The sequence below is a fragment of the Gymnodraco acuticeps genome, unplaced genomic scaffold, assembly GCF_902827175.1.
Source record: "Gymnodraco acuticeps unplaced genomic scaffold, fGymAcu1.1, whole genome shotgun sequence".
Classification (NCBI taxonomy): domain Eukaryota; kingdom Metazoa; phylum Chordata; class Actinopteri; order Perciformes; family Bathydraconidae; genus Gymnodraco; species Gymnodraco acuticeps.
This window is the reverse complement of record NW_022989810.1, coordinates 4,468,323-4,612,501: the sequence shown is the minus strand read 5'-3', so window position 1 is coordinate 4,612,501 and position 144,179 is coordinate 4,468,323. Positions and strand designations below refer to the sequence as shown.

The 144,179-nt window shown below is 41.0% G+C and overlaps 4 protein-coding genes across 5 annotated transcripts; 2 read left to right on the top strand and 2 right to left on the bottom strand.

Annotated features, from left to right (window-relative positions):
• The first annotated feature begins 7,143 nt into the window (after positions 1-7,143).
• On the top strand, positions 7,144-7,976 carry LOC117554027 (hepcidin-like). Its single transcript, XM_034228234.1, has 3 exons — positions 7,144-7,327; positions 7,428-7,505; positions 7,670-7,976. The coding sequence occupies exons 1-3, from the start codon at positions 7,241-7,243 to the stop codon at positions 7,763-7,765; spliced, it is 261 nt and encodes an 86-aa protein (XP_034084125.1). The 5' UTR covers positions 7,144-7,240; the 3' UTR covers positions 7,766-7,976.
• Positions 7,977-9,858: 1,882 nt separating this feature from the next.
• LOC117554010 (hepcidin-like) lies at positions 9,859-10,658 on the top strand. Its single transcript, XM_034228211.1, has 3 exons — positions 9,859-10,016; positions 10,110-10,187; positions 10,351-10,658. Exons 1-3 carry the CDS (start codon positions 9,930-9,932, stop codon positions 10,441-10,443), a joined length of 258 nt encoding a protein of 85 aa, XP_034084102.1. The 5' UTR covers positions 9,859-9,929; the 3' UTR covers positions 10,444-10,658.
• A 29,896-nt stretch (positions 10,659-40,554) lies between these two features.
• On the bottom strand, positions 40,555-99,124 carry rspo2 (R-spondin 2). 2 transcript variants are annotated; one of them, XM_034230230.1, is made up of 7 exons: positions 98,658-99,124; positions 98,109-98,440; positions 75,073-75,261; positions 66,698-66,841; positions 65,803-65,991; positions 53,009-53,053; positions 40,555-41,964 (listed from the first exon to the last, which is right to left on the bottom strand). In XM_034230230.1, the coding sequence occupies exons 2-7, from the start codon at positions 98,206-98,208 to the stop codon at positions 41,852-41,854; spliced, it is 780 nt and encodes a 259-aa protein (XP_034086121.1). In that variant the 5' UTR covers positions 98,209-98,440; positions 98,658-99,124; the 3' UTR covers positions 40,555-41,851. The 2 variants fall into 2 exon arrangements, with proteins under 2 accessions (XP_034086121.1, XP_034086130.1); XM_034230239.1 differs by lacking the exon at positions 53,009-53,053.
• A 4,057-nt stretch (positions 99,125-103,181) lies between these two features.
• eif3ea (eukaryotic translation initiation factor 3, subunit E, a) lies at positions 103,182-138,243 on the bottom strand. Its single transcript, XM_034229488.1, has 13 exons — positions 138,107-138,243; positions 137,027-137,144; positions 136,689-136,806; positions 133,947-133,989; positions 132,657-132,761; positions 125,568-125,693; positions 125,138-125,262; positions 122,097-122,223; positions 120,884-120,985; positions 113,097-113,206; positions 105,022-105,124; positions 104,426-104,560; positions 103,182-103,349 (listed from the first exon to the last, which is right to left on the bottom strand). The coding sequence occupies exons 1-13, from the start codon at positions 138,194-138,196 to the stop codon at positions 103,314-103,316; spliced, it is 1,338 nt and encodes a 445-aa protein (XP_034085379.1). The 5' UTR covers positions 138,197-138,243; the 3' UTR covers positions 103,182-103,313.
• Between the last annotated feature and the right edge of the window lie 5,936 nt (positions 138,244-144,179).

Below are 144,179 nucleotides of genomic sequence, written 5' to 3'. Positions count from 1 at the left end.
CGTTTTGTTTCCAGTTTGACCTTTTGACCAGATGGGAACTGCCTACGTTGTGCAAGAATTTGAGAAAGAGTTTACAGAGGATATTAACTAATACAGTCAGCCGGGGCTCAATGAAAATGTGTGCGAAATTTACAAAAATCCCAATACTACTCCCACTCTGCAGAATTGTGTGGTGTCCCTGTGGCCTTTGACATTTCGAAACTCTTTTTTTTACGAAAATAAAAAAATAATAGATACGTTTGCAGTCTTCAATGCACAGATATGTTGACGAATGTGCTAGAATAGATATTTTTTCACATCTGTATTCTGTGTTATTTGTTTGTGTGATAGGCATTATGAATATATTTTGATGTTTGTTGATTGTTTTGTGTGTACGGACTGCAGATGGAAATCAGCTTTTAGCTTTGATCTGGCATATAGCATCTCCTTTCTTTTTGAGATTCATGTATTTTTATGCATGGTCCTTCAATAAAGATATATAATAATAATAATATGATTTCAAGACTATTTAAAATAAACAAAATAAATATATGAGCTGATATGCAGTTGTTAGAGGTGGCGACCCTTATACTGGGGCTCAGTCCTGCTACGAACCCAGGTTTTGAATATGGCATGTGTTCCCTTTACGTATCATCCCCTACATCTCCGTTTTCAAAACTATGAGTCTCCAGTAAAGCCTAATGGTAAATGATACTTATCACTTTATCCAGTCGTTTGAATGTCAGTGGACTGCAAATAAGTCAATAAAGGAGCATGGCTGCTCATTCCCTGGCTCTCAAAAGAGTTTGGCTGGCTGTTTAATCTATGTTCACACTAAGGTAGTACGGTAGGTAGTAAGGTAGTAAGGTAGTAACACATAGAGAGAACAGTACAGCGCTTTATCCAGTCTTTAATAAGTCTTTAAGAAGCTGCTGGGACTCCCAGCAGCTTCTACTGAAGCCTTCCGAGTAAATCGCCAGAAGCGCCGACACCTCCTCATCACTCCACCACTCCCATGTTTTCTTTTGTGTTGCCATAAGTTAGCCTCTCTCTGTTGGTGCACTGGGCTAATGGCAATGCTAATGAAATAATGCTAATACTGGCAAATAAAATGGCAGCTTCAGAGTTTTACGGGGCGTGGTTTGCAATTCGCCCAGCCAATCAGAAATTGGAACCTTTTCCTCCCCAGGAAAGTACCACCTCTCAAGTAGGGACTGAAAAGGGGTGAAAAGGTTCTGGATAAAAAGTTTTAGCTCCAGATCTTTTTGGTGTGAACGCAAAATCCCAGGAACTATCGGAATTATTCCTGGGAAAAGTACTCCGGTGTGAAAGCGCCCATTCATACAACACATTCAAGCACCATTGACCATGCTATCGGGGGCAACTTGGGCTAGGTATCTTGTCCAAGGATACATCGACATGTTGACTGCAAGGTCTCGAACTAAGCCACAACCTTCCGATTTGGAAGGGCAAGTCACAGTCGTCCACACTTAAAAAAAAAAAATATATAAATATTTATGAAGTGTATATTGTATTATAAATATATTATATTGTATAGGACATAATTGCCGTCAATCTCCCCCCCAAAAAAACCCAAATCTTCGAAAAATTCTAATATATTTTTATATTCAATTCTACATAATATTATATTTTATTTGCCCGTTTATTTTGATATAATATTCCAAAAAATACTTGCTTCAGGGTTCATGCAAACGGGATAAAAAAAAAGAATAGGTCTGCATCTTCAATAATTCTGTCACGTTTTTAGTTTTGTGTGTCTGGTAGTGGGTGTTTTTCTGTTCTCCTTGTCATGTTTTCCTCCCTGTGTATTGTCTGGTCTTTTCTCCCCGTGTTTTCCTGTCTGTCGTTAGTTTCCCTGGTGTGTCTAATTTCCTGATTGTTTTCACCTGTCATCCCTTCTGTGTCTCCTGTGCTCATCAGCGTCAGCCTTCTTAGAAAGCATATAGAAACATATACAAAATATATAATATACCAAACCGCTCATGTTCTTAGATGACCTGTTGTCAGAGAAGATCATACAAATAGATCTGAAATGAATTTGTTTTTAAAAGTAACTGAAGGAGCAAATTGTGGATACATTCTGTGGGGCCTACTGGTCTTTTGGTGCTTAACCCTCTAGTTAAAAGTCGCTGAGGGTGTCGCCTCACACCAGGACAGATGAGTTTCCATGGGAGGAACGAAGATGTCTGGCCAAATCCACTTTTCCCCCCTTATTAAAATGGATATTTCCGAGCTGTCAGAGGGTGATGTCTGGGTTTTCAGACACTCTCACTGACTTCTCGCTGACAGTGGGCTTCCTTTTCCCCACAGGTTCGATATCTCCTGCGGCTCTGCCTCCCACTGTGTGGTATAGCGGGTTCCCTTTGGGTCTCAAGCCAGAATGACTCTGGAAAGCTGTTCACTTCTCACTCAGAGGCAACGCTAATTTACTGAGACTCTCCACTGTTTTAGGTCCGCGGTGCATTTCCCACGTTCCAGCTGAGAAAATATATCATTAGTCCCTCATCGTGTAATGTTTGCCACGTTACGTTATAAAAGCTGGGTGTAAAGCGACATGGATAAAACAGGAGAGATTTCCAGCGTGCCTCATTTTGACCGCCTGCTTGGAATAAGTGTTCCTAATTTGAAAAAGGGGGACAAGATGCGGTGTTGAAAAGGCCATTTTGCTTAGTAAATACTCCTGGGTGGCTGGAAGACTAAGCATTTCCACTGTGAATGTCTCCATAACGTATTGCAGCCATACAAGTCTTTTTATGAGCCTTCCTTGAAAGTTATATGGATTAATTAACTTTCCAGGCAAATTAAGATGCCATGCTAATTGTAGTCTAGGTAAATTTAATGAGATCCAAACAGAATATGCACAAATAAGTTCCTCCCCCTACACATGTTTACTCTCTGCTCGATAAAAGAATAAAGTTTGTTTACGGCTCAAACAGAGGAGCGACTTCCGTGGAACTGTCACTGAGTGCGACCTATGAGTTGCTCTGTCATTACGTGCCCAAAAGTGAGCGAAGACCCTTTTTTGGCACCAGACCACAGTTTTCTGGGTTCTTCACTTCACAAACATTTTTACAGGCGTGACAGGCTGCAACCGAGCAGGCCGCAACAGACAGCTCTGTCACCTCAAAACAACCACCGCGCAGGGCCACACGAGAGGGCTAAATATATCGCCTCCCAGGAAGTGGGGCAAAAAAAAGAAGGAGAACTGCTCAGTCTGACTGGCTATCTTGTGGCTTAATTAACTAACACAGGACACAGGCTGGGAAAATTAGAGGCCAGTGGAAGCTCTTTGACTGGATGCTTTGTAGGCTTTACCACATGGCGACCACGATGCAAGTGGCCTCTTATATCACTCATCGATGCCATATTGTACACCCAGTCCTCCCTTGTTACTTGTTTACTAACTAGTAAGCATTTGAGGAGAGATCTCTTACCTATCTGGATTTCTTTGAAACCATCTTCTACACCTCCATATCTCTTTTTCTTTAATCACAAGTGCGAAAGCCATTCATGTGGCAGCAATTTGGGCCAGCCGACACCCAGTGGTGAATGTGCCTGACCCCCTCTCTGCACCCCCCAACACCCTCTGGAAAGCCACATCTATCGGAGCCTTCAGGGCCTTTGCTGGCGGCCCAAGCCCATTAAAAATCTGGGTTGTGTGTGTCTGCATCTCCGAATTAGAGGTCGTACAGGTTACGAAATGTTGTTGCATATACGTGAAGTCATTCAGATGTACTGTATTAAACACAACAGTTACAAAATCCTATTTAAACAGCCTTCCTGCACCGTTTCAATGAAAGGCATACACTTAATTAAAACAGTGTGCCTTTGCAGTGGTATCGGTTATTTATATCTTTTATCATTATTGCTGGAAAAAAAGAGCTTAAATTAAAGGCAAACTTCACTGATGAATTTATTGCATCCTCATATCAGGAAATAGAGTAGCAGTTTAACAGTTTTTTGCCTCCACGGTAGCAGAACACAGGTTTTGTTAGTGCATGGGCTCCCGTTAATTTGTTTCATTGCCGCAGAAAAGCAGTGCCCCTTGACTCCGTGCAGAAAACATCATCCGCTTATAAGCTCCCACAATAAAACCCATGCTGTAATAAGCCCCGTTTTGTTTCAAATACATCCAAGTGAAAACATTTATTGGACTAATTACAATGGTCTCCCATTGGATTTTCTTCCTGTGTTACACATGCGTTGGCAACGTTCCCAGTATTGTGTCTCACTAGTCATGACTGTGGCACTAACCGCCAAGCACGGGGAGGCAAGGAAGGAGGGAAAGCACAACGGAAGTTATAGTGGAGCAATAGTGGAATCACTCTTTTGACAAGTTGGGTTTAATCCTAGAAGAACATAATTGTGGTGGGAAATGGGGATAAGAACTGGACAGGGATAACATTTTCTTGAGACTGGGTCAGTGCCCTATTCCAGGTCAGACAGGCATATTGATCTGTCCGAGGAGGTGAATGTGTTGTTAGCTGTGATTGTACCAACTGTAGCTTTACTTTGCCAGCAGATTGGCAGGCAAGGTAGCAGCCGAAACAACTTTGACAGTTCCCATTAGAAACAATGACAAGATATACAGCAAGCATGTAAACCAACAGGCCATCTGTACAAGAATATCTTTCAACTTAATGTTGGTAACAAAAAGATTACTCATTTTGATAGAGCTCAAACCACCCAACTGACCATCATTTATTGGGTGTGAACTGTGAACACCAAAGACCTTTACCTTAACTGTACCTGATCCTAGACAAAAACACTGCATCTCTTGCCAAAAGCCCAGTATTGTCTTCACTTCCTCTGGTAACCAAAGTGAAAGAGAGCAAGAGCCTTGGCACCATTGACACTCCTTTCACCATCGCAACAATTGAGAATTTCTGACCAACTGCTTCACCGCCTTAAACCACATGACCCTGCAGCAAGTAGTGGATGCATCTTGAAAGATAACTCATCACTTCCATCCATTCTTCCCCACTTTTGCCATCTGGGAGAAGATACCATACTCTTTGATCCTGTTCCACCAGACTGGGTAACAGCTTTCTACAACAGACTGTCAGGACGCTGAACTCTGTCCTATCTGACTCATAAAAGCCTGGACAGTAACTTGCCTATCACACAGCACCAGAATAAGACTCTCCCTACACAGACATGTCTACAACATAAACTCTTTAAACAATCCTTGTTGTTTTGTTTTTTAGTACTTACACTCCTTGGTTGGAAATAAACATAATTATGATCCATTACATTTCCTGTATATATTTTAGAATTGACAATAAGGTTAAGCACTAAGGTTAAGCAATGAGCACAAAGACAAAATTAAGTAAGTGTGGAAAATCCAGGCCTGCAATGCCAATATTACTGGAATGAGTGTGTTGTCATTTTACATCATTGACACAATTTCTTAACTTACGCAACTTAAAATACATTAAGCACAGGCGTCTAACCAACACCATTTTTGTATTAAACTTTGTGGAAGTAGTTTTGTTGCCTTTGAGCACTTCATAAAGCGCTTGATAAATAAAATGTATTATTATTAATTATTATTATTATTATTATTAACTTTACCAAGTAGTTGTGTTGTATATTGTGATGTACAATGTTAACCAAGTTTTAAAACTGTGACCGTAATCCGAAAAAATAAAAAAGTTTTACATCAACCTTTTTAAAAATGCAGTTTTGTGTTTCGGAATGCAATTTTTAGGACATGGTGTTGAAATGACATGTGTTCATCTTGACTGGACATAATGCAGTAGATTATATGGCGGTTGAAAGTTTGGAAAATGCTCCCCCTTTTATAGAATATGGGCCATTTAAAGCCATTTGTGGTTTGTTGACAATAATGTTGTGGTCAGCTGAAGCTTGCACATGGGCCAGCAGGGCTATCAAATAATGAAACAGAGTAAAAAGGGGATTTGGATTATTGGAATGGATATTTGAAACGACTGAGGTCTTTACAAATGGGTCTGAATACAGATATATGGGCTTTTTGATAGAACTGTATTTCTGCCTTACCGCGAATGTTACATTTTATGTCAAGGTCATAACATGTGGTTGAACTGAAGGTTTTTTGTGTATTCTGCATAGACTTTATAACATAAGTGGACACATTCACCCACACCCATTGGTTTGTGGACTAAACTTTTGAAGCGTCAAATTTGGCATTTTGGCCCCACCATCGTGATCTCGCCCGTCGCCATCTTTTTTACTTGGAACCAGTAGTGTCCCAAAAGTATCTAATAAGAAAACACATTTGAAAAGGAATACAACCAACAATATAACACAGTATATTTAACTACATTAATGGTTCTCCTCTTACTCTGTAGAGTGAAGTCATACAGAATAGCATTTGAATCCTTGTAGTAGTCCAACGTAAACAGGGTTTTCAGTAATTGAGAAAGTATCATTCACAAGCTGATGTCTTCACACTGAGACATCATAAAGGTGTTTGTACAATATTAACCACGTTTTAAAACTGTGACCGTAATCCGGAAAAAGAAAACATGTTTTACATCAACCAAAACTGTAGGTGCCATAACACTACTTAGCTCAAGTTCATTATTTGTATTATTATTATTCGTTTACGTCACCTTTGTTTGCTTGTTGAGCACTTCCGGTAATTGTCACATGGGTGTGGTTTGGTTTATAAGTCACCTGTTTGATGTCGAGTGCACATGACAGAGGGTGAGCTTGTGCTGTCATTTTTTCTGTTGACCGTTTTGTCCATTTACTCTGTTATGATTTTGTTTATTAAATATCCCAAAAACTATCTTGCTTCACTATGGACTTTCTCTTCGAAAACGCGTCACAGCTTATAGCCAAGTTTAGCCTCTCGGCGACTCAGAGGTAACTGGGGATTGAGCCGCCACAAAAATATAATTTTTTTTTCTTTTTCAAATCAGCTGCCAATTTTATATTGCATATGCAATTAAACATGTAAACATAAAACGTATACAAAGCTGTTTCTAAACCAGGTAGAAAGAAAATATAAAGACAGATTGACATTTTGCAACAGACATTTCTGCATACATTTCAAAAATGGTGAATTTCCCCATTCTCAACGTTCAGGAATTTCAACACCACCCCAGAGGGGTGATGAGGCAACAGAGGCCTCAGTGAGTATAAATACCAGCACATGGTACACTTAACCATCAGACAGGAGAAGAAGAGCTGACAACAGTCACCAGCAGATCTGAAGAAATCTAGTTATCTTAAAGTAGCCAACCCTCCTAAGATGAAGACATTCTGGTTTGCAGTTGCAGTGGCCGTCATGCTCACATGTATCTGTATTCAGGAGAGCTCTGCTGTCCCAGGAACTGAAGTAAGAACGTGAAACTATTTCATTCACCTGTTTACTATGTTTTTTATGTCAAACTGATCAAATGTGTTTCCTACTCTAAATCTTCACAATTCATCAACAGGTGCAGGAGCTGGAGGAGCCGATGAGCATTGAAAGTCTGGTTTCTGACCAGGAGGAGCCATCAGAGGACTCATGGAAGGTATATCATGCTAACTGAATGAATTTGGCAAAATACATTAATAAAAAAAAAAGAGTGTTGTCCCAACAAAGTGTCCTATTGCTCTCCAATGAAGAATACAGAATAAACAGTGAGTAAAGATGCTGCAGATGAACTCACTGCTCATGTTTCTGTCTCTCACACAGATGCCGTCCAGCATCAGAGAGAAGCGTGGCATTAAATGTAAATTTCGCTGCAGACGCGGTGTCTGCAAATTGTCCTGCAAAAAGAGGAGAGGATGATTCCTACTCCAACAACCACTAAATATTCATTTGATCAGAACTTTTCTCAAAGCAATTGTATTTATTGCTTGCAAAAGGTTGTTGATGAATGGATTTGGTCGTGCTGTTAATTTGAAATGTATCTGATGTGATCATCCATATTTGTTCCCAAATGTCTGCATATACTTACTGTAAGTGTATGAACAATAAATGTTACCATCATGAAAATACATTTTTTGTTTACTGATTATTTGTTGACTACGATGCATTCATCCATGTACATTTTTAAAAATGCTAACTACATTTTGTATACAGTATAAATAAAACGAGGTATCGTAAAATGGCTAATTAAATCGAAAAACTAGCCATTCAATCAAAAAAGCATTTTTTTACATATAAGAAAAAATATTATATTTTATAATATTACAGTATATTATAAAATCTAACTTGTATAAATAAATCATATTTAGGGGGAAAACAAAAAAATTAAAACTATAACATAATTACAGCTAGATCAAAGCTTATTAAAAAGAAAATACGTTAATGACACTAGTGGGCATAATGTAAGTGGACTGCAGTCAGCTTCTTGAAGCCTACACTGGTGCTCACAAATAATAGTCATTAACGTATTGCAGCTCTACAGAACAACTGTTTTCATACACTATATTTTGCTTATCTGCAAAAATCGGGGCCAGCTCTGTAAACTCAAGACTTGGTCACTGATTTAATGACTGAGCAATGAAGTAACAGGATTGGCTGGTGAATAGTGTTTGAGTTTTGTGCATTAGCCATTGCTTCTTAAAGTCTTGTGGGGCGTGGTTATAGAGTGGTGCAGGAATAAGTCCTAAAACCCCAAAATGAGTCAGTATTTTAGCACTTCTGGTTCCCTCCTCTCAAAGACAACAGTTTTTTCAATGTGTTTTTGGTTAGACGCCTCCCATGAAATGTGTGTTCAACACAAAGTTAAGAGATTTTCACTTTCATTTTGCTTTAAAACATAGAATTATTACAATGAACCCACCGCTGGTAAATGTCTGATGCTTCTATGTGTCTTAAAAACGCTGATTGCTAACAAGTGACTAAATAGACTACTTAACGTCAAAAGGCCAACCAAGATGGTGACATGCAACCATGCGACCTTGATGTTTGTAGCCTAACATTACAGTAGGTATTTACTTCTGGCGATTGCATTTACACTTCAACTATTATAAAGGTAGTGTTAATGTTGGGAGGTTATATTGCTGAATAATGCGAGTAAGTATCATAAACATGTGTTTGTCACAGATCTTGTTTTTAGCAAGAAAAATATCCCAAATTAGCCAAGCACTCAACAAGGGTATCAGTGAAGAAGGGAAATGTAGTTATTGCACAACATAATAATAATACATTTAATTTATATAGCGCTTCTCATCTGCCAAGACAAATCTCGAAGCGCTTCACAGCAAAGGACACTGATACAATTTGAAAGATTAAAAAAAAAAAAAAAATTAAAATAAAATAAAAGTCGGAGATAGCGATAAAAATGGCAATACTCCAGGTGTACCACATTTGTAACGATACATTTGTTAGGACTGAAGTTATAGTGATAGAGCCCACAAATAATCATTAAATGCCAATATGTTTAATCTTTTTCTTTATATCTATTTATAATTCACAACCTGATGTTTTTACACTGACCGTTCATTGTGTTTTTAGTGTTTGAATTGATGACCGATGTAAAATTAAATGTATTTGTGATATTGTCTTGTTTTATTATATTTACAATCATAAGTACAATGTTTAGTTGAAGCCACAAGCAGACACTAGCTTCTAAATGTCAAGCATTGTTTACTGACATAGTTTCAGTACAGAGGTACAGATTAAGTCTAATTCTGTATAACAGAAAACCAGAACAAAATAAAACAATAATGTATCTGATATTGAGGAGCAAACACTGGGGCATGGATTTCAAAAGATGGTGATTTTTTCTATTCTCAATGTTTGGAAATTCCCACCTCCATTCCAAGTACAGAGATACGGTATATGCAGCTACATGCTGTCAGTGATGAGGCAACAAAGGCCTCAGTGAGTATAAATACCAGCACAATTTACTCTAAACCATCAGACAGGAGAAGAACTATAAAGAGCTGGTCACCAACACATCTGAAGAAAACGAGTGGACTCAAAGCAGTCATACGATCCTAACATGAAGACATTCTGTGTTGCAGTTGCAGTGGCCGTCGTGCTCACATTTATCTGTATTCAGGAGAGCTCTGCTGTCCCAGGACCTGAAGTAAGAACATGACTATTTTCGTTTTACTTATTAGCCATCAATGTTTCGTCAAAATGATAAACTGTGGTTCCTACTGTATATGTTAATCAACAGGTGCAGGAGCTGGAGGAGCCAATGAGCAGTGAAAGTCCAGTTACTGAACATGAAGAGACATCAGAGGACTCATGGAAGGTATTTTAAGCTCATTTAATAATCTTGGCTAGAAACATTGAGCTTATTAAAAAACTAGTAAAAGTGTGTTGTCCCAACAAAGTGCCTTGATGCTCTCCAATGGAGAATAGAGAATAATGAGAATGAAGATGCTGCAGAACCTCATGTTTATTTTCTTACACAGATGCCGTACAACATCAGAGAGAAGCGCAGCATTAAATGTACATTTTGCTGCAACTGCTGCCGCCGCGGTGTCTGCGGATTGTGCTGCAAATAGAGATTTGGATGATTCCCGCACCAACAGCAACAACAAAATAGTCATTTGATCTCATTTTTCCTTAAATCAATTGTATTAACTGGATGTAAAATGTTGATGATGACTGGGTTTTGTCATGCTGTAGTTTATAGATGCATGTGATCATCCATATAGTTTGTCAAATGTCTGCATAAACTAAAGTGTGTGGATAATACATATTTACAACGCTACAAAAATGTTTGGTATTGTTTTAAAATACTTGCTTTTAATGACACTTGTGGCTGTTCAGTGAACTTGTGCCCACAAATAAGGGTCACTAATATATTGCAGCTCCAAAGCACACATATACAAACACTATCATTGGTTTAAGGGCAACAAAGCAGGGCCAGCACTAGGAACCCACTAGTCTGGCCTTGATTTAATGACTGAGTTGAAATAACACCAGGTGGATACTCAGATCTTGTACTTGAGTAAAAGTAAAAGTACCAAAGTGTAGGAATACTCTGTTACAAATAAAAGCCCTTCATTCAAAAGGTTACTAGGTTAGCTGCTGGTGACCTTCTCGCGCTCTACCATCGAGAGCCTATTGACTGCATCACAGTTTGGTATGCCAGCTGCACTGAGGCCGACAGGATGAGGCTTCAGAGAGTTGTAAAAGCAGCACAGAGGATCATCGGCTGCCCTCTCCCCTCCCTGATGGACATTTACACCTCCCGCTGCCTCAGTAGAGCCAAAAACATTGTTAAGGACAGTTCACACCCCGGCTTTCACCTGTTCAACCTGCTGCCCTCCGGCAGGCGCTATGGTGTATCAAATCCAAAACAAACAGACTCAAAGACAGTTTTTTCCCAAGAGCCATCATTGCTCTTAACACCTGACATGTGAATCAATGTGACTCTGTACATATACATATATATCATTATTATTATTGTTATTATTATTATTATTTATTACATTACAGATTTTATTTTTATACTCCTGGACATAATTACTGCACTTTATTCCTTATTCCTTATTCCTAAGTATGTATGCTGCGTGTATTTTGTTTTTGTTTTGATGGCACCCTTGAAAGGGAGAAGCATTTATTATTATCTCATTGTACATGTATAATGACATTAAACGATTCTATTCTATTCTATTTTATACTCAAGTAAAAGTACAAAAGTATTAGCATCAAAATATACTTATAGTACCAAACTACTTTATTATGTAAATTGGTCAATTTCAGAATAATATGTTTAGATTATAATTATTGATGCACTAAAGTGTTATCATAAAGGTGCAGCTAGTTTTAATAATAATAATAAATTACATTGATATAGTGCTTGTCCTGGTGATTTCCTGGTGTGAATGACTTTGTATACTGCAGGAGAGCTTATGGATTTACTCCAGGTGTAACTAAAGTCTGATTTAAGACTTGATTATATTTCACATCATTAATCCAAAAGTAACTAAATATATTAAATCAATATATTGTAGTAGAAGTACAAGATTTACCTCTGAATTGTAGTGGAGTAGAAGTACAAAGTATAGCATAAAATGGATATACTCAAGTAAAGTACAAGTAGCTCAAGATTGTACTGAAGTACAGTACCTAAGTAATTTATTCAGTTGCTTCACACCTCTGAGTAACACCATTGGTCTGCTGAATGTTGGAGATCTACAGATCAGCAAAAGTAAAAAGCCACTGAATGCTATAACTGAACTGCATGACTTGTCAACACCGCTAAACTAAAGGTGGCTAATGTTTGGCGTGATAGCGTTAAGTTGTCTAATTTAGTCACTTGTTAGCCACCGCCATCTTTATGACACTTAGAAACATCGGACATTCACCAGTGGGGTATTAACCAACCCTTAGATGCATAAGTGGGTCTTATTTGACCCGGTGAGGTGGTTTTCTTGAAGTATCTTTGTAATTACATTTTTTTATCATTTCATATTCCAGCTATTCCTCAAAAAACATGTTTTGGATATCATGCCATTCACATTTTAAATTTACATTTTAAGAAATTGTAGTTTTTGTATTTCTACCCCAAGCTTCCATAAGTGGGTCAAAAATGACCCGCATGCATTTTCTATGGAATTTCAGTTTTTTTTCAAAATGTAATTTTTTTTTCTAAAATTATAAATAGTGAAAAATTAAATATTAAATATTTCTAGTGTGAACCAAAATATAATACTAAATATTATACAAGGGATTTTTCTTAACCAAAATGACAACAATTGCATAAAAACACATATACGGGTCCTTTTTGACCCACTTATGGAAGAGTGTAGGGTCCAGTGACTCGTGCATCTAAGGGTTAAGTATTTTATGTTGTAGAAATAAACGTGAATATCTATTAAGCTTGCGTTACCATAGACCTTATTTCAAGCATCTACCCTAAAACATAAAACATTATTCTAAATGCTAACCCATTTCTGTTGTGAAACTTTTTATTTTAGACCTGACTATTTAATAAAGATTTTGCTAGCAAAATGATCAAATACTTTTGAAAGTTCAATAAATACAACAACATTAAAAAGGTAATAATCTAGGGCCCTAATTAGATTGTTCATGATCAGGATATGATGGGCTATAAATGTAATTCCTAAAAGGAAAAAAACAACAACAATAAAGCAGTTTATTTAAATTACATTAGAGTGTCTCCCCTTGCTCAGTATTGAGCATCTTTGGCAGAAAGCCCTGGATCTCTAGATAGGCTTTTAACTGCATTGCATTTCACTGCCGTTTCTATTCATTTTTAGAACAATTATTAAATGTTGTTGTTTGAGTGCACTTTATCATATTTCTTTGCACATTGGGCTACTGTATAGGGCCAATACTGATGTTTTATCTTCAAAAATTGCATCCCAGATCTTCTTTGATCAGGACAGAGTGGGTTGGAAGTGTGTTTTGTTTTTGTTTCTATCCCTTTCTCGTTTCAGCATTTCTTTTCATAGACTGTCCAAATCAGAAGACAATGTTTCCGTCAGAGCTATAATTTAGGCTTTCTGCCAAATAAAAAGGCTTGCAATAAAAGCACAGAATGATTAATAATGATTTGGGGCTTTGAAATAACCAGTCAGCTCTGGAAACAAGATTTCACATGGTCATACTGATAGCACCTGCTATGCTGCAGTTCAAATAGGAGTTTACATGTTAAACAAATAAAACAAACAGGTGATTAACAAAACATTTAAATATAACCAAATTAATATAACATTACAAATATTGAGTGGGTAGATTACAACACATGGAGCCATTCACGGTGCTGTTTGTTATGCTCACATGGTTTGATGATAAATGTTGATAAGTATGTAAATGTAGCTTGTAAATATGTTGTATGATATCCTCTATTGTTTTATGTTTCATGTGGAACCTAATTACTGCAGGTCTCCCTTGAAAAAGAGATCTTTGATCTCAAGGGACAATCTGGATGAATAAAGGTTTGAAATGAAATGAAAATGCCATGCATGACAACTTTCAAAATATAAAACAAAATGGACGTCTGAAAAATGCTTATAGCTGGAAAATAAAAAGTCAGTGTTTATCATCGCAGGACATGATGTTCTTATTCAGATAGTGTCATGGTAACACTCGTACTTTAGCAAGAAAAATATCCCAAATCAGCCAATCACACAGGTCAACAGGTTTTGAGTAAATAGGTGAGTAACGTAGGGAATTGTAGTTATTGCACAACGTGCTGTATTTGTTAAGATGGAGGACATATTGATGAAAGTAATGTTCCACAGTTATTTATCAAATACCTAAATGTTTTTAATTTTTATAACATTCACAAACTTATGTTTGAGATAAGAAAAGATAAGATAAACCTTTATTGATCCCTGTAGGAAAATGTTAGGATCTAAGTAGCAACTGCAACAAGGGTGAAACACAGGATAAGACAGATATGAACACACACAAATATAATAATAATAATAATAATGATAATTATAATATCAATAATGAAAGTAAAGAAGTGCAAGAAATAAAAATACCTGAAGAAATATGTACAAAATGTATTGTACAGTATACATTATAATTAAATGTTTTTACACTTGATTAGTTGTATTTTGTATGTTTGAATGATGACCAATATAAAATATGACTACACTATTCCATTATGCTTTTCTCAATAGTTCGCCTTATTTTAATATCTTTACATTTATGTTACACTGTTTAACTGAAGCCAAGCAAACACAAGCTTTTACATTTGAAACAACATTTAACATTTCCTTATATTTTGCGCATAGATGTAAAGAGGAAGATTATAGTCGTTTTTGTGATATTGTTGAACAGACACTTACATTTCAAATTCTCATAGTACTGGAATTTCCCACCTCCATTCCCAGCAAGGAGAGAGATGCAAGCCCATCCTGGCAGCTTCATGCTGTCAGTGATGAGGCAACAAGTGTACATTTTGCTGCAACTGCTGCAGCAACGTCTGTCAAACGTGCTGCACAAGGAGATTCTGAGGATTCCTGCACCAACAACAACTGTTGCAAAATTCTGAAGATTCCTAGATTTCATCATGTGCTAGACAACTGATAGTGCAGTGTGTTATACAATACACTTAAATATGACTATATGAAATTGTGTGAAAGTGTTTTAATTACAATTATAAGTAGAAACGTCTCACACACCTGTGAATTGCTACTATGACAAGTCGAAATGTCCACAGACCTACAGTATGGAGATTTGATAGCCACCACACAACTCATTTGAATGTTGGTAATCCTTCTGGACACAATTTAGTTTTTTCTTTTTATAGCTGTACTAGCTATTTCTTCTTCTCATGGAGATATCAGCTCATTTCATACATCACACTTACAGCTTAGTAATGTCAGCAGTATATTAGCTTTGGGTTGTGGTGCACACATTTAGTAAACTTGTGTACGTTCACATTGAGTTTACCTTAACTCAGTGTAGTCTCTAGTCACCAGAGCAGGTGAGCTGCTGCTGGAGAGACATATTGGCAAAGAGAAGCAAAATATGCACCCTCTAAAGTAGAGATTTAAATACAGGTAGTGGCCAACCGGAATGTACCAAGTGCTACATTAAGGGGGGGTTGGTATTTTGTTGTTTTGGAGATTTTATTTCTAACCCTCCTTATATAGGTTTGTTGATGTTGTTTTTGTAAATTGCTAACATATCTATACTGACGGACTAAATGTCCCGTTTTGTTCTATTTGTAGTTTTGTGTTACCCCTTTCTTTCAGCTTCAGTTCCATTTGTTTAGTTTAGCATTGTATGAAATATGCTAAAATATATTTTTATTATCCAAAGTTGGCAGCTGTGATTAAAACGAGAGCTGTAGATGTATTACAATGATTTAAAAATTGGAAATAAAATGAATATGCAAAACGAAAAAAGGGATACTGCAAACTGAGATGGTGTGGGACATTTTTTATTTTGCAAGACTGCTTGTATTCAATGTTATATTCACAATATGTTGCAGCTTTGTTCAAAGTACTATTAATACATTATGAAATGTACAACAACACTGTTGAATGCTGTGCCAGAGGAAATGTTTGCACATTGTAGTGAGCTGTGTAAAAAGGATTAAACTGACAATTCCTAACTATTCAAATGTTACACTTAGATATTTACAATGGAGTTTTATTAAATAAAACGGATGTAGGCAATTTAAAATAGACTTAAACACAGGATGTCAAATTAAAAAATGTAAATTGTAATATTAGTTCAAACATTACAAAATGATGGTTGTATTGGAAAATATAAACTTTTAATCTAATAAACATATGTATAATACAAAAAACATTATTTTCCTAAAGAATATTTCCAAACAAGATTTAAAAGTGAAATGACTAAAGTGACAATTATTCTGTCAACATGACTATATATCGTGTTACATTGAGGCCTTCTCTTAAAAAAAAATGTTCATAAATAAAAAGAATGAAACCTTTAAAGTATAACTTTCTGAAAGTGATATTTTAAAAAAACAACAAAAAAGGTGATTTGCCAGTAAATGTGGAGCCTTCCTGGTACTGTTTGTTGAAATAACGAGTTTATTTGAATCAGGTCAGAAGCGTTATCAGTAAACATGACATGGCAGAAAGAAGGGAATTTTAGCTATTGCAAAATATATTTGAAAAGACTGAAGTTACCGAAAACGTAAATATTAACTGCACATTGCTAGCTTTATTGACCTATTTAGGTTTTCAATGATTGTTTTACAATCAGACAATTAAACAAAATAGATGTTTTTGCTGATAACTGGATATCACTTTAGTTACGTTCATGTCAACATTTATTTTTGATGTTTTATATATGACATTGGTGTATGCTTTATAGGTAACAAATGCGAAGACATCGAGATCAATTTTGCACTACTAAACATAATGCAGTAATTTAATAAGAAATCAAAAGCATTTAGTAAATTGTTTTTTTTATTCATTGATATAGATGCTGGGAAAAAGTTATGTTTGTTGCACTTTGAGGCATACCAATAAGAGATTATTGGAAAAAGTTAATCATTTTCCAATAACCTGGAGCAGAAAGAAGAACATTTCCAATTATCATTGGTGGAGAATTTCCCCTTTTCATTCCATCAAATGATTGATGCAAGCCCCTCCATGAAAGCTTATGATGTTCTGTAAATGTCGTCACATTTCACACTCAACCATCAGAGAGGACAGGAACTGAAGTCAAAAGATTTAACAACAAAGCTCCGAACATGAAGACATTCTATGTTGCAGTTGCAGTGGTCGTCCTGGTACCATTTGTTGACGCTGACAAGTTTTTTCAAAAGTCCAGCTCTCGGTTCACAAGCATTATCAGTAAATAGGAGAAAATGAGAGAAGTCCGGGGACTATTGTTTTTTTTAGATACATTTGGCAAGACTGAAGTAACCAAATATGAAATGTCCGTTGACTTTATCCCCCTGCACATCACGTTTGAACCTTTTTGCTTTTTGGCCCGAAAAAAAAAAAAGGTGAATGACCTACCTTAGGCCCCTGATGTACGCCGCTGAAGGAGAGAGAATACACAGACGAAGAGATTTTGCACGTTGTTTGAACCTTTTTGCTTTTTGGCCCGAAAAAAAGGGTGAATGACCAATGCTGGGAAATGTTTATTCCCAGCATTCCACTCCCTGCTGTCCTGTAAATGTTGTCATTGATGAGGCAACAGACTAACAGATAACAGTGAGTACAAATACAAAGTTTCATACTCAACTATCAGACAGGAGAAGAAGAGTCATCGTAAGAGTCAAAGGGTTCAACAACAAAGCTCCTAACATGAAGACATTCTGTGTTGCAGTTACAGTGGCCGTCGTGCTCACCTGTATCTGTATTCAGGAGAGCTCTGCTGTCCCATCACTTTCTGAAATGCCAGATGGACACTGGCTGGACCTGCTATTGAGAGATGACAGTCCAGTTGCTGACGAGGCAGAGAAATCAGAGAAATCATGGAAGGTATGTCAAGATATCTGGCCAGAATCATTTCAGCTTCTGAATCCGTGACCTTTGCGCCAAGTTGGGACTCCTAACCCGTACACCTCTGGATTGTGCAATTCTGTTCGTTGTAGCAAATCAAGCCGCCATGTGGCTTGAACAAGTCTTCATTTTTAGTTGAACCTGCTAAATGGATTACGTTTAAAAAGCTAACACAGATTTATTAATTGAATTGTCCAGAGTTGCATTTATTTAAAGGAGCCCTAATATGCTGATTTCCAGGTGAATATGTGTATGTTGTTCCTCTACTGTGACATATCTCCTTGCTTTAATGTTCAAAAGCTCTTTATTCGTCTCATACTGCCTGTGCTGCAGCATCTCTTTTCACCCTCTGTCTGAAACCCGAGCCCAGTCTGCTCTGGTTAGCTCGCTTTCTCTGTTGTGATTGGTCTACCACTTAGAGATGTTCTGGGGCCTCATTTATAAAAGGGATATACGCTCAAAAGATGGCGTACGCCAGTTTCTACGCAATCTTTGCGATTTATAAAATACTAACTTGACGGGAAAACGTGCGGTCCTCCACGCAAACTCTGACCCATGCGTACGCACTAAGCATGAAAACGGGAGAGACGAGAAACTGCGACACCGTTGGCAGAAGGAAGAATGGAGAGAAATATGTGGAAATAATACCATCAATAAAATGTTACCTCTCATTTATCATGAAGAATTCATTTTCAAACATTGATTAAAGCCAATCTTAAAATGATTAAACAAACGCCTGTTTGAGTCTCCTCAGTGCACACACAAACATAACTTGGAGAAATAAATACGGATATGTTATTGATCACCCCTCCATTATGTTCTCTTGTTAAGAAATGTATTCTCATAAATGATGCGGTAAGCAGGAGGACAGAATTACGTCTAAACTGACGCCGTGTTGCATTTCTATAGGTTGGAGATACGAGCATGGTTTTATATACTATCACGTTTAATCGTGTTTTATGCCGTTTGCCAAGACTTGATAAGTCGCTCGTAAAACACAGTCACACCGTGTCAGATGTGGGTTATTTTGGGGAGGTGGAGATAAATTATATTGTTTGGTGGATGCCGTTTGAACCAGAGTAGCAGCATGGAGGTCGGATCGTCACCAAAATAAATAAATAAATGGCCCGAAAAAGGTTAATGACAAAAACAATACACAGCCTTCCTCAGGCAGTGTGTTTGTACCGGGGACAGGAGACCCCCCCTTGATGAGAGACTGTAAGAAGTGATCGGGTAATCCCTCCGGAGTGGAGTCATGACGACTGGATCTGAATTATTGTTTTGTATTTGGTGGTTTGTGTTCCAGCTGTCGATCAGCAACTATATAACCATAATACAGCAGTTAAAGGAAATGCAACTAATGTGTTGTGTTATATCAGCTGTACAATTGACCACATATGGTGTTCAGTTTCCATACTATGTATTTTTTAGCTATTCTGTCGTCATTTCCTGCTATTGTCTTCATTTAGTCAGTCAAAATGAATGGGCATTTCTTTGACTATTTATAGGCAAATGTGGGCGTTACGTGAAGCCCGCAAAAGCTGCACCGCATTTTGAGTCGATTGTGATTTATAAAGGGAAACCGGCATAGGAAGTGCCGTACACAAGTCCTACGCCGGTACGCAATGTTTGGTGAATCGGAAAATTTCTGTACCTATTTTTTGGATTTCTACTACGTAAAAAACATTCCCATGTGAATCCTATGCACGGCATTATAAATGAGGCCCCTGCCCCTTACTCTATCACGTACAATGTGTTGGAGTGTTAGCCAATAGAAGAGCGTTACACAGTGATGACATTATGTTACAGAAGTAAACAAAGGAGACAATCTCCCTCTGGAGGGGGCTTTGGGATTCGAGCCTTAGCAGACATGGACATGCACAAAAACCTATACAGTATAACCGACAACAAAAAAGCACAATAGGTCCTCTTCAACTCAAGAAATCACAAATTTCACTTATGAATTGTTAGGGCCAGAAACATTGAGCTACTGTAATTAAAATGCAAATGTGTGTTGACCTACTTTAGGGCCCTGATGCATGTCGTTGAAGGAGAGAGAATACACAGACGAAGAGATGGTGCTGCAGATTAACAAATTGTCTCATGTTTCAGTCTCTCACACAGAAGCTGATTCAGTCTCTCAGACCGAAGAACGACTCCAACTGATGCTGTCCCGACTGTTTGAACGTGCTGCAAATTTTGATTGGAAATTATGCAAGATTCTGAATGTACTTAACAAATGATACAGCAGAGAGTTAAGACAATACATATGAATCTTACTACAACAGTGTGGAAAGTGTTTAGATTCCAAAAAGAAATAGAAGTTTTCTTGTGTGAAATGACTACATTGATAATACTTCTGTTAATATGACACAATATCATATTATTATTATACAATAATATTCACAATAATGGGTTTAGATATCTAAAGCTGGAAACGGAGGATATGGTAAAGTTAAGATTTTATAAAACACCCTGAATTAGACATGAAAACCCAACAACATATTAATGAAAATAAAGTATGTCCTTGATGGGGGGCTGGCAGTACCACATTTTAAATTGTATTTCTGGTCCTTTTCATTAAGACCTTTGAATAATTGGTTTGACCCCCAAGCTGTGGTTTCATGGCGGGTTTTAGAAGAGAAGTTGGTCTCCCCATGGAGACTTCAGGACATAATTTACACAAACATATCTATCAAACAATGCCAGCTTAGGTTCGGCCCTCTGATTACTCATGTAATTCAGACTTGGCGAAATGCACAGAAATTATAACGCTATTCAATGCCCCTGGCATCTCAATTCGCCAATATTTAATAACAACCAATTACTCATAGGGCGGAGGCCTATTAATTATTCCCAATGGGGGAGGAAGGGTCTTCACACCTTGGGAGATATTTACAGTGACAGTGGTCTCCGCTCTTTTCAGGATCTTAAAGGCTGTTATGACCTTCCAGGCACCTCTTTCTTTTTTTATCTACAGCTTAGGACAGCCCTTAAGGCTTATGGGGTCCCGTGGGATCAACAACTAGCACGGCATCCATTCCACATACTCATCACTGATAGAAGAACATCCAGGGGCTTTGTCTCTATGTTTTGTACTCACCTACTTGAGTCCTCTTATGGTGACCTTCCCTTAGATAGACTGTGGAGGAAGGATGTCCCAGAATTGAGACCTGAGGATTCAGTCTGGGCTAACATTCGTCAGGCGTCTTGCAATCCCGACCACCAACAAATTAATGTAATTTTTTTATATCAAATAAATTGAGATATATATATATGTTACGTTCCCAATTGGCTAGGGGGAACAAAAGGGAAACGACACGACCAGAGTAGAATTGGTATAATTATAAGTGGCTTTATTATAAAGCAAAGCGTAACAAAATGGCCGGCAGGCAACCTGACACATACAAAAGGGCCAAAAGGGCACTGGTTGACAAACAACCAAACAAAGGGAGGACTCTTAAAAAGGAGCCTGTGTACATACACAATAAATAAATACTAATATACAAAAGGAAACAAAACCTCACTTTAACAGTGGTACAACTAATTAAAGGAGATATATACAAAACACACAGCTAAACTAAAAGGCAACAGTCACAAAATCCTAAGCTACTCTAAACACTAACTAAACTACTCTACACTCTAAGTTGTCACTCGACACTGAACACATATATTGACACTCGTTACTTAGCACAGTCTGTAATGTCCATGACACAAGAGCAAACCGGTATGAGGCGTCTGATCGCAGCAGAGCCTCCAGAGTGGTGATAGTTCCCAGGCTTTGTAGTCCTCTCCAGCAGGTGTGCTCTGGGCTGGCACAGGGATTGGAGAACGTCGGGCCCGGCGTGCTCCAATCAGTGTCCTCGGAAGTGGACCAGGAGATGACAGCCAATGACGTTGGGGCAACCACACAGCTCATCTACATAATCACCCACAGCTGAAAACACTCACAGGCAGGTTAATGAGCAGACAGCAGCAGCAGCCGTGACAATATATATATATATATCTCAATTCATTTGATATAAAAAAATGACATTAATTCTAGGAGTGCAATACTTTTACAAACACTATAGTAATAATATGAATTCATTATGACAATATCATGCTATTAGGAGTGTTATATAGTGTGTTTAAAACACAACTACAGAAACACTATATATTTGCACTATAGTACTATAGTTATACTATTTAAAATAATATAGGAATACTACAAAGATCTAGATACAGAGTATTACTATTGAAATATTATAGGGCTACTATAGCTAATAAAATGGCACTACAGAAAAAACTATAGTAATACAATAGCTGGTGAAATACTACAGAACACTACAAACTTACTATAGGACACTATACAACTCTTATAATATACTATAGTAATACTATAGTTCATTTATAGTTCATTTCGTAAGGGAGGTGCAGACAGCAGACAGTAGCTAGCAGTTTTCGACAGATACAGCCCACTCAAAAATATATTGTTTCATATAAAATTAATTTATATATATATATATATATATATATATATATATATATATATATATTAGCTGTACACTTTACGAATGTTGTGGAAATATTTTCCAAGGCCCATAACTTTGACCCAGTTTATCAGTTCAAACTGTCCTGACTGAGCACACGCACCTCGTAACCTTCGCTGCTGTGCTCTCAGTGTTCTGTCTCCCTGTTCCTGCCTGTTGACGTCAGCTGATAGAGGTGTTATGATTTTATCTTGTTATGCAGCAGTTTGATGATGCTCTCAGAACTAGTTAAATACATGGGTCTGAGGTAGAGTTCTTTAGAATTGACGTGGCAACCCACCCGTGCAGTCTCACCGGGACTGCTGTGATTTGTGATGTGAATGCTCCGGCCGAAACTCCAATAAATCATCAGTGTTTTGACATCAAAGCTACTGCTCCTACCGTGTCTCCTTCCTGAGTCGGTGACTCCCACTGCATAGCTACACAGAAGTTTCATTTACAACGAATATAATAGTTTTTTATGGACACATTTACCATTAAATCTTGTCCAACTGATCTTGCAGCTGTCACTCCTCGGCTCTTGGTAGTTCAGGCATTTATCAAACCTGGCAACTCCGGGCTTCCTGGCAGCTGTCAATCAAAGTCCAGTGGCTCCGCCCCAAAATGCCAGAAACTTTTCATGCGTGCGTAGACAGACTCCGCGAGCGAGTGAGGCTGACACTCCTGCGAGGGAGCAAGAGGACTGTTTCTCTCGCGAGCGAGCGCATAGCCGCTCGCGGGGGTTTAATCTGCGCGCAAGAGTCATTTTATGCACGTGTAAAAGCACATTATCCGCTCGTGAGTAGCTTGTTTTGCGCGCTAGAATATTGACCCAAATCTGACTCCATAGAGCTTCCTTACCTCAAGGTGGTCCTCGTGTTTGCCTGCCTGAGTGTGCACTTGGTGGAGCCCTTCTATGCCAGAACCATAGAGAAAGATGCTACCCATACTCAGCTCAGGGAGTTCTACAAGGGACTGCATACAGGCTTGGGCGAGCCAATCAGAGACAACTACACTACGTTCACAACTCCTGAGTATCCTGTAGTGTCTGACAAGCTTTTCAGTAGCATCAAGAAGACCTACACAGAGGAGGTTCTGAACTCAGTGTCAGACGTGGCTGCTGAACACTTGGATGAAGTGAAGAAGCTGACAGATCTCATGCAGCCCCACCTGCAGACTGTCCTGGCCAGGCAGATGAGGGACTATGGGATTGATGAGGAGACCTTCCCAATGGACTACCCTGTCAGTGAACAGGCTAGTAACATTGATGACACCCCTGTGCACAACATTGGGATGGAGAAACGATGTGGCAAGGTGGACTACAGACTGAAGAAGCTAGGCACACTGAATGCAGTCAGTAGGTCAATCATTTTACAGAAGAGCCAGGAGCTTAGGGATGGACAGATTCCGTCCTTCAGAGGTTTCAAGGCAGCAGCCCAAGCAAAAAGAGAGGTTGAACTCAACTGGAGTAAACTCATGAAGGCGAATGATTCGAGAGTGGGGCAGACCAGAAACAGGAGATGGCTCAAAGAAAGGAGAGGAAGAGACTAGACATGCTGGACACACTGAAATCTAGAGGTGGGCCCTTCACTGACAGTGGGGAAGTTGAGAAGTTCCTTGTGGATGAAAGTCTGAACAACAACGCAAAGCTGCAGAGGATGAAGCTTGAGGTTTGCCAGAGAAAGTACCACGCTTCTGCCTAAAGTCGATCCTATCTTCAGAATCCAGGTGACACTGCCCAGTGGGAAGAGGAGGATGAAAACGGCACAGGAGTTTGGAGATGCTCTCATGGCGTATCTAGGCATGCTGCAGGTCTCCCTTGAAAAAGAGATCATTGATCTCAATGGGATTTTACCTGGATAAATAAAGGTTTTGAATTGAATTGAATTGAGGCAAGAGGAGTGACCGAACCACACTGGAATATGCAACATTCCAAGAAAGTCTTGAAAGGCTAAGAAAAATATGAGGTGCTACTTAAGACTGACAAGTTCAAGTTCTTTCCATGTCAATGTGACTGAATAAAAATGATTTAACTGTTTTGTATTTGGAATAAAAATCTAATCAAGTTTTCCAAATGAGTTTAGTCTTTTAGTTTTAGCAGACTGTAAGAATAGTGAATGCATACAAACAGCCAAAAAAAACGCTCTTTTTGTGTTCTTTTTTTAGGTTAGGGATGGGGGATTATTTTCAAGATACAGAGTTACTTTGAGGTGTAACAGTTCTTCTATTAATAGTGTTTATTAATTCTCAAATGGGTTTGAAAGCATTCATTCAACAGTATATAGGCAAACAGTAAGAATAGCTTATGCATACCAGGCGGAATGTGCAGAAAATGCCACTTTTTGGGTTATTTTTCATTTTCATGGGGTGGGGGGTTCTTTTCAAGATACAGAGTTACTTTTGGTATCAAAGTTCTTGTATTGATAGTGTTAATCAAGTCCCAAATGGGTGTGTTGAAATTGTAAACTTGATGATTATCCCCCTCCCTGTCCCTGGGCTCTAATCCAGACCTTAACCTTTAGAATCTGAGAATATTAAAATCCAAACTGGAGAACATCCCATTTCCATTCCTCTGGAATTTCCTCTAACCATTCCCAGCATCACCCAGGGAGAGATACAAGCCCATTCCTGGAGGCAGATATGTGCTGCCAGTGATGAAGCAACAGAGGTTTTAAATAAATACCTGCATGTTTTACACACTCACGGGGGAAAAACTCACTGAGCTGATAAAAGTCACAAAACATCTCCCAAAAATATCTTATGCGATTTACACTTGAAATAATTGTACAACTTCAACAACTCTTGTATCGGAACTCTTCCTTCCCATTTACTAGAGTAAGAACAGGACTTGCCTATTATCTATGAGTGTTAAGTCAGTGAAGACACCTAATGTTGGCAATTTCAAGAAGAGCTGGAAGAATTTCAGTCACATGAAGACGTTTCAAATAGATTAAATCAATGGATTAGGTCACGCTGAAGTTACTATGTGATTATTACAGCTTTGAAATGTTTAGGAAAAATGTTGCCAACTTCTTGCTATAGCAGACTTTAGGGGGAGTTGACACAAATCATCCAAGTTGGGAAGTCATTTTTCAGATAATTCCGAGATACCAAGCACAAATGCTCGCAATGTGCAAGTTCATACCTTGTGATTTGGATTTGCTCCAATATTTAATGGCTTCTTCCTTGAGCTATGCTACGCTTCTACTGTGTTTCATAAAACTTAGTTTGTCCTGCTGACAAATAAATACACAAAGCATCAAACCAAAAACATAAAGTTCTTGGCAGAGGTAACATAACTGTGAACAGGAAGAGAAAGCGTAATTACGTAACATAACACTCAAATGGGGGATGCTGATACTCCAACACTACATTTCTGCAACCACGCAGGCTCAGGTATTAAGCTGGTAACATCCTCCACTGGCCTCAAACAACCAACACTTACAGAGGCAACCTAATCTACCGAGGGTGGTCTGCTGTCCAAGTGCTAACGAGGCCCAGTTCAGCCTTGATGTGCTTAGCTTGTTATCCAGTGCAGTGAAGGGAGGTATGGAAGCTAGCCATGGTGATATGCATGCTATTGTGTTACTTTCAGCATGGCTGGATCGGGCCTCACAATTATAATGACCACAAAGGTCAAATAAATGGTGCATGCACACACATTTGCTCACAGTCACACACGCACAGACTACCTGTCTGGAGCCTGGCGGACTCCTGCTCTGATCCCACCCTCATGCAGCCTTGCAGGGGGCTAAGCAGCATGCCAGGCCTGCCTCGCGCCCAGACAGATGCCCGTTGCACGCCCCCATACCAACAGAGCTGCTGCCAAACCACACAAGGAGATAGTAAATGAGAGCAGAGGGTTCTGTTCAGCTTACACACACACACACACACACACACACACACACACACACACACACACACACACACACACACACACACACACACACACACACACACACACACACACACACACCACACACACACACACACACACACACACACACACACACCACACACACACACACACACACACACACACACACACACACACACACACACACACACACACACACACACACACACAGACACACACACACACACACACACACCACACACACACATACACACACACATATACACACACACACACACACACACACACACACACCACACAATGTGGTTTATTTTATCTGACTCATACCCACGTACACTCACACAAAACACAATGCCTGCAGGCAGGCAGCAATTAGGGGCCTGTTCATCGGTGAGCTACAGTATACTAGCTCTATAAATCTTCAAGCTAGCGCTTTTTTAAGTGCACAAAATGCTCTGGTGGTAAGCTGAAGAATTCACAGGATGTTACTAGGGTTGATACCAGTGTGCGAAATACGGGGGGGTTCGGGGGAGCTCGACCCCCCCGATTAACACCTGAGCCCCCCTGAAAGCCTCAACAGCAAAAATGTAGGGGGGATCTGAAATTATAATATGTATTTGTCACTTGCAATGGTCACTAACATGTTTTTAAGCTTACTATGTCCAGTATTCATAATTCAAAACATTTATTCACAAATATCTTCTATTTTGGCTGTCAAAAGCAGAGCCAGCCGCCGTGACGCGGATACGCTGCGTGACGCGGACACAAATTATGCAAATTAGCCACGCGCGGCAAAGAGGAGAGAAAGACCTCACATAGAGAGGACTACAATGTCTAAGAGAAAGCTAAACCAAAGTGTTTCACTCGCGCACTTTGGGTTCACATCCAAAAAAGTGACACCACGAGATGACCAAGAGACACCCAGAGATGATGCTGATGATGCAGCAGATAGCACAGCACTCGCTACCATAACCGTTAGCGAGTCGGGCCCCGGGGCTCCTGTCCCGCCCAGTCACTCCCCAGAAGGAGGTGAAGTTGAGGCAGAGCGCTCAGAAGACGCAGCAGTTGCGGAGGTAGCTGCTACTGCTAGTGACTTTCCGCCGGCTGGTTGGACAACGAAGCAGGTGGGCGAATGGAAAGACCGCAACCCCTGGCTTGACATTAAGGCTGGAAAGTTAGGATGCTTAGTGTGTAGGAAAGCAAAAACGTTGCTGCTAAAGGGACCGGGTTTACACCTCGCGGAAGAATGGATCAATGGTGATGTTACTAGCCCTGATGCAAAACAGCTACGAAAGAAGATCTACAAACACATGGGACAGCCAGGCCCACGCGAGGTCAGTGGAAATAGTACAGATGAAAGACAAAGAAACCCTCCCAAACTGTTTCATTGATGTACAGTCCGATTTACTCAAGAAAACAACAGTCTCGTTTAGAACAGCTTACACCGTAGCAAAGGAAAGGCTATCTTATAAAAAGTTCAACCCCCTCATGACAATGCAGGAGCTGAATGGAGCCGAAGTTGGGAATATCCATAAATCTGACCATGCATGCGCAGAAATAATAAGTCACATTGCAAAGGAAATGCGCCGCAAGTTCGTCTCTAATGTGAAATAAATGGATTCAAAGGTATCAATCACAATTGATGAAAGTACCGTTCACGGTCGTCCCTATCTAATCATTTACGTAAGATGTGATGTCAGTGGTAAGGGGCAGGGGCGGCGCCAGGGGGGAGCTAGGATTGCCAAAGCACCCCCTAAGCACCCCCAAGAAATATGTGGTTTTTTTTTTCCAAAAATTATTATTATTATTTTTATTAAATTAAATTAGAAATATTATTGATTACATCAATGCAAATGTGAAACAAACACATTTTTGACCAAAAACATAAAGCCAACACAGGTGATATGATTAGGCCAATGGCCAGCACCCATTCGATTTTTGACCTACCCATAGACTAAATTACTTTGTGACACTTGGGTGACTTCCTGTTAGCTAGAGCGCCAAATGATTTGCTAACAGCAAAGTGAAAAATTGATCGTTTTTAATCCTTAAACGTCCACGTGTGGACACTCAATCAAAACCAACTGAAAGCGAGAGGGATTCTGCACATAATAGGCCTCGTGAGTACAAGTAGCTTACTTCTGGGTCTCTGTGTTTCATTCAAGCCCTGCTCTGTGTGTGTGTGTGTGTGTGTGTGTGTGGCACGAGCCATTTTGTGTGCGTGCGTGCGCGAGCGAGAGAGCTCGCCTCGCGCACCAGTGGGTATCTACCGGAGATCGTTGTGGTTGTCACTACCCGATCTGCAGTGCGCATGTGCGAGATGGTCCGCCATATTGGACAACTCCGGACGGCAACCCAAATAGGACAACATTGACACAGTGGCTTTTGGCAAAGCTAAAAAGGAAAACTCGAGAGGGATGAGTTATTGTTATTACAACGTGACTTCACTATTATTTAACAACTCTTTTTATTGGGTTCGTTTATTTGGGGTTAAGTACATTGTCAGAATAAGTGAGAAATGGATTTAACAGCTATCATACTGAATACATATTTACTGTGAATGTGTGCAAAAACGTATGGCATATAGCTGTCTAACAGAAGTTAAATTCATTTCTCACTTATTCTGACAATGTACTTAACCCCAAATAAAAGAACCCCATAAAAAGAGTTGTTAAATAATAGTGAAGTCACGTTGTAATAACAATAACTCATCTCTCTCTCGTTTTATTTTTGAGCTTTGCTAAAAGCCACTGTGTCAAGTGTCCATCTTGGGTTGCCGTCCGGAGTTGTCCAATATGGTGGACCATCTCGCACATGCGCACTGCAGATCGGGTAGTGACAGTGGTTAGCATCTGGTGCTAGCTAGCCAAGCTAACGGATATAAGGAGCTTTTTCAACAACAAGGTGGAGGGAGAACTCTCTCCTGTCAGACGGAGAGTCTCAGGTAACCTCAGCTCAGGTGAAGTAAAGGACTCTCTCAGTGTTTAGATGGTTAACTTTAGTCTAGTTATCTCAGTGGGTCTCAAACGGTTTGTTTTAAAAGGGGAGTGATTTGTAAAATATCTATAAAGAAAAAGTAAATCTGTTGACAGTTCTGTTTCGTATGGGTATTGAGAGATGTATCCATAGATCTCTTAATGTTGCTCTCAAAGTGCACCAGATTGATGCTTTTAACTTCAATATTTAAAAACAAATCTTCCCGGGGGAGCATGCCCCCGGACCCCCCTAGAGGAGGTGAGGACCCTCCTAGAGGAGGTGAGGTCCGCTCTCCACTTGTAAAAATAGCACTTTACCCCTGCCTATATGCCGTGAGCTGATTATCGAGCCTTCATTGTAACAGTCGCGGGTGCACTGTGTGTGTGTGTGTGTGTGTGTGTGTGTGTGTGTGTGTGTGTGTGTGTGTGTGTGTGTGTGTGTGTGTGTGTGTGTGTGTGTATGTGTGTGTGTGGAGTGTTGCAGTAGACAATTCAACTGTAGCGCTGGTGCATTAATGGGAAACCCTAAATGTTTGAGCACCCTCTATGAAACGTCAAGCTACCCCACAGCACCCCCTAGAGGAAATCTCTGGCGCCGCCACTGGTAAGGGGGGTGTAGATAATGTGTTCCTGGATATAGTGGAATTTACAGATGGGGTCGATGCTGAATCAATTGATAACTCAATGATGGCGAGTCTATATAAAGCTGGAATGGATGATGACTTTTTGAAGACGCACCTAATAAGCATAGCCACCGATGGGGCTGCAGTGCTCACGGGAAAAGCCAGTGGGCTTGTCGTCAGGCTCAAAAACAAGTTTCCGAACGTGCAGTCTGTACACTGCCTGGCGCACAGACTAGAACTGTCAGTCAAAGATGCTCTTAAAGAAGTGGGTGGCACTAATCAGTTTGAGATATTTATTTCACATTTATACTCACTCTACAATCAGTCAACCAGGAATTCCAGATTGCTGAAAGAAGCAGCGGCCGAGCTCAACATGGAAATACTGAAAATAGGTCAAATTTTCACCATCAGATGGGTTGCCAGCAGCTTTAAAACAGTAAAAGCTGTATGGAAAGATTTCCCCGCACTAGCACTCCATTTTAAAACATCCAGTGAGAACGCATCACGTAATGATCTTGAGAGGCAAAAATACAAGGGACTTTTCAAGCACCTAACCAACTCAGGATTCGTGGAAGATGTGGCTGTCATGAAAGACATCCTGCGTGAACTCCAGAGCCTGTCTCTCAAGCTGCAGAGAAGATAAATGACACTTGTGGACTCAAGTGTCCACATCAAACAAACCATAAATGTGTTGACCGCCATGAAGACGACCAGGGGGAGATCAACGAAGAAGGCTGAACAGAGCGTCTCATCGGGCTTTTTTAAGGACGTAGAGCTGACAGAAGGCAGGGGGAAAATAAACAAGCCTCGTTTTTATGAATCATCGTCTCTCTTCTTCTTGGAAACCAGGACGGCAACGAGAAGAAGTCGAGCCAAGGCATCTTTGGTCTATTCTCACTTAAGGTAAAAGACTATTTTTTCGATCTTTGCTGTGCATAAGATGAGCGTGTGCGTATGTCCTGTGTGGATTCCGGGGTTAAGAATAGCATAATTAGCCTTGGCGTTCAAGTTAGTGTGTGTGTGTGTGTGTGTGCGTGTGTGTGTGTGTGTGTGTTTGTGGGTGTGTGCAGGCCCGCACCTCCCTACACGCAGACCACGCAGACTGTGTGTGGGTGTGAAGGTGTGTGCAGGCCCGCCCCTCCCTACACGCAGATCACGCAGACTGTGTGTGTGTGTGTGTGTGTGTGTGTGTGTGTGTGTGTGTGCGTGCGTGCGTGCGTGCGTGCGTGCGTGCGTGCGTGCGTGCAGGCCCGCCCCTCCCTACACGCAGAGCACGCAGACTGTGTGTGTGTGTGTGTGTGTGTGTGTGTGTGTGTGTGTGTGTGTGTGTGTGTGTGTGTGTGTGTGTGTGTGTGTGTCTGTGACCAGCTCTGCTCCCATTTCCTCGCATAGAATCTAAAACAGATGGCTCTTTAACGGTCGCGTATTCATTCATATGAACGTTAGAATATATAATTATTTGACAGCGCCCGGTTGAGAAACGCTGCTACTACTGATTGTCTTGGATTGCATCCATGAAATATTGCATAGGCCTACTTCATATTGAGAAATCTTCGACCAGTATATTGCGCAATAAACGGGAGATGGGGACCCCCCCGATTATTGACGGGTATTTTGCACTGGTTGATACCATACGTTGATACGCAAATTAATGGGAGCTGTAGTGAAGATCCAGAAAATCTTTTTCTCTCATGTCAGCTAAAAGACTGATGAAAAGATGAGCACATATATCTAACTTATTTTCTGTTTCATTACAAATTAATTAAAAAAGACAAAAACTCTTTGGCTAAACCAGAAGCTCTGTGAGACTGTACTTAGCTTCACTAAACGAAAGCTGATAACAATGAACTGGTAAACAACACAAATAGAGAGAGCAGCAAGGTTATACAGGAAAAATGACGACTACAGGGACGACTACAGCCAGACTGAAAACATCAGGTAACATAGACGTCAAACTGACAATGAACACAGCCACACATACAAAGGATTCATCACTTCAACAAGACACAGCTGTAGTGATGGCAGTTTGACACTGAAGTTTCGATACGTGCTTCAAACCCTGGACTTCCTATTCCATAGAAGCAGTGGGTGTTTCTCAATGTCGAGGACGCTTGCTTGGTAGCACATGTCTTCCGAGTGAGGCAAGAATCCTTCCTTGCCTCGGAAAACAAAGAATTGTGGAACAGGCTAACAGGTGTGCGTCATATGGGAGGCCCCGCCTTAAATGGAGCGTGATTTCCGCCAAAGATTTGGATATTGGTCCGTGCGCAAAGCATTGTGGGTATTTTAAGACCGCAGTCTACACATGTGCAGCCTCGAAATTTCTCGCTACAAAGTACGCCGGCCTCGGTAGAATTCCAAGTATCCTGGACATTGGAACAGTCTTTCGGCGGGACTCGATGACGTAAATTATCATTACACCTGGGTAAAACAGAGTCCATTCTCTTCGGTTCGAAACATAATCTCAGCAAATCCGACGACTTCTCAGTTGCAGTTGGCGACATTATTGTCACAAGTAAGAAGGAAATTACATACCTAGGATCTATTCTTGAGGCAAACCTCTCCTGTGACAAAATGGCATCCAATGTAATAAAAAAAGTCAATCAAAGAACTAGATTCCTATACCGGATCTCCTCTCTGGTAAACAAAAACACCCTGAAAACTCTGGCAGGAGCACTCATTCAAGGGTACTATGACTATGCTTGCACGTCATGGTAGAATAGCACCTCCAAGGCGCTAAAAATAAAACTTCAAACATCGCAAAATAAACTGGTCAGACTACTGCTTGACCTCTCATCTAGAACCCACCTCACCTCTGCCCACTTTGACAACCTAGGATGGCTTAGAGTAGACGACAGAGTACAGCTACTTGCAATGGGCCTGGTCTACAAGATCCACTACACCTTTATGGTACCCATGTACATGTCAAAATTCTTCCCAAAGGTCAAGGAATACCATGATCATAACACCAGAGGGAGCTCCACAAATCATGTGAAACCCAGATTTGTCACAAAAAAGGGGGAATACACGTTTCGCAATTATGCCACATCAAGGTGGAACGCTCTTCCCACAACTGTAAAGGAAAGTAAAACTATACTTACCTTCAAAACCTCTCTTAAAGAGCACCTTCGGGGGAGAGCATTGCAAAACTGGCCCCGGTAATGGTACAAATCTCAACCTGTCGTTCAATGGACAGCTTCCCCCCCCCCCATCTATGTATATACTCGCATTTTAGACTCTGTTACTAACTGTATATCTGTAGACTTGGTATGTCTTAAATGTCCGGTTAGGATGTATTAGAACAAAATCTAAAATGAAAATTGTAAATAAGCAATCTGTATGTAAAAAAACACCTGTATGTAAATTGTAAATAAGCCATCTGTATGTCAAATATGTCTTATATGTCTTAAATTATATGATGAATTGGAAATGGGGGACCCTGATGTAAACAAGACGAAAGTCTTTCTCTGGTCTGCATCCCCTTAAGAATTGTATGTTTTGAGCTGTACTGTACTGTACCCAATATACAAGCTGTTAATAAACTTTTCAATCAATCAATCAATAGTATGCTTGAAATAGTGGCTCTGGAGCAGCCTTCCTCGACATTGAGAAACACCCAGTGCTTCGAAGCTTGCTTCAAATCACGTGACATATGACGTCCGAAGCAGCAACTGCTTCATTTCCTGAATGAATCACTTGACTGGTTCGCGGTCCAATTACGCGATTCAATGCACTGCCTCGTCTCGATTCTGACAGGTGACAGGTTGAAACAGTTTCGAATTTGAGCGCTTCAACACTTTATGACCGCTCTAAACAATGCGCAATGTGTGGGTTATTGTAGTAGTTTGTGTTCCTGCTGTTGAGTTGTTGTTGTTGGTATTGCATTTGTATTGGATCATTATAGAGCAAGCCAGGAAGAAAGATAGGTCATTCTGGCTCGGGAAACACTTCAAAATGTGGAGAAGTTGTGAGCAAAAAGACAATTATGAGTATTAAAAAACAAGTTCAACAGTTTAAAGGATAGGTAGCCCAGTGGATAGAGCCGGCGGACCGCATGCGGCGACGTCCTCCACGCAACTGGTTTGAATCCTGGACTGGATGAACTTTTAATCATTGCCCGCTTTTCAACTTTAATACTATAACTGATAAAAGGCCCTCTCCGGCCAAAAAAATATCTTTAGAAAAATACAAAATAAATAGAATAATGTAGGCTACCTCAATAAAGTTCTTTGAGTGTTCCCCATCCTACATAATCACACCCTGCCATAATTACACAGGGGCGGACTGGATGCCCAGATGCACGTTTCAGAGTGGCCTTTTATTGTGGCCAGCCTAAGGCACACCTGTGCAATAATGCTGTCTAATCAGCATCTTGATATGCCACACCTGTGAGGTGGGATGGATTATCTCGGCACAGGAGAAGTGCTCACTATCACAGATTTTTTCAGATTTGTGAACAATATTTGAGAGAAATGGTTATTTTGTGTATATAGAAAATGTTTTAGGTATTTGAGTTCATCTCATGAAAAATGGGAGCAAAAACAAAAGTGTTGCATTTATATTTTTGTTCAGTGTAGGAAGGATTCTTGCCTAGCCTCTGAAGGACCTGACTCGGAAGGACATGTCCAACCAAGGAAGCATCCTCGACTTTGAGAAACGGCTACGGACAGTGTTTTTACAAAATAAGACAAAAGGAAAACAGATATATATATAAAAAAAACCTGATAAGGACAATAAGCAGTGACGCTGCAAGACACTCTTGGGGCCCCAGGCAGAAGAGACATGCCCCCCAACACATCCAGCACAAGCGCCACTTTAGCAGAACTGACCAGATAGGGTTGAGCAAAGTACAACCAAACTCTGAGCAATTATAAACTTAAATATTAGATTAACTTACATGAACTGAAAACACACTTTGAAAGGGTCAAAGATTTAGCAATTTGTCAATCACAAGGTAGCCATGCCCTAAAGCATACCCTGCTTTATCGTCATTTTTACTCTTAATGGGACCATCATTTCCAAAATAAAAATCATGCTGTAATGAAGAAGACTTAACCTAAAAAGTGTTACTATAAAGTTGTGAGAAAATTATTTAGTAAGGTAACAAATCAAGTAAGAAGTAGGAACATTTTCTCATAGACTTCTATGAAAACATACTTATTTTCACAAACTTACAAAATTGCCTGTAATTTCTCATTTGAGTGCAATTGTTTCAGACTTTTAACCAACAGATGAGTCATCACTTTCCACAGTTAATCACTTAAACAAGCAACAACAGAGAGCAAAGTGTGAACCAGAGGCTCCACCGCAGGTCACACTCCATGGCAAAGGCTGGGAGCCATTTACACACACACAAAGTCAAGGCTTGGAACCACTGACATGAGGTCAAGACCTCCCCTACAGCTGAGTTGATTAAACACGTTTCTACAACCCACACACTGCCCAATAAAACGTGTTGTACTAAGTATGATTGTGTTGCACACACTGGGAGCATCACTGGCTCCAGCCTTCCCAGAGATCCGAGCGAGACTGAGGTACAACACCCAGCTGCAGCGGCTCCACTTCCACCTACTCGCTGTGCCTTGAGGGAGCAATCAACCCAGGTTTTTATAAAGAGGATAATGCCTGCTTGTACGTGTGTGTGTGTATATGTATGAAGGAATATTTCCTCCGCAGACCCTCCAAGTGGAGGCAAAGGTTGCTTTGGAACCATGGCGCTGCATAATCCGGCCTTGAATGAAGGCAAGGGGGGATAAACATTCCTGGACAATGAGACCCTCCTTTACCCCCTGCTGGGCTCATACCCACTTAAAATCTGCTTACCCACAATGCAACACTTGGCTCAAGTGAATAGCCCCCCTGGAACCAACGCAGTGCCACTACAGAATAACACAGCCCGCTCCTCGAAGCCACAAGTGTCAGCTATGGGTCTGATACAACCCTTCTGGGCCCTCACTGAGCACATTATATCCAATTCAACTGGTCTTAATGTACTTTAATAAGACCTGTTTCCGATTCATTATCCCTTGAAACCGGTAGTAACACGGCTACTAGGCACATAAAAAATTGAATGAATAGAGTGAGGCTGCCAGAGAGTCAGATGGGGGGAAAATAGGAATCCTTGTGGATTTGTCCTCACCAGCTGGCTCTTGAGCCCAATATAATGGTGGTGCCCATGGCTCTCTGAGCACCAGTAAGAGGAAATATCTGCCCAGCCTGTAATATGTTTAAGGTGCGCAGTTTGATTGAGTTCAGGTCATAAAGCCCTTGCGTGCCACATCCTGAGAGGAAGGACAGAGTTGCTCAGCTGTACTCCCCTCAAGTGAACAGGGACAATGGCTTTGTGTTGTGTTTGGATCCCAATGTGAAAGAAAAACCAGGGGAATATTAGAGGAATGTGGGGTTAAATAAGCTAAAAACATACTTAAGGTACCCATAGGAAACACCACACCGGTTGTTATAGAATTCCCTGCCTGTTCCATGTAATGGATGGTGATAAAAAATCACCTGCTAGTAAGAGGCCTAACCAAAAAAACTACCACAACAAGTGACTCATAAATATTCCAAAATGTGTCAAATCAAGCACAGCATGGTGTTATTAGAGCGCAAGGTGAGCATTAGGAACATAAATCATTTTGACTTCCTTTCCAGCAGGTGACGGAGATGTGGAGGGGCTAAGTGACTAAATGCCGTACTGCACTGCTCAGGATCTTTTTACAGTTATCCCATTTCAAACTTCTCTGCAAAAAAGCAAATAACTGTCACAGACCATTAGCTTTTATTGTAGAACATATTTAGTTTTGGAATTAACTTGTTACCCTAGCAACTCCCAAATCTGCCCTGACAGTTGACTTTGGATTGCATTTTCGCATTTAGGAGCGACTTTAGTAGTAAAATTCAACCATTATTGCCACCATTTAGCGGGTTTGTACACACCATGATGGCTAACATATGGCAAACTTGTTCAGAATATTAAACCCTGGTTGTGCTTTGACAGCACTATGTTCCTACTCGTTGCTGTATTGGCCTCTGCCAAACACCGTTGCTAACCCACATGAAGATTAATGATTCCAGGATTTCCCTCAACTTTAAGGGCAAGTGATGGCTCATTATACAGTTATTAAAAACTGCAAATTATTGACACATTTATTATCCCAGGCAATCTCATATGCCCCACTAATGTCAAAGCTTCCATTTCTGCCATCTGCATTGGAACCAATGTGTCACATGAACCACAACGGCACACTCACTGCATGTGAGTGTCGAGCAGAGGTCCCTGAGGCCCTGCCTTATCCTCTGACTCTCTTCTGAGGTACATTCACCGGTACCAGGACTATTCAATGTTTTGAAAATCTAAAATAAGTATCAAGTCCTTACCAAAGGCCTAAATCAACACAGCCCAACTCTCAAGTCATAAACTTTAACGTGCGATTAAGTCCTTACTGTGTGATAATCGCACACAGCTGCTGTGTCCTTACCAGAAGTGACAATCGTTGCTGCTGGCTGGCTAGCTACAATCATTAGCGGTACCAAATCATTACAGACTGCTCCATTAAGCCTGTAAACTTAAAGGTGGCTTCTTTTTGACATCAGTATAGTTGTGCTTTACTTTTTTTTTAAAACAGAAAGAAACACATGTCTACATTTATGTGTATAATGCTTTGGTTACCGGAGTAACCACAATCCTGACTGGTTATGATGAGTGCACCATCCTTGTACACATAGTGTAGTGCACTGCATTTCCCCATACTTTAGGTTGAGACGCACTCGAAACAGAAAATGTAAGTACAAAAGTACGCACATTGAGGCACAGCTCAAGCCATAATGTGCTCTTCTACAAATGTAATGCCATCTTTGGCAGTAAACAAATGGAAATAATGAATTAATTCACAATTGTTTACATTCATTTTATTATCAAGTGTTCTGAAGTGAAAGTCTGAAGTCCATGGAAAGTCACAAGCAATTTTCAACCCTTTATGTTTCAGTACAATGTCAGTCCCAAAAACTAAGCCTTGGATCCCTAAAAAAAAAATGTCACACTTCAATGTCAACGTAATCTTTATACATCTTTGTTGTTTTAGGATTTTGCAATCAAATTGGCAGAGGGAAAAGGAAATGCACAAAGTAACCGTTTAATACTCTATTTTTTGAAAATCTGAGTAAAAATGTTGAGAATAGCCTACTTTTATACAGATTTAACAAATGTTTTATTGTCTTTTTTCAGACCTGTGTTGAGTACATTTGATGTCTTTTTAAAATAACACAACAACAAAAATGTTGACATTTAATAGTTCATGCATGAATGGGTCCAAGTCTAGCGCGATACTGTTTCATCAAGTTCATGTGAAAGTCATAAAATGTGTGACTGAAGCCCAGGCCTCCGGTGTGTAGCCTACAATTGATGCATTTACGCACCATAACAACCTGCTTTAAAAGCACAGATTGCCATCACTGATCTATACAGTGCTGAGCTCTCTGGGTCATTTCCTGTTAGTGGTTTCACTTGTTGTGTCTTTGAAGCAGGCTTTAATAATAGGACCCAACAGAACTAATGAAAATGCTGTCTGTCAGATTAAAAGGGAGCTTCAGTCTCCGCCACCCAACCACATTCAGCACAAACAGTAAAACACGGGCACACACACAGTTTACAGAAGTGGTTTACACAGGGAGGACCGTTCCTTCTGATGTGTGGATGACTGCTTACGCTCTTAACAACACAGAGAATACCATCTTGTTTCTCACAGCAGTAGAAAAAAGCGAAGTCAAAGCGGAAAGGTGAGGTGAAGTAAAGAATGGCATTCCTTTCAAATGTGCGATGTGATTCTCTTTACAGTATATCCCTTTTTTTCCATTTGCAGATGCCGCAATGTGTGCTCTAGTGGTGGTCCTGTGCCTAATGAATCCAACTTCAGTGCAGTTCCTCTCCGTAAGGCTTTAGGTTTAATCCCTCAGTCTGGAGCAGTGATAGTCTGGCCCAGGGGATGACATCTGTGAATCGTTCATTAACTTGTAACCAGCAGCAGATGTCTTCAAAAACAACATCTACGCCTTATTCCTTTCACTGGAACTGCTTTGCTTCAAACATTATGGGGCTCAACTGGCTACTTAAAGCTGTTTACTGTAATATTTGAAAAGAACATTACATTTTATGAGAAAAATGTAGTGAAATATGGTGTCCTGAAAATGACAAAATGTGGTTAAACTGTTTTGAGACAAGTCAAATACATAACTGAACACAATCCAATCATTTGTTTCCCTCTTTACCACCAAGCATGGATTGAATAAATAAAACATATTTGATTTTTCTTTTATGTTTTTTTTTAACTCCCTCATTTATTGGTCTAGACACACATTTAAACATTAATGTATTTAACTTATGCAACATTTTTGTTTTTCACATGTATGTGTTAATATGAGATGGTCGATAGACATTAGCTTGTATGCTGTACAAATATGTGAACATGGCCGGGCTAAAGTAGCCTTAGCAACAGCCTCCCTGGAAGAAAAGCATGACATGATATAATTAGGTTTTTGCTGTTTTGGATGCATAATTATGAGTAGGCCCAAAAATGTCTTCTTGGGATGAAGACAGTTTTTTTATTTTATTTAACTGAATTGTATTATGATGTTGACATACGATCGAGTAAAGTAATGCATTTTTAGAAGAAAAAAAAGCACTATGTGGACAGATGGCATGGAAAAGGTGAATTTTCTAAATGAACCAGAGGGGCTTTATGTATTTATTTAAAACAACACCTTAAAATTGATTGGCAAGTTACATTTATTATATTTTCGTTTATTTAGGATCTAGCCTGCATGCTTGTCTCAAATGTTGTCAGTTTCGGGCCTCCATACAGTAGCTTATTATAACACTCGGTGGAAGTGTTAAACTGTGAAAATGAATAGCCTCTTGTTTCAAATGTGCCGTGCCTCTTTGAACACTGTGAAAGATGTTCTGGCACAAACTGCTCTGTATTCGGCCTTAAGATGGATATGGAGCATATAGAGCAGGGTATTTTAACATGGAAATATAACGTGTGATTCCAGGGGGGGTTAACCAGAGCAGGAAGACTGTGGTCCAAGTCTCCCAGGATGATGGGACACAGGGTGATAATTCATCTGCTACTGTGCATCTTTAAGCTGTCCGGCAGATTCAGTTTTATTTATTTTGTAATCTTCGGAACAATGATTATACAGTGTGGATCTCTGGCTAAATTATCCGTGACTTGCATTAAAAAAATGTTCTCGTTGCCCATGGAGGACGATTTGGCCCACAGAATACTTTTTTTATTTGATGTTTTGAGGACCACAAAAGTGAATAAGTGCGGCACGCATCGAAAAAGGAGGTGATCGAGTGTGTGTGCGTGATAGAAGGCAAGTACTGCAGCCAAATCCATGTTGTCAGTGTATGATGCTGGAAAATGAATGCGCCACCAACAACTTGAACAGATTTGTTTGCCATTCATGAGGATACGTCATAGTGAATTACAAACCCTTAACAGTGCCATCATGCTGTTAAGGCCCAATCGAGCATATCCAATCCTTTGGCTGGAGGTAGCACTTGTGTCATGCAGTGCAACATGATGGATTTCACAAATGTTTTCGAGATCACATAATATTACGCTGTAGTGAGACAAGGAATCGGCAGTTTCGGAGTTTAGCCAAATATATTCTAGCCATATTAGACAATAATGAAAGGCTTCATCATACAGTCACATGAAATGTATTTTAATAAAACACAATGTACACATATGCAGTCCTATGACCATACATTTAGCTGGATCCTAATCATTAAACCTAGAATACGTCAAAGCATAGTTTTGTCTTTTTTTCTTCTTCTTTAAATCAGTAGATGAGGTCAAAATGAATGCAATACAACACTTTGCGTGACATCAGAAAAAAACATTTTCCACGTGTGAAAGATATGCACTTGTTATAAGGAACTCAAAGAATATTTCAGCATATAAGAGTAACAGTATGAGGCAAAAGTTCTGAAAAATAGTACAAAATAGAATTAATAAATAAATCAAATATATACCATATAAATGAAATAGCTATGTGGCGGCTATGTTTATTATTTGTTTTTAATCATTTTAATCTGTAGCTTGGTATTACAACCTTTTTCTCTCTAAAACATTTAGAACGGTGAACGAGTCATTACTGAAAATACAGTAATAAGCTTTCATAATTAGATAAACTATGTACACATGAGTCTGTTGCCATGCTAGTCGAACAACTAAAATGTCTTCTTTTTTTATCCACACTATACAGTTAGAGCATAAAGCAGTCTGAACGTAAACAGTTTGTGCTGAGAATAAAATACTTTTGCAACTATGCATGGTAATTTCTTTTAATATTACTCTCAAAAATGTACATAACATAAAGGCCACACATGGGAACGCTCCGTCTCCATCTAGAGGGGAAGGTGAGGGTAGTTTTGACATAAATATATAGGAACGAAAAACAGTCTCTTTAAGTTCAAGATGCCATTTTCTTGTCCATCTGCATCATTTGCTTCAGCCGAATCCCCTTCGCTCTTCATACTTGCTCTTATATTCCAACCCCCCCCCCATCCCAACCTATTCCATGAGTAGTTTAGCTTGCCAACTCCCTCACTACCTCTCCTATCCACCTCCCTTTATCCGCCTCCACAGTCTCTGGTTGCCCCTCCGTTTTCCATCACCCTGCCTGGTTAATGACATTGTTAATGACGGGAAATGAGCTTTGTAATGTCAACTGTAAAAGGTCCACAATGCAAGGGGGCGGGGCGGGGCTGAGGGTCACCTGGCTGGTCACTTGGGGCGGGGGAATGAGGCGTGAAAAGCGTGTGTTGATACCGATATCGCATGTCAGACATATATTTTTGGGACTTGTGAGTCATGGTTGTGTCCTTGGGGGGGGGGGGGGGGGGGGGGGGGGCGGAGAGATGAGGCGGTGGAATATGGGTGCAGCAGCTTTGCGTTGGTTTTTCTTTGTTCAATGGGAAGTCCGTAGTACAAGACCTCACTGGCTGGGGCGCGAAGAGGCCAAGTGGTCGCTGTGCTGGTTCTGGGCCCGAAACCGCAGCCTCTGCTTGTTCTTCTTCTTTGGTTCTTTGGATCGCTGCTTCCCTGAGCCTTCAGGGTAGACAGAAAGAAAACAGAAAGATTAGTTATCCCTTTAATCAGTTCTACCCAAAGATTGTTAGTATCGTCTATCATGCGTTTCATACAACCTCGTGTCAGAGTCTTTCTACTCAGTGTAATGAGATCCGTTTCTTGTACAAATGTTACATGACGGCTACGTTTGGATTACCGGCCGAGCAAAGCAGCCAACTGCCCTGGGGCTCCAGACCCTAGGGGCACCTGGAGGCCAAAGGTTGTCTGTGTGACAATTACCTTGAAGTAACTTGAAGTTGATTGATTGTAAATCAGCTTGAAACACAATAAAACTGTAAATGCCCACAAAAATGTTAGGGTAGGGTTAGGGGCGCTTCCTAGATGCTTCCTTAACTCATAATACTTTAATACAGATATATGTAGGCACAAAATTCACAAGAAAACTCCAAGGAAATATGCTTTCAAGCTATCCAAATGTCTTTTTATAATACCGTCATTATGTTATACATAAATAAGCTGACCCTATGACCCTGTCTTTTATTTTGCCCCTGTGTCAAAATGTTGTCCAATCTCTTTATATATTTAGTTGACATTAGGCCTACAATGTGCATATCTTTACACAATAGGTTCTGCCAACAGCGGAACTTGAGCATGGTAATATACAAATTACGGTTGGTTTCTGGGCCAAATGGGTTTAGGGAAGCTCACCCTGCACATAATAAACGTCCTCTCCCTTTCCAGTTTTCTGACCAAAGTGTGTTGGCTGAGTCCTTATAAGGAGGATCTGAGGCCTCTATAAGATACAACAACAACAACAACAACCCAAAATATCTTCTTTCATCAGGTATTTTGTTTGTGAAAAGACCCATGCAGTGTCTCACAGAAACAGCAGTTACGTCACAAACTCATTGACCTGGACTCAATATAAAGAGATTGTTGGCAACTGTTTGGTGCTGCACTAAGCATATCTGCTTTACTGCACCAGGACAGGGCTGCGGTACTACTGACTGAATTCATCACAAGGACTTAAAATAGGAATGTCTTTGAGTATTACCTTCATCGGGTAAGAATTAGCCATGGCAAACAACCAAGGATGAAGCAACATATTGATGGGTGCAAAGGATAGCTTTTCAAGCAACAAATGAATGACCTGTGAGCTCCACTTCTATTGATTTTACTGTAAACTGTGTGTAAAAGCAAACCAATGAAAAAGACTGCTGTGGAATGGATTATGTGAACTCAACCTGTTTATTTTGGGCTGGAGAGCTCCGGATTTGGGGCTTGAGCTTGGATTTGATTACACTGTCGGAAAATGTGAAAAAGGTGATGGAATAGGAAGATAACCACTTGGAAAAATGTTGGTTTTAACTACAAGCTGCTAAGAATGAATCACAGTGTGCTTGGAATAATGATGCCTCGTAAAGATACCGAAAAGGCCTTTAATGCCTTACAAGTTCTCCAATTGTTCTCAATGAAAATGGTAAGATTATATAAAGAAGTCAACCTAATGAAGGAACACATATCAGGTCTTGGTTTGCTTCAACCTTCATGACTGAATCTCTGTTGTCTGTTCAGCGCAACACTTTTCAACTGTCACTGCAATAGAAAGAGAAGATAAGTATGGGAAGTTGCATAACTCTCTTTTCCAAGTTGGAAAGGTCCCCCAGCCCAAGGTTAATCCAACCCAGGTTTCGCTGGGAAGGGCAAAGCATGCTGGGAACTGACTTCCTGCTCTCATGGAAGCTTGTGTGGTGGAGGTTCTGCACCCCCCGGCTCTGTGTGACAGAGCAAACTCTGGCTACCGAACCGCAAGGCAACAATCCGGCTGCCAAGGCCACAAATAAGATAACGAGGTGTGTGTGCGAGATGTATGTGTGCAAGGGGGAGTGAGTGTGAGGGAATTTAAGGGAAAAGAAAATCTAATAGGGGGAAAAGTGGAGTAAGGTTGGATGATGAGACGCTATCTGGATCCTGATCTAGAACACAAAGAAACAAGCCACGCTATGGTTTGCTGAGGGGCGAAGCACAGGAAAACGCTGCAGAAAAACAAGTCCTGTCGTTTCTCTGAATGATTCTCGGCCTTATTACTGCACTTGTTCAAGCTTTTTCTCTCACGAAAAATAGCTAACCGTGTGTAAAATGAGGGCATTATCTCTAATTGCCTTCTCATATGTGCTGGCATTGTAGTGGCCTTTAATGTGCCCTCACCAAAGATTTGAAAATATTCACTCATTTAAGTTGACACGCGTGAGAACTCAAGATATTGCCTTGCTAATAGTAATTAATAATACAGATGCATGCAAACATCAAACCATCTCAGAGCTAGTTCCTGCAATTAATGTAATCTTCTTATTTTGAATCAAGTTGCCAATCTGAGCCTTGGTAATAACGTTTCTCGCACACAGCTCCCAGTTAAAATCACCCTTTGAAAATAACGTTCACAACTCTTCCATCAAAATCTCATGGCCTCCAATTGCAAAATACTACCCGGACACTTTGTACCCTTGCTTTACCGATTCCACTTTAGATGTGTTGCATGACTTACGGAATGATAATGTTCATTAAAGTACTGTAAATCTGGAGCTGAAGGGCATTCGGCCTATAGGTTCTTTTTTTCCTAATTGCTCTTTAAAGAGGTCATTTTTATTCAAAACAGTGTTGCTAGGTGCCTGATAAACACGGCTTTCAATGCAATCAACTCAAGACAAATGACATTTAACGGCAATAAAGTGCATGGTGCAGCATTAAACTCCCTCTGAAATGGGTAAAGACTTGGTGGGCCCTTTCTTGGACACAGGGCTGCATTTAAACTGAAAAAGCCCTGCATTTACAGCAATTGCTTGAAACACCAATACATATGTGAGAGTTAAGTTAAAAAGTACTTTTCCTGGCTAGTTCAGAACTGGGCAGGAGATCTGTAATCTAAAGGGTTTTACACTTCCTGTAACAGTGCTTATAACACACCCAGGCACACACTTATCCACACAATAAACTGCAGGAAAGATGCAAACTCAGCAGCTGCATTGAGTTCAAAAGGTATACAGTATGATCTAGATATATTTCATAGGTTCACTGAAAAGTTATCTTTCATGTATAAAACAACCGTCAATCTTTGACATCGATATGATCATTTCACTTCCCCCCCTACCTTTCTTTTTTTCATATTGATCACTTATGAGCTATATTTTATACTAGGGGAAATGGGCAAACAAGCAGAAATAACCCACTTTAATGGTAGCCTTTTCAAGCATTCAAGCTTAAAACAGCAGAGGACAGTATCTGTACTTTTTTAAGTTTCAGATACTTGTAGCATACTTTAAAGCACATACTTTTGTCTAAATGATACAAATATAGTCTCTGCGACATTTTACAAGCAGTTTCTCAAACAGCCAACATCCTTTTTTTCTAGGGCTGCTATCTTTTTTTGACTGGTTCCTATGATGTGGTGTTGGTTGTAGCAAGTTGATGACAACTGTCAAGACAGTTAGGCAAATCATTATTCAGCACATGGGATGTAGACAAAAATGGAATGGAAGACTTTCCAGCAGGAACCAAATACACTCGAATGATGTCTGCTGTTTTCCAGTCATCAGTTTAAAATGCTACCATTATAAATCACCAGACTCCGGATAAATAACTATATGGTGTGGAGTCTTACAAAATCCACCATACTGATGAGATCTACTTTTATTAATATGTTTGTCGAAAGATAATGACAATACTGACTTGATCACTTTCCCTGAAGCTACTGAAAACTCTCAATCAGACTCAATGCAAGAAAATATTGAAGTGTTTAGCTCAAACTCTTTAAACTGACTGATAACCCCTACATTACAATCTAATACCATATTTTATAACCCAATCTCAATACTGACAGCTAGAGGGCAACCAATCCCCACACAAGCCCCCTTCCCCCAGCATCTGATACAAAAGAGATGACCTATCATATCTACCCAAGAACTCCCATTTAGCCTTTCCCCCAGGGCAATGCGCATTCTGAACACTGAGCTTTCATCATCTCATATTTACAGCCAATGTAATCACTTAAGCTGATTACCAGGGTTCACAGAGGAAACAGTTTAATTTGCCTGGAAAGAAATTATGAAGTCATCTCGATTGCTTTCAAAACCAAGAAACAAATTCACAAATCTTTTACTGTCACACATTTAGTGTGTTGCGTCCTAACTGGGGATCAAATCAAGTTGTATGGCTTTTATCACAAAATTATAATCCTTCTTCTTTCCGGTTTGGATGCATTGGCTATCACTACTGCAAACCATGATTCAACCGATGTTTAGTTTAACTTCAAAGATACAATCTCCCTCTGCCAGTTTGACGTTTGTGTTTGTGTTTGAGATGAAAATTCAATCAAACCAACAAACAAAAATCTGAAGAGCAAATCAAAACGTTTTGTATTTCTGAATCAGAAGCAGAGCCTGCGGTGGGATGGTTGTTTTCCGCTGTCAAAAATGACCTTTCCGGAATCCTTTGATGTCTATGCATGTGTGCGAGCTTTTCTGAGTGATATACTTGTACATTAGTGATCTTGGGCTTCTATATCACCTATGTGAGCTTGAGAAATACTTAGTGTCATTTCCAATCTTTTCAGCTGCCAAACCAGTGAGCAAAGAAATATTAAACTTCTATGCACGCACTGTGGTGGACGTTCATCTCAAATGCACCGCTTTTTCTTCCACTTCATTCTCCTTCTCCCTTTCCCCCTCTCCATGTCCCTGCGAGTGCTATTTGAAGCTCTCAGCAATAATAGAGACGACTGCATGGTGAAGGTCCAACTAAGAGTTAAGCGCTATTAGACATATATCATATTATTAGGGCTCGCACTCCAGAATAATATCTCCTTGCGGAGCGGCAATATGACTACTTGTCCAACTGATGCCCTGAAAGATAATCAGTCAAATCCATATCCAGGGGGAAGGAAGCCAAAGCCCCCTTCATCTGTGTCAGAGCTAATACCTGTGTTTTGGAAAAAGGAACCAAACTCAAGAACTTTACAGTAGAGAAATTCTGCACAATGCAACAGTGTTGTTTTCTCTGGCTTTTATTGACGTTTTTGTCACCAGCAAAGTTCATGAATCTTTCCCCGCTGTGTTGGCCCTGAGGCTACAGCAGGGGTATGTGCATGGTACCCTATAATCACCTAGGCCATGACCTGCTTAAAAAGAGCAAAGCACCGACCGTCGGCACAGGCCAAGTGATTTCATCCTCTAACGGCTCCGGCGGCAGTGCAGGAATCGAAGGCCTAATCTTATCTCCATTGCTTGCGGTTTGAGAAAAATCGATGGCTGACCTCGAGAAGGCATTAAGACATACGGTAAATGGCATCCTATCCTGCTGAAAACTCTCCTCTGCTCTCCTGTTACCCCATCCCTCCACTCAACGCAGACGGTCAATGAATAACATTTTCGTAAGACAGGGAGGGGGGTTGACAGAAAACAAAGAAACACCCAAATAATTTTTAAGAAGATTCGGATGGATTTTAGGAACGTAAAGCCGGAATATGTGGCGGCCCGTCGTTTTCATAAACAGGCCAAAGCGGAGGCCATTATTTGTGAGGGAAGGAGAGAAGTACTGGCGCCAGTGAGATTTGATTTCAGTGGCAGAAATTGGATTAGCAGCCATTAAGGGCCTCCTCACACATACATTTATAATGCTGCGAAGGGGAAAGGTTCTGCTACCAGCCAGGGCTCTCATACAATGACAACTCCTCTGTCTGGGGAAAGGTTACTGATGTTCACAGTGCCCTATTATGATGCTGAACTTTGTTTCAGATGATTTAAAGGTGGGACACAGTGGTGGGACCTCAAGTAGGCAATAGTTCATTAAGGTGTAGCCGAGAAAACAGCCACTTTTTTTTTTTTATGCTGTTGCTTACCTACAGAGGAATGCTGTGGAGAAGTTTGCCATTTGGATAATAGAACATGATACAGATGAAAATAATGCCTAAGTGTAAGAACGAGTACATTTGTAACAAAGTGAAAAAGCTACAATATTATGGAAGGAAACTCCTGGGAAATACTGCAGCAAAGAACCAGACGTCAGATGTAGGAAAAAAGAAATCAGCCTTTTGACAGAGAGGACAATCATTTACAAGAAGCTCATCTTGCCAACCAACTGACAAGAGGCTCTCTGCACAGCGTCACTTAGCCCTAACAAGGTTACTGTGGATCACACTCTTTCATTCACTCTTTCATTCTTTTGGTTCTCTTTCCCCCCCCCCCCCCCCCCACGCTCTGCTTACTATCACCACGCGGCGAGGCGAGAATGATTTAAAACATACGCATTCCAATTTAAAAAGCTAATGTTGGGATTAGGTCGGTCATTATTTTCTCATCTATGGCCCAGTGGAGGATCTACGCAGATTTTAAAAAGCAGGTTAGCTCACCGCTCCGCTCTTTGATGCTTCGTTTCACTGACAGTAAGTTAAAGCGAAAACCCGGCTCGGAGATTAACGTCTCTAAGCGGAGAAGTCCCGGCAATACATGCATGACTGACACAGTGATTAATACGCCTGATGGTCAGTGCAGACAGCGTGTTTTTTTATCCCCCTCTGGAGAAGCTCGATCACACCAGCGAGAAGCAGCCACATCCCAGAATGGCTAGAGAACAGATGATGACCCTGCACATTAAAGTTATTCTCCATCAGTCTAAGTTCAAAGTCATGCTCTGCTGCATTTCCCAACACGGGAACCATTCCCTTGTTGTCACTTCTGGCTCCCAAGGTAGGGTAGAAACCTTCCATGACAGATGTTAAATTAGGCCAACTTCCAAAAAGCTTAAAAACTAAGAACTGGTTTTCCAGAGCTATTTCCTCTATTACACCTTCACTTAAACACTTGTGCTGTGTTTGAGAAATGCTGGAAAGTTGGGAATTACTTCTTCCTACTGTAATAGGAAAAAATAAATGGCATAATCCCTTAGGTCAGATTTCCAAGTCGGAAACCTCAGGCAAGATCTCTTAGGTTTCAGAGACGCACTTTGATGCTGGCATGTCAACATGGCACAGTAATCCTTGAAACACTCCTTCAATTGATATACAGCATTGCCTTCTAGGAATACATGAAATCTCTTTAAACATCTGTGTTGCAAAAAGTCCCTTTAAACAACCCCAAAGCCTTTAAAACCATGCATCACATCTTCCGAGGTATTCACTGACTATCAACAGCTAGCTGAGCCCCTGTGACTGCACGTAGTCCTCCAGAAGTCCTGTCCACACAATGAAGCTCACACACCCACCAACTCTAAACAAAACCAAGGGGCTGAAGGCAGGCTCACCAAAAATGGGCAAGTATTGTATTCACAGAATTTCAGCAGAATGGGACAAACAAGGAGAAAATGTATTTCCTTTTCCTTATCTTTAACAGCTTTATATGCATCGTGCACAGGAACTTTTTCAATTAAACATCACAACGGAATACAAATGTATGCCTTCTAAACGGCAACAATGGGCTACAAGGGTTAAGTTTCCTCATCTCAGTGGTATAGCGGTTCAGCCATTATTCCTAAATGTCTGGAGGGGGTAACGGACACAGAAAAGAGGAAATTAAGTCTGAGGAGTTAAATCACATGACGTGATATGGTTTTTGGGCAATGAAACCCTGCCAACTGTTAAGGTTTACCAACTTCCGCTTGAAGCTGCCAAAACATAACAACTTGCCGTTGAGAGCAGAACTCTGTATGCACCATGTCGCCCCCTGCAGCAATGAGAGTTTGTTTGAATAGAAGCCTGATGTTTGTGACATCGCCAATACAAAACTTGGAAAATGTGCGAGCCAAGAGGTTTGTTACTCTAACTCCATTATTCAGCTTTGAATTAAGGCATCTAACATTATCGACTTTTTTTTCATTGTGTCAGTGGAGAAACGTCAGCAGCCAGGCAGGCATCACGAGGGGCTCGCTCTGTCTGATGCGCCTGGAAACCGCAGGACTCAGAGAGAAGTGAGCAGCCCTCTCTGCGGTCTGATATCTCCTGACTGACTCATCGACACATCTGGGTCTAAGTATATGCTCCGTGGGGCTCTCCTGCCCCACGGGCACTTTGGTAAGTGAGGGATAATTAGCTTTAGTTGACTTTAATGAATGGCTTAATGTTGTGTTTCATTTCTGATGAGAAAAATATAAAGCTCTGCACTTATCAAAGGGAGGCCCCTGCGCCGATGTTCCTCAAGGCATGCCGCTGGTGTTTGCTTTTGCATTTGTTGTGTGTACGGGGGCGAGGCGGGCTGAGCTGAAGATAGCTGCAGCATACGAGGGAGTGGCTTTCAAAAGTGACCGCCGATCCGAAGATCAGGAAACCTGCCGGGGTATACAGTAGCAAACTCATCATTCTAGCAGGGAAGTTACTACAGATGTGGACTCTGTTTGTCTTTACAGAAAGCTAGGGAAGGGCCAAAGCACTCAGTTTTGATTTCCACTTCTTCTATATCAAGACGAGGCCTCCATAAAGGCTTTGATAATTCCCACAAGCTTTGATATAAAGCAGGAAGTGTCTCCCAGAGTTATCATAGTCATTCATCTTGGTTTCCGATTAAGTGTATTGCATTGAGCTGATGGAATTAATTATTTTCAACAGGCACAAGATACCGCAGAGATTTATTAGTTCCATTCAATCTATGATTACAAGCTACTCTCAAGCTACTCTGATATAACTGTCATCTACATTTCCAGGCCTTTACACTGACACACTATCACTGGTGGCTGCAGCTCCATGTAGTTCATTATCTGTGCAGTGCCATTAAAAAGTAAAAGCTTTTAAAAGCTGGACTTGGCAGAACAGTTTAGTACTTGCACACACTACCTTTTCTTTTATACAGCAATCAAGCTTGGCATCTTTTGAGGAATTGCATGAACACACACACTCCAGAGGATCTCAACAATCTCTCTGTGTGAAGCAGCACCCGACCAGGATTAACTGTGCACTCTCTAAAAGCACCCTCAAACTGACACTGGATCAAGGCAGGAAAAGCACATCCTCATCCGGGGAGGCGAATCTACATTTCCAGGATCTGTTGAGTCTGGGCCTTGGGTAACGTAGGATTGGGGAAGGGGGCGGGTCAACCCCCAACAGAGGGCCCTGGCTTGGGGATTTACCTGGCTCAGCCCCCTCTTATGAGCCTCTAAGTTTTCACAAACAATCACTCTGCACCTCACCCCACTTTATGGAGAGGAATAAAATGTTAACTAAGCCATGGCACGCAATATGGTGTGCTAAGAATAGGGGGCTTTCTGCACCGTTATGGGGTTTAAAGGTGTAGGAGGGACGCATGGGTGAGGGTTTCAACAACCATTTTCAAACCCTTACTACTAGTAGTACATTCCTACAGTCAAAGGGAGGGTGTTACTCCGTTATTTGGACCTTACCAACCCTATCTAACAATAACGTTCCCATACGAGTTAAATGCAATCTCAATTTCTAAGGATTTTCAAAGGCAGTTTCAAACACGTGGTTAATGTACATTGATACAAAACTAAATAAAACAGCAACATTACTTGGCTAGGTTTAATGAAACATCAGGGTTTGGCTTAGTAATGAAAAAAAACTCTGATCATGACCACCTGATCTACTGTGGTCTTTCACCGCAGGTAAGCCAATACTGGATGGTGTCAGAGATTACGGTGGTGTAAGGAGCTCTGTTCTGCTCATTACTGGATGAACTATAGGACTACATCACGGCGAATAACTATGCCCTTTCTTTACTCCGATGTCTTCCACACGGATCATTAACTTGTGGAGTTCTGACTCAAATTATTTCGCTAAATGTATCTCAATTAGCTAGTAAAATGTTTAAAAGAACCCCAATGGTAGATCTGCCACCGCTATCACTTTGCTATGTAAGAGCAGAAAGCTAGGCGATGGGGTGTTATTGACTATATTGAGATCAAGAACAAGGTCACCACAAATATCCACAAAGTCTTCATCTTTGTTGCACATGTGTACAACAATGTGTTTGAGTTTGAAATAGTTTTTTTTTACCTCTACCAAGGAGGTTAAACTTTCTAAATCAGTTAGTCTGTTTGTCAGAAGGATTCCGGTACAATTACCAGAGTTCTCATGACATTTGTTAGAAGCATGATCTAACGAAGAGCCCATTCGAATGAATCCGAATGACAGAGAAATACACGCATTGCTTTTTCACTTATGGAAACAGCGTTGGCGCAAATCTGCCCTTTCAGAGTTCTGTTTTAGTGAGCGTGTGTGTTCATGTGCGTGCACACTCTTCTCTCCTTAATTCCACCTGGTCTGCATCCTCCTGGTCTCTGTGGATCTGTAAGGGAACGAGGTAGGATATAGGAGGAAATTGTCCAGCATGAGTCCCTCTTTATATCTCATTTCTGCACAAGTCCTTTTATCCGCCTGTCTCTGTACTTGGAAACCCAAGGAGGAAATCCCTCACATGTTTGGACATGGAGCACAACTGTCCCAAAACAGGGCCAGACCCTAACAAGCGAGGAGCCAAGCTAAATCAGACAGGCTTAGACACTAAAACAAAGACAGGGGCCATCAGGATCATCGCGCAATCCCTGTGCAATGACCAGTGATGAGGGAATCAAGTCTGGCCGGGGCTTTTTGTTTTCTTTGATTGTTAGACTTACTCTTGAAAGGCACTGTTGTTCTCGTCTCCTGTGATGATCTAACCAACGGCACAGATTTTTCAATTAAAATAGCTCATTAGTTCACAGCGGAAGAAAGGCGGGGGAGGGTGTGTTTGATGTGTTTGCCGAGCTCCTGTTGCACGAGGGAGAGAGGTAAAGCCAATTCAGGAAGAGCTTGATCCTCTCTAAGGCCTGTGCTGCATCAAACACTTGTCAAACACCGGGCAGACAGACAGCTGAGTGGCTCTGACAGATCTGATCACAGACACAGCCAATAAGAGTCACCCTCCACTCAGCTCCTCTATCCAGGCTCTCCCACTCTTGTCAATAATCCCCCTTCGACTCCCTCAAACACAAACAGAGGGCTTTGAGGCATATGGCAGACATTTTCTTGTTGTTTTTAACTGTGTATGATTACAGTGCAATTTCAACGGTCATTTCAGGGTCTCACCTCGCAGAGGAGAGGTTTGTGTACTCCAGAAGGCAGCAGCAGCATCTGTCAGAGATGCATCAAGAGAAGGAGAAAGGAATCAAATCAAAGGGATGCTTAAGCTCCCACTAATCCGAAAGAAATGTCTCAAGGCCTGTTCGGGATCACGGTCCTGAACCTTGCCACCCAGCGGGAAGGAGCATTTACGTTTGAAGGGATTTGATATGGTACCTGGGAATGGGTTGAGATCATGACACAGACCACTCAATCATGTCTCGAGGTTTTCCTCCGAGAGCCATCATCCTACATTTACTCTCCTGCCGAGCATATCCCTCAAAATACAGACATGAGGAAAGTATTTGCCAAATGTGAGTACCCCAAATTAGGGAGGGGTCACCGACCATACAAAATGTATAGATTCAGATACATTTGTAGGTATTTTACGGTGCATATTTGTATGACGTTTTGCAAAAACTGAATTTCCATTGAACTGTCATGTTAACTTAATGTATTAGTGATATACAATATATATACAGTGTGCGAAAAAGCACACGTCCCACCGTCCGGGACGTGTTATTTACGATATCGGACAAGTAGGTAAGTAAGAGTAAGAACAAATAACAATTGTCCGGTACCGGGATTAATAAGAGTTGTGAGGACAGGAGGCGAGGCCGAGCCCCGCGGACTGCAGCTCTCTCTCTCTCTATGCTCCGTTACTTTCTTATGTTCTTTCTCGAACACGTAATGAAGGTTATTAATCGTTTTAGCTCCTGTGTTGTTAATATGGACCGCCATTTCCTTTATGAAGTGAAGCAGCCTCCCTGTCTGTGTCCTCGCGCTGTCCTCACATCCCCGGACCCCCAGACTCGGAGGAGCACAGGGATGTCAGTATTGTTTATGAAGCAGGGTATAGAAAGTACATTATTGAAATGAAAATACTATTTATTTACTTTTACAAACAGTGAGCAGCTGGGCAGCTGCAGCATGTGTATTGCAGGACATGTGTAAGCGTGCAAGCGTCTTTGAGTTGTAGAAAAGCGCTAGGCCTATAGGCTATAAATATAATGTATTATTATTATTAGACCAATGTGTTGGAGATGTGTGGTTGGACTCTGTTTCACAGGCAGGTTGCAGTGTAACATCAGAGGAGACTGGGCCAATTGTACATTCTCAAACTGCACCACTTAGAACTAACTAAACCAGTGGTTCTCAAACTTTTTCTGTCAGGCCCCCCCTTTGGAGAAAAAAAAAAGTCGGGCCCCCCCAACACAAGTCAGGCTCAGTGGCGGCGACAGATATTTCTTTTGGGGTGCTGTGGGGTAGCTTGACGTTTCATAGAGGGTGCTCAAACATTTAGGGTTTCCCATTAATGTACCGGTCACTACAGTGGAATTTTCTACTGCAACACTCCCCACGCAAATACACAGTGTGACAGTTACAATGAAGGCTCGAGGCATATAGGTGTAAGCAGGGGTAAAGTGCTATTTTTATAGGTGGTGTGTGTGGACCTCACATAGGGGGTCCGGGGGCAAGCTCCCCCGGGAAGATTTATTTTTAAATATTGAAGTTAAAAGCATCAATCTGGTGCACTTTGAGAGCAAAATTAAGAGATCTATGGATACATCTCTCAACACCCATATGAAACAGAACTGTAAACAGATGTACTATTTCTTTATGGATATTTTACAAATCACCCTTTTAAACTTAAGCAGTAAACTTATAATTGTTTACATTAATGGTGACCAAAACGTTTGAGACCCACTGAGATAACACTGAGAGAGTCCTTTAGCTCACTGAGTCTCTCAGTCTGACAGGAGAGGACTCTCCTCCACTTTGTTGTTGAAAAAACTCCTTATATCCGTTAGCGTAGCTCGCTAGCACCAGAAGCTAAAAACAACGATCTCCGGTACCGGTGCGTTCTCTCTCTCTCTCACGCACACACACACAGTGACAAGCTTTAATGAAACCAGAGACCCAGACGTAATAGTACTGTACTGCATCATATTATTTTCGAATCAATAATTTTTCAATTTATGATTTTTAAAATTATTTTAATAGCCATTTTTCCTCCTGGTCTCTCGCGCCCCCCCCTGGCATGCCTCTGCGCCCCCCACTTTGGGAACCACTGAACTAAACAATGCAGAGATTATTTTCATATAATTTTATTCAATAACCGTTAGAAATTCAACAGTATGAAGTGATTTGTAAATAGGAATACAGATTTGACTTAATGTTTTCATAAATATATTTTTCTCCCAGTTTGTCATGGGACTTATTTTTACCCTCTCAAAGAACCGAAATCGAGAACCGAAAATAACCGGAATCGAAAAGCATAACCGGAATCGTTAAAATCCAAACGATACCCAACCCTATGTGTGATGCAGTAAAATCTTACCGCTCACTTACGTTAGCGGTGTCGTAAAAAACGTGAGAAAATGTAAAATACGATGGCGAAGAAGATTCCAGTGGCCCCAATTTTTGTCCATTCTGGACAAGTGAAAAATGTATTCGGACAAGTAAATTGCCAAACTTACTTGTCCATGGACAAATACTCTCTAAAAACTTTTTCTCACACTGATATATTAACAACATGTTACATTTAATACTCCAAATATTGGTTTTCTTTCTTTTGAAGACCAAAAAAATTGAAAAGAACCGGAGGCAAGTTAAGGATTGCTTCTCGCACCTACAAATGTAGATTAACAGTTAAATAGCAGCATATTTTAGGGTCAGAAATTCCCTTGTCTTTAACTTATAGGATGTCTCGAAGCACGGAAAACTTTTGCGTTTTAAACATAGACGTGGCAGCCAGTTGCGTTGCCACCATGTGGAAAATAAATAGAAAATAAATGCTTATTAAAGTGTGTTACCCCTCTCCAAACAAACGGTTCATTGTTACTAGCTCCAGACCAGTGAGTTTTCTTCACCTATCATATTAGCAGTTGATAACTGCAGACAGGCTTGTGTCTCAGGCTGTTGGTTCTACTGGGGAAAAGGGGCTAGAAGAATACTTCACCCATAATGAGCATTTAAAAACTCACCCCATGGTACCTTGAGTTTGTGAAGAAAAGTTACATTTTCTTGAATTCCTCCAAGATTAAAAATAATTCAAAACTGATCAAGTTGATGTTTTGATATACTTTTGCTGTTGTTAAATGCAGCCCCCCTTCACATCAATTTATCAAGAATTTCAAGGTTTTTTAATTCTTTGATCACCATGTCAGAAAAACAATGAGTTCTAGAATATCAATATTATTTTCATCATAAAACAATTCTAAGAATCTGAGGTCCTACTGGTTCAGTAATTAATGTTCAAATGTTCATTTTGTGGGTAAAGTATACCTTTAAGGTGAATGAGTTTACGGTCAATTGCTCACCGGTGACATCACCTCAGTGTTGTTTTGTGTTGATGGGAGTGTAGTGCTCAACAACCTAGGTAAGTTAGCCCTGGCCTCTACTTACCACTATAATGGCTCTGCTTTTAGTCTGCATCACCCCTGTATTTGCCACCGTTAATTCACACAGACTCACAGGCGAACGTGCAGCCAAAAGGCCAGCAGGTCTATACTTGCTGCTCTGTTGTGTCTGCATGTCTGTCCACGCTCACGGACATGAGTGGGTCAGAAGCCACAGCCTCTCTCTGAATCACCCGCTGTAATTAAAAGCTGTGATGTCTCCATAAAGACGCCCACCAGAGATGGAGAAAAGGAGGAAAAGAGGGTGGGAAGAGGTGGAGAAGAGAGAAGAGGGGCTTCTGGTGGCTGAACCGGTGCAACTGTGCACCAGATGTTTTCAGGCTTCCTTCTTTTCTCCTCCACAAAGCGTTGGCTGGAACGCTGTGCACCACGCATCCTCCGTTGCAGCTTGTTGATATGTGATACATGAGCGAGAGAGTGTCATTCGAGTGCTAGACAGGAAAAGAGAATGGAAACAGGGACAGGGAAAAGAGTATATAATGTGGAGACTTGTTCTGCCTGTGAGGTCGGTTTTATTGTTTGGCGGTGTATGTTACGCTTTTCTCACACTGGCGACGTTAACGTGTGTGTCTGTATGTGCGTGTTCATCCTCATCTGCCTTTTGTGGCGGAGACGGGGAGATATAGAGAGGTGGCAGCAGTGTCGGGCTGGAGGTCTGGCAGACAGAGAAGGCGGGGGGGATGTAGCACCATCAGACATCTGACCAACGCGGACTAAATGTGAGAAACTTCAACACAACGGCTTACTCCAATAGGGTCGGACACATATAGGCAGTTTTTTTTTACAGCACTGATGCAGAAATAAAGTTGTATTTTGTTTGTTCCATATCATAACACTTCCCCATTTCTAACAAATTCTAATAAAGTACAAAATTTTCCAACAACTGTCAGAGTTGAGAGCCTCTAAAACTACATTTAAATCATCAAACTCCAAATCCATACCAATGAAGTTTTTTAAAAGCTGGGTAAGCAGGTTTAATTACAGGTTTTACAGAATGCCACCCCTGAAGCTGTTCTGTAAAGTCTTTTAACACATCAACGTATCAATTTCTCCGATCAGCCTTCCGAGGAAACTATTACAAACTGCGGTCAATGGCAAACCGCCGTCAAATCACAAGTGCACGTCTCTGGCTGGATTTTTTATAAAAGACCCAAAAAAAAGAGAACGATATACGAGTCGAACCCTACTTCAAAGTTCTCATCACAAGCTGTTGCCATCCATCCCTGTAAAGACACAGACCGTGTCTCGTCTGCTGTAAAAAATCACAGGGTGTAACAGTACAAACTGCCCGTCAAGGGAATGTTCGCTAAAGGCGCATTTTATGGCCCTGACCGTGTCATGGGCAATATCAGCCCATATACTGCTCAGCGGGGGGAAATAGCTCCCGTTTGTGGGGCAAGAGAACATGAAAACATTCCACTTCTGTACAGTATCTCCCCCCTTTCTCCACCTCCTCCTCCTTTTTCTTCTCCCCCCCTCCAGTTTGCTGCCACTTTGTTTGTTTGTGTACGTCTGTTTTTGATGGGGCTGTTGATGTCGGCACATATGCCTCATTTCCTCTGTTAGAGGGATCACAACGGAAGCCTCACAACCAACGCAGTGTTACGACTGTTTGACAAAGCCGCGCAGAACAATATGTGCAAGGTTTTACAAGGCTTACAAATGTGTCATTCAGGTCATGATTTTTTTCCTAGTCTTGGAGTATAAAACAACTTCTGGAGATATCTACTGTACTTCACATCAAATCATTTTCGGGAAGTTATCTACATTTATCATCTCTGCCAATATTAATGCCTTGGTTTGCATGTTTTATTACAGATCAACTAAAAACTGCCACGATTTTTATCAACCTTGGTGAAAGGGTGTATCATGCCTCAAGAAGGAACCCATTCAATCTTTGAGTGGCTAAGAATCACGGGCAGATACACAATTACTTTTTAGCATTGCGAGCTATGGCCTTGGCAGAGGTCTATGCTTTCCGAGTGCCCATCAGGTTGAAATATCAATAATATAGCGAGTCAAACAAATAAGAGGAGTGCTGTATTGAGTGTGTGTATATCGGTCTACAAAAGGCAGTTTAGCAAAAACAAAACTCAACTGGGCCAAAGAGTGTGAAAGAAAACTCTCCACTCACACTCCCCTTCTTTCTTCCGGCTTGGGAAAGACCAGATGACAACACTGTTGAGTATGGCGCCCCAGCGAGCGCTGCTGACCCCTCCTCTTCCATCCCTCCACCGCCTGGTCTTTGAAAGGCCTCCACATGTTTATGGCTCATGCCTGTGGTATGACGATGGATTCTCCATATAAAAGCCAGCAGGATCATGGGGTGTTTCAAATATTGCTCTCTGAAGACAGTTGCTGACAAAATGACAGCAGCCATATTTATTTTGGTCAGAGAACAGGGGCACTTAGTGGGAAGTTAATCAGAGACACCCCCTCCGACTCCTGCTAACCCCTGGCTTCCAGGATCATTCCCCCCTTCACCTCCAAGAATAAGGAATGTACCCAGGGCAGACAAGTCTTAAAGACTACTGGTAATGACTTTCCTCCGACAGAAGATTTAACACGGCCAAACTGCATGAAAGGAAGAAAAATAAACCCCAAAAGTTTGGTTTGAGAACATCAGCATAAAGCAAGTTACCAATTGATTGCCAATCCAGACATGAGCCTACTGATAATCAATTTTCATCTGGTTAGGATGAGATATGAAACACAAACACAGAGACGGCGGGGGGAAAACAGAATAATCTACGGCAGAGATTTGCAAATAATATAGTAGAAACTGAACTTGTAATAATTTGAGACTGTGACCGCGGCAGTGACCATAACCGCCATTGGCATTGGGATGCTGGTGACCTGGCCAAGTCACTGACGGGTTGATGGATCTTTCCTCTTCACCCTATTCACTACAGCACAGCGAGAGGATTTCAAGTTCATCTCAGCTTTACATATTCACATTTGTGTGTACAGCATGAGGAAGTCCGTATTGTGTTTCAAGCTTTTTCCCATTTTCACAACTAGATTTCTGCAGTATTTATTAAATGAATGAACGAAGCAAGCTAAGGGGGGAGGGGTTGTCTCAGTCAGACACCAAAGTCAGGCCTTGTGTCCGGAGCCAGGCTATCCATGCCGTCCAAGGGAGGCGGGCTGCTTCTGAGGCCTTCCCACCAGCTACTGTGTCAGCCCCTATGGAGCGGCCTATTAAATGAAGATTAAGCTGTGGCTCCCCCAGTCACAACAGGCTGTGGTGCGAGGCACACATAATCACTATGACAGGTCGGCTGCCAATTAGTGCTCTCCTTCTGTCCTGGGAAAATGCTCTTCACTCGGCTCCCGCTGGCGGGAAGAACTGATCCGGATTGTTCGTGATATTACCCAGGCCAGAGATCGCCGTTAATCACCAAACGTCATTCCAATGAGTCAGGAATCAGAGCTGGACTTGTCATCTGTGCACCAGCTCTCCCAACAGTCCTGACTTCCCGTAGAACACACCCGGAGAACATTAATTGGAATAATGAGATAAGTACATGAAGGAGTAGAAGTGCTGTGACTTCAGAGTGGTGGAGAGTTCTTCTGCTGAGAGGAAAAAGAACATGCTCCATCAATTGGGCTTAAGTTGAAAGCGTGCATCTGTTTAAAAAAGAAAAAGCTGGCATCATGGTCGAAGGCAACACATCCAGAAATGTGTTTGCATGTGAGGTTTCCAAGCCAAACACAGGCCAGACTCAGATGTGATCACACTGACTGCGTAACTAAAACGCTCAAAAGTGAAGGGTATCTTTCGCCAGAGCTTAAACCTCTTGGCTCGTCGAGTATAAACACCAACATTGTGTTTCACACGCTCGGACGCACGCGCGCGAGTTAACTGCTTGCTCGTATGCAAAGGCTGCCAGTAACCGGAATCGTTTGGTGTCTCGTGCAGGGTGCGCTACAGACAAGGCGGTTAAGCTTCCTCCAGAGCGGATTTGAGGCAATCACCATTGCTCTGTGCATCGTTTTACAGGAGCAGATGGTTCGCAGACGGGGAGGACCAGGAGGTCCACAGCACGTCGGATTCACCGCAGAACCACAGACAGAACCTGGCTTACATCCCACTAGTCAACCAAATACCTCCTGGTCGATTCAGGGCGGATCTGGGTTCACTTTGGTCCCCTGTGCCAGACTGTAGGTGCTTGCTGGGTAAATTAAACTACTGCCCGCCTGTCTGTTATGCCCATGGCCTTAAATACAGACTTGCAGGTTCTTCAGATGTCACACTGCGAAGGAGAGATGAGGTGATAGACTGTGTCTTGTCGTCTCCTACACCCCAGCCACAGACTGTGCAACTTGTTTGTCCAGGGTTTCAAATTGATGGCAAGGGGAAGAGACTGGGCATCATGGCTAGTTATCACAGTTACAGAACAAACACAGGCTGCACACAGAAGTTATGACAGACATTATTAGTGGTGGCTGGATTCGATCACTCAGATGACTGATGGCATGGAGGGCTTGGCCTTGATAGAGCTCTCCATCACAAATGGTTTCTCCTGTTACATGCACTGGAGATCAATACTCCCACAAGGCCTGAAGCTCTCCAAGTACAGGTACATAATCCAAAGGCCAAAGATACCATTATTTGCTGCTTCTTTCTAACTCTTCCTTTCTCTGCTTTTTTTCCCTTTTTCTTTCCATGAGGTTGCCAGGGGGACTGTGAGTCTTCACGGGCTCGTAGAAGCGTTTAGAGTGTAAGTCGAACCGCATTGTTCTGGAAAGCCAGGTCTTTAATATCTTTCTGTTATCAGTTCCAAATGTTGCTAAGCTATAAATGTTTTACCGTTCAATAACTTCATATTGTAAAACTTCTGTTCTTGTTTGGGTTAACTTTGTGCTTAGCTGCCTCCTTGCATTACAAATACCCCTAAAATGATTATACTTTTAAATAGGAATCAAGCAAGCAGAGCTGAACAAATGTCACTCCAGACTTCTACCGTAAATACTTATGTGCCGTCTGAGAATCTGAAAGCCGATTTGTAAAACTGTTGAAAATTAGCCCAAATTGCAATGGTGCGTTTGTGTTGGACTTTAGTCCCTGTTAAATCCCAAATCAGGGATTACATTAAGCATGGGTGTTTGGAGAGCTTTCACATTTTAAGTTGTTTACACAAGATCTAATGTCACTGACATTGCATTAGCAGCTGTTGTTTAAAGATTATAGTATAGTGGGTGGGCAGTAGTGAAAGAAAAGAAAATACCCAGATGGATTGATTAGCGATGCTAAGGGCAGCAGAAAAAAAGAAAAGAGAAAGAGAAATCAAACCTGTCATACATGTCTGTTTGTGAACCAGTGAATCTGATGACAGGGGCTGCTGGGAAATCTCTGTAGGGAATTCCTTAATGGAATCAATGTGGAACACCCGGGCTGTGCAGTGTTATCACTCCACTCACCTTTCCTCTCCTCCCATCAGCTCACAAGACAGAGGGGGGGGACGCACTCTGTCAATGGTGATAGCACCAGAGCAGCTATTAATAAAGTATTTTTATTGTTTATAGCCCGTACAGAGAGCCACTCCAGGGATCTGAAGGAAAGAAGAGCATTTTACCGTCTCAACGACTTCCTTGTCCCTCCAGAGAGGCCTCATGCTGAAAGCGATATAAGAAGAAATGCCTTTGTTCGTAACCATGTTTTGCTCTTTTTTTTCGTTTTAACCCATTGATTTCTGGGATTCACAAACACTTCAGAGCGGTCGTAATAAGATAAGAAAAAAGGTGTTGTTTTTTAACACAGTCCACAAATGTTATGTCCAATGCAAGCAGCTTTAAATATCCCTGAATATCATCATATTCAATTTAGTTAATTATACGTTTTAGAGTAATACTGATGATTGGTTTGTAACATTTTGAGGCTTAAGAATTACTATTGGTTCATTTTTCCCAAATAAAATCCATAGATCAAGAACCTATTGTCATAGTGTCAGCTTCTGGATGACTTATAAATGCTTTAAGATGCTATTAGATTTGTAAGGCCAAGATTGAAGACAATGAAAATCATGTTTACTTTGTTTGAGTTTATTTATTTGTACCTCAATTTCCCTACTACGTATTTCTTCTTCTAACAACTTTTTTTGGTGGCATCTCTCCCATTTTAAGGTATGTAAGATAAGATAAGATGGACTTTTATTAATCCCTCGTGGGGAAATTGTTTCTCTGCATTTGACCCATCCTAGTGTTAGGAGCAGTGTGCTGCCATTTTGAACGGCGCCCGGAGAGCAGTGTGGGGAACGGTGCCTTGCTCAGGGACACCTCGGTAGCACTTGGTCTTGCCGGAACTTGAACTGGTGACCTTCCAGTAGCCAAGCCAAGTCCCTATCGACTTCGCCACCACCGCCCCATGTATGCATGTGCCATGTGACATTTGAACACAACACCTGCCCTTATAGAGTTTGTAAGAAAAGTTTGCTTTTAATAAACAATTGTTGAAATGCCACAAAGGTGAAGACCAAATCGATTCAACATAATGCACACCTGTTGAGTAGATTTTAAGAACACTTGGTGCATTTCGAGTTGACTTGTCTTATTTTTCTCTCAGCATATGACTAAGAGATATTTAAGGGAATGTTCTCCTTTACATTTTTCATTAAAGTATTATATGAAAATGAAATATGGGGTGAATTTAATAAAAGGGTTTTCCTCAAGGTTTTCTAATCACTTAATGTGTTTCGAAAGTATTGTGATTAATAGCAACGGGAAACAGTTTTTCCTAATAACTCTCTCTGCCAAAAAACATGTGAAACCATTCAATATGGCTTTTCCGATGCTTCGTGCAACTCAGCTGTTGGAAACATACCAAATTAGATGTTTGCCAAACTTCAAAAGTTTGCTTGAAATTAGCTTGACAGTTGGAAACCTTGCTTGTGACAATGTACCACCACATGTTGTGTCTGTCCGTGTGCTCCACGCAATATTTTCCCCCGGCCATTTTGGGGACAGGGTGTGTTATCAGGACAAAGATGTATGGTCCAAACACCGACCGAGAACAGCAAATGAATCCCAGCAGTGCGAATGATCTACGGTGTTTACACTTTGTACGGAACGCATCAGACACGGTTTACACAACTCGTCATGTTTGCTGTGAGTGCCTCGCCTCTTGACACTATCTGGGCTTTACTTTCTCTGAGTGTGTTTTACAGAGGGATTAGATCTTTGCCGACACAGAAAGGAAAAGAAGAAGATCACTCTTGTCACTGTCCTTGTGCATCTCGGCTAAACTGGGACACAGGGATCTGTCAATGACGTCCTGTGTAATTGAAATACGTAGATATGTAGAAATGCAAGCCTGGGTGATCAGATAAGCATTGCCATAAATAGTCTATACCTACTTGCTCTTATTTCCTGTCTCCGCTTAATCCACAGCATCATTACGGTCTGCAGTTATATAATCCTGTGCTTATCCTAAACATTGGTGTCTGGTGTCTTGCGAGAAAAGATGATAACAATTTTCAGACTGTCTTCAGTTCCGAGTGAAAAAGAGCTTCTTTCATCTTCTGAAATAAAATCGAAACGATCATGTTACTTTTTTCTAAATTAAATTAGTCATATTGCATTGCAAATGGTATTACGGTCCATTTTCTTGCAAAGAGGTTGACATGTGTATTGATTGTCATTTAAAAAGCGTCACATTGCAAGGTATTTCATGATGTAACAGCACTTAACTATTTATTTCTGTTGCCTAAACATACCCACGTAGCGTTGTTGCATTTTTGTCTTATTTTGTTTCACTCCAAAACAAAATTGAGAATGACGTTAAGTTAGGAAGGTAGCTTTTCCTCCCACTGGACTATGCTTTATTATCATTAATAGAAGTGATTATTTTAAAATGTCAGTTGGTCGAGCACTTACCTCCTCCCGCTCAAATTCAGCAGCTTACATTTTCACATTGTATTTATTTGAACTGAAGAGTGTCGCATTTCACTGGCTTTTGCCAAGTAGGGACTTTTTACTAGCGGTCGAGCGGTATGGAATTAACAACACATGCCTAAGTCTGAAATGTACCTTTATTGAACTGGCCACCGCAGCATTTCACAAGCTTGAAGAGTCCTAAGATGCACACAGTGACACGTTTATCGCACGGCCATTAGGTAAGGACTTGTTTTGAGTGTTTTGCAATGGACAGTAGTTTTAAGTGAGATACTTACAGAGAGTTTAATGTCTTTTTTTATAAAGGACTGAAGAAAAATGGTTCTGCTATGCATTTAATTTAAACCTCACAACATCACTAACTTCATGCTCGACATAATTACCGGCAGTAACCATGCGCAACAATGCCACATTTTAATTAAAGAAGGTCATAAAGTTTGTCGGAAAAGGTCAAGCAGCCACGGCAAAGTCCCAAAGAGGAGCGTGGGGGTTGGGGAGAATTTCCCTGAGAAACAGGCTTTAGGAGCTAAATGTGCCATGGAATCACAGTTTCCAACCCAGAGAGCAGCCACTGCCTTGGTAGTGCTGGAATACGAGAAACTATCAGGGTGTATTTCAAGTTGATTTACTCTTTCACCACTTCACTAAATGATCCTCTCGTCTAACACTCCAGGCCAAAAATGGAGAAAAATCCTCCAGGTTAGAATATTTCCCTCTTTCTGCTCAGCAATGTTTTCTTGTTTTTCCGACAGCCTAAATGATATCTGCCCCTCTAATTGCTTCCTTATTTGGTGAATTAAATATTTACACTTGGCCTATCCTAATCCAAAGTTTACGAGAGAAGTGAAAGTACATTAAGAGGGAAAAAACATTTATTTTAAAAGCACTGCTAACTGAGGCCATCACCCCAAATGGTGTATTTGGATCGTCTTAGAGAGATGGTTTACTTTTTGAAAAATAATATTTCCCTTAGCTGAATTCACACAGAGAGAAATTCCAGAATTGACTTCTCATTTAATGGCCTGACATACATGCTGTGTGCACGGCAAATATCTGTCAGGCTGACGGGAGGAAACAGACGGCCATTGAGGAAACCTGCAGTTCTTACTTTGAAGAATTCCACTGAGGAGTGGAAGGGAGATGGGAGAGAGGGGGGGGGAAATATACCTCAGAAAAGCTGGCCCGAACAAGGCCGCCATGGAAAAATACTGATGTTTAATGCACCAAAACGCCAGCTCAAAAACATAGACTGCCAAAAAACAAGGCTGAGTGGAAGGTACAAGGGTTACATGAAACAGGTGGAACTCTCAGCGAGAAAGAAGGCTGTTTATTTTTCCAGATTCATCAGCGTAGTGTAAACTTTGAAGTGAACATGGATTGAGTTTGGAGCGACTGACAGAGTATCTTTCTCACAAAAATAAACATATGGCTGCAAACTATCCTTACCTCTCCTGCAGTGCCTCAGGGCCATTTTGCACATCCTGGACTCAGCGATGGTGGGACAGGGTATCGTGTCCTTGGGTGGTTTCTTTACAATGTGCCGGGTCCGGGTCTCCAGACCCCACTTATAACCACAGGTTTTGTTTCTCCTGGTGCAGGCTCCCCATTCGCTCCACTGGCCCACCTCGCAGCCTTCTGCAAAGACAAGCAGAATCAGTTATGTGCAGTGAAACCACAGCAGATTGCAGGTCAAGGTTTAATACAGGGCTAAGGTTCTTTTACGGGTGTTTATAACCTCTTAGTGTGGGGTCCCACTTCAACTGTTTGTTTTTTACTCCAAAAAAAAGCAGGCCAACTGAGAAGTTGTACGATAACATGTACACTACAGTTACAAAAGGAAAGGTTAACATACAACATCTACCAGTTACGAAAACGTATGACGATAAACCTTCATTTTTAAATATAATTGCTAGGCAAACAAGCATGAAGCTACATATAACTTGTTCTAACCTTAAAATGTGCTATTGTTATTAAGCTATGCTAATGTTGTTAGCAAACTAACGCTACATTAGCATAAAAAGTGCAACAAGCTGATATAACGATTTCAGCGTTATAAAATTCTTAAGGTACTGTTATGTACTGCGGCTACTGCCTTACAATTACTTAATTTGCATTAGAATCTAGAAATTAGGGTTGTTTTGTTTACTTTGGTGATAATGAAGAATTTTGTGAAACTTATACAAACTAATGAACGCACGCTAACGTATCATTATGATCATCTGTATACACAATTTTAGAAGAAGCTTAACAGTCAGAAATGGTCTAATGGAGTAGGCAATTTTGTTTATTCAGATTGGATATTTCTTTAATTATTTGTACATACTTGTGTCGTTTAACGTACCTCCACACTCCATGGTTTCCTCCAGCGGGGCAAAGCCCTCGGGGCACTTCTCAAAGCAGCGCCCTTTGTGTAGGTAAAAGCCTGACTTGCACTTGGTGCAGAAGTCTTTGTTGAAGCAGGACTCGCAGTTCTCTATCCTGCACCCTGGAGGAAGGAGGGGGAAAAGAGGAGAGTCATCAGGGTCTGAGATCCCTCTCATCTGGAGTTGATCGAAAGCTAAGGGGTTTGGGGATGGGGGTTCTTGAAAGGATTATGCTGTCTGTCCCACAAAAAAAAGATTTGTCGATGCCCAGTGAATCATTTCTCTCCAGGGCTCAAGTGTATTTCAGAAAACGTGTTTCGCTTGACAGATATTTTATTTTTCATCTTCCTGTTCATGTTTGGAATGTTCAACAGTGTGAAAAAACAACATCAGACAGTGAGGCATTATGTCATGCTGGGCTCTTTCAACATAATGCACCAACATCCAACAATCTGGAAACAAACACACAAGCTCACATGTTTTCAACTAACAGTGTGCTGCAACAGGAAGAATACATCCCATTAGGTGTCCATAATATGCTATTTTATCACTGCACCCTGCTCCAACCCATGTCTGTGTCCATGACTGAGGATTATTGTGAAGTCAGGTTTTTCTTATAAGAAGTATGAGGGCTCATAATCAAAACGCCGGCCATCTGTGTGGAACCATTAAGTTCTGGCTACGATATGAAAGGTTAAAAGGTGAGTGAGGAAGGGGGATACATGGGGAGGGGGACACCATTTAGCTCTGCCTCACCAAAACAAATGCTGATGCATTAAGTCAGCAAAAACAACAGCACACTTATCCTCCCACGCCACACCCTGCCGGTTGCGCGCGACACGCAGCGGGGCGCTCGCAAAGAAAGGCACGGCAATGTGTCATCAAGCTTTTACTCTGCAAATAGCACATCAGGCAGGGCCAAATTACAACAACCACACCAGCAGGGCGACGCGCAGGCCCACATGATTAGAAGGAGCCTCCCAGAGCTGGCTAATTTATGACGTTCCTGACGGGCTCTATGTGGTCCAATAGGCTTCCAATGTCGGGAAACCACATTCTGTAACCTGCAGCCACTGTCACCCTCCGCCTGCAGGTAGGGTGTCATTTGCTTCACTCCTACCATTGTGCCTCGAACGGAGACGCAACCACGCATTAGCGCGTGCGCATTTCTCTGCGCGTAAAACCTGCGTTACTGTGATTTTCCACATGTGAGAGCGGAGACGGGTGCTGAGGGCTGCTCTTTTATCTGTGACCCTTGCAGGGCCCGGGGAAGGGAAGGTTCTCACAATCACACCCCTTAATTACACCATCTCCAGCTAACCATCAGGCCTCCTCCTCGACATTCCTCCAAAACGAGGGGGTCCCTCCCCGCTTTACTTTGAACCCTAAAGTATGGCCTCTGCCCACTCACTCTGGTCTCACGCTTTCCCGACCAGTCTAAACAAACCATGGATACACACACATATGCACAAACACACACATACCAATCAGATATGGCTGGAGATAAACCCACTCTGCAATGAAGCTGTACTCTGCATTCTGAAAAGACGTCAACACACTGACCATAAATCGCTGAACCCTTTGGTAATTTCCTGTGTTCTCACACACGTTATTCATTTAATTATTTGATTTGATCTTATCTAGGTATTACCTTTGCTCCGTTTTATATTATATCACAACATATGTCCTGGATCTCGGGAGTTACGCGGTACAGTAGAAAGATTTTGGGCTGGAATGTGTACGTCAAACTTATGTAAAGTGTTTTTCTGTCTTTTTTATTCTAGCTATCTGCATCTTATCCACTTTACTATGAATCAGTCAGGCTTAATACAAGAGAAGCCCAATACAAGAAGCAGGCTAATAAATCACAGACCTAATTGGAAAGCACTGAGCTGTCTTTTACCCTTCACACTTCCCAGGCCTGTCATCACCTGAGAGACTTTTAGCTCCCAAACCAAAAAGACTAAGCGGGGGGAACAAGAACATCTGGCAGTTCTCTAAAGCGCTGGGGTTGTTGTGCAATCCTCAGTTATTGACCGTAAATAGGAGCAACACAGCTGTGTGAAATACTGTATCGTGCAGCAGCAGTGGCACTTGACAAGTGTTTTGATTAACACATCAGTAAGGCGATGCCACAAATGCCCGGAAATGTTCTAAATAGAAGATAAGTAATAATGTCTTCTCAGCAGGATTGATGAGGTGGTTGGTACATCAATGCGGCTCCATGGGAGTTAGAATGCAGGGAGGCAAAGCTGAAGGGTCAGAGGTCATCCGAGAGCGAGACGAGAAGGAAAGGATCGCACTGACATACATTTATCCTTCTGTCCAGTTATCTGCACAAAGGCTATCTGGGACAGCGTAGGCTATCTCTGACACTGGAGAAGCTCCCACACTGATCAATGGTCAGTTAGGCTAACTCGGCCAGCAGCTCCAGAAACTGATACAGGGGAGCGGGTTCACTCTCCCTGCAGGATTAACCTCTGGACCACCTTTAAAATCTTCGTATAGGTGCCTCAGGGAGACTAATGAGAAATAATGAGGTCATCAGATCCCATTGAAGGCCCTCTGTTCCCGGGACTTAAACGTATTATCATCATTATCTCCCAGCCTGGTTCTGGCCTGTGAGTTATAGGCCTGTGAGTTATATCATGAACACAGGAGGAACAGCCTTGTGTTTCAGCTTTGAAAGGAATGTCAAAAGCTGAAGTGGCCGAGGGTTTCTGTGGGGTCGTCTGCAAATTCCCCCATTGCCCATTTTCGCAGATACACTTTTGTGTTTGTTTGGCTTTACGATTGAATTGCTTGCGGTATGCATGTCAAGTGCATTTGGAGTTGAAAGATGATGTCACTTGTGATCTAATGGCGCAAACTTGGCGGTCCCTCAGCTGTGGTATTGGTAGGGAACCCACCGGTATTATCAGGGACACTCAAAGCCTCAAGTCAGCTCTAGTCAACTGTGGTTCCTCTGCAGCCTGACAGCACCATGTGAATCACTCCATTCATTTACATATTCACTATGAAAGCAAAAAGGCGCTAAATCATTTAGATGGATGATCTCAAAAGGTTGTTTTTTTACGTTATCTGAGCTCTAGGTGAGTTGGAGTCTCAGACCCCTCCACAAAGCTAACCAGAACCGATGTGGCGCAGCAGGAGTGTCGGTGTCGTAAAAGACCTGGCAATGTGATGGGGAAAACAAGCCCTATTTATTTCCATCGTTTGACTCCAAGCTGGGTCGAACAGCTCTGACCTACTCTCTAGGCCCCAGTTTTTGGCTGACATGGAGGCTTTGGCTTGCTCGCTTCTACCCAGCCATGTAGTGCGGAGTTGCGGAATATCAGGAGCTCTTGGCAAAGGCCAGAGCTGCCATGTTCTTCCCAACTGTCTCTGTGCTGTCTTTTTTCCACCTGCTCCTCAGTGTGTCAATGTACAGCTAGGTGAAGCAGAAGTGGTGTTCCTGTCAATCGGTATCTCCCAGAGAGAGAACAGCAATGACAGATGTGTCAGCAGTCTTCCTAGCGTCTCCACTCCCAAGGATTACAGTCTGCTCCTGTATCTGTTTAGCATACACGCAGACAGCTCGAGCTTCACACTGCGGTCAAGCACAGACAGCCTTTCCATTCTCAATAAAGTACACACAATGAAGTTGTGAGAAATAACCCTATTCAACTCTGCGCCTGGCTGTGATTTTGCCGGTCCATTGTATTGTCTGGCAAATCTGAAAGAACATTTAGTAAATGTGTGATGGTTAAATGTCCCTCGATAAAGCTCAAAGGCCAAAAGCAACTGGGTATTTTTGTTGGTCAGACCGTGCAATGGAAATACCCACAAGCTCAGAATTAGTGAGAAAGTGAGAACTTGAATGAAATACATGGAAAGAGGCTGCCAGCGCCTCCAACTAAAGGTTACAAAAACCCATATTAGTTTCTTTTTACAGCCTCGGAACCAACATGATTCATGGCTCTTTTCCACCTCAAACCCAACGATTTCCCAAGGTGTACTTTAAAACTAAAATGATCTTGGAAATGGCACATCCAATCACCTTCTACTTCCAGATGTAATTGTATGTGACAAAGCAGCGAGAAATACAACAATAGAATCTGGTAATAGATTTCCTCAGTGTGAGCAACCCAGTAAAAAAAGAAATCACAATTGGCAATCCAAAACAATTACCTCTGACAGAGAAGTCTCTAGCGGCACATTAGGCTGGCACGGACGGGACTGTGATATTTACCACGCTTCCAGGATATTGGCAATCCCAGGCCTTGATCTGACTGGATGTTGGTTGGCAGCGAACACAGCTGGGGTTTTTGCGTGTTTGAAAGCCTGCTGCAGTAGGATAAGGCAACTCGGTTGGTGGCTAGAGTGTGTATGTGTGTGTAGCAGTGGGGGGTCCTTAATATGCCCTGAGGGAGGAAGTTTTGAATGCAGCCTTGCTCCCATGCTGACCCTCTCAACACTTTCTCTTTTCAAAAAGACAGCTCCGATAGTCCCCTTTCAGCTCATAATTCTTCAGCCAGAGAGCTTGCATGCGATACAAAATGACAGAATATGCTTTTGCCTGGGAATGTATGTTTAAAAAAACCTGAGGTATTATGAAATGTGGCCCAGGCGAGAGCATGACTGCAACTCATTCACACATATTTGGCTGTACATAAAGCGGCGTACTGTGTGAGCATTGCTACAAATCTTCCATGCCGAGCGGTGGGTTGACACCCACAGACACTGGTGTGGGGCCTCTTCTGGGCGGCTGATAAGAACCCCTGTGGATAACACTGGAGTTACTGCATATGGTTTATGGCTCATATCAACCTATCCATTAGCTGCTGAAAGGAGTTCTTGTAGAGCAGGGACCTAAGAACATAATTTATGGACATACAAGAAGGTATTATGCAACAAAAAGACATCGCTAACGAACCGGCTACAGTTAAGTGATGGTTGTTAACATTGTGGCTCCCATGTTTGGGGCCACTTGAGTCTAGCTCAAGTGTAGGTTTAAATGGGCCTTTAGTTATGTAATGTTGCGGAAAGTATAGTTAACATTGTTGTTGGCTGTAATTATAGTCATTTTCTCTGCAGTGTAGGATAATCCCACTTAGAATGAAAGCCGTACATTTAAAATTCATCAAGTTAGGCACATGTCCTTAAGTAGTCATTACAAATGAGTTATTGGCATGGTAAGGTAAATACACTACCATTCATAATTAAAAAAAATTAATTCATCGTAACTTCTTTACGTTTTTCCAAGACTGACATTCAAGAACATTACAATAGAAAATAAATGCTGATTTCTTTGCAAATAGCTTGATTCAAAATGATTTAATTGGTAAAAAATGTTTAGCCCTTTATTACAATAAAGTACAATATTCAATAATTTCTGTGATTGAAAAGGGCATTGTTTCAAAGTGTGTACAGTCTGCAAACAAATGCGACCTCCTTTGGTTTTTCTACTTTTAATATGTTTGTGTCATGAGGTGTTTACCCTGTGCATGCTGGGATACTTTATAGCCCACACATGATGCTCAAAAGAAATTCTAAATGCCGTTTACAGCATTTTTCCCTAAAAAAAAGACTTTAGACTTAGATTAACATGAACAGAAAATAATTATTTAAATCTACAATTAGCAGTATTGCACTGGCCTTAAACTCATTATCGCTAAAACGTTCCTATCCTAGAATGAAACCGAATATTACTAGTTTACAGAGCATAAAAGTATGAATGGCTCTCAGTCACATGCTTCAGGAGGCCCTCCAAAAATACTGAACACTAAGCCAGTGACTCGATGAGTGTACAAGCCTCTTGTCTTGGCTCTTGTTTTCCTTTATCCATGGCAGTCCACAAAAAAAAAAAATCTTGAATGAGATAAGATCACACAGGGAAATTCAGTTGTAATAATAAGCAGCTGCTCCCTGAGTGATTTCAGAGCCTGTGTTTAAAAAGCTCATGATAACAGAGACGTAATGCCACGTTCCAGGCCTCTTTGGAAACCAGGAGCACCCGTCAGCTCTGACCGCAGCGGGAGAGAGCCCGTCACCGTCATTTGTTCTCTCATAGGTACCAGTGTCAACTCACCATTCCCTGACCTGACAATTAGCCTCCCACCCAGGAAAATATCCACTTACGAAAGTTGGACCTGAACTGTTTATTGAAATTGACATGTAGGGCGCAGCTGAGAATGAGGGTCAAACATGAAACTGGATTACAAAGCCATGGCTGAAAGAGCGATCACATCAAAGTGGTCCTCACTCTGAGATCTGATGCTACGTGACAATACAAGATGTTGTTCTATGAGCTGTACGGAGAGGGATTCAGATTAACTTGCCGCACTCAGGATCAGTTCAAGTCAAAATGTACCCAATATGGGGATACAGCGGTTAGGATAGTGGGATTAAAGTAAAGAAAAATGGTAATTTAACAGAGAACAAGATGTCCTTCTGTTCCAATTATATGAGTCATGAAAAAGGGGTTTGGATCGCTGTTACTGGTTGAAACTGCAAAAGGAGATGTTCTAAGCCGTAATGACTAAACTGCTACGGCATAGGATAAATCCCCATAATTGGACCTTTTTCGCTTAAATGGAATTTTGATATTAGGTAAACTGAATTCCGATTAGAGATAAAATAAATAAATAAAACAATGCATCTGTAAAATATCTTAATTGTCTCATTTGGCTTATTGTGAAATCAGAACACTGGAAACATTTGGAAAAATAACTTCAAACATTAAGTGCCTGTAAAAAAATGCCATATCTTTATATTTGAGAAAATGTGAAGATATCGTTTAACATGTAGCTAAAAGGTATTTAGGCTTAATGACAATCAAGAGCTAGCTTAGCATTAGCATTGGTGACATTGTTGGTTATGCAAACAAGTCAAAATAAGTTTACATTTTCTTTTAGTTTCACACAGGTAAAGTACAGTGGCCTTTGGGGTAACATTTCCGGTGTTTGACACATCCATCCAACCTTAGCATCCTCCTAAAGTAGAATCCCAGCACGTCCAGCTAAACACAAACAGGCTCTCACGTCAAACTGTAAGATGTATGGGGACTGAAGTTTTAATTTTCTTCCTGCGGTTGCTACATGTTTGCATTATTGGGCCTAAAGGTCCAGACACCCTCCTCTGGTGCTTTCGTCTGTCAGGATTTTGGCACTGGGGAACCAAACGAGTTCAAGTTTCTCTCTGTTTTCTTATGAAACACTCAGCCAACACCTTTGGCACCGTGTTATAAGGCTATGTCTCTCTCTACGAGCTCATTTCATGTTAAAATAAAGTTATGAGATCTGGGTGCTGCATAAGGAGGAGAGGGACACATTTAATTAATTGGATTTCAGAGTTATTCTTTAACGAGAATCACGAGAGCATATAACATTTTTCGCTGTTATTGTTTGGATTTTCTTTTTACAGTAAAGCATAATTGAAAGTGTGCGAGACATGCGTGTGTCATCTACAGTATTTTCCACAACAAGAGTTGTGAAAAAATAACATTTCATATTTTTACTTCAGGCCACATGAGTAATATGTTTAAAAAGGAGACTATTAATAAAAGATCTAATGCGTTTTTATCTCTGAAACAATCATTAAAAATGAGCCACGTTTAGAAATCAGATCATGTTTGTACTCTCCCTGAATTGACTTCTAATCTTCTGGGCTTTGATGCACTTAATGCTTTGTTTTTTTTAATCGAACTTCAATAAACGCACAGTTGGTGGTGGAGGATCTGGACACTTCAATTGAGACTGGGTTTTTTTTTAAAGTCAAAGACGTCATTGGCTGCCAATAAATGACACTGTCTAGTGAAAGTCAAAATCCACAAGCTCTTACAGGCGAGCTACAAAAGAGGTTAGTTCCATTCCCTAATGCGGATATATAATCACCTTTTATAGTTCAGATGATATTGAATGACATGGCCAAAAGTGCTTTTAATGTGGGCGTTTGAGTCTCTGGGGTTGGTTTGGCTGAATCTGTAGTGCATCTTGGTTGAATTTGCACCTGAATGTCATGCCTTCAAACATCCTCGTGACTGTAGGATGTTTGGTATTGTAAGTGTAGAGGGAGTGTTAAAGATAAATGAGAAACAGCGATCATCCTTGCTGGAGTTCACCGTTAAATCCCGAGGGTGACACCGCTTAGACGAAGCTTCACTACTTACATCCACCTGTGTGGACGAATGAGCCATTAAAATTGCGCGGTATGTGTGTCTCCTATGGATAATTGACAATAAATCATGTGCTGTGAGGCAAAAGGGGAAGTTTAGGGACTGTGTGTCTGGGGAAGATGTGGTGTTGTTGGGGGGGAAAGAAGGGATGTTAGGGGTGGGTTTGAAGTGCGAGGTTAAAAACTCAAAAGGACTTACTGGAGCACATGTTGAGTTCGGGGCTGCGCATGCCATAGTATCCGGCTGGGCAGTCGTGAAGACACTCCCCGTACTGCCTCATTCTCTCTCTTCGCAAAAACAGGAAGAGTTTGGGCTGGCAGTTTACACAGCCGTTGTCCCTGGAGCACACGGAGCAGCCTTTACAGATGGGGTACGTTCCATAGCTAGCTGCAGGACAAACAGAGGAGTAAACAGTGAAGGTGATTAATACAATGGAAGTAAATCGTCAAACAATATCTGAAACCTCCCCACAAAAACAATTCTGATGTCAGCGATTCTTCCAGCTAATTTTGGATATATCTGATTTTTGAATATTTATCTCAAGCCCTCCTTTTCATTCCCCACAAGACTATGTACATTGGGAATATACAAACAAGTTCTCCTTCTAGCGTGATTGTCTTTTAGAAAAGAGTGTCTATGCAGTGATGTATATTTGATGATCATCATGTCTCATCAATCTCTACGACAGCTGGCTTTTCACAGTCGTGTCTAGGTGGGAACCCTCGATTTTGCATTGATTTCAAATTGTTAAGGTTAGGAAAGTTCCTCATTTGGTAGGTCTTGCTAAAGTTTTGCAATTTGATTAATTTGCAATTTGTTCACTAAAAGCTTTGAAAACTTTTGCCTTCAGACCTGGTTTGTTTACAGGTAATATGCACTTGTTCAGTAAGCACACTCTCGCCTTTAGACCGACCATTAACTTAGAGTAACAAACATTGCCCATAATCTACTTTATTGAAGATATCTGGCTTAAAAACTTTGCAAGAGCCCCGTAAACATTAGCATAAATGCTTTGTACCTTCACTCCTAAAAAGAGTGAAGACCCCAAACTTCTTGGCCATCGCACAATGCTTGAATGTTACACCTCATCACTGTGCCGAATATTCAACCAGTTTGCATAATGACCTAATGATAGTGCGGAAAGCACACAGTGGGACAACCAGCAATGTAAAATGAGGGCAACCAGTGAGCACCAAAAATTGGTGGATTTTTTTTCTTTTTTTTTTCTTGTGTGTCAGTCATCCACACCAATCAGAAGTGCTGTGCTCGACATGTACCAGCCATTGTTAATCAATCAGAAGTGGCCCATGATAGAAGGTGATAGACAGATTGATCCAATCACCTGCCAAGTGCTTTTGAAAGTGCCTGCCCTTTCCAAATGGCTTCCAATGGAGCTTTCCTAGATGTTTTGGTGAAACAAACCATCTGAGTCAGGGTAGTAATGCTCCATCACATGTGTTACATCTATTACAGGGTGAATCTTAAACTGAAGCTTGACTTTAAAGCAACCCAACGGAAGTTTCATGTAACTTTAGTTCTTTCACTCGTAGCTCGGGCTGCGGGGGTGCTAGAGACGGGAGCATGTTGATACGACCTTCCTAGCCGGAGTTATGGCCACATTTTACAATAAACATACGTTGGTTCGCTTAAAAACAAATATTGCACATTTTTTCCCAAAATCTTGCAGCCCTAGTTCATTATTTGCCTACAGTTATTATAGATCTTACATCTCATCCTGTGTGGGCCTAAGAGAAAATAGCTACGTTTCAATATGCGGTCTACAATGAAAGATGACTTTAATATAGTGGTTAAGAACGCTGCTTATTCTCCAGTAGTTACTGAAAGGCAGAATTCATTGAGATCGTCATATCATCCCTCATGTGTGGATGACCCTGTCTTCACCCGATGACAAGGACATGGTGAACTCAAGCAAACAGACTCAACTGTGGGAGGGCTGACCAGCAGAAAACAAGAATACAAACCAACACAACCATAATAGATATATCAGCAGGATGTTCTGTAATTCATAGTAAATAAGTCCAATTCTACAATGTGTCATTCATGAAAACTCTGGCTCCCCTCTTGCTGTTTGAACCCTGATTGGTTATGAATGTGAATATTGCATTAATTCTAGTCAGAGCTGGCCCTCTCGAACAGTGTCAAGGCAGCCGACGAAAGCCCCCCAAAACCGCAGTGGCTCTGCCCTCGGCTTGAGTTGCCTGCGGAAGACAAAGGAGCCAGTAACAAGACAGTCCATTCCACAATAAGTGACTTGCAATGTAAACTCCTTAGCGTCCCGTTTACAGGAAAATGTCCTAGGGCGAAACCAATCGCCCAAGTCGAAAAACACTTCAGTTGATCTAAGCCAAGTCTTAAATATCACAAACGGGGAGCTGAGCGACCTACCACAACGCTTTATAAAAAACACTGTGCAGCAAACTGGACAAAGCCTGAGAGACAGAGGCCTGCGTTACTGGCCGTCGCTCCGCAGATTACATTTCTTCGGTCAGATTTACCCAGACGAAAGTGAGCTCTAAGAGGGCCCTGTGCAAGCATCAGTTTATAATCGTTTGAAAGCAGTCAGCGGACGTCAGACTCATCTTTTTTTTCTTTTGTTGGTTTGCTGGCCTTCAGAGAGGTATGCTGGCCCTGCCAAGCTACACTCATTCTTCTGAAGCCAGGGTTGATGGAAGTCAGATTAAGTGCTAATCAGAAAGTGTCTCTGGTGGTCTTTAGGGATGACGTTTACAGCGACACCGGACCACATCGATCACAACAGCGCAGGGCTGTGCGCTCGGAGCCTATTCATCACACAGATTGGTGATTGTCTGCAGTCAGCACTCACTTGCTAGAACGTAAAGGAGAAACCACAGATTTGGCACTTTCAAATCGTAGATGAAAAATGGTGTCTTATGTCTGAGATTTTATTATGTTTTATATCAGTTTCCAATGCTGTTATCTTCTTTTTTCTCTCAATTCAGCAGTCAGTAGCTAATTGACTCTACTTGGGGGCACAGGTGATGTTATCGAATTACAGTATTCAGCATTTTTACCTTGTAGGATTGACTAAAGTTACTGTGCAAGCTTATTTTTCCTGATAGGTTCACATATGTATACGTTTACACACTTTTTAAGTTGAAATAATTACATAAAAATAAGCTTAAAAAATTGAAAAGGTCATTTTTAAAAAAAAAGCTATTGCAGCTGTTTTAAAAGTTTCCGGTAAGACCAAAATCTGATTATAATTGAAGATAATTGTATTTTATTCTGTCAATCCTTCCATTCAGTAAAACTTAACTGAAGCATTAGACCAAACCTCATACTTAACCATATATTTCTGTAGAGTATACAGTCAGGGTTGTGTTTACAGCAAGCTGACATTCACATTAACTTGCTCACATTGACACTGTCAGGAAGGGATAGCCAACTTGGCAAAAGTGAAAAACTGTAAAGCTGGAAAGCTTATTTCTCTTATGCGCGGGCTCAACTCTATGACTACTGACAGAGTGCTAACAATACTATCCTAGCAATTATAGAAAAACTTGATCAGGGCCTGTGGTCATCTTAGATCACCGTCCAATCAATCAGCAAAAGAATTAAAGCCACTTCAAAAGTTTCTTCAGGACTCAAATAACTCACTCTTTCTTGTCAGACATTTGTTTAGCTGATTCTCGCAATTCACACTGATTAAGAACAATATAATCATTTGAATGCAGCAGACCCCAATTCCTGGAATTAGCGTCCGATTCAGGGAGAAAAGGAAAGGCGGTATACGATGCAGAGAAACTCTTTTGGTGCTGATCTCGGAGATTAGCTTGATGTGTGTGGAAAGGTTTGGAGGTTCAGGCCACAGGTATGTCAGGAAGAAGGCTACAATTCACAGTATCTGGAGCAGCGCCGTCCAACTCACGTCCTACACTACCGGTATAATGTCTCGCGCTTTACATCAACCTTTCAACTGCCAAGCAGGTTTCAGCCAATCTTAAAGAAAACACTCATTCATATAAATCAGATTTTTGAGACTAGAATAAATATAAGGTAAGCTCTTTAACAGAAAAACTAAAAAAAAAGTATTAGGAAGAGGCTTGTGAGTAAAAAAGCTTGCCTAATTGTTATGGGTGTAACGGTTCACAGAATTCACGGTTCGGTATGTACCTCGGTTTGGGGGTCACGGTTCGGTACGGGTTCGGTACAACAAGAAAAAGCAAAAAAATCCCAAATGTATAATTCCAGGTTTGTTTTTTATTTATTTTTTAACAGTAGTGCAAGTTTCAGTTTAAAAATAATGAACTTTAACATTTTGAATTGGCAAATCTGGGTGATGCCTTCTGATATGATTGAGCATGTTTGGCGTGTATTACCATTAGCATACCGCACCGCTGTCGAACAACGCCGGCACACCGTCCTCGTCCGATCCACCACTCGCACTCCATCGTTATTGTAGTCCACAGGGAACCCGAAATGTTCCCACACAGCTGATTTAAAAGAAGCAGGTGAGTTCTAGCTCCTGTGTTATCTGAACTCGCAACACTAACTTTTTGTTGTTGTGTTTTCTTCTTCTTCATTCGTTGTTTAAGGCCGGCTGGCAAACAGCTTTTAGGTGCAATACCGCCCCCTGGATTATATATAGTGTACTGTAGTGGATACTGCCCTGAGTGACAGACTTTTTTCCCACTCGTAAAACAAAAGGCGTATTCGTCCTGTGACTGCATGCACCGAACCGTGACGTCTGAACCGTGACGGTACGGGACAAATTATACGGATACCGTTAACTTACACCCCTACTAATTGTGCTTTATGGGCATGAAAATTGGTAACAGTTTGCCAAAGCATGTAGCAGCCATGTTTTTAATTGGCTCTAAAGAAGACAAAAACCAAAGGAAAGATCATAGATCATTGCAGTTTAACCTAACTTGGCAGGAACATATTATCTAATATGCTATGGGATTCTCATTTTTTTGTTGCAGATTGTGTCTTTCCTGTTCTGAAACTAGTAAACACATTTCAGCACAATCCATCGGAATTGCTTTCTGACTAATGCTCAACAGCCTTCTGTGGGTTACTTTTTTCCCCCACAAAACTTGTAATCTTGGATCTTTGAGCATTTCGTCTGTCAATCATGTTGAATCTGAAGTGTTCTATGATCAGAAAGCGGTAAAAGAAAGGATGCCTGGAGAGAAGTGTTTACACGCCATTGGAAATGCCACTCCCTGCATACGATTAACATGATACCATTTACGGTTTCAACCACAGAATACATTCTATGTGAAACAAAACAAATCCACAGTTCCCACTTCTGACAGCCAAGTGAAGATCCCTCTAAGCCTCAAGTAGTGTATTTACAAAAAGCAGTGTCCATATGAACATCACTGAAGAAGCTGCACGAACTTTTAACAAAGATTTAACAAGTGCCTCAATGTGTCATGTCTCCAAACTATAAAGCTGCTGCTTTACATGGACCACATGAAGGACCCTGCCTCTTCTCTCTCACACTTCAACAATATATTGTGTCAACTAGACTGAGGATGACTTTGTGTAACAAATGTTAAATAAATCCCTTTGCTAATTTACATCTACTGGGGGAAATGCAACTCGTGTGTGCCTGAATATGTTGACATGTCGGGACGTATGTATATTTGCTCTCTTGTGGAGAGTTATATTAGAATATGTGTGCGTGTTAATATAAAGCTACAACCAGCAGGCTGATGGCTTAGCTTAGCAAAAAATCTGGAAACACTTGTAAATAACAACTGTGACTGTTTACCAGTGTCTAGTAATTATGCTAAGCTGCACGCTTAGTTCAAACTCTTGCAAATCAAGCTAAAGTGTATTTCCGCAAACCATGGCTTCGTCAACAAATTGATAAGTGGTTCTACAAAAAAAATATAACAGCTATTGCAATTGATTAATCCTTTAAGCAAAAATGTCAGAAAATTGTGGGGGGTTTTTGCCGTCAATGAACTTCATACAGGGACGTGGCTTCGGAGATATCCATTGATAAGGTTCTTTCATTCATGCAAGACATTCAGGCTCAAAACATGAAGAATGACGGCATGTTTGGAGTGTAGCACTTTCCTTCTATAGCCATAGGCTTGCTGGGAGGTTTGCTCTGAAGCAGCTCAAGAGCAATTAGGGTCGCAGCGAGATCCAGCAGAAACCCAAACTCTGTCTCAGGTACGTTTTTATGAGTCCAAAGCAAGCGTGACAGACTGTGCTCAAGGCTGCCAGAAACCTCTACATGTACAGGGGGTTCCACCCACGGCCGCTTCACTTCCTGCCTTCCACTCACCTACCGTTACCCATGAAATCATTCACATTGACCCATTCCCACTTTCTGAAACCGAAGACCCTAACAAGGCAAATTGCACATAATGTTTATGTTTCTTTTAGAGCCCCGAACTTAACATTGAGAACAAGAAGACAGTCGTATGTAGGGTTTCACTGATGTGGGCTCTTATAAACCAACTTCGGTAAAAGACATTTCAGGCTGCTGAAAACTGATACTTTGGAACAATTTTCAGCTCTTAAAATTTGACCATTTTATTATAATGCTAAAGAGAAACATAAATAATGCAAGATAGTATGACAATTATAGTATAATATACTTGATCAAAGCCTGAGGTAGACTATATGAACCGGACCATATCTGATTTTCAATAAAAGTTTAGAAGAATTTCCTTGTGGTTCATATGTTATGGTCAAATGGGATAAGGTCATGCCAAGACATTCATATGAATGTACATACTGCTATTACTTGTGGGATTTGTTGTGTTCTGCCATGTATATAAAAGGATTCAAAAGTAGTTATATGCCTCTTGCCTCTTGCCTCTTGCCGTTCGGCTACTGACACAGACTTCTTCTCTAATCTTGTACCCCTACTTTATTATAAGAATACCCTTAGTTAAACATTAGACCTAAACTGAAATGTATTCATACTAGTAGTTGATGATATTGGGCGCAGAGGTGTATGGCTTTTAAGATGGTTGTTCTTGTTTGACCCTAGTTTGTTTTGTCATGTGTCATTTTCAACCAAACATAATAGCACAGAAAACCAACTTGACATAAGTTGCGTCTTGATTACTGCTAAGTTGATTTGTAAATGCATCAGACTAGAGGCAATATCATAACGCAGTAGGGAATTCCAAACCAAGCAACTGGAGGACAAGAGCTTATATTAAAAACACAACAGTTTCTATTCTCACAGTTCTCCTCCATCTCTCCATGGGCCCCTGGTATGTAAATCTAATAATACAGCCTGTGAATGTATTTAACCAACAGCGACACTGTCCATTGTTTATGAAGGGCACTTACAGTAAAGTCTATACGAGAAGATTCATCAAGTAACAAGACATAAAAGCGCATTCATGACATCTAAAGTAAATATAAATGTCATATGGTGAAGATGCAGCTATGGAAAACCTCAAGTTTTGGAGTTGCATAGCAGCAGCAGGTCAAGAAGATCTGCGCTCTCATGTGGAAAGCATCACATCCACCAACAGAATTATACGCTTTCCTCGTGGCACTGAGACAATTATTGTTTATTGTCCACCTCCCCCTAAATGATGGTATAAACTTACTGCTGCTCCACTTTAAAGGAAAAAGAGAAAGCTTGGGAAGAGAGAAAGAGGGCAGATACGGGACAGAACAGCACTGTAAGAAGCTTTCTGGATCTCTGTTCTAACCACCTAACCATTCAGGCTTACACTGCAAACGCTGTTAAAGGCAGGAGAGCCAACGGTGTCAACCCTCACACTCAGAGTTCAACAGTAACGTCTCAACATTGTTCAAGCTCGTTAAAAGCTAGTACATGGAAAATGACAAACCGCCCGCTTTTCAAGCCTGTGACTTTATTTGTCATGGAACTGGAAGTTTCACTTAGCTAAAAAATGGTGGAGAAAAAACAGAAGGGGTAAGAGGGGGGTACTTTAAGCCGCTGAAGGCACATTTCTGTTCCAATTTAGCAGAAAATATGTTGGACTTGCCTCTGACTCTTTTCCAGCTGGTAATAGTCAGGTTTTTAGGATCCACGTTTTTTCCCCCAGTTTACTTTAACAGATCATACTGTAAGCACATGTTTATAATTTGGGACAGTCCTGCTGCTTATAATGATTTTGCAGCATGAGGCTGAGCAAACACATTTGCTGTTAGACATATTTGCTCGGCCAAAGTGTTCCTGTGACACAGATCCACCGGGCGAGGCGGGCAGCGTGGAGATTTCAACCATCACTTGAAAGGATGGCGGTTTATGTAGAAAATGGGTAAAACAGGCAGCTGTGGTTCAAACAGGCAACTGGAAAATGAGGAACAATTTAAAGCTGTGCTTTTTAGTGCACACTTAAAACAGGAGCTCAAGGTCATTTACTCTGGTGTGATTCAACAGGTTAAGACAAATTCACATGCAGGTGAGAAACCTACATTTGACTGATTGGATGAACACATTACCATTGTACGAAGTGCTTGTGGTTAAAGTAATCCTTCAACAATTTGGCCAACACGCTAATGAGCTCAGTTCTAGTTCAATGAGAAGATCAAGAACGCTCTCCAGAACAAAAACTTTCTGGAGTCTCTGCTGGTTCTTTGAAATATGACTAGTGAATATCTAGTTTATGCTGAAGTGAAGTGGTAATTTCAATATGATGCTAAATGCTAAACTACTATGTAGCAATAGTAATAGTGTTTCTAGCTAAATGGCTAAGCTATTAAACTGTAGCCAAAGCAGATCAAACTCACATTGCATTACATTACATGTCATTTGTTAGACGCTTTTATCCAAAGCGACTTACATACATTCAGTACTGTGGACAATCCCCACAGGAGCAATTTAGGGTGAAGTGTCTTGCCCAGGGACACAACGACATGCTGACTGCAGAGGGACTCGAACTTGCTATCCCCTGATTCGAAGTCCAGCACACTTTCCACTGAGCCACAGCCTCCCTGTGTAGTCACAAAGTAGGTGAAATGACTCAATGTTTGTTTGAGCAATACTTTGCTAACATAAGTAAAGCTGTGACAGCAGTACCCTTAAAGGTATTCAATTGGGCAATGGTGGTTTTACTGTTTACGAACAAAACTTGCAATTTGTAAAAAATTCTCTCAAAAAGTTAACACTCTAAGGTGGATCATTTTGCTAGTTATGATCATAAGTTGCCACCAATTCCTTCGTATTATTGTGATACAAAGTTGATTAAACCATATCAGCTATTTAGAAAGAAAATGTCACCTGTACAGTGTGTAATCTTGGTCCTATTCTCTCAGAACCAGCGAGTCAAATAGAGACATTGATAGTGTTTCAGTCAATCTGGAAACACTCTCTGCAGCGCTCAGCCATCTGTCCAGCTGAACTCATCGTGGCTCTCACCCCTACACTCTTTATAGCTCTATACGAAGACCCTTGGTTCCTTATTAACATCTTTATGGTGGATTATGACTTAAATCCCATGTCCTGGGTCAAATCCCACATCTGGATGTGAAAGAGACCTTGTAATTCTTGTTTGAGGAAAATTTGAAAAGGTGACCCAGCTGACCTAATATCACGGTATGTGCCGCAGTCTTTTCACACTCGCTGCCACAGTGATGGACACGAGTCCAATTGAACATGGCCGCCATGGAAAAGCTCAATGGTTACATAGGAGGAAAAATCTGTGTGAGTAACCTTGATGTGGTGGTCAAGCAGCATGGTCTCTCCACTGTGGGTTGCGGTCCCATAAAATGTTTTAAAGTTCGGTCGGGCCTTAAAAACAACGGAATAACTGTTGAATATAGTCGATGTCAACATAGCTTAAAAAACACACTAAAACAATGCAAACCTCTAATCATCTTAAACTTCTGTTCCAGTGGAGGAAAAATCCATTCTAGACCGTTTAACACTTTTAAAAATAACTACTGGGGATGTTGCGTTTACAGACCTAAAGCTTTGAAGTGGTTAAACAAAAAATTGTGTAAATTGCAACACTTTATCGGACTTTTATGCATGAACATTAGGAATTTAGCAGGACTTCAGCTTAACCTCTACACATGCTAAAAGACTTAAACCAAAAATGTCTGTCTTATCTTTTATCTTTTTGTTATTTTCTTTTTTAAATCAACCTGGCACATCCTGCTGAGTGGCATCTGCCTTTGATTGTCTTGACGGTGATATTGGCTTTACGCGCCATGGTTGATCTGCGCAGGTGCGATTGACTTTACGACACTCGGGAATGGAAGCATTGTTGGAGTTGACACCTGCGGATGGACTTTATCACTCTCTGAGCAGAAACTGGAAGAAGAGCATGCGGTTTCTGTTTCTTGCCAGCTCTTCCTCTCTCTGCCTTCTTTGTTTATTCACTCTTGCAAAGAAGAAGGTTGAAGAACTTGTGAAACGCCCCAATAATTCCTGAATCATCTGTACTGTTTTGCTGTTCCATGAAAACAAAAATGATCTAATATCTGCATTTAAGAATTAAAATAAAGCTACAAATGAAAATTGCTGGGTTTCAAGGACTATAGCAACTATGGATAAACTTAGCACTTAGACTTTACAGATTCAGCCAACATCAGACTTTAAAATTGTGTAAAAGATGTATGATGATAAATGCAATAAATGTCTTTGGAGTTCTAAAGATTGGACATTTGAACTGACTTGACCAAAGACATTAGTATTTAGCTGCAAAACGACATAGAGTATCATATACATATTTTTATACTTTTTAGTCGTGAGAGTCCAGAGACGATGCAAACCACATTTTGAAATTATTAGTTCAAGTGTCCAGAGTGTGTGCAACTGCTGACAAAAAAGAAAAATGTGTTTTGCAGTTTTCATGCCGATTGTTCTATTTTGCTATCAAAATGTTGATTGAGGAAATCTCTGTCATAATTTAAAAGGAAAGTCAATAAATGAAGAGAAAGATGACTTTAGAAGAAAACCGACTTCGAAGGCAGTGTAAATAATGCTCTCGGAAATTTAGCAGAAATGTTTTACTTATTGTGAAATTTCTGATTAAAAAGTTTTAGGTTTTCATTCCAAGAAATAATTTAATCTGTGGGGAAAGAGTTCTTCTCTCTCTCGAGGACAGAGGCAAGATCTTTTATATATTTATATAAATATTCACTGGTGCCCAAAGTTCCTCAGTCTTTGACAGTAACCAATACAATAAATAATTACGGATGAACTACAAACGAGGTGCGAAGTAAGAAACGAAAGGGAAAAGTCTGTACCTTTTGAATATTTCAATATTTACACTCCCTCAAATCCATTCAAGCTGTGGGAGAAATGTGTTTTCCCCCAACAGAAAGAAGAAAGAAGAAAAAAAGGGGAAAGGAGGTGGGTGGAGGAAAAGGTGGAGTGGCTCCGATTAGCCCACATGTTGGTAATTTATCACACATAAACCTCACACCTAATTTTCACACCTGTAGCTCAACGTGCTGGAAGTCTAGTAATTCACTCACTCAGTCACACACAGACACCCACACACACTTCGGAGAGGGACCTGGAAATACATTTCCCCCGGTGCGGGAGAAAAACGAGGGCATCACAGACGAGGATCAGTAAAGTAAGCGAGCATGCTTGGAATATTTTCACCCCATGTAGCATTTCTCTGTCTCTCCCACCATAACCCGGGTTCACACTCCCTTCCCCATTTGTCATCACCTTGACTAAACTCATCCCGACTTCCAGATGACACATCTGAAAAACAGAGCTAGAGCTGGATGTGGATTTCTCCTTGCCAGAACGCACAACCAACTGTAGCTGCAAAGCCAGACGGTTAGATACTCCTCACAGAGAATTTAAATCTAGATCTGAAGCTCAGTTTCTTAGCTTAGCTTAGTTTAGCTTAGCATAAACTCTTAAAACAGGACGAAACAACTAGCCTGCACCTCCAAAACCCCATTTTGAATGTGTGCCGCCAACCTCATAATTATTTAAGAGGGTGATATCAAAGGAAATAATAATATTGTTCTGCTAAGCAAGGTTGTCTTCTTTTCCCACGGGAGATCTAATATTGGATCCAGCCCAGTTATTTGGGGGGGGGGGGGTAGAAAAATAAAGCTTTGATGTTTAGTTTTTTTTTTTTGTGTGACAGGCACCATGTGTGAAAGTGAGAGCATGTCTTTGCCATCTGTCCCCTGTGGTGCACTCCACTTTTGACCCTGGCGATCGCCTAACATCTCCCTGTTGTGCTCGGCGGGCGAGGAGGGGTGTGAGGTCTTGTTAAAGGGTTAATGAGGAAGAACTCTGTAGCAGACAGCCTATGAAGATAGAGTAAGGCAGTCAGCATAGGCTTTTTTGTTGTTTTTCGTTTAGTTTCCTTTCTTATTGTTTTGTCATCGTTATTGCTAAGAGCTATTTTCTTCCAATGTCTATCAAACAGTAGCTATGGCTTCTTCTCCTCCATTCTGTTGAAGAAACTTGAGTTTGTTTAAGTAGCGCTCTTTTTCTCCTGCTAATTAGCTGCAATTAGCAGTTTTTATATTCTCTTTATTATTTTAATTCTAATGATATGACGTTTGTGCTTTTCAAATCAAATCAAATCAAGTTTTATTTATATAGCACATTTAATCTTTTATCTTGGTTATATGTTAAATCAAGAACGTTTACTTATTATAAAGTATTATTTTCCTGTGCTATGAAGTCACCACATTTCCTCCAACCTTCTTGTTGTCTCACCTAACTCTCAAATTGTTCCTACTAGAGCAATCGCCACACATTTATTTTTTATCATTTTGCTGATATTCTTTTACTTAAAGGGCACCTATCATGCTATTTTTAGGCAATAGCATAGGTCTCAGATATATAAATATATATAAAAAACATGTCTATGAAGTGTTTTGCTCAAAATACCAAACAGATCACCCATTCTAGCCATGCCTCATATCCCTCTATTTCACTTCCTGTTTCAAAAGTGCTGATTTGGAGTATAAAGCTTTAAAAAAAAAAATCATTAAAAAAGGAGGGGGCTGAGCTCATGCAGGAGCTTCTACCGGCAAATACTGCCATGATGAAACGCCATATCATGGATTATCAAGGGTTATTTCTGAAACAGTCTGGAGCTCAAAGGCTTTCTCTCTTGCCGGTTATACCACAAGGTGAGTTCCTTTTTACTTCCTGCTTCTTCACACACATGCTCTATGCAATACAGGTTAGCTCTGAATGTTAGCGATGCTAATGTAAACATGCACCGACCATATTACGTCCAAAACAGTTGGGCATTGTTTCTGATAGCAACGTTTGTGATAGGGTCGTGGGTGTAAAGCCAGTCTACATTTCCGATATTACGTCATATCGGACGCAAATCTGGATCAGCTCCGTTGTACCCCCGTTTTTAGAGATTTGGGTACGGAGGAAAAGAGAGAGGGTTATATTTTCTGACTGCGTGAGTTCCCTGACACACCGGGGACACATATGTATGTATAAAAGACATCACAAAGTGGATTTTGCATGATAGGTCCCCTTTAAGCTGTCACCTGCCAATATTATGTTCCAGTTGTCTTTCAAAGTAAATATGTCTTGATTAATGCCGGAGGTTGTTTTCATACTGCCTTCGGAATTTTAACTACGATAATTATCACTATAACACATTATCATAATATAATTGTCGACAAATCCCAGTAGGGGGGAAGTTGGGTCCAAATAAAATGGGACCTTTCCCTAGGAGATTACTGTTCGTGTAAAACCAAAAGCCAACTTGGACTTATGTAGTTTCTGTACTCAAGTAAAGCTACTTTGGTATTTATTTTAACTCAAATTGAAACCATTTCCTAAACTTAACCTATAAGATGTGTTCCCTTAACAGCTTTTGCATTGCAGATGATTGCTTGTGTTCCTTGACATTCATAGCTAAATGTAAACAATCATACCAACCGTTGTATGAGAAAATGTTGAAGAACTTGACGGTTATTCCAGTACACTTTAGAGAGAAGTTCACCTTAGGTGTTTTACAGGCCTGTGATATACACTTTGTGTTGTTGAATCCAGACGAGAGCGGCCAGCTTATGCTCTAGCAGGTGTCTGGATAACATCTGGCCTCATGTTCTCACACCACTACAAAACTGCACCTGAATGGCTGGCACTGCTGGGCCTTCTTAACAGGAACCGGCTTGTGTTGGCTCTAAAAGGCCACACTCAGCCCTCAGGAGCACACATTTCTTCAGTGAGTCTAAAATGGAATAAATGCTTTCATAAAGTATGAGTGGGCTCCACAGGCCAGCACATAACTGTGGTGCGAAGATAATTTCCTTTCAGTAAAAGTACTATGTGTGCTTCTGGGTGTGGAATTGTAATTTTATGCCAGAAAAAAGTGAGCTTTGGTATGCAGGTGAGATGGAAACTAAAGTTGGTGTTAGATATTGCGATAAGAGCAACTTTTGGATGAAGAAACAGAGACTTCCAAAGTATCTGGGTGGCATGAGTATTAATTCATGTAAACAACATATAAATGGATCTGTACCTGTCTTGTGCCTACACGCCACAGTGTTTACTGCAACAAAAGAGTGGCAAATTGCGTTGTCTGTATTGGCTGCTGTTTCAACAATGTTCCAAAGTGTCCGATGTACCAAAGAGCAATGCAATAACTCAACCACAGGAGTTGTTCCCTCTTCTATAAACAGTCAGAAAATATGTCTTAGATACAATCTCTTATTCTACAAAAAACCCTTTGACCTTAAAAGTTACGTAAGCTCTTTTTAAGAATAAACTGTTCCGGCCACTCATATGCATATATGCGTGTGACCTTGTGCTCGTTGATGATGATGATAACCAGCCCCTAAATGTCCATTACACTTCACTCCTGCCCATTACTGCACCAAGGCAGTACCATCTCTAAAGCCATTAGCTGGTAAACATGTAAACTACATGTGACCTCTGTCTACAGATACCTATTAGTTATGACTTCTGCGGGTGACAGCTGTTTACACAGCTAAGGCCGCCGCTCCTGAGACCTGGCCCCAGTCCAAATAAAATAATATCCAGTTAAGGAGAAGTCAGCCAAGATGTAATACAAGTGCATAACTAGGAGGGGGGGAAAGAGAGAAGGAATCTTGGAAATGTTAATGGATTTATTTTAAAGCGTTATACTTTTTCTGTGTAGCAGTATTCTCTACCGCAGCTTAGGTTCATTGTCTGGACCCTAAAACTAGATTAGTAAGAAACTCTGATGGAGACAGAAAAAAGTCAAAAGCAGTCACCACAATGTTCTCTTTTGACACCATGGGTGTATCTTGTCCTGAGCCTCGTTTGTGGCCAGAGCGAAGCACAAAAAACATACATGGGCTTTAGTCAACACAGACAACAATAAGACAAACAACAATTACAACCGCAGGAAAATAGATCAGAAATGCAGTGTATTACAGACCCAGTGGCACTATAAGACACTTATATCGGCTCAGGAGTCTGGTTATAACTCAAATGCATTCAGTGACAGGTGAACTGAAAGCACCATCCAATATGTATGATTGAAAGGTGGAAAAAAGTTTGAATTAGTAAACTTTTTTACCTGAAAAGAGAGAAACATTGTAAATAACAAAAAATTGCGCCAGTAAAAATAATACTAAATCAAAGCTCCTTCTTAAAAAAACCATTCTGTGACTCCAATGACCCACGCAGAAGCATTTTCATTGTTTTTTCCTGACGTTTTTTGGAATTTTCCTTTAATTTGTCGCCCAGGTTTTTTGAACATGCAACAACCAAGGCTGTTATTGGATTGTAGATGTCCAATCGTAAAATATCTGCGCCAGGACTTCCTATTGCTTGCACTGTCATTGTTTACAGATTGGCCACTGTAATGACTAAAGCTAAATGATACAGTATGGCCTCATTGTGTCACAAGTAGCCTTTCTGAGTGCTTGTAAAAAGACAAATAGTTGTCAAATGATAGATGATGGTTTCCAAGATTGCATTTAGGTTAATGTGCTTGCTTATTTTACTCTCCACAGGACTGTTTACCTGCAAGAAAAATCCTTCTAGACCGGAGTGGTTTGTCTGTTTTAGGCTACCGTTGAAACATGATGGTGCAAAAAAGCGGACAATGTGGAAGAGAAGGGCTTGTTCTAAGCTAACGGAAAAAGGCTTCTTATTCCGAGTTGATTATACACAAAGGAAAATAAATTCCATCAACAAATGCCCCTAAATCTTACAAATTATCCTCCACCGGGAGACAGATTGAAGAAGAAATGATCAGAAAGTGGGAAAAAAGTGTTTTCTTATTTTTCTGAAAACCTTAAAATATGACTTAGGCAATTATGCTATGAGGCTAACGATATGTCAATGTTGGGATTAAGGCTTGTTTCTGCTGCCCCCAAGTGGTCTAGAAATCAGCTATTCAGGTTTAACCGTGGCTTATGTGTTACTGCTTGAATTCTGGGATGCTAGTAGGTTAGCTAGAAGTTGTGTAAAGACAGAAAGAGGTGCTCTCTTATCAACGCTCAAGATGAGCATCGGTTATTGTGCTGTGAGCTGGAACAGCTCCCATGAAACAAACAAAACACTCGGCTACTTTGAGGATAAATATCATGTTCTGTAGGTTCCATTACATGATTGATCTACAAATATTTTTGGTTTGCACTGATAACAGACTGATATATGTCTCCTTCAATCACTCCTCCTCTGCTCTGTGCATCCTCTGACGTGCACGCTATGTTGCTCTCTCTGTTTATCCCCCCTTCACCCCCTGTCTTCCTCTCTCTCCAAAGAGGGAGTCATAGAGACAATGAGCTCAATATCGCAGCCCAGTAATGACTCCCAGCCTTGTTCCTGATTAAAAACACACAGGGTGCTTCTGCACTCAGCAGGCAGCCACGAGGCCTTCCTTTCCTCACACCACAAGGCCTTCCTTAGTTAGGAGATAGAGGAACATGCCAAACTCTACAAAGCTTCATGCCCAAAAAACAAAACAGAATCCAGTGTAAGCCTTACCCACTGAGTCAAAGCTCTTGTCCCAACTAGTCCAAGCCTAATTCCACAGGCAATCTTCATTTAGTCTAAGGGTGCCCAATTACCATCATTAACCCCAACCTCAGCCAAAACCATAACAGAGACTGACTACAGTCCCTTGCTCGGGTACATCAAGGGTGGGGTGAAAAAATGCTGTCACATTTTTGCATTCCTTCAAAGTGTGTTGGGATATCTTTCACACTACTTCATCATCATATTGGCAGAACACTATGAGGAAAAACTCACTTGTGTTATCAAGTATTCAAGAACTGAAGTATATAATTGTTCCAGATTTATTTCAACTCCACAAATGGACATGTCAGACAGTCAGCATGCGACTGGGGGCAGCTGCACCTTTACCTCCCCATGTCCATACTTGGGCCGCCAAATTACAGACAAGCTCTTCAGAGAGACCCTTTATTGAATCTGACCAGCTCACTTCCTCTTCATACAAAAGGCACTGCATGCTGGGATGTATTTTGATGTGGCATGTAAGCATAATTAGAGGTCCCATAAAAGTAAGGAAAAGGGGGGGGGCGGAGGGGAATAGTCTTGTCCATCTGTGGAGAGTAACGGGTGGGCATGGGGGTAGCGATCAGAGCCCCATGCCTCACTGTTTTTAGGGCGGCAGCCATTTGAACAGGCATTGATGCTAACAAGCCCCAAAGTAGAGTCAGTGTGTGTGTTTGTTTCTGCACACGCCGTGTATTTTCTCAAGGGGCCTGCTTGAGTTTCAGATTTCCAGGACTAGCAGATCAATGCAAAGTAAGTATGCGCACAGAGGAAGAGAGTGACATGGCAAACAACAGTATATACAGTGTGGCCTTACAAACATTAGACATTAAGCATCCTTCCAAAGGCTCCTGGATTCCTTAATCGAAATTTAGGGAAGGTGAATAATCGAATATATGGCCTACTAAATAGGATCAGTTACCAAGTCTGAGCAAAGTAGTTACAATACTGTAGTGTAGGAAATACACCTCTTTCCTCTCAAAGGTCAGACGTAATGATCCATACCACTTTCACGTCAAAGGGACTGTCCATTCTTCTGACGGACCATTATTCTCAAATCACAATATTCTGTAAAATGTCAGATTAGATTAAAAGCCACAAAAATACCCTGCAACACACAACAGTCTGTTGTTTTGGGGATTATTGGGTCGTCAGAGCAATATCATGGCACCAACTTCTATACGGTAAATATGAGGATACAGTTAGCAGCTAGCTAGCTCAGTTAAACATAAAGGCTTAAAACTCGGTTAACAGTTGAGCTTGAGAGGTGCAAGTAGGTGGATGTGTCTTCCTAGAGCCAGGCTAGCTGGTCCCCCCCGGTTCTTAGTCTTTTTGCTAAGCTAAGCTAACCATCTACTGGCTCCAGCTACATATTTCATGCACAACTGTTGATTTCTCATGTAACTCCTAACATAAAGCAAAGTATTATATTTAATAAGTTTTAAGTTTAATGCAGTTACTTCATTTTGTAATAAGAAAATGGGAAATTGGTAATTTTTAACAATTCCCCAGATCAAATTCACTGGGGAAAAAACACAATGGATACTTATTGTACCCACGTCATTACCTCTAAACAGCTCTTCACTGAATTAATTTGGAGGTGTGTATTAGTAATGCGAGTGGTACATAGTCTGGAAGTGCATTTCAGTGTAAGCCTGAGGGGCCCCGTCTCCTGCTCTGGGCAGTTCTCCTACCTGTGAAGCCTTTGCATGAGTAATCTTTTCAAAAATGTTCCTTTTGTCTTGTTGTTTTATGTGTGGCACTTCGAAATGATTCCCACATTATATTTTTTACGGCCCAATAAACTTGAGAGAATCGGCCCAAATTGGCTGGTCATATTTAGAAGCTTTATAAGGAAGCGTATTAAGGTGTAATTGCTTCGAGGGAGTGGGCATAGGTGAGGGTTACAAAATCGCCCCTGCGCTCTGCGGGGACACTACCGTTTGGTCTGCTGCTCAGGAGTTTCCAATCACCATGAGGAAATATGGAGTGTATTAGATGATTTTATATAATGCGTTCTTTTTATTTCACATTTCCGAAAAAAATGAAGTTTTACGGAGCGGTAAAATGTAGCCTAAAATAAAACCATCTGTTTGGCGCTACGCTTTGCCAGCATATGGGACGACAATGATTGAGGGCGGACCCCCATGTGAATTCCCTTCAACAAAAAAATGCTCACAATGAATGTTTCTTTACCGTGATGGAAGTGTGCAGAAATGTTACAAAACAAGCTTTCTCATCCATGTGAAATACTGAAATATGACGCAACACATTTATATGATTCCCAGCTCTGCAACTCATTCAAACTCCCAAACCTTCTCCAAAAAATGTGGGATACAGGAATCATTTAGCCAATTCGATTCATTAGAAGCAATCTAATTGTTCCGATACAAGATAGACCGGAGGGAAAACGAATACAAAGTCAAACGTATCATCAGTCACGTGGTACCCCAAATAATCTCTCATTGTGTCTTTCTCACCAGCCGAAAGTTCATGCCACTGCATGTTTCTTCCTCTGCTGGCTTTTTTTTTCCGGCAGTGTAGCATGGCATGAACGCACTGAGGGGCCTTTCACCGGATTCATCTGATACCGCTGTGACTCGGAGCAGGAGCTGCGCTACAGGCCGGGATCGACATGCATGGGTTAGTAGGTCAAACAAGGAGCTAGTCTTTCGACAGAGTTCGGAGGCTGGGTCAGACTAATGTGATTTATCAATACGGCACATAAGTGAATCATTGTCCTTAATGGCCATGATAATCTCCGAGACAGACCGTGGACGTGATTGGTCGATGAGTTGGGGGTGGGATGGGGTGTGTGTGTCAATGTCCTGGACTTGATGTCTTGATTAGAGCATCGGGAACATGCACCTGCTGGGTGTCCGTGTGTCTCAGTGTATTTTTTCTCACACACACACTCAGATTTACACTTATGGAAGCCTGGGAGAGAAAGACAAGAGCTCTGTTCCTTGACGCCGGAGCTCAGGCTCAGGTCAAGACTCTGCTCGCTGTAATCCCTCTCAGGTGATGCTGTTCACATTCAGCCGTTTCCAGCTGATCTGCTTAAATATGCCGTCCTCATCCCCCTAAAAACCCCCACCTCTCCTCAAACTGGCACAACTTCTTCCATGATGTCAAATCTCAGATCGCTTTCCAGCATTGCCATTGAAGTGATGAGTAAAATAAAAAAAACTCTTTCTGTTTAAAAGGAGTTTTAAAAAAAAGAAACAGGGCTCACATCACCTGGATTAGAGTGGCATCATGTGAGAAAGCCTTGTTAAAAGACGTGCCATCAGAAGGGCCTTTTTTCACTTTTTCCAAAGGCAAGAGTGGCAATGCTGGCCTCCCTGTTAAGCACTTAATCAACGTATTATATTGCGCTGAAAGAAGCGGGTTCCAACATTAACACTTACACCCTCAAACCTGGGACTTCATGTGAGCTTTCAGCACACTGAGGACTGATTTCCAGGGCTTGGAAAGAGGGGCCGCAACTTATCTGCGTCCAAACACGCTCTAGTTTTAACATTTATACAGCCAAAGACTGACTTTAGATGTCCAATGTCTTCTTTTTTGTGCATTTTTATCATAAACCACAATCACAAGTGTCTTGAAGTATCAAGTTCCTGGATTCTTTGTTGAAATAAGAGCACATTCAGCCACAAATTAGGACTATTTTCTGCATATTTTTGCATCAAAAAGTAACCACACGCCCTTGTTGCCAAAGGTGCGAAATGTCATGACCTCACTGCCTCCACCCTGCTAGGCTGCATTAGTTTAATCTAATCACTTTTGTACTTCTAAAACATCTGGGAACGGTGTTGAAGTGACAGATTACACAGTCGAATGTGATCTGAAACATTCTGCTGCCTGCTGGGAATTCAAATTTGGGGGCTTTCTGGGTAGACGCGGAAGGGGTTAACGGTATCACATGGCAACTTTTCACCACTCTCCGCTGCTATTACCTATTCATTACCTGTTTAAAACATCTCAGGGCCCCACTGCGCTGTTCCTCCAGGCAGCGCTGGTACTCGAGCCCTGATTTTATGTAGTCAGCAGGTGGCATCATTAGCCAGAGAATAAAAATGAAAAGTAATACCCTTGTGTCTCGCTATGATATCATAGAAGGGCTCATTGGCACCATTTCCTCCCTTCCAGTGGGGCTGGATAGGAGGTAAGGAGGTGTAAAATTAATATGTTCTGTCATGTGTTCGACATGAAGAAAATGTATATGCACAATTAGCCAAATGGGAGGTTGGGTCATGCCATGCAGTGAGACAAGATCAGCCCAGAAACCGCACAAAGATCCCAATCTCGCTTCATACATCCCAGCATGCTCCAGTCATATGCAATGACTCTTTTTCTCCTTGACATCCTATAATTATCATGGCATTCTCCATCCCTTTCACCTCACTTGGTCATGTGGTTTGCACACACAGTATATCAATGGCAAAAAACGTGTCTTTTGCATGCGTGTTAAAGAATGAAAAAAGACATAACGCAGGATGTGTTTTGTTACCCATAAAACAGCTACGCCTGGGGAGCGGAGTGTGCAGGGGCCAAATTGAGTTTCTAACAACGCGTCTGGGTCTCAACACTCCTGAGCGGTTTGGATGGCTCCGGCGTGCATGCCAGACAGGCTGTGTATAAAGCTGTCACAGGAACCTTGAGGGCTAGAGAAATATTCAAGCATTGCTGGGCCTATTGGACGATGATCTCTTACACATGCTTCTTTCAATATAACCGTGATAAATAAAGGAAGGAAATACCGAAAAGTTGGACGGCTGCCAATGCAAGCTAGAATGGCACTTTTGGCCCAAAAAGTCATGCGAAACACACATACACTTTCAACATAACCGTGAGGGGGCCAAACCTGTACACATTTGCATGGGATTAGTTTGACAAGTGTAACATCCGTTTCTGAGGGCTGGGGGGTGTAACAATGTGTAGTTTATAGAACTCAGCCTAAAGCTGTTCTGAAGGTCAAATGTGTAAATTGACCTCTTGATCTCATCCCCATTTGTAACCCCCCCCTTCCTCTCTCCCACAGATACACACAAACTCGTTTTGCTGCTTCACCATCAAAAATATCCTCAAAATGTAAGCAGGTTCCTAGAAAATATATGTACCATCTAATAAAACGACATTGTTGTGTACACAATCACACAGAAAGAAACACATAGAGGAGTTAAAAACGTGTGTGTGCCAGTACCCCGCAGTGATTGTCTGATTATTTGCAGATGGGCAGTGGAGGGCTCGCTCGAGTGTGGAGGTTCCCCCTGGCACGCAGCGCATATGATTAAATCTGTGATTGCCTTACAATTTACAAGAACCGCTTTCTCCTTCTGCTCTGACTTTAAATGTTTCTACTGTACTATATACTTTGCTTTACTGTGCCCAAAAAGTCCGTGCCCCGTGCGCAATTCGGACTCCTCTGACGGTCACCCTCGGAATTATGTCACCGGTCTGCTCAGAGGGCTCGGCGGGGCCACTTTTACTAATCCCACTGTCTCCTCGTTCATTCAGAGTATGGACTAGTATTTACAAAGGGGCTGATCCCCTCCTCAACTCCTGCGCCTCCGCTGAGCGATTGTTATGTGGGTTTCCTACCAACTGTTCAAAGTGGTTATGAGATCAATTAAAAGCAGCTTAAGGGGGTTGGAGTGGAGATGGGCAATTCATAAGTCAGATGAAGGGGATTCCGTGTCTATTCATTAAATAACTCCAACAATACCAACCCCTCCCCTGTTCCTGATGTAAACTGCCAGCTTTCTCTAAAGACCGAACCGCGCCATCAGCTTTTTGAGCAGTTTCACATGTAAATAATATTCGGAGCCCTTTGTTGGGGGCCACAGAATCGGGAAGTGAGCGTTAATAGCCCTTCTGACATCGTGGTTTTAAATACAATTAACCGATCCAATGACAAAACGTATTTTTATATTCATTTTTGGAGAGCCACACGCGTGGCTAATTTTGCGCACATTTTACGCATTAGCTACCGGCCCTTAACTCGTTACATAATATGGAAAATCTGTTTTTAGGAGGTTGATAAATAATATTAGATGCTGCGAGACTAAATTGCAACTTACATTTGATTGAAGAGTGCGTTTCTAGAATGTTCCAATATTGGATAGGCAGGTCTCACCTGTGCGTATTTAGAAACAACAGAACAAGTCATACATATTTGACTTAAAGCTTCCTTTTTTTGCGCAGAAGCCGATGTTTAACAGAATATTTGAGTAGGACTGTTGCCTCCCGTGACCCACACACACTCCTCAGGCATCTGTTAAAGCCCCCCCCCCCCCCCCCCCCTCTCTCCTCTTACCTCTTTTGTTTCTCTTCCAGCGGTGCGACGGCGTCTGACAGTTGCTGTACTCCATACAGTTCAATACGATCAGCACAAATGAGAAGAGTCGAAACTGCATCTGGACGGTGATCTGTTGTCCGGACTCCAGAAGAAAAAGAAGAAGATGCCAGCAGATGTGGCTCAGGACGAATTCTCTGACTTTCTAATGTCCTCCTCCAGTTTTTTCTTTAAGTCGATCCTCAAATGTGTCAATCATCAGACGGGATGCGACATGTTATCGCGCCGCCAATTGGGATCATTTTATGAAGCGCGCTGATCCTCCAGTCAATACAAGTGTCCGCTTTGTTGCGCTGCGGGGAGAATGACAAAGGAGGTTAACTGTGATAACACTGTAATGAAATCAACACCTTCCTAAACAATGATGCTTTGGGGGATAAGAGGGGGGGGGGGGGGGGGAGAAAAGATATTCTGTGTGTTAATGTGGATGCAAACGCCCCTTCCAAAAAAAATAAAACAAGCGCAGCCGTGCGTAATAGTCGCTCCGTGGAATAACGTGTCGGTGTATACCTTGCAGTGTGTAATTCCGCTCCGGTGCACTTTTTTTTAGGTTCCCTCTGAGTGCAAGTGCGGCTCGGGAACATGCAGCATCCCTCTTTGTGTGAGAAACTTGTTAAGAGAAGTCCGAGAAAGAGGGAAAAAGGTGGTCGTGGTAAAAAAAGGAGGGGATTTCCTTTCCCCTTTTCTTTCCTCTCTGTAAACAAAAAACTTAGATTCCCTTTACCTGCGTTTCCTCACTCAAGTTATCCGCTCCGTGTTTCTGTAGTAAGAGCGGCAGAAACTCACATGTGTTTGCTTTCTTTAAAACGGGGAAGGAGAGCCAGTGAGCGCAGAGTGAGTGGCGGGGTTGCTGCTGAACTCCAGACTGGTCCTGATGCTTGCTGCCTTTTTGCTCATATAGCACCGTGCCGCTGTCACGTGTGGATATTTTTCTCGTTTTGTGTTTCTTCTTATTTCAGATGTTGGAGATGACATTTAGTGTAGTCAAACCCCCACCCCCCTGCGTGCACTCACCACTCACCCACAGTGCCCGGTATATGAGGTCGCCTCTGGGTCCTAGTGTAGCTAGGCCTACATCACAGGGAAAAATAGTCGTTTTAAAAAAAGAAAAGAAAAAGTGGAAAAGGGATTGCAGCTTGTCTGCGGCGGAGAAAGAACATCTAGGGTATTTTTATATTAAATTATTTATGAATTAATGGCGATCCCATTTTCTTATAATATTAAACACAACAAAAAGTGATTATTTTTTTATTTACAAATACATTATGGCCTACATACATTACAAGTTAAAGTGTCTCCATTTTAGATACAAAATAACTCAGTTAATCTAGTTATCTCGGCCCTATTGAATAATTGGAGGTTTAACCAAGAAAAAGGCAATTATCTACACAATGTGCGTAATGATGGGGGCCCGCAAATCAACCATCTCGTCACGCCTGTTTTATTGCGCACCCAGCAATACACCCCCCTTCCTCTGAAATTAATGGTAATCGTTGGGGAGGCTGTAATTGTGGGACATGAATAAATCATTCAATAATTTCAGACATTTTTTTTTCTCCAGGGCCTCTCACAACATGTGAGGTGGGCAATGGAGGCAGATTGTCCTTCAGTTAGAATTTACCTTGTGTTGGGTTGGGGGGGGGGGCATACGAGAGGGCTGGCAACGATCCATCGCTCTATTCTGTGACATTCAAATTACAGACCAGAGATGAAATGTGACAGTGGTGTTCATAAAGTTAGTCAAAGAGGCTCATTGGAAAATAATCACATTGTAGTTATGGGGAAATGTATTTGAAAAAACAAAACATGTATGGCATTATTTGCTTCACCGTCTAATAGCTTATTGGAGAGGAAGATGTGAATGCCCTACCCCCTTCTGCCACTAGGTGTGGCACTTAATCTGTTATTTATTTTAGGAAATGATTCACATGTGAGAGTTATATCTTCCATGAGTGATTACATGAGCCAAACTAGTGTAAATCAAGGAACAAACTTTCATTATTAAAAAATATAATGTTTTGATAAAACTGTTAAAAATGTAAATGTTTTTGTCCTCACAAAGAAGACACATACCTCCCATTTTAATATTAAACATAATAATTCAAATACTGATTTTGCCAGATAAACCAGTTAACAAAAACATATCCTTCAGTTAGAAAACACACTCGTTTCCATTTGGAACTGCTTAAGAAATATATGTGGGGGAAGGGGCGGGGGGGGGCCTCTCACAATATGTAAAACAAAAAAAAGATGAATCGTGGTTTCCTTGCCAAACACTACAGTGACCTTTGTCCTGCCTTTGTTTATTTATTTATCCAGAGAGCAGCGACAGACATTGCGGTGTACCCACTGCCTTGGGTTTGGGTTCCTCTCCTAAAACAACATGAGAGAGTGCACGGCTAAGGTGAACGTGATAATTTAGGCCTCGGGGCACTTTTATTTTCATGATGTGTCATGGAGAAGGGGGCCGGTAAACCAATCACTTTATTCTCTCCATCCCTCCTCCTCCCCTCGCACGTTGCAGTGCACATAAGTGGGGGTGACGTCAGCATTCGGATGGTCTGGCTCCGAGCCCTCAGTGCCATAACAGCAATGAAGGGAGCTGCTCTTACACCCGGCCCCCACCCTCCGTCACACATCCATAATTGGACGCTCAGCGTGGGCTCTCGTCACAGTTTACTAGGTAAGAGGGAAAATGGTCCCAAACCACAGTGGTCATCTCCAATCTTGAAAATGTCAAGGCAGAGGATGAGGAAAACTGGGAAAGTTCAAGTTATACTTAGAAACTCCATGTTTGTGGCAAGAGGCAAACTTCAATGTCCAGAAATAATCTAACATGACATTCACAAACAAAGCTGCTACGTTAAAGACCTGAAATACAGTTTATTGTTACTGTGAAATGTAGCTGACAAAACTGCCTTACCTCGAAGTCTATTTGAACAGGAGCTTGATTTGAAAAAGGAATTGGGAAAATTGGAAATGTAAACATCTCCAATATAAGAAATGTAAATTAGTTGATGAAGATTATGTGATATGGTATGATCTTTCGAATATGCAAATCAACGCTTGTACAGTACAATTGTAAAATTCTGGAATATGAGATAGTAAACAAGCTCCCAATTTCCCTGTAAGGGATGAATACAGTATGTCTTCTTCTTTCTTCAGATGGTACCGTTTTCGTGTTGGGAAATCTTCCGATGTTGGTTTGTTCATGATATGAAAGCCGTAATGCTGAACGCTACAAAGAACATGTATGTTATTGTTATGAGGGTTTGAACAACACGTTGATAACGTTTTCTCTGAATGTTTCAAGTCGGGATCGAATTTTGACAGCATTTTCTAACACCATGGGAATGCAGCCAAATGTCGTATCGTAATTTCTCTGAAAGTGAGATTTAGTGATTTTAGTAATGTGATATAGTCAAAGTATATTTTGAAAATGCAATTCAGCCCATGTAGGCATGTTTTTGGTTGACAAATGCTACTTAAAAATTGCCCTGAAACCCAATTTCTCTATTAGATTACGGGATCCTAAATTAACACAAACAAGTTAGTTGTTTCATAAAAAGAATAGAGGGCAGATCTCAGATGCCTCAGATCTCTCAATGCCTTCACAAGCTCCCGTTTCCTGTGTAGGGAAGTCATACTGCTTGTTCATGAGCTTCAAGTTGTATTGTGGAACGCTAAAAATAAGAGGTTGTATTGTTAAGAGCGCTTAAAGAACATGTTGATATTGTTTGCTATGAATGACATTTTGAAATTGTTGTTATTCCAACACCACAAGAATGCAGCCGAAATGTCCTTTTGCAATGTCAATGAAAGGTAGTGATTTAGATCTTTCGATTTAGGTCTCTTCAAATCCCTTCAACCAAGTTGGGCTTTTTGTTTTTCCGTAACCTTTTGACAAAACAAGAGCCAAAAACATTACCTCCTTGGCGAACAAGGCATCCCAGCAATGATACAAGTGCAAGATCCTTTACCAGATCCTTAACCAGTTTTCCTGGGTTTTAAGCCAATATGCTAATCGGATTCCCATTTTTTTTTTAAATGTTTTACTTCTAAAAAAACATTTAGTGTGCTCCACCATTCAGACACGTTGCAGTTACCACCTTGAAGCACTGTGGTTGGTGGCCGGGACTTATTATAGGTCAAAACAAAGCCAATGGAAAGGAAAACAGAGTGGTGCTGAATGACTGGAGCTTCATGCTTTTGGTCTCGTGGATCGGGACTAGGTGCGTAAACCACCTGCATGTTTCACAGTGTTGACTGACGTTAAGCAGTGCAGCCTCATTCCCTCTTAAAAAGACGTTTATGGCCCAGTTTGGAACTTTTTCTATGGCAATGATTTAAGTGGTAGGGCTGAAAACCTGTCCTTTTTTCTTCTTTTCTGAAAAACATATTCCTTGTTAAAGAGTCATTTCGTGGAGAGATGACACATTCCACTTTCAGACTTAGCCTAATAAAGCAGGTGCATTTCTACATAAAATCCTTGTTTAGTATGAAAAAGATACCCTAAGTAGAGGTCAATTAAAGACATGTGAAGGAATGAAAGCCTGTTTGTGAGCAATTGTGATAAAGAAGGAGGAACGGAGAGGCGGAGGACTGAGTTATGAGAAGGTCGAAGGCAAGGAAGAGCGGGGGCGGGGCGGGGCATTAAAAAGATTGTGTCCGTCTGGCTAATGGTTCTTTATGGCTCTCTCATGTCCTCAGATGGGCAGAATGACTGGCAGAGTGTGTGACCGCTGCTAACTGTACATCACCTCTGCTTGCCCCCATCCAGCTGACGTCCCACTCAGAGAGACTGCCCGCCACGCTGAAGGGAACCACTAAAAACACCATAAAACCAACAGACTAAACAGCCATTCATCATTACTGCACACACATGAGCCGCATCGCACACAGCAGTCTTAACTGTCCCAGTCGGTGACTCAATGCGCACATTAAAACTTCATCAAGTATTACAGATAGAAAAAGGTCTGACCACTCAGACCTCAAACCGCCGCTTGTAATGTCGAGAAATAAGGCAATCATGGGTGAAAATTGTTATGTTGGTCACTTTTATTGAATTGGTGATGACTTAAACAAGTCAGCACTGTGCTTCATGAGATACAAAGATTGGAAAAAGTTCCAATGTAAAACAGGATGGATCCATCTTCACTGTGTCGCTTAAAATCCAGTTTCGGTACCTGCCCAGTTGGGTGTCTGCAACAAAAGAAAGAGGAAAATTAGAAGATGACGGATAGCGATCAAAACAAATGTTTATGGGAAATGTGAAAAAGTATCATACATGTGCAAGCAGTTAAGTGCTGACGTTTTTCTCTGCGAGAGTTGACAGGGACCCTAAGCAGCCGGCCCAGATGGTAGGCAGTAAATGCTCTCTATATGTAAGTGATTTGTAGCCTTGAGGACAGCAGGATGTAATGGTGCTCTGTGAGCCCTTTGCAGACTCTTTTGTCTAATTACAAAAACTCCTTAATGAGGGGGGTCTTTTTCTTTTTTTAACGGGAAAGGGTTATGGCAGCACTCCCGCGGCAGATATTCAAACAATAGGGTTAGGGGTAATTGAGCACATCAAAAGACAGCCACTCGAGAGTTAAAAAGTAAACATTTAACATGTCTGTTGTAACTCCGTGGCCTTGGTGCTGTCAGGTGTCGGGCCCATCAATCTGATGTGACAGACGTGCGTGTCTTCAAGGAGTGGGGAGGCAACGGCTCACCGTTCAGAGTATGTGCGTGATTATGACACTCTGTGTAGTTGGGAGTGCTTGAACGGTCCTACATACCACTAAAACACACAAGGTCAACATCAAAAACACACTTAAGTGGAATGACTGGACCCTGAGCCAGACATCTGCAGCAGGTCCTAAGTGCAGGGAACTCCAGGCTTTAAGTAATGTGCACCAAAAGCCTGTGTGAGGGTCCACCTTATTTACGCTGCTGAGCTGAGTCAGAGCCCAGGCATCGTTTTATGGTTGTTTGGATTCTACCTTGTCATTAGGCCTTTGAAGAGCAATGGAGAAGGATGAAAGCGTCAGCTCTGTTAAACTTGCTCTTACTGGCTTATTTCGTGTAAAGAGAGCTTTTGTTGATGGTTGTTCATCAACATTCTTTGGCCTTGTTCTTTCGAGCTGATCATTTCGAACGCTTTGATCTACCCCTGAGTTCGTGTTGACCTTCTCGGCAATCTGATCGGTTTAAAAAAGGGAGGGATGGTTGCCTTCAGCAACAGCCTGTGAAGGGTGTGCAATTTTTTTGTTTACAGTGTGTGCGTTACTCACCTCGGTCTTGGTGCTCTGGGCCTGCTTTTTCTCAATGTTCACGGCCAACATTTGGCTGCGGAACGAGAGGCTCTTGGTCTTCTCAATCACCTGCTGGTAAGGTGAGATGGCGTTGTTCCCCATGACCACATGGCCCTAGAAAAAACAGACAAAAAGTGCACAATGGTTTCACAAAAACGATAAAAAAGCCAATGACATTTGGTCTGACAGACACGCCATCCTACAAACACCAACCAGTGGTCCTGTTCACATCGACTCTACTCTAATTCTATGTCATTCTGGAGGACTGGGCTATGATTTTGCTGATTACAGAGAACTGTTGTGATGTGGAGTCCAAAGCATGTTGGTTCAACAAGGAGCCTCACAAAAAGGACCTAGCAAGGGTGATATATTATGGTTACAATGTCCTTACCCTTCAATTACAAAATCCGGACATAAATAATGCCTCCTATGCCTCTGAAGTCACACATGAGGAGCATCTAAAAGCTATTTGACTGTCAGTACCACCCCCGGATTGCAGAGGGACATTTAAAAAGCTTTGATTAATTAGATAAGTGCTGAGCCGGTTAATTGAGGAAGAAGACTGGAGGTCTCACCAGTTTGGAGTCTATCTTCGCATCCAGCCTGGCGTTGCGGATAAGATTGACGATCCATCTCTCAGCGTCCTCGGGCGTCATGTTCAGTTTATCTGCCAGCATGCTGTTGAAGAAATAGAGATACATGAGACCAGAACCCATCTATGATACTTCGTTCGAGTCAAAGTTTGACTTTCCTAGTTGAAGTAGCCAGTTTCTGACCTTCAATCAAACCTCCGACCTTCAAGCGTTCCAAGTACACCACATCAAACAAAAACATGGCTCCGAACGGATGTTTCTTTTGTAAGTCTACTCTCAATTAAACTCTTACCAAAGCAGCCTCCCCTTTTGAAGGATCAGGTTTTACCATGTTATAGATTTTTTCAATACAGGAACATATCTTGTACATTGTCTTTTAGTTGATGGTTTACCATTACAAACGTGGGCGTCCAATGTTGTGTGATTTCACACAACTACTACTTCATGAAGTTGGGGTAGATTGATTTCATCTGAATTTAGGAAGGTGAACTTTCAGCGTTTCATTGTACTTTTTCTGCTAGAAGGTTGAAAATAATCGAGTTCCGAGTTGTCCTGAATGCAGCACAAGCCAACAGAAAGGGTAGGAGGGCCTGTCTCCGTGCTGGACAGATTGTCCCTGAAAATGAAGAGAGGACGCAATAATTTTGGCCATGGCTAAGGACTAAATCATTAGCACTGGCTGAATGAGATTCATATTACCATATTCTAACACAACAAAAAAGAAATGAATTCACCCCCTTTATCTTTTGAGGGAGCTACTTTTGCCTTACACATATATTGTAACATTTTCTTGCTCAAATGACATGTCTAAAGAATGCCATTTCATGGTTTAACCAAACAACCTGAAAGTACTACTCTCATTATTACTAAAGCACGTCTGTCTTTACCAAAATATGTTTTTAATCTGCACAGGGCTTTTATTAAAATCAAAGACAATAACTGCAGCGGTTACAAATACCTCAGTAAGAGAAGTCATTTACTAACAGACACTTTAATTAAACTAGCCTGCCAGTGTTGATGCATATAGGAAATATGTAGTAGCAACAAATAACTCAGTCAACACCACACTACATATGATGGATGTTTCCCATTAGGTGCCAAGTGACATTATTTCCCATTGACATTGCTAATAAATGGCCGGCGTATTTGGTTGGGGCAAAAAGGTGTACAGAATGAAACGCAGCCGAAAAACACTTCTAATGGTCGTCTACTAATGGACGCTTGATTTACAGACTTGAAGGAATAAGTCAATTAGAGGTGCTGGGACGACCCCATGTTGTGAGCACCCGTGGCTACTTTTCTTATTCTTATTATTATTGAGCCATTGTGCTGGACACACTCTCTCCCCACCTGGCATTAAAGCCTGTCATGACACGCTGGTCAAACGGGGACTGTCCCTCGAAATGAAAGCCAGGTTGGAGACCGGCCCCCTCTTTGATACAGCTAGACTTGGATGTGTCGCAGCAGAAAGGGGGGAGGGGTATGAGGGTGGCTGGCATTCTTTGATCCAATGCTTTCCACAGTGCAGCTGGCTTCCCTTGTGGCTTTCAAAATATTAGACCCCCCCCCCCCCAGACCCCCTTCCCCAAGCATTTCCTGCCCCCATTCCTCCTGCCTGACCCCCACCATCCTCCACGCCTACTGCATTTCATATAAGGGCCCCAATAAATATCCTCAACGCTTATGTGCACTGCCCACAATTACTACAGGGACCCCTACCTCTCATCTAAAAAAACAAGACCCCTCTCACTGCTGAGGGTTAGTATGAACGTACGAACTTAATGAAATACAAATTTGACATTGTGTGTAACCTGTGTGTGTTTGTACAAAAATAATAAGGGTTATAAGGCCTTTATAAAAAAACAGTTTACTCTGCTAATTATCACTTCCTGCTGCATTCATCACTCTTTCTTTTTTTTACACACACACACTTTAACTTTGACTCTCAGAGTAGGACTTTATAGGACATTCTGTTGGTGGAAAGTAGCATTTGGGATGTTTTTCTTACCTCAAAAATACTACTACTTTCTTACCCATGAATGTTGGTTAAATGGTGGCTAAACCACATAAAGAAGGGGAAGGGAAATGATGTCAGAGTCTGGATGGGGCATTAAAAGCACAAACAAAAAGTTAGGGAATTACTTCAGCATAATGAGAAAAATAAGGCTTGGTCTCCGAGTGACGGTGCATATCTCTCAACACTTTCACCACAGTGTAAGTGATGCAGGCTGGATAATGAGATGGAAAAACAGCAGTTGTGAGATGATTCATGAGCATCTCAGCAGCCCAGAGGAGGGGAAAGGGAAACACAGAGGCTGATGAACCTGTCACTCACACCGACAATCTACTAACATAGCTCTGATGGCCAGCTAAATACACCTCAGGGCATCAAAACTGGAGAGGTTTGACAATCAAATTGCTCATATGGATCATAATTGGAACCTAACAAGTTTGGGAAAGTGTCAGCTGTCTAATAAAGCAGGTTTAGTTTTGTGATGGCTAACCCATGTCAGTGATCACAGAGAAAGTCTATTAGAAGTTCCGTTTAGATCAAATGTCAAATTCATAAATAGCATAGTAAGATGAAGTGGGACTTTATAAAGAGACTAAATAAGTAATTTTCTCTTTAAATTATACATATATTTATTTGCCCACCTCTGAATAATGCTCTAACAGTGAATACCACCTGTTAAGAGCACCACTCGGACATATTCACTGACATTCTCTTATTTATCTAACAATCAAGTAATCTTAGGCAAACCTGAATAAAATTTGTTATTGGTTCCCATGTTACCCGTGTGATTAAGTGATTGCTGCGCAGGGGTACTGGGTGTTTTGTTTGGCAATTGAGTAAAGTGGGGGCACATGTCAGTCAAGTCCAGGTCAAATATGATGATCAAAACAAACATGATCTGGTTTCCTTGCCGGGGAGTTACGCTAACCCCTAACCCCACTAAACGTGATCTGTGCGCCATAACACAGGAACACTGGGTGCCCCCAAAAGGCCCAGGGCCATGGCCTGTATCAGCCGAAGAAGTCTAATCTAATTTATAAACCAAAGTCTGGCAATGTTTTCCTCCCAGGAAGGACATTTGTATATCAGAGAAGGGTTACTTTATCTCACCGTCTCCCTAAAAAGGTGTATAGCAGCTACCTAAAACTTATGGGTGAAGGGAAGAAAAGAAAAAGAGGGAGATATGAGTGGGAGCTGGGAATGGATCGGACCAATACAACTGCTACTATTGACATCCTTTGGCCCTTAAGCCAAGCAGACAGCCTCCATGACTGGTTTTATTTTACACAGCCATGATTCTATTCCTTGAGGGAAAGAGGATCACTTTCATTTCGACCCCTTACTGACTCTGGCTCCTGAGCTTTCGACTTAAGGCTAGGGGACTCCTTTGGGTCTCGATACCTCACACTTGGAGAGAGGGGGTCAGACATTGGGGTCTAACTGCATTAGAGGAGAGGATGGGGGATCCTTCTCAAAAGCTCCCTTCTTAACACGGCTGGCCTGAAAAGAGTGCACTGTTAAACACTAACATATGATAGAGTTTGGGAGACTCCGAGCCATTTGGAGCAACCTCGCCTTCGGCTTGGGGTAAAATTGATTTTTCAGGGAAACCAAAATGATCGTGTGGTCTTTTTAATGACTCAATTGTGAGGTGGAAAGATCTTCAGTGTTAGATCCAAACACACAGGACACTGATTCCAACTACCAAAGAGCATTTGTGTACAAATGCAATATTGAGGGAAATGGTCCAAATGATCATGTGTGTGTCTGAAGCATTTATTCAAAATGTCAAAGGACAAGTGTGTGTTTGAGGTCATAGAAGGGTCTCGCCACCGAGGGAACAACTATGGAAATAAACCCTGTAAATCAAATAAGGAAAACAAAGCCAAATTGGAAACACACACAGAAAAAAAGTCTAGACAAAAAGGATGTGTGTGCATGCAATTACAAAATGCAGGCTGAAATTCATTTCCACTGCCTACCGTACATTTTACATAAACCTTTATTGTGTAAAATAACTCAATTACGCCAGCTTCTAGTCTACATTTGTGTTCTAAGCTGTAGGCAAAAAGGGCGAGCTAAAAATGTGAAACCATGATGGCCAACATCCGTAAAAATGTCCTCATTAAAAACAGCCATCAAATTCATTTGAGTCCACGCTTGGGTGCAACACGGCTTCTGGGTAGAGGACTAATGACTTGGAAATTGGGAGTCTTTCAAAAATAGACATGTTGTGTCCAATCGTCATAACACCACCAAATATAAACACAGAAATCCCAGAAACTGCGCCTGATACAAGTTCCTGCTTCAGAGATGTCAACAAAAGAAGAATAAAAAAAGGTGAAAAGTAGAGAAATCACCGTTTTACTTCCTCTTTCAGTGTTACCACTAACCTTTGTGGTCCTTAACAAGTAAATGGATCCAATTGCAGTAAGTCTGCCAAAAAAGAACCAGGACTCCTAATCAATTCCAGACAATCTGCAACTGGAGATTTCGGCGGGGCCTGATCATGTTCCTCGATTCAACCTTGACTACAGACCTCCACGGCTCTATGTAACAGTCAATGCAATCCTTTCCATGTCGACAGAGGTAACTCATTTCTTCTCTTGAACAATATTTGAAATGCAGACCTTCCTCCAAATCTTCAGATTGACTATAAATTAGCTTTCTGAAAGCAGAAGCAACCTTGTAGAGTAAAATAGGGAGGAAACACAAGAATAACATATGCATAACCAAATATCATCTATTTTATCAATCAAAATAAAATTCAAGCCTGCCTCAAGGACTTAAAAACATGGATGACCTTAAATTGTTTGATGTTAAACACGGCCAAAACTGAAGTTATTGTACTCGACCCAAATAATCTACGAAACAAATGATCTACTAACTATGGATGGCAATAATTTGAAAATTCCGATTGAAGTGATGGTAAAAAACTGTAAATTATAGTGTCCGTCCAAAAATTATTTTTTACTTGGTGAAAACTACCCTTGGATGATGGTAAGGTAGAATAAAAGCTTTAGGAATCCAAAGTACAACATGTAATAAGTACCCTGGCTGCAGTCGAATAGTCCATTTAGCTTAGGAACCTTCCTAACGGAGTGAAATGACCCGGAAGTCCCTCAGTGGCAGCCATGATAAGTGCCGTTCCAATTCTCTAGAATGATAGGAAAGGAGGTTTCAAACTTCCTTTATAACCTCCTTTAGCTTAGGAACCACTGGACCTCCCTAACCGAAAGGAGAGGAGAAAATGCTGCCCCACAATGCATTGCAGCCGCAGCATTTGACGTCACACAACAGTCGGCCGTTCACGGACACAAACGATTATGACCGAGAAATGATATCATGAAAGTTACGGTGCTTATTAAGCATTTTAAAACGTATGTGGTAAGTTGCCAAAGTGCTTTGTTCTGAACGTTCATCAGTATTATAATCAAAAAGAGAAATATGAACGTTAGTTTTGACTGAAATGATCAAATAAAGTCAACATCTCACAGTCTTTACTGAGCTGTGTGGGGGTTGTTCAACTTTTAAAAGATGTTTGAATGGTGATATACACAGTGATAGATGTTAAGGACTAACGTTTATAATAAATACATTTGTATTGATTTTAAGATCTTTTCATAGTTCATACAATCTTTGGGATCATTTGTATTAATGTGGACCGGAGGGAGAGGGTGACGACGAGCATAAGTTTCACTTAACTTTTTTATTTCAATTCCAACTTTGGTCATGAAGAATATGTTTCTCTGTTGTCCCCGTTCATAAAGCAAAACAACAGCATCAGAGCACGGTGCAGAGTCTCTAGATGAGTCCCTCGTTCTTATTAAACATCCATGTTGTAGTCCGCTGTATAGAAAACTGTAGTTTCCCCACAGCAGCAGACGCACACAATGACGTCCGCTGGCGCACACAATGACGTCCGCTGGCGCAACACGTCAGATAGTGAAAGTGCATTCGGAATCTCTAAAGTACCGCAGTCTCTTCTCCTAAGTCCTTTTGAATTCTCCTATCCACTATCCCTTAACGTTTCACTCAGAGGTCAAGGAATAGGAGATAGGGTTAGAACTTAGGAGCTGATTTTTAAACTATCCGAACGCAACCCCTGTATCAAGATTGATGCAAAACAAGTGACATTTGACCTTTTTAGAGAGGTTTAGCAAAAAAAAACTCTGATTTCAGTGGAAATGGCCATTTTTACCGTTTCCCTGGAACCCATTGGTCGATTTTGGTGATTGACATCTCTTTTTGACCGTTAGAGCCAATAGAATCGAAGGGGAATTTCCCTCAGACGCTGTTTCCTGCAGATGACGCGTTTTTCCCCCCGGTATCGGGGGTGCGGTGTAGAAGAGGTTAATGGGCAGGCGCCATCTTACCTTAAAGAACTCATTATACCCTACTGTCCTACTAGGGCATTGCGTTCCAAGAATGCAGGGTTGTTGGTTGTTCCTAGAGTCTCTAAAAGTACAATGGGAGCCAGAGCCTTTTCTTATCAAGCTCCACTTTTGTAGAATCTGCTTCGTTTGTGTTCGGGCGGCAGACACCCTATCCGTTTTTAAGAGTGCGCTTAAGACCTTCCTTTTTGATAAAGCTTATAGTTAGGGCTGATTAGATTCAGCCCATAGTTTTGCTGATATAGGCTTAGTTTGTCGGGGGACATCTTACTTCTTCCTTCTCTCTGTCTATACCTGTGTACTCTCATGTTCCGATTAACCCAGCTTCCCCAAATTTCTTTTTGGTGTCTATCTACGCCGGGATCCTGAGTCGTGGCTGATCCTGTTGCTGTGGTCCTGGATCCTGAGTCCTGGATCCTGAGCCCTGCATCCTGGACTTCGAGTCGTGGCTGAACCTGTCACTGTGGTCCTGCCTGACTCACCATACTACTTCCCTGATGGCTCCCACAGGATTGTTGACATCCTCGTGGATTGATCTTCTTATTACAGACACATGCATTTCTAAACATTTGGACTACCTATGTTGTAAATGTATTATCTCTTCGATTTACACACGGCATCTACTGCATGTCTGTCCGTCCTGGGAGAGGGATCCCTCCTCTGTTGCTCTCCCTGAGGTTTCTCCCTTTTAAACTGTGGGGTTTTTCCTTTTTTAGAAGTGTTTCCTTGTACGACGTGAGGGTCTAAGGACAGAGGGTGTCGTATTGTCATACTGATATTCTGTACAAACTGTGAAGTCCACTGAGACAAATGTAACATTTGTGATATTGGGCTATATAAATAAACATTGATTGATTGATAGATATCAGAGATCAGATTCAGCACAAAACATGGGGATTAATGGCTGACAAGGTTTAATGCTCCGTCTTTATCTTTCTCACTCTCTAAAATTGATGTAAATGGGCAGCCAAATCCTATAATCTCTCTTAATTGCAGACAATTACTATAATGTTTTTTATCTCTCCACTAATGCTCACTGTAATTAGCATTGACTAAATGTCATGGTTTTGGAGAGGCATCCAAGGTAAATTGTATTTGTATGCAACAAAACTGCATTTTGAGCAAGGAGTCAATAAAGACTTTACAAACCCTTTGACCTTCATTCACTCAAAGCAAAGAAGCTGAAAGATTGCTGCCTGTTATGGCACCTGGGAACGTCTAACATTGTCTAAACCCCACCTCTTCCTAGGAGAAAACTCTGGGAATGGCCTCGGACAGGTGGTCTTTAAAGTTTAGCGAGCAGAGCAACCTGTGGAGACCTGGAAGCAGTTAAATCTCCCAATACTTAATCCTGGAGATTTGTGGGGTCAGCATGGCTGTGTGTAGAAGGGGCAATAAACACTTATCAGTGAGGAAAATTCCACTAAACACAAAGCCAATGTTCTTACTTCCTGTTTACCGACTGCTTACCAAATCTGGTGATAGCAACTAGGACTTCCTGTTAGCTTTAACCAGTTAAGCCCCGAGCCTGTTTTTCAGGCCTCAGGCTCGAAGATGACATTCCCAGAACAGATGACCATATCTTTACTTCTAAAAGGGGTAAATTAATAATCTTTTTTATTTTTTCTGGATTGGATTGTGCAACTTACTTGATGCTAATGCACTGGTGGATTCTGCAGAAGGTCTCGAAGATGAAGAGACGGGCGTTCTCAATGAAGTCCTCCAGACAAGCAACCAGGAAGAAGTCATTCACAAGGACCTAAGAGACAGAAAGCATGCAGTTTAAAGATAAGACAGAAGTTATCGCTGTCTGTTTTTGGTCTACTTCAAAGTTTCTTTTCCCATAATATAAAAAGGTAATCATTAGGTCTCAGTCCTGGTTGATTCTGCAACCATCCTTTTACTGGTTGTAACAGCAAATGTAATAATTTAATTTAATTTAATTTAATACTACAGGTCCCAGAATATTAAGGGCAGGAAAACAAACTAGTGTCTATTAAATTACAAACTCTGGCAATAATTGTCTATTTCTCAGCATTCTGTAAGCACCTGTGATCTGATTTGATGCATGAGTGACAGAACAGGGAAAGTAGTTGGTTACCTGGCTGAGCATTTGGAGGCTCACTCTATCGGCTCCTGACTGTTCCATTACTTGTTGCAAAATATTTCAAATAATCCGCTGACAAGAAATGCCCAAAATCACCGTTGTCGCATTTTGTAAATGCATTTTTTGACATACTGTTACGAGCAACGTCAAGCATATTATATTTCCTATGTATTATTACTGCTTCAGAACTTTATAGGGACAATCTAGCTGGGCATTTTTATATTGAACAGCAATGAAGAGTCATAAGCATTATAAGTTTCAATCGGTCTGCTTCTGGCAGTCTCATGTCTAATTCAATAAAGGAAATCATCTTTTTTAATAAAATCAAATTATAATCCCTTGTTGATAAATGCTTAAATCAAACAGGAAAGGCAGAGCCAGGCTGGCTACAATAACATCATTAGATCTGTTTGAAAACAAATTATGAGGGGACCCTTTGTGAGGTAATACTCCTAGTAGGTGCTTCAAATATAAAAAAAATCCAAATGATTCAGCCACCACGTGTGAAGATACGGTAAGAACATAGCAAACCGCAGAGAAGACCACATTGTCAGAGACTTATCACCCATCACCTAGTTCAGTGTCAGCTCCACTGTGCAGGATCGCCAGTCATCCAACAACTGTAGAACCAGCAGTCCAAATAAACTCACAGATGAGAGCAAATCCTTTCAGGCGTCAACATACTGCATCGCCTGTGTCTTGTTAGAATAAGAAATACGGCCTTACGTGGACTCTTTGACACCACTGCATATGGCCAATTCATTGACTGTAAATGCTCATGACCCAGCTATGGCCCCAGAGGTACCACTGTGTGAAATGCTCCCACTTCTCAGTGCATTACAAATCTCCATCGAGTGCTATTTCACATCACAGACCCGAGCTTCAAAAGCCCTCCAAGAATTACTAGCGCTATGTTTGCTTAAGTTTAGAAATCTGCTATCTGCGCAGAGTTCTACTTGAATAAATCCCAACTACATGGCTCTATCAGGCAACGCACATTTCAGATATGATAACGCTTATCTTAGGCTGATAAACTTTGAACAGTTAAGTGCCCTAATTACTGTCATATGGGATTCAGACCACAAAGCTTAAACTAATTCTGAAAGGGGCTTGAAGGGCCCTTTCAAGCGCAATCCTAAAGGCCTGACTATAGGTGGGCCTATACTTTTCAATCTTTGACATGCAAGCATCCAACATCTGACAGTGATTCGACATTGGGGTGAGGTGGGAAAGAAAGAAAGAAAGAAAATTAGCCCTGGTACCGTCGGAATAGAACAATTTAATACCTACCCATTTGAAAGCACCGAAGACAGGAGAGCTTAAAACAATACCCATATCTTGCTATTACAGCAATCAGTTCATATATGTGTGCCACTCTTGCCAATGGCTCAGAAATTATGCATTACAAATGTTCATCAAGACCAGTGCCCATCCCAAAGGGGTATCCGTTTACCCTAATGACTCCGCAGTCCATAAACCTTCCCCTGACCACTGAAATAATGTGCTTTTTAAAAGCTTGCATGTGAATTCAAGGGGGGGAAAAACTGCATTACTGACTTCAAACAAGACCATTTTGGTGGAAAATGTTTGCAGACCATCACAGGTAATGCATTAAAGGTGCGGTTAAACATTTTTTGGAACCACCCAGCTCGCTAGATCTGCTTGTGAAATTAATGAGGTCAATGGAGGTTGTGTGTGCCTACTGGACATGCTCGGATAAGACTGACATGTAAGCCAGTGTTAAAAGCACCTGGAATAACTTGGGCTCTGACCTGAGAGGTAGTTTGGTTAGGAGCATCTGTTTCAACCACAGTAGGGTCTTTGTAAACAGAACCCCACGGGGCGAGGTCAAGACCAACCCGGAGAGTTCCTAAAAAAGTGCGTGCAAGTGTTTAACAAGGTCAGTGATTGAGTGCTTGAGTCATGTTTTAGCTGAAATAGGATACAACTCTAATATTGTTGATGGTACATTTCATCATTTGGATATGGCCCCTTGAGGGCTTTGAACAGGAACAATCTTATTTTCTCTTGGAACATGCTCTTGGACTTTTTTCTGACCATGGAACAGATCTTTTTGAGGGTATGACTAAGTAAAAACAAATCTTCTCCAATGAGTTTTGTCGTAACTTCCTCATTTGTTAAACACTGATTAGGGAAGCTAAAGACTCCTTATATTAGATTAAAAAAAACATAGTTTAAAATAAAACGGAACCGCCAGCAAACCGCTGACACAGGGCTCGACATTAAGGACTGCCCGATGGCCCGGGGCCATCTAGTATTTAGCTCGGGCAATGAAGCCTCACCTGCTGGTTGCCCGATCGGGCAATCTATTGTGCCAGTATCATGCAGCTTGCGGATCCAGTAATGAGTGACCCGACAGTAAAACTAAACATATCTATAACTAGTTTAGGTAGTTTGAGAGGTAATTAAAATAGCTACTTGTGATATTCTAACCTGAAGTGTGTGTTTTGTCCGCTCACCGCTGCATGTGATCATGCAGAGCTGCGTGTCGACTCGTCAGCAGCAGCTGATCTCTCTCTCCCGTCAGATTAGACTTCACTCGCGTTTATGTCCATATCGATCAGATCCAGCTAGTTCTAGCTAATGATATGAGTACCTGCTTATTAAAAGACACCTAAACAATAAGTGTCGCTATGCAACTGGGTGAGGCCACAAAGTATAGCGCAGCATTATGCATTTGTTTACATGCCCACCGGAACCCCGAGGCATTACCAACAGATCAACGCACAATCAACCCATACAGGACATCTCTTTCTCCACATTACGTGTTAGACATTAGAATTGACTATTCTTGTCTGTCACATACTCTTCTTGTCTGTCACATAAGTGGCGCAACTGAAGCGGTATTGCGCTAAAGGGAAATTATTTTGACCGAAGATATTTAGATTTGCCGGCTAACGGGAACTCTGACGTCGCCATTTTGTGTGCTTCGCGGATGCGCTCGGCTCCTCTCGACTGCTGCTCGGGTCTGCTCGGTCAGCTTCCGGATGAGGAGGCATTCGTTCGACCAACTTACAGTAGATAACATTACAAACATTTTTAACAGGGGCCATAATAGTATAAATAATGTTTGTTTTGGCAGTTATAACTGAAGGTAATGTGTTCTACTTTTTTACATCTGGGAAGGCATTTGCCTTCATCAGGTGGAAAGTGTTTTGATCTACAACTTAAGTATTTCTTATATGCAGGGCATGCAGGCGAGCACACACAAACAAGAACAAACAAACGAGTGAAATGAAGAATACAATTGAAATTGTACAATATAATATTGTGGTGGTTCATCTTATAATTCAGTCTAGAGAATGCACCAGACAGCATCTAAGACCTGCAACAATCTAAATGTTCTAGGGGGAGGCCCCCCAAACCCTTCGTGCCATTTCATCCGCGCGCATTTTTCAGGGCAATCTCTATTGGGCTCAGGGCCATCTGTAAATTAGCTTAGATGGCCCACAGGGCCATCTCCCAAAATCCTTAATGTCATGCACTGTGACAAGATTTATAAACATTTACTTCTGGGAAAAAACTATTTGATCAGGACAGATGTTTTTCATTCTGAAGGTTTATTGTCGAGATGCAAGATAAATGGGCCAAATAACTCAGGGTATTGTCTTGTATTCCTCTCTAGGTCCAAATGATCAAGTCCATTGGGTAAAAACAAAATTACAGTTTGTGAGCAAAGGATGAACAACAAAAATGTAATTACACAAAACATACATATAGCACAACACCAGACCAGCTCTAGAATCAGGAAAGTTCTACTTATGCCATCAATGTGACGCATCATTTATCTGTAGAGGCATTCTTGTTACCGTGTACAAATAATGTCCAATTTAGCAAAAAAACACTGTATTTTTATGATCAAATAGTTTACACAAGAGACGAGCATGACCATAATACTAGACATGCTACATCAGGCCATCTACTGGCACCTAAACCCAGGACAAATCTTCTGAAATCTTCTGTGTCTTATAGAGCTATAAAGGAATGGAACTCATTGCCAAACTACCTTGCTGAAATAGAGTCCAGAGCCTCTTTCACGAAGAGATTGAAGGGCCATCTACTAATGACCATGTACCCTTGTGAGCAGGGCCGTATCCAGGATTTCCTAAATACCGAGGTCCAAACATGTTAGGTGGGTTCGGGGGATCCCCCCGAGATTTTTGGGATTTTCATGATCTAGTTAGGTGCTTTTTAAGTCCTGTGGGGGGGGGGGGGTCACACATTGGATAATATATTGATTTCAAACCATGTCAGTGGATGCAGCATCAATTATTTTTGAAAGTGTAATGCATAAGAATCAGTTGATTGTTACTATTAATGATCTGGACATGCAGAAGGACCTGCACCCTCTCTTCAATCTTCTTGAGTCTCTCTGTCTTCTTCCTGTTCATTACTCTCTCTGTCCTCTACTCTTTCTCTTTGTTCAATCTCTCCCTCGTTGTTCACTGTTTGTTCCTCCTCACTTGTCGCTCCTGCCAGTGAATTAAAAGCAATTCAGCAATTTAGTTCATTTCACTTGTTTGTTTGCATTATTTTTCCCCTTTAAACTGTGGGTTTTCTCTGGAAGTTTTTCCTTGTACGATGTGAGGGTCTAAGGACAGAGGGTGTCGTATTGTCATACTGATATTCTGTACAAACTGTGAAGTCCACTGAGACAAATGTAACATTTGTGATATTAGGCTATATAAATAAACATTGATTGATTGATTGATTTAGTTCATTACACTTGTTTGTTTGCATTTTTTTTTTTTTTTTAAATCTGTTTTGTTTGATTCTCAAAAGAGAACAAATATGTAAGCAAATGGTGTTTTATTATGAAATCATAACTGCAATAGATGTTTTTGTTGTTTTAAAATTATGCCTATTGTAAATGAAGACTATTGTTATAGATGGATAGATGGATAGATAGATGGATAGATGGATAGATGGATAGATGGATAGATGGAGGATAGATGGATAGATGGATAGATGGATAGATGGATAGATGGATAGATGGATAGATGGATAGATGGATAGATGGATAGATGGATAGATGGATAGATGGATGGATGGATGGATGGATAGATGGATAGATGGATAGATGGATGGATGGATAGATGGATAGATGGATAGATGGATAGATGGATAGATGGATAGATGGATAGATGGATAGATGGATGGATGGATAGATGGATAGATGGGGTTATTAAGCCTACATTCTTTTGTGTGACTGTACCTGCAGTTCCTCCCTGACTTCCATCACTTTCTCTCTCTCTCTCTCTCTTTTTCTCTGCCTGTCCTGTCTCTTCCTTACCAAAGCTGAGCTTCGACTGACGTAGTCTTTTCATTATATCTGAGTCAGTGTAAAAAGAAAACAACACAATGTTATATCTTCAATGTTTTACTCAAATTGAAATGAAAGAAAAACATTAAAACGTTTGTTAAAAGGTAATCCTTCTGACATTGAATGTAATTAACATTAGCTCTCTAGCTAGTTTATTCACGCAATTTAAACCAAAGTATAACCTAGCTGCAATATCAGTTAGTGTGCATGTTGTCGGACGTCCACTGACTAACGTAGAGCGTTCACACAGGATCTGCTGCTCATATGATGTCCTGATGAGCAGAAACACAAGCAGCCCGCTGGACTCAGATCTCTAGATACCTCATCACTCCTCCGCTGCTCCGATACAAGTCCGGGCTGCGGTGGTTTGTTGATACATGTAGTCTTCTTCTGTTTGCTTTAATCGAGGCTACGTAGTTATGCAGCGCCCCCATGGTCAGTAAATGGAAGTACTACAAAGAACCCTGTTTAGTGCAATTATTTCACAAGTTTTGTTATATACACAGCTCGGAAAAAATTACCGAGGTCCGGACCTCGGTGACCTCAATGGTAGATACGGCCATGCTTGTGAGCTGTGAACCCTAATTTGATCTCATGCTTTGTACTGTTGGGTGTCTAGTGCACTCATCCTTGGCTGAGATTGATATTGAAAGTGGATGAGATTGTTGATGATGTTGGAAATTGTTGATGATATTGGTGATGTTGTTAATGATGTCAGGACTTATGTCTTGAATGTTGTTGTATTATTGGTGTATTGTTTTAAGTGTCGGACCCCAGGAAGAGTAGCTTTTGTCAAGAGCAAAAGCTAATGGGGATCCTAAATAAACATAAACACGCAATGTACCTAACTGAATGGAAATGCAACTCTTGCATTGCAATATGTCTAAATATGTTGCACAGAAAGCAATTTTAGCAACACTTTAGAAGACTAATAAATCTCTTATTTATTTTTGTGTATAGAGAGTTTATCATTTCCAGTTTTTGCCCAAAAAAAATATTATTACAGCTTTGAAATAATGTTGAAGGCTGTAGTATGTATGATAGTAGTTTGTGCTGATGTTGAATTGCACTGCATTATACTGAGACCTCATTTATATGAATTAGAGAAAATGTTTAAGATGCATTGGTATGGATATGTAGAGGGTAATGCTACATAATGAAAGTGAAACTGATACCTTGTATAACAGTAACTTAGTGACACCAAACAATGTCATTCCTTTACATTGTTTGTCACTATACATTTTTGACCAATGTATAACAAGTGGAATTTGTTTCCTAAACAAATGACAAAATAGCATGTGGATGTACTACTACTGAGCTCTATCTAGAATGAGAAGAGTGTCAGAACTGTTCTTTAACACATATGGCACTAACAGATCATAGCCACAGAAGCTTTAATATAAATAGAATTGAAAACAATTTGCCATACTATGTGTTTCCACTGAGCTCTACATATAACTTATCACGGATCAGTGTTCTCTATGTGTTCATCTTTGTAGTGAACATACAAAGAGGACTTTTACCTTCATGTTACATTAAGCCATTACAACCCAAGAATTGAAATACACGCTTTGAAATGACGGTGCTTTGACAGATATCCCTCTTATAGAGAGTGTCACCGCAGAGACTTGCTTATAATGCTTTTACTGTTAACTAAAAGCCTGATAGGTCAATTAAAGGCCACAGTCCAATCTGACTGAAGCCTGAGTCACAGTTTCCAAGAGGAGCTTTATATCTGATAGTATGAGACACAGACTGAGTGTTCTGTTTCAACGGCACCCAAGCTGAAGTCCATAATAAAAAACGCTGTTTGATCAGACAGAGGGTCATACAAAGATCATACGATTACTAACAATGTTTACTGCGATGCTCTACAGCTAAAGTTCTGAAATCCTCAGGAGACCTTTGTTGAGTCATGGAGAGCCACAATAAACCATGACTTCTCTTCTTGGTCACAGAAGGTCGGAACAGAAGTGCTTACTCACCGACTCGCACTCCCTGAGTTTCTTCTGGGCACTGTCAAAGTCAAAGTTCACATACAGGCACTCCACAAACTCTGTAATAGGATCCTTGTAGGTGTAAGACTCCTGAAAAAAAGAAATCAATCAATATTATATAATCAAGTATTATGCCTTAAGACATTTATATCTTAATCAAAGCTTCTATAGCTTAGAATTATAACAATTTAATGTTTAATAAAGTAGATGTATACTTCAGCATAAATATGTAATTTATGTTTATTGTGCAATTAAATAGAAATGAGTAATGTCCGAATATAAACATAATAAATAAATAATTATATGTGGATATTTGTAATTTTTCTTGCCGTTCATTTAAAATATGATATGCCGTTTCAGATATTTGCCAATTCAAAAGTTTTTTTTTCTCCCTAATAAAAAATATATAACTGACATCGATAACGATCATGCTGCACATGTGTGTATAACCAATCGACCACAAATAGTTTCCGACTGTTTTGACTGGCAATCTATTGAGGCGGTGCATCTCTGGAAATCATAAATCCTAGTTTGGTTGAAGGTAATGACTGGTAATAGATAGTCAGGAAAAACCACCTGCTGGGCACACAAGCTAAATAAAGATAACAATTTACAAAAGTCTGAGTGAAAACACATTTTGAACTCAAAGACAGAGACTCAGCCTGACCTGAGGCCAGAGCAGAGAGCACTGGGCGCATGTTTTAAAGATTACCCACAACCCACCAAGACAGTGCTCAGATCTCTGATGTAGGTACAATCACTAGTGGAGAAGACATTGGTACAGTAGCACATTCATCAGAAGTAATGTGTTTTGAGCTAGGACCAAAAACCTATATACACCAGCTGAGCTTAAAAAAGGGAAGCCCTAGTATGCTATTGGTTTACTAGGTTTGGGTATTGTTTAGATTTGAATGATTTCAGTTCCGCTTATTGATTAAGGTTGTTAATTGTTCTTGATTTCAGTTATTTAAGGGGTTAAAAAACAGTCACATGCCTACTCACAGGAAAGCCCTAACACTAACCCTGACCCTTGGTTACCGGGCATTTTGGATTCGGTTCTTACTCTCTATACTGAGTTTTGGTTCCTTAACCTTCTAATGTAATGGTCAGACTTACTCATCCTCTAACGTATATGGCCTATAAGCAAAGACCTGGTAGCCATGTACACTTTGTTGTAAAATAAAAAAATGAATTGTAATACCTGCTGAATGACCTTCACCAAATCCTTCAGGACCTGCCGACGCTTGCGGACATCCTTGTTTGTGATGATGGCTGTGGTCAGGTAACGCAGGATGTGTGGGCACATAGTCTGGATAGCATTGAGGTACCTGGAAAGAGTGAAGGATAATTACTGATGTAAGCAAAGACATGATCTTTACAAGGACACATAATAGAACATCTTGGCTGCCTTTTGGGCTCCTGGCATTTAGCACACAGGGGAAGCCTTTGCGGCTAAAACAGATAAATGTCCTGACAGGACCCCTCACTTCTGGACATGGGTCGCAGCTTTAAGCCGTCTCTTTCATTAGTGTCCTACCAAGAGGGGAAGAGGGGAGGAGGAAAAGGAAACCTTGGCAAGAAGATATAGATCAGTGAGCAGGGACCTGCTCAGTAGCTGAAACACAATCCATCAGGGACTGATGTTCCAACCACAGGTCAACTAGCTAAGGGCTGAACACAAGAGACAGGACGCTGCTAACAGGCTGACTCTAATCCCACACCAACTGTGGAGACAGGGTTCTGTAAAAACAGCATGTAAGGTCTGCACACACAAACATACACCATATTGCTTGTCAAGTTGGCAATCAACATCAACATTAACTGCATCACCAAAACTCCCTAGTGTTTTTTAATATCCATCTTTGAACTTTACCCTCCACCCAACCCCAAATTGATCAAATTAGATCTGAAAAGAGGAAGTGGAGTGGGCCCCTTCATGTCTCCTATAGCTGAGGCCGGAGGAACACATGGTGTTCAGAGAAAGACAGCCGGCAGCAGTTTAATTAGCTGAAACAATTAAAGGGACAGGGGGACCTGTGGCAGTAGTGATGTAGAGTCTAAAAACAGCAGTGGGCTGCTCGGCAAAGCCATCATGTTTCTGGTTTTAGAAGAGCACTCCCTCTCCCTCCCTCCTTCCTTCCTTTTGTAGTTGCTTGACTCCCGTGGAAAACCGCAATGCTCCGCGCTGTGTTCCTGATTAACTTACACCTACTCACTCTCTAGGGGGGGCTCCAATAGCAAGCGATCCTGCATGAGTCACTGTACCATATCTGCAGGGCATTCACCCAACTCCACTTAGGGGACTTCATCTTTTTTTGAGTTTTGAGGCAAAAAGCGTCACTGCACTGGTTTGCTGAAGATGCTACAGAAGCATGCAGCCAAGAAATCAAGTATAATTCAGATTTATTCTGTTAAAAGGTGTGTGTGGGGGTGGGGGGGGGGGGAGTGGAGTGGAGTGGAGGGCGAACATAGAAGGACGTGGGACAGGGTACAACAAGGTCACGTTTTGTGGCCATTTTATAAAAGAAAATCACGTTGAACAATAAAACGAGTGATATAGACCAGTGGTTCACCACCAGGGGTCCGTAATGGAGTTCCAGTCAGTCTCCAGTAAAATGAGGAATAGTTTATTTTTGCGATTCACACACATTCGCACACCATAGACCAGGCCATCAAGAGCAAAACAAAGTATCTTGCCAAAGGACACCTAAACATGTTGACTACAGGGGCTTATGTTGAAAGAAAATGGACTTTCTTATTGGAGGACGACCAGTCTACTTCCTAAGCAACGTCCACCCTGAATAACAACAAATATATTTTTTAGATGGCGGTTCAAAAAGCGACATTTTATGAAATTGTGTTCTGTGACCTTAATGGGCATCATTTTATGGGTTTGTTGACACGAAAGCTTTTCAGAACCAATGACTATCAAGTAAGTCAGATATAGTACACAAACAAGTTTTTACACAAACAAGTTTTTGGACCAACATCTGCTGACTGCAGGGGTAAGGGAGGTCATATATGAAGCTGAAGGCCAGCTGCTGGTCACCGACTCCAGCCAAAGGAAGTACTGGTCAAAAGATGGGAAACAAGAGCCAAGCCTCAGTGGGGAAAACATGAGGTTTCTAGACTGTGAAACTGCAAAGCACACAAAACTACCTCAGTTTGTCCACACAGATGGTTGGGTGAGTAATTATTGAGCAGGCCTCTTTAATCATGCGCAATAAAATTAAAAACTGAGTAAAATTCAGGGAACCAGACATTTGAGTGCGCTGTGTTGTGGTCGCCCGTCATACTGTCTGTGGAGGCCAATCATCTGTACAATTATACAAGCCTGCAATCAGAACAGGGGGGAGGGAGCAAAGACATCAGAATGGGCGGTGTGCAAATGTTAACGCAATGTATAAGTTTCCGATCTGCGATACACATGGCCTCGACTTGGAGAGTAAACAGACCACACGAAAACACACACTTCTGAAACCACTTTAAAAATACCAGTGGGGTTCATGATGAAGCCCAACACCCGAAAATGTGTTATTAAAGCAAATGGTTTTCTCTAAATCAACTTAATGTTAGAAAAAAAACAATCACTGACCTTTTCTCCAAATCATCTTAGCATTTAGAATTGAGCTACAATGCAATATCATTTCATATGGACCAAATGACAAAAAACAGAGATACATAACCACACATACAGCTCACATGTCCAATAAGTCCAAAACATACATACAAATGGTCACATTACCAACACAACAGAAGAAAACTATTTTGGGTTAGGATGATCATTTGTTGAAATACTCAAAGTTGCTGTACAGTTTCTCAGAAGTATTAAGTGGCAGCTTTTGGGTGAATTGACCAAAACAATAACTATGCCAAATCAATTTAGGCCAATTTCCAGGAATAGGTCTGAACATTACTTTGCTGCTGTTGTTTGGTAGAAACAACGTTTAGTATAGATAGAATCTCGACCATTGTGATCTTTGAAGCAACACTAACTACACAGACGTGCATATTTTTTCATTCACAGAGCAGATTTTGCCAAAAGGAAAAGAGAACAGTCTATGGATTTCAACTTAGCTTTATGGTACAACCAGGCTACAGAACCATTCCTTTCATGTTGCGATCGTTTAGTGGAAAGGGATCTTATCTTTACAACTGCTTCCTGGTATTCTTCTCGACATTTCCTGGATGTAAAATCTTAAAAGGGTTAAAACAGGAAAATGTATGAGAAATTGTACTTACTGTGGCTGATACAGAAAGAGCTCAATGATATTGTCTCTGCCCTTGGGGTGGTTGAAGAAGACAAAGAGGGACCAGTGAATGAGCCATGTCCTCTGCTGGAGGGCCTGGAGCGGGGAGGTGACAGTCTGGAAAGGACAAAGATAGGAAAATAGACACGGTTAGGGTTCGAAGAGAAGCAAGGTGAAAACAAAGTACAAAACAAAAGCTATTCTCCCATAAGGCACAACAAAACCAAGCCCTACTCTCCCAAATGGTCATCAATCAAACTTGTAACCACTTCATACTAAAAATCCAAATTCTTAAGTGGTCTGATAAGTGTGTGTGTGGGTATATGCCACAGCAGAGCCCTCCTGAAAATGGAATGTCGATATGGGAGTCTATGTAAGGGAATCTAAATTTGGTATCAAATTCTGAGAAGTGGAGCATTTACGTTGTTATCGATAGTCTCCCTCAGGCGGGTGAGGTCCTCCATGGCAGCCTCCCAGTTCTGCATCAGGATCTCAGAGGCCAGCTTGCCCCACAGGGAGTTCAGGGCATTCCTGTCTGTAGCCGGGACCTTTGGAACAAACACAGTGCATTATTCAAACCTGAAGCAAACAACATTAAAACAAACATTTGACTCCAACTGGTTGACATACACAGTGACGCTGGGCTTGAGTTTGCCACTGCTTGTTTGGCTTCAGTGGCTCTACTGAACTGGATAAATGGATTAAAGTATGTCATCCGAAGGGAATGGAACTGAACAGAAAAATATTAAGACTGTTAAGGTTACTTACTATTAGGGATGGGAATTTGAAAGCAAATGTATATTTGAATATTCGAACCCCCAAAAAACGGTTAACCGGGTAACCGAAATGTACATATCCTATATAAAAAAAAAATCAAAAAAATGTTTTCAATAATTTTTGGAAATAAATAAATACATGTTCAAATAAGTTTAGAAACCAAGTCGAATTTGTCAAATGTATTGAACTGGTGATCACAGTTTGACAGCTATAGGCCTACAGCTTTCATGTGCGGGATTCACAATCAGGCCAGCTGTAGAGAAGACCCTCTCAGCTGGAACGGAGGTTGCGGGTATAACAAGGTAGGCTATAGTATATAAGTTTAATTTGGCATAGTTTGACCTCTACACCGCACTCACTAACCTGGTCCAAATATTTCCACACATTACTCCTTTTTGACGCCATGTCTGTTGTGTAGGACTCTTCTTAGAGTGTAAATAATTACCGGACTATGACTGGTAAAATATGTTGAATACCGGCAAAACTAAATCTCTCCTGTCAAAATGTCTATGTACTTTGCCGCCACACACGGTTGCCAAGCAGCGCTTATTGTTGTTTAGGCTGGCCACTCATGTGTCGCGAGTGTTGACAGGGGGGCGGGGGAGCACGCTCATGAACCTCGCAACGGCTGCGGAGCGCATTTTCGCCGCATTTGGGCCTAAGATGAGGTTTGAGTCGGTGTGATCTGCGTGTAGGGAGGGGCAGCAGCCATATCATTAGCTAGAACTAGCTAGATCTGATGGATTTGGACCTACACGCGAGTGAAGTATAACCGGACACGAGAGAGAGAGATCAGCACCTGCAGCTCTGCCCGCTGTGAGGGACCGGTGAGCGGAGCAAAACACACCTTTAGACGTCACCTAACACATTTAGCTATGGCACTGTCGTATACAATGAATTATTCAATTTGATAATATGTAATCAACTTAGGCATCACTCCCAAAAAATAAAAAAATAATAATTAACTCATATTCGAATACCTGAATAATTTTGAATATTCGATGAATCGTTCTCATCCCTACTATATGGGCTTAGTTGCAGCAAGCATTTCACATCTGTTGTCATGTTTGCTGTTAAGAGTCCAACAATTTAATATTATAGTTTCCATAAAGTTAGAGTATACACAATAGAAAAGAACGGCCAAATCTGATGAGGCAGAGGCCCTAGAATTTTTCTTCATGGATATGAGATCACATGCCATAACACAGCATGCTATAACACTTAAATAAAGAAGAAAACTGTATTAATATCAACAGATTTATTAAAAAATATATTTGAATCCTCCAACATTACAAGCCAGAAATAGCCAAAAGTGTGCAAATGACTTAAATGAATTGAAAAATGAGCTGACCTCTGATGGGAGGTGCAGACACACTTCACAAAGGGATGGCAGAAAACTCTGCACAGTACAAGCTTTGATGGAAAAAGCTAATCACGTACAACGAGTTGGAGCACTAGCCAATATAATTGCAAGTGTTAAATAGTGATGTCACTATGTTATTGAAGTAAACAAAGGAGTCCAATGGAGGCGTTACAGGCAGGGTGGGGGGTGTGTGGGAGAAAAACTTCCTCTGATGTGAACTTTGGGATTTAAGCCTTTGCAGACCATTTACATGCACACAAACCTATTCAACGTTAGTCCATGTTTCCAGTGAGATTTGCTTTGTTAAACTTTTTCTTTGCAAGCTTGACCCCATCAGTCTTGAGAATGATAATTACAATAACATCCTTCCATTACCTTGGGTAACTGTCGTTATCACAAAGTAATTAGGCTGAAATATGAACTGACGCTAACAAGACACATCTTTGTGAGCATAATCACTCTGAAAAAAAGTTGCAGGCTACTGTTTCTGATTTCCAGAACAGTCTAAAACAAACAAAAAGGGGAATCAGGTAATGGAACACAGGTTGAGAATGCCTCTGAACCTCGGCCGAGGCAATCACTCGCAAGTAGTGGACATTGGACTACACCCTAGGGCTCATGGGAAACTCTGTGCCACGATGGTTCACGATAACGGCAAACACCAGACGCAAAGACATGAGTCAAGCAGGAAGTCAGGGTGGGTGTCTGCTGAGTGGCCAGAGAAACCGAGATCCTAACCACACGCCCCCGTAAGCCGTTGGACAGCCGCTAAAGTGGACCGTGAGACACGACAGATGTCCAAGCAGAGGAAACACTATAAAAAGAACAGGTTTCCGCTGGAACCCCACAAATTGGCGAGATTATTTGGAGATAGAGGGTTTGAGTTGCACTCTGATAACATTTCCACTAACGAGACGGTGGCAGGTAAGGGGAAAGTATTTGGAAAATCTCCCCTAGTATTTCCCCAAAGGAGAACACAGTAACTTGGTGTTTCCATCCATCTAGTGGAGTAACAGAGTTTCTTTGATCACAGAGCACAACTTGAGTCCATTACGAATGAAAGTGCAGAAGTCACAAGAATGATCAGTATTGTAACAGCTAGAAGAAGAAAATAAATTGGCTCCACTGCCGGTAGAAAGGTCAACGTTTCATCTGGTGAAAGTGTTTTGTTTGTTATTTTTTCCCTCCCCTGTAAGTCCCTGCCTGCTACGTTTGGCTGACCTCCAGGTCATTATGGCAGCTTTCTACACACACACAAACACACACACAAACACACACAGTCTGGCTTTCACTAGTGGCCACGCTAGAAAAGTTTCAGTACCTGGGTTTTTCCAGCAGTTACCTTAAGTTTCCATTGGTTTGTGAAATGGGCACACTTTCGCTGACTGACCAGCAACAATAAATTGACTGTGCTGGGGATCCGTCGGGATACTCAATCTTTATTCTTAACATTCAATCCCTGCATTAAGTGATGATATGAATAAGTTGCTCTTTTCGGGCTAGGCCGCACTGTAACAAGACCTGGGGCATGGATTTTGCAAGGCTGGCTTCCTTCGTTTAATTGACTGGGTTTCCCACGTTAAATGCCTTTATGGAGCCTCACCTCTCCCATACGGGGGGAGGGAGAGACAGACAAGGGGCCTGTGAGGATGGGAGGTCCACTAAAGACGGAAAAGAGGGGAGGGGGAGAGCAGTATACAGACTCCTAATGAAATCCATTTCTACCTTTTCCTCGGCTAAAAAGCTTTTTGCATTGTCAAGAGTAAGACACAGATATCTAGTTACAAAGCCTGATCCGCCTGGAACTTAAAATGAGGGGTATAACTATTTGAGGGGTAAAAAGAAAAAAATAATCTGTTGGACTTTGTACAACATACCTCAATTAAAGCAATTTTGGTTTTATTTAGACTGAGTTGCAAAGCCATAAACAATTGTTGTTGGAACAGTGGGATATATCCCTTGAAAGCTTTTGAAGACTTTCCTTAATGCCTTTTTTTTGTTTTTTAGGGCGTGGAAGTGGAAAGCTAGGGCGAATTACCCTTCATCTTGTCTCGGATGTGACTCTTCCTTCTGCAGATTTAAGCAGATCAGTGAAAAACCCATCATATGAAGTACCCAACTGCTTTGGGTTAAGAGGGTTGTTTGTAGAGAAGAGGGTTCATCATCGCTCCAATTGCCTGCCAAGTTTTTCACTCCGACATATGAATGTGCATGGCTAGCCAGAGTCAGTGACATCCAAAAGACAACAGTGTAGTATCAGATGTCAATTAGAATGGGAACAAAAAGGTTGTCTAAAATGTTTTTCTCTCTAATAAATAGACAAAATGTTGATCTTATTCTAGCCCATTCTCTCAGGGCTGGCTTTGGCATTAGTCCTTGCTTCACCGCAAAGCTAAATGCTGAACCAAAGACAAACAAAAGCAGGAGGAGTCTTCCTTTGAGGACAAGTGAGTGACACTTGGAAAGCACTCACAAGGCTGGTTCCACTGGTCATTATAGGGCATTCAGTTGATTTGAACTTACTTACACTGGATGTCTTAAAAATAAAGCTACATTTGCGCTATAATTTGGGTTCATTTTTAAATGAGGCCAAAATCTAACCAACGGGGGAGGGGGGGTGCTACAAGCTTGAAGTTGCCTTACAATGTGCCCTTGAAGGCAGCTTCAGAGTAGGCTACAATTGACGCCACCAAGGTGCTTCTGCTTGCATAAGTAATGATAGAAGCACCTTGGATACTAACCTCAGATGCTGCAAAGTTCACACACTTGGTAACTGGTTGTGTGGTTGTGATAGTCAATGTGTGAAAAGGCCAGGGGCCTCATTTATAAACGGTGCGTACGCCAGTTTCTACGCAATGTTTGTGATTGATAAAATACTAACTTGACGGGAAAACGTGCGGTCCTCCATGCAAACTCTAACCCATGCGTACGCACTAAGCATGAAAACGGGAGAGACGAGAAACTGCGACACCGTTGGCAGAAGGAAGAATGGAGAGAAATATGTGGAAATAATACCATCAATAAAATGTTACCTCTCATTTATCATGAAGAATTCATTTTCAAACATTGATTAAAGCCAATCTTAAAATGATTAAACAAACGCCTGTTTGAGACTCCTCAGTGCACACAAAAACATAACTTGGAGAAATAAATACGGATATGTTATTGATCACCCCTCCATTATGTTCTCTTGTTAAGAAATGTTTTCTCATAAATGATGCGGTAAGCAGGAGGACAGAATTACGTCTAAACTGACGCCGTGTTGCATTTCTATAGGTTGGAGATACGAGCATGGTTTTATATACTATCATGTTTAATCGTGTTTTATGCCGTTTGCCAAGACTTGATAAGTCGCTCGTAAAACACAGGAGGTATGGAAGCTAAGAACACCATATGTGGTCAATTATACAGCTGATATAACACAACACATTGGTTGTATTTCCTTTAACTGGTGGATATAGAGTTGCTGCGGGGGGGGGGGTTGAGATGCACAGGCTGCAGTGGAGATGCTGCGCACAGCTGATCGACAGCTGGAACACAAACCACCAAATACAAAAACATAATTCAGATCCAGTCGTCATGACTCCACTCCGGGGGGATTCCCCGATCACTTCTTACAGTCTCTCATCAAGGGGGGGGGTCTCCTGTCCCCGGTACAAACACACTGCCTGAGGAAGGCTATGTGTATTGTTTTTGTCATTAACCTTTTTCGGGCCATTTATTTATTTATTTTGGTGACGATCCGACCTCCATGCTGCTACTCTGGTTCAAACTGCATCCACCAAACAATATAATTTATCTCCACCTCCCCAAAATAACCCACATCTGACACGGTGTGTTCTGTCGTCATTTCCTGCGATCTTCTTCCTAAAGTCAGTCAAAATGAATGAATGGGCGTTTCTTTGACTATTTATAGGCAAATATGGGCGTTACGTGAAGCCCGCAAAAGCTGCACCGCATTTCGAGTTGATTGTGATTTATAAAAAAGGGAAACCGTACGCAAGTCCTACGCCGGTACGCGGTGTTTTACGAATCGGAAAATGTCTGCGCGTATTTATTTGCTTTGTCCTACGTAAGCAACCTTCCCACGTGAATCCTACGCAAGGCTTTATAAATGAGGCCCCAGGTACATATTATATTTCCAAATGTCTTTCAGTATTGTCATACTGATATTTTGTACAAACTGTAAAGTCCACTGAGACAAATGTAACATTTGTGATATTGGGCTATATAAATAAACATTGATTGATTGATATTATATTTCCAAATGTCTTGGTTATTCTTCTCAGAATGTTTCTATTAAATAAAGAGTTGCTATATAATGGGAGCAAAACTATTTCCTCTTGGTCTAATTTCCTCCAACTTACTCCATCGGAACAAAGAGTGACATTACATTTTATATTACACAAGTGTTTATGTCACGTCACGTACAGGGGCGCAGTGCTTCAAAGCAATTGGAGCATTTTAAATATCAAAGCCTGCTGAAAACTTCTCGTTTGAAGGTACCTTGGACCTAAACGGTAGTCGTTTCTCAACATGTCTGCTACTCTGGAGAAAATCACTAAGAATACCCACTACAGCAAGGATGTTGCTACCTGCTTTAGTTTGCCTCTTTTCTTATAATGAAATAAAACCATAGATGAGATGATAAAGCTTAACGGTAAATCACACTTCACTAAGGCTAAACATTGCAGTACTCCGTCAGAACTGTGATTATCTTTCCCTGCAAAACACAGGTTTGCATTATCTTGAAAATAACCAAACTCTCTGTATTGTATTAAGTTGTCTTTTTCCTCCAGCTCAAATTGAATTATTTTGAAGATATAGTATGTGCACAAAAAACCCTTGCAAAATGTGTGTACCCCTCTCTACGCTAACTAAGAGATGCCTTGCATAACTTAAGGACTCCATAAGCCCAGAAGCCGTGACGAGGGACTCTCTGGCCACAGCACTCCAATCAATAAGCTGTCTACTGAGGCACGCCCGTGAGAAGACTACAGACAGATTATGCAGTCCACCACTGATCACTTGGCCCAGTCAAATATCCTCCTCCAGTCTTAGAGCGGCAGGCTCCCCCAATACAAAAGACGTGCAGGGAATGGAATAGGCACTGACGTAAGCTTTTCACATTCAATTTCTTCTAAGTGTTCTTTTCCTCTTCTATGCAAGCATTGGCATTTTGAGAAATTAAAGAAATATGGCAAACATAATGTGATGTTCTTTTTTTAATATGCCAGAGAAATGCCTTAAGCCAGTACACAAAATGGGGGTCATACAATACTATAGACTATCTGTTAAGGCATGCAGTCGTCAGCCAAACATCACTATTAAACAAGTGAACTGTTGTTGAACGACAATGATAAAGACTTACCAAGACGCGGAAGAAGTAGAGGTACTCTGCAGCGCCGGAGTAGTTTCCACACTCGTACTGGAACTTGGCGTATCTGTACAGCGTGTCCAAGTACTCCTGACGAAACTTCAAGTGGAATAGGAGAGTATCAATATCACAAACACAGGAAATGGGAAAAGTTGTCAGATGAGTATACAATACATCTTTTTTTAAATAGGTCATTGGGCTGTGTAATTTCATGCAGCTGTGGTGCCTAAGGACATCCCAGTTGTGTGTCATATTTGTTGTACCAGGGTAAAGATGTTGCAGTTAGTGCTAAAACGCTATGTCCATTTTCAACTGAAAAATAAAGGCTTACTATTTTGAAATTTGATTCAAATATTTTCTTATTCCACCCTCTCAAGTGAGATCATTTCCTTCATTTCTTTAAATAAAGGTTACTCTCAACTAAATATTTAGGGGTATTCAGACTTTTGGTCAAACAAAACATTTAAAGACTACACGTGATTTAGTAAAACTGTGAAGACTGTTTTGTGATTGATTGAAAATCAGTCAGTAGTTTCAGCCTTAGTTGCCATTGTAACAATATGACTTCTCAAACATCTGGGCTACATCAAATATATTTTAGATCATAACTAAAGTGCACATTTTTTTTAATTTTCATTTATATTTGTAGCACTAACTTTTTTTTTTTCCTGGATGTTGTGGCACACCACTTCCAAATGAATGTCGAGTAAACACTGCCATAGCGTGTCAGTGGTATTTCTCTCTGAATGGCTAGATGATATTTCACTTTTGTGACAAAACTGGCACAAAGTGGTCACGCGAACTGAATTAGAAAACATATTTAGGGCTATCCTTTCAGGCCTACTATATTTAACTGTCCTTCCTGCTGTCCAGTATCTTACTGCACTGACGTCAGGCCATTCACTAAAGATTCAGTGTAACGCCCAAGCCTTTCCCACAGCGTGAGGTGCACTGAGGACAGCCTGCAGGTCAGCGGGATACCGGAATGGGAGGGGACCGACGGAGGGGAGGGGAGGAAGCCAAACATCACAGTAAATATAGAACCTCCGGCATTCTTGCGGCTCCGTCCACGGGTCCCGAGCTCCTCCATTTATTCTTGACAATTCACCACAGAATGTAAATGTCCGCAGGATTTGTGCAAGCCATACAAACCCCGAAAATGAGTTAAGGGTTTTGGGAAGTAACTCTGCATTTCCCTGCCCCTCCCACATCGCCCCCCCTTGAAACAACAGCCATGGGAAATGCAGTGGAGAAGTGAGATGTCAGCAGATCGGGCCAACTTACGTTATGTTTCTCTGCCAAATAGTCAAAGAGCATTCGTCCATCTCTGCAAGAAAAAAGAAACACAGTTCCTGGAGTTAGAGGCAGTTTAGCTTGAATCGCCGTTTGCCTGACATCCTGGTGTTTGGAGTCCACAACCAGGTACATTTTTCCACTTCTGGTCAAAATCAAGAGATGTTTTTAGATGAACACCATTTCACTTTTAAAACAGAGTGATGGGCTGTTTATTACATTTGGTTTGGTTACTATGGAGACATGTCTAGGTCTGGAAAGGGAATACAGATGTTTCAGTACTGCCCAGTCAAAATAAAAAAAGGTATACATTTTCTCTTATTGTGTGCAGTAGAGAAGTTCCCTATGGAGGGGATTTCGGGATTTTAGCCTTTGCAGACCATTTACATGCACACAAACCTACATAACACAACACAGGAAAAGGAAAGCACCTAAAAGCATAATAGGGCCTCTTTAAATAAACATATGAAAGGTGCGCAGTGGGTTTTTTCCATGTCTATTTTAGCAAGATATTTCAGCAAAGTTGCAGAAAAGATAAAGCTTTATTAATACAATGAATATTATTATGGTATTTGATGGCAGTGCAATATTGTTTTCAACTTGTAAAAAAAAAAGAAGTCAAATAGCGCAAAGCTTTCAAGACAAAAAGTCTTGAAAGCAGATAGATGTTATCTCTACCCAAAATCACAACATGTTTTTATCCATGAAAATATTATGCTTCAACCCATATTTGTTCGTTTAGCCTTTCGCCAACATTTGAACCACTTTTCCACTGACGAGTTGAAGTGATTCAGGAAAGTTAATTTAATAAAAAAAGGATTGTTTTGTCTTTTTAATTGAGTTGTAAAATCACAAGATATAAAAAGGAGGGTATTTCAGGGGTATGTTGTTATAGAGGGATGGTCTAAGTAAGCTCCTTGCTGACTCCCCTGCAGTAGGGAATGTCAACCTGCTGTGCATTGTGGGGACACAGATCGTAATAAATTATCTGAGCCATTGACCACAGCTTTGAAAAATCTATTTTCCTTTCCTTTTTTTTTTATCTGCGATCTATCCCTCCTCTGGGAAACAGAATGGGCCACAAAATATTATTCCCACTATGTCTTCAAATTGGAAAAAAATGAATGAATTTGGCTTTGTGATATTTAGATGAGTCAGCTGCTGGGCTGTTCAACAAGTTGCAAAAGTTTATAAAATAAAGGTCTGCACAGCATTACTGCCACCTTCTGCAATGAAAAAGTCAGATAGCCATGGGCAGCATGTTGACTCAAAAAAGCCAAAAGTTGTTTTTAATGCTTTGACAAATCCAACCAGAAGAAAACACAAATCACCCCAATGGTGATCATAATCCGCAGAGTGGGTCTCTGTGATTGGCGGATTGTTTATAGATATTGTACTAACATGATTTATTTGCCATGGCTTGGCTTTGTTTCTGGCTTCAATAGTTCAAATAAAGCCTTCTAAGGCATGCAGGTCTATTAACTAACTGTTCAATACAAGTACTTGGAGCATTAAGTCCTTTTACCGTCTAAAAGGCTTTGAGTGTATTTGACAACAGACATTGGGGTTCAAATAGCAACCCTTTTCTCATTTGCATCATTGTATGATCCTCTAATGCTGAAATTATGTTTAAAACAAGCCACTGCATTAAGTATAATTTAGCTTATAATGGTGGAATTAAACCCGTTGCATGTCCTTCAGCTTTAGAGAGAATTCTTCATTGAACCCAGATGACTTTCCTATTGTTTAACAAATGCAAGGGAATGAAGAAAAACAAATGTATAACTTAAGACATGATTCCTCATTGAAAAAGGAGGTTTAGTTCCTTTATGTATCCTGACAGCAAACAAACAATAACATAGACATTTGTTAAGTCAATGTTGCTTTTACAAGGCTTCAAATCTCACAAAACATTTCCTACAAATCTGTGTCTTAAATAAACACATATCCACAGCCAAACTAAAACTAAATAACTAAATGGTATAAACTGAAAAGAGCTGAAAATGGCAAATGCTTCTGATTAACTGTACACACTAGCCAAGAAACAAAAGAAAGGATGAAGACCGAATGTGACCGCACTATTTTAATCACTGTAGACGACCATACAGTCTTAATAAGGCTAACCACAACGTCTTGCATCTGCCTTTTCTCACAAAAACCCTGAAAAGACTCAATATATATTTCATTGAATATGCAGTTCCATGGACTTTATGAAAACCCTCTAGAATTATGCTATGCAGTCTAGCAATTCAAATAACAGGTTTTAGAATCACGAAATGTAAGACCATAAAATAGAATTTACAACATCACTAATGGTGCGTTCACACCGAATCAAAGAGCAATGTGGCCTCTGTTACTTGCACGAGTTTGACCGCGGCATTATTTCTTAACTCACGCCACTCAAACTAGATGCGCCAGAGAGTGGGCAGGGCTTATCGCCATCTAGATACTGGTTTGTATTGAGTTAAACCTATACAAACAATTGCTCAATAACTACCTTATGATACTGGTAGGTAAAACATTGGAATTATTGTATTGTCAAATAATTTGCGTTGGCAGACACAAATGTGCATCTTTGCAATGACTTTACATGGTATCATAAAGTGCGAACAAATTGGCTTTGAATCTGGTGTGAACGAGACATGGCTTTACTAAAAAGCTATTTTAGGATATTGATTAAATAAAGATTAAAAAAAGACACTAGTCTTGATTAAAATATAAAACAGGCTTTACCTGGTGGACTGCATCTGCCTTGTTGTCTCCGGGTCCTCAAACATTTTCACAATGGGCTCTGTCTCTGACTGCAGCTGCTTCAGCTGGGCCACCACCTCTGTCCTCTTCTCCTTTAGGGCTGACAGAGAAAGTTATTAGCTACAGCATCACCATATAGTCTGCACTCAAGTACAGAAAACACTGGGAAACATGTTTACTGCTAAATACATTCTCAATAGAGTGATTGGTGTAGAGCCCTTTAAGTGTTCTATGAAGCAATGTTAATATGGTTGTGTGTTTGTGTTATTAGTTGATAAATACATATGTGGAGTGTGTATTAAATAAGCTTAAACACTTACTTGGGGGTATGTCCTTCTCAGAAAAAAGGCTTCTGTACACATCCATGGCGAAGTCCACCATGTTGGTATCACTGAGGAGGTCCAGTTTTCCATGAAGCAGCTCCTGCTCATTGTAAATCTAATGAACATGGACAGTAGAAAAACAGAGTTGAGGAGGGGTGTTTGTGTACAATATTATTATAATATAAAAGTTACAACAAATGGAATACCGGCTAACATTAGTGTAACGTCACTGCTAGCCACATATGCAAATGTAAGCAACATTGTTAGCTTTCAAGCTAAAGGTTAGCTTAGATGGCTAACGCTAATGCGTAACAGGCAGTGTCTGCTGGCGCTAATAGTTGTTTATATGTTCCTAAATAGTGTTAATACATGTTTACAGTGTTAAGCGATAAGCCCTAATAAGTATGTTACGCTGTTATAGGAAATTAACTACTCTTTTCAGCTTCCAAGGCTCAGCTATGGCTGTTTTATTTCACTGTAAATAAGGAACCTACAGGGTGGCAACAACAGAGACAGCTAAGTTGCAGAGTGATCATGTGTATGGTTATGAATCACCAAACAGTTGTGTACAACGTATGTACTATGCTATTAACTTAAACTCTTAGTTTAACAAAAGGCACAGTTCTAGAATCATCTGAATCTGAAATAGCGCGTGGTTGACGCCACCATTGTAAAGTTAATCACAGTCAATGAAGCACTTCCGATACTTTTTTTCAACGTAAACAAATATTATTTTCACATTACATATTATATTCATTATTTGTGCTGTATTATTGAATTGTAATACACCTCATGCTTCCATGTTATTGCTAAAGCATCGTTATCCAATTTATTGTGTTCTGTTTTCCTCAACAGTTACTGTTTTTATCTGTGACGTATTTTACCGCTTTTATTTTGAAGGCAGAGAGCTGCACTTCCGGCTCCACCCCGGTTAAATGTGGCTTCTTTACACAGCAAGAGAAAACATGACTATCTCTTAGGCGCACATGGCTTTAAAACCCGTTCAAACGCCGTTTATAGTTTCGTAAAATAACAAAAAAATGTAACGGAAAGTTTAAGTGATAATAAAGTTCTTACCTCTTTGACAGAAAGGAACTCAAGCAGAGGAAAAACGAGATGACGGTCCAAAAAGTGGGCAATTTTGGTGGTGAGGTCGTATTCCGCCATCTTTGCTCCGGTGAAAAGGAAACGGATGTATGTCACTACTGGGTTAAGGCGGCACTGACCAATTAGCGACATTCTCACATTCTCATCAAGAAATACAGTAAAACAAGACTTATGATGCTGCTATGAAACATGCAATACAATAAAAAAGAAAAATATTTGTTTCTTTATGAAAAACACTATTTACTATTATTAATAATAAATCCTTTATTTCTTTATGAAAAACACTGTTTACTATTATTAATAATAATCCTTTATTTCTATGACAAGCAGGTCAGTTAAGTGTTTAAGATAAATTCAATGACAGTAAATATCCAGCTCTCTGTTATAGAGAATTGGCGTACGTTTCACCGAGAACTAACCTTTCCTTCTTGAGCATGTATGGACATATCTTCTTATTTGTTTTTGCTTCATTGTTTCTCAGACGGACACATGACTTGCAGACCTTTCAAAATTCCTATAATTTCCTTGTAGTGTTGACAAAGTGAAACAATTCATTTATCGAATCAAATGCAATTCAAGGTTTAGTTACATTTTAACACAAAGGCTTCCTTCCAGGCTCCAGACACCACACATCTTCCTTTTTTCTAAAAGCCTTTATGTTACTGTGAACGACTTTTTCCCAGGAGCCAAATACAGTCATGCTGAAGCCCCAGTCACAAGCATGCTTAATTTGAATGAAAACAACCAGATCATTTCCAATCATTTGAATTTTCCATAATGTAAGAATGTCTTCACTGTGCATCTGAAGATCCTCCTTTCTCCTCCTTTACTTCAGTAGCTACCTCATAAAGGGGCCCCATGTGTCCCATGTGCTCAACAACAGCCAATATCAGCCACTGAATGGCCCATGTCCCAATAGTCTTCACTAGTACCTTCTTTTCCTGACAACCGCACGCCACTGTCTTGTGTCTTCACACAATTCTTCCCTTGTTACCACTGGGCTCTCTCTCTTCAATTCCTACTTCTCCCCGCCGCCTGATGGCAGGTAGAAATGAGTCATAAACAGACACCACTCACTGTGGCCAGCTGCTGTTTTAGTGGGTGCTTCTAACACAGTCCGCTCTGGCTCAGTGGCAGCTCCCTTAAAATGAAAAAAAGAGGAAACACAGCGCTTACACTGCTGAAGCCTTCTTTGTTTCATCTGCATCATTTCCAGAAAGTTTTGCAGTAAAAAAAGGCACCCATACAATGATTTGGCCGGTTTGGCAACAAGTACCATTTAGGAATTTGTCTCTATTAGATCATTCAATTCATATAATGAAAAACTCCAGCCAGTTTGGCTGCCGCTACCTTGGCTTTATAAGGTCACAATGAAATACTTCCTCTGTTCTTGTTGTTTTTATTACAGTTTTCACTAATGTGAGCACCTAAAATATGCATTTCTTTAAGTTTATGTGATCTTTCTGTGTGTGTGAATATTCTGTCACTTCTGAATTCCTGCTGAGTATTTTCATTTTAAGTATGATTTAGGACAAATGCTTTGTTTCTAGAGAGAGACAGATACGTAGGGATGATATTGTTTTGGAGGCCAACTCCAAAGTCGTATAGTTTTATGACTTCACTTTACCTCCGCTAAGCTAAATGTGGCTAATGTTTGACGTGATGATGTTCCGTCTCATTTAGTCCTTTGTTAGCAACGGCTGTTTTTAAGACACATAGAAGCTTAAGACATTCACAAATAGAGTTTTTATTTTCATGTCATAGAACAAAACGGGAGAATCTCTTCAGCTTTTGTAAACCACAAATATTTTGTTAGTCTTTGATCAGAAGCGGTCAAATACAAACAAAGCTCCTGGTGGTAATAATGTGTATATCGGTGATGCATTTGAACACTTCAGGATGTTTTATATAAGTCATCTAATATAATGGTGATAATATATCTGATTAAATTAGGAAACACTTTTGGACAAGATAAGTGTTTTAAACAATGTAAGTTAAATATCTTATATATTAAAATAATAATATTCTTAGTTTTGGAGGATTTAAAGAAAACATCATTAACACTGAGGAGGGGCTAAGCTATGTTTCAACCCTCCTGTGTTGTGTCCCGTCAATTATGTTAAGTTTTGTCATGTTAGTTTAGTTTATGTTCCACTTCCTGTTTTATTTTGTACTCACCTTGTCTCATTGCTCCAAGAAGCCAGATCTAAGCCATTGCTTAAAGAGAGTCAGTGTTTTGCCTTTTTTCCCTCCATGAGAGCGCTTTACTTTTGTCAGTTTGTTCTTTCCTCTAAAAGAGTGATTTTGTTTTCTGCAAGTAAAGATTATTTTTTCTTCAAACCTTTTTGTCTCTGGGTTGTGCATTGAGTCCTCCAAGCTATTGAGTCAAGGTTCCTAACATCCTGAACGCATTAATCATTTGTGTAAAGTCCTTTACCGAGCAGAAAAACGGTTTGTGTCCTTCCAACTTTACTTTTGTGCGAAATGATTATAACGAAATAATTGCTCCTCTGTGTAACATAAACACATGCACGATGTTGTCAATTTTCAGTGTAGTTTGAGTTGGATTTGATGTGCAGGCAATAATACATGTTATTACTCAATATTAAATTAGGAAGCTGTGGGAAGAATCTTCAACAAAGCCAATAAGCATTCTTATATAGGTTAAACACCACAAGTATAAATCCAAAATGACAAGAAAGCATGTGTTTTAAACACTGATGTCAAGGCCAAACTGCTTTGGTTTCTCTTGTTTTGACCAGACAATCTTGAGATAGTATTTTTGAAAAAACATTTAAATGTCCCTTCTGATTTTGTTCAGCTTTCTTTCCAGACAACTGTTGTTTTGCATCTTACATCCTAAAACATGTCAAATACAGACTTGACTCTTTGATCATTTACTGTGCAAAAACCTTATCCTTTAAATAATATGCAGTGTGTTTATTTTTACTATTATGCTAATGTTCAGGTTCATATTTGTATTTTCTGCATTATACTGTGACAGGTTTCCATGCTTTAATGTTCAAAAGTGCTTTATTTTTCTCATACTGCATGTGCTGTATACCTCTTTTCACCCTCTGTCTGAAACCAGGAGCCCATGCTCTCATTGGTTAGCTGGCCAGCTCTTGGTGATTAGTCAACCACTTGAGAGATGTCCCTTATCACATACAAGGGAGGCGTGTGGTGCAGTGAGTTGTGCGTTGGTGTTGGGATCAGGGCAGCACAGGTTCAAACCCCACTGCAGTCAGCATGTCGTTGTGTCCCTGGGCAAGACACTTCACCCCAAATTGCTCCTGTGGGGATTGCCCACAATATTGAAGTCGCTTTGGATAAAAGCATCTAACAAGTAACATGTGATGATGTGATGTACAATGTGTTGTCAAGCTAGCCAATCGAAGCGCAAGTGTTACATAGTGATGTCCCTATGTTAAGGAAGTAAACAAAGAAGTCCAATGGAGGCTTATCAGGCAGGGGGGGAGTGTGTTGTAGAGAAACTCCCTCTGGAGGAAACACAGGGATGTTAGCCTTTGCAGACCATGCACAAACGTCTATGACACACAACAGGAAAGGGAAAACTCAATAGGGCCCCTTTAATATTGTGATCGTCTATCTGTATTAAGCCTTTGATTTGTATAACGGTTGCTAATATAAGTCTCAGATATTCAGGAGTGTTTGTGGAGTGCATATTAAAATCTGCAAACCCAACAATCCTGGAGCCACATTAAGGCCTGAACTATGCACAAACAATGTTTTTTCAAAGGGTTTTGTGCCAACTTGCTTATCCATCCCCTTAGAGAAAAGCAAAGTCAAACACAACATTGCAGCGATTTGGGAAAATCTGCAGGGGGTGATGGAAACAAACAATAAAGTAATTCAGAGGGATGGATCCAGGCAATTTCCTGCTGGACACTCAGTAATATCTTGAGTATCAGCTATCTTAATCCCATGATGCTTGCAGACAAACTCACGCTAAACAAACAAATGAAGGCTACTTTCTTTAACTTTATTAAATAACTGTGGCCATTACACAGCTCATTACACACAGTGGGATCGATAAGCATGGCTCCAAATGGAAAGAGGGGCTGTGCAGAATGTACGCATGGGGCACAAACTTCATTATTGAAATCCTCTGACGTGGCAATGTGGTTTTACAGTTGCTCTATTAACCTGCTTTTATGCACCACAAACAGGTAAGCGATAAGACACAGATTTTAAGTTTAAATAGTCAAATATTTAGGAAGTGGATTAGTCGAGCACCATCAAAGCTGTTGGTACATATTTTATTTTCAACATAAAAATGTTTTCTGGTGATTTAAGTAGATTTATATGCAATCATCAGAATAAGAACATTGTATTCATTGTGGGGGTAATTGGGTTTTGTGACAGTTACACTATTTGATAATGAACAATAAAAGTGGTGTATGAGTATTAAGATAAAGGAGTTTTCAGTTTTGCTGTTGGAAGCATTACATCCAAAATAAAATAAATAGAAAATATTGCAACAGATTGTAGAATCCTAAAGAAAAACATAATTTATTCCAAACTATTAAGCAGTATAGATGCGTCAGTGAAAATATATTTATATAAATGTATAATATAACAATGTATTTGAGTTAGGGCATATATACAGTTCACAGTGCTTCAGATTTAATGAGTTGATTCACCCAATTATCCGATTATTGAGGTGAATAGAATATTTCTTTAACAAAATTCAAAAACAACATCTCTGTCCAGAAACTGTTCCGTTGACAAAGCCACATCCAGACCACATGGCCAATGGTTTCCATACCCAACCTTACAAATGCCAATGTATCCCCCTGCAAACAAGATATAATGTGTGTCTTTTTCAGGTGCTTGGAGGGCGGGTTTTATTACTTTTGGATCGAGCAAGTTTAGCTGTTTCCCCAAGTTTCGGCAAGAAAGGAAATGAGCACATTTCCCAAAGACGTCAAACTGCTCCATTAAAGCCAAGGCAATGTGATTACTGCAAACCGATTGTTGTTTGTCAGATGTATGGATACAGTTCACGGTGGTCTGCTCTCTAACATAACTAGGACTTGGCGATGCTTCTGCAACTTCGTAATCTCCTCCTGCCAATGTGCTTTTCAGTCAACCCAACCAACATTGTGACTGAAACTAATGATTTGTTCCCAGCAACTCCCAGAATCCCCAGCCAGGCGAGAAAAAAAGGAGGTTTGGGCTATCAAAAAACACATATCTGTCTCTTTAAATCAAAGCAGTTGGCACACCCCATACACAGGATTAACACAGGGATGCTGTCAAGACCACCAACACATGTCAGCATGCTAAACAGTTATCCTTCATGTTTGTCTTGCAGAAAATACTCGTGGCCTTAATGGGATCAACTCAAAGGGCGTTGGATTGATGGGCCAAATATTCCATGAACAACCTCAGCTCTCCAGTTCCCTGAAAGCTTTCTTGGTCAACAACTGAATCCAAAAGAGAGGGAGAGAAAAGTACACTGCCAGAGACACCCACCACTGGCCTTGCACTAATATCTGTCAAAAAATAAATCAATAAGACCTGAAGATGAACGACTCGCCGCTGCATGTTGCAAAGCCAAGCATCCCCGTTTTCGAATCAGGATTCCAAGGATCTCATATGAATTTCAATGATTCCTTTTGTACACTTTTTAGATATGCATCACCTCGCCCCGAGTGTGTGTCAGGTTATAAATCAGCAGCCAACACTCCTGACTCGGAGCCCAGTGCTGACTTCAACACTGTCACATTGGATGGTGATGGGATGAAGGTTATTGACCGACCAGAAAGCAACTTTAAAAAGATCTTCCAGTGATCACCCAATGGCACCAAGCATGGCAGAACATCTGCCCGACATATGTCTGCTGCTGCATAAACAAGGAGTGACTTGTACTCTCACACATTATTACAGAAGGCACACAGGGGAGTCCATCAATATTACCTCATTCACACCAACGCAACTCCGGTCCAAGCTCCGTGCTAGAGCTTTTCAGGTTCAGAACCGGTTCTTCGGTTTAGCTCCGGCTCTTTTCACACCGCCC

Bases quoted from the DNA above. Each gene is read 5' to 3' on its own strand.
- LOC117554027 (XM_034228234.1), top strand. From the start codon at position 7,241: ATGAAGACATTCTGGTTTGCAGTTGCAGTGGCCGTCATGCTCACATGT. The intron at 7,328-7,427 runs GTAAGAACGTGA...ATTCATCAACAG, and splicing joins CTGCTGTCCCAGGAACTGAA to GTGCAGGAGCTGGAGGAGCC. The intron at 7,506-7,669 runs GTATATCATGCT...TCTCTCACACAG, and splicing joins CATCAGAGGACTCATGGAAG to ATGCCGTCCAGCATCAGAGA.
- rspo2 (XM_034230230.1), bottom strand. From the start codon at position 98,208: ATGCAGTTTCGACTCTTCTCATTTGTGCTGATCGTATTGAACTGTATG. The intron at 66,842-75,072 runs GTAAGTCCTTTT...TCCTTCCTCCAG, and splicing joins CGAACTCAACATGTGCTCCA to GGTGCAGGATAGAGAACTGC. The intron at 41,965-53,008 runs GTGAGACCCTGA...TCTACCCTGAAG, and splicing joins ACAAACCTCTCCTCTGCGAG to GCTCAGGGAAGCAGCGATCC.
- LOC117554010 (XM_034228211.1), top strand. From the start codon at position 9,930: ATGAAGACATTCTGTGTTGCAGTTGCAGTGGCCGTCGTGCTCACATTT. The intron at 10,017-10,109 runs GTAAGAACATGA...GTTAATCAACAG, and splicing joins CTGCTGTCCCAGGACCTGAA to GTGCAGGAGCTGGAGGAGCC. The intron at 10,188-10,350 runs GTATTTTAAGCT...TTTCTTACACAG, and splicing joins CATCAGAGGACTCATGGAAG to ATGCCGTACAACATCAGAGA.
- eif3ea (XM_034229488.1), bottom strand. From the start codon at position 138,196: ATGGCGGAATACGACCTCACCACCAAAATTGCCCACTTTTTGGACCGT. The intron at 137,145-138,106 runs GTAAGAACTTTA...CATGTTCATTAG, and splicing joins AGTTCCTTTCTGTCAAAGAG to ATTTACAATGAGCAGGAGCT. The intron at 132,762-133,946 runs GTAAGTTGGCCC...TTCCACTTGAAG, and splicing joins ATTTGGCAGAGAAACATAAC to TTTCGTCAGGAGTACTTGGA.